At 37.0% G+C, this 131718-nt stretch overlaps 25 protein-coding genes, 1 non-coding gene and 1 pseudogene across 37 annotated transcripts; 14 read left to right on the forward strand and 13 right to left on the reverse strand.

Annotated features, from left to right (window-relative positions):
- The first annotated feature begins 569 nt into the window (after positions 1–569).
- LOC147296790 (trafficking protein particle complex subunit-like protein) lies at positions 570–8259 on the forward strand. Of its 2 annotated transcripts, none has more exons than XM_086250706.1 (12): positions 570–956; positions 1038–1122; positions 1218–1348; positions 1439–1541; positions 1634–1648; positions 2042–2187; positions 2313–2502; positions 6653–6727; positions 6849–6965; positions 7352–7396; positions 7503–7622; positions 7807–8259. In XM_086250706.1, the coding sequence occupies exons 1-12, from the start codon at positions 673–675 to the stop codon at positions 7825–7827; spliced, it is 1332 nt and encodes a 443-aa protein (XP_086106832.1). In that variant the 5' UTR covers positions 570–672; the 3' UTR covers positions 7828–8259. The 2 variants fall into 2 exon arrangements, with proteins under 2 accessions (XP_086106832.1, XP_086106839.1); XM_086250713.1 differs by having other exon boundaries at positions 7524–7622.
- Positions 8260–8901: 642 nt separating this feature from the next.
- Positions 8902–10412, reverse strand: LOC147296791 (stem-specific protein TSJT1-like). Its single transcript, XM_086236041.1, has 3 exons — positions 10079–10412; positions 9728–9968; positions 8902–9433 (listed from the first exon to the last, which is right to left on the reverse strand). The coding sequence occupies exons 1-3, from the start codon at positions 10288–10290 to the stop codon at positions 9119–9121; spliced, it is 768 nt and encodes a 255-aa protein (XP_086092167.1). The 5' UTR covers positions 10291–10412; the 3' UTR covers positions 8902–9118.
- Positions 10413–12238: 1826 nt separating this feature from the next.
- LOC147296792 (splicing factor U2af large subunit B-like) lies at positions 12239–18228 on the reverse strand. Of its 2 annotated transcripts, none has more exons than XM_086244668.1 (18): positions 18103–18228; positions 17541–17734; positions 17244–17357; positions 16965–17032; positions 16300–16358; positions 16159–16200; positions 15990–16049; positions 15256–15316; positions 15025–15152; positions 14424–14539; positions 14196–14294; positions 14013–14088; positions 13742–13830; positions 13562–13628; positions 13378–13476; positions 13116–13197; positions 12921–12988; positions 12239–12674 (listed from the first exon to the last, which is right to left on the reverse strand). In XM_086244668.1, the coding sequence occupies exons 1-18, from the start codon at positions 18124–18126 to the stop codon at positions 12537–12539; spliced, it is 1584 nt and encodes a 527-aa protein (XP_086100794.1). In that variant the 5' UTR covers positions 18127–18228; the 3' UTR covers positions 12239–12536. The 2 variants fall into 2 exon arrangements, with proteins under 2 accessions (XP_086100794.1, XP_086100787.1); XM_086244661.1 differs by having other exon boundaries at positions 16300–16370.
- Positions 18229–21828: 3600 nt separating this feature from the next.
- LOC147296793 (CBS domain-containing protein CBSX5-like) lies at positions 21829–23689 on the forward strand. The gene is made up of 2 exons (XM_086236039.1): positions 21829–22302; positions 22765–23689. The coding sequence occupies exons 1-2, from the start codon at positions 21968–21970 to the stop codon at positions 23576–23578; spliced, it is 1149 nt and encodes a 382-aa protein (XP_086092165.1). The 5' UTR covers positions 21829–21967; the 3' UTR covers positions 23579–23689.
- An 88-nt stretch (positions 23690–23777) lies between these two features.
- On the reverse strand, positions 23778–26790 carry LOC147296794 (uncharacterized). The gene is made up of 3 exons (XM_086236031.1): positions 24758–26790; positions 24501–24591; positions 23778–24399 (listed from the first exon to the last, which is right to left on the reverse strand). Exons 1-3 carry the CDS (start codon positions 26705–26707, stop codon positions 24203–24205), a joined length of 2238 nt encoding a protein of 745 aa, XP_086092157.1. The 5' UTR covers positions 26708–26790; the 3' UTR covers positions 23778–24202.
- A 3214-nt stretch (positions 26791–30004) lies between these two features.
- Positions 30005–33418, forward strand: LOC147296795 (E3 ubiquitin-protein ligase AIRP2-like). The gene is made up of 5 exons (XM_086238024.1): positions 30005–30213; positions 31279–31429; positions 31523–31589; positions 31680–31914; positions 32881–33418. Exons 1-5 carry the CDS (start codon positions 30134–30136, stop codon positions 33089–33091), a joined length of 744 nt encoding a protein of 247 aa, XP_086094150.1. The 5' UTR covers positions 30005–30133; the 3' UTR covers positions 33092–33418.
- A 467-nt stretch (positions 33419–33885) lies between these two features.
- Positions 33886–37820, forward strand: DES-1-LIKE (fatty acid desaturase family protein). Its single transcript, XM_086254494.1, has 2 exons — positions 33886–34397; positions 36615–37820. Exons 1-2 carry the CDS (start codon positions 34233–34235, stop codon positions 37431–37433), a joined length of 984 nt encoding a protein of 327 aa, XP_086110620.1. The 5' UTR covers positions 33886–34232; the 3' UTR covers positions 37434–37820.
- Positions 37821–38238: 418 nt separating this feature from the next.
- LOC147296797 (tetraspanin-19-like) lies at positions 38239–40154 on the reverse strand. Of its 2 annotated transcripts, none has more exons than XM_086229163.1 (5): positions 39777–40154; positions 39321–39420; positions 38996–39076; positions 38803–38907; positions 38239–38593 (listed from the first exon to the last, which is right to left on the reverse strand). In XM_086229163.1, exons 1-5 carry the CDS (start codon positions 39941–39943, stop codon positions 38561–38563), a joined length of 486 nt encoding a protein of 161 aa, XP_086085289.1. In that variant the 5' UTR covers positions 39944–40154; the 3' UTR covers positions 38239–38560. The 2 variants fall into 2 exon arrangements, with proteins under 2 accessions (XP_086085289.1, XP_086085288.1); XM_086229162.1 differs by having other exon boundaries at positions 38239–38625; positions 39777–40146.
- A 181-nt stretch (positions 40155–40335) lies between these two features.
- On the forward strand, positions 40336–40408 carry TRNAV-UAC (transfer RNA valine (anticodon UAC)). The gene has a single exon. It is a non-coding gene; the product is annotated as a tRNA-Val (tRNA).
- Positions 40409–40959: 551 nt separating this feature from the next.
- LOC147296799 (transcription factor-like protein) lies at positions 40960–46157 on the reverse strand. The gene is made up of 15 exons (XM_086255683.1): positions 45462–46157; positions 45140–45307; positions 44966–45034; positions 44636–44729; positions 44358–44458; positions 44201–44246; positions 44056–44115; positions 43485–43553; positions 43196–43279; positions 42996–43079; positions 42617–42702; positions 42384–42474; positions 41645–41725; positions 41401–41475; positions 40960–41314 (listed from the first exon to the last, which is right to left on the reverse strand). The coding sequence occupies exons 1-15, from the start codon at positions 45572–45574 to the stop codon at positions 41168–41170; spliced, it is 1368 nt and encodes a 455-aa protein (XP_086111809.1). The 5' UTR covers positions 45575–46157; the 3' UTR covers positions 40960–41167.
- A 103-nt stretch (positions 46158–46260) lies between these two features.
- LOC147296800 (defensin-like protein) lies at positions 46261–48979 on the reverse strand. 2 transcript variants are annotated; one of them, XM_086255688.1, is made up of 5 exons: positions 48827–48979; positions 48062–48139; positions 47610–47713; positions 46795–46833; positions 46261–46682 (listed from the first exon to the last, which is right to left on the reverse strand). In XM_086255688.1, exons 1-5 carry the CDS (start codon positions 48900–48902, stop codon positions 46542–46544), a joined length of 438 nt encoding a protein of 145 aa, XP_086111814.1. In that variant the 5' UTR covers positions 48903–48979; the 3' UTR covers positions 46261–46541. The 2 variants fall into 2 exon arrangements, with proteins under 2 accessions (XP_086111814.1, XP_086111815.1); XM_086255689.1 differs by having other exon boundaries at positions 48086–48139; positions 48827–48978.
- Positions 48980–52662: 3683 nt separating this feature from the next.
- On the forward strand, positions 52663–58683 carry ALN (allantoinase). Of its 3 annotated transcripts, XM_086235287.1 has the most exons (15): positions 52663–52931; positions 54665–54758; positions 54955–55075; positions 55177–55250; positions 55404–55517; positions 55600–55685; positions 55857–55916; positions 56183–56331; positions 56505–56631; positions 56781–56936; positions 57025–57135; positions 57291–57401; positions 57790–57888; positions 58172–58319; positions 58408–58683. In XM_086235287.1, exons 1-14 carry the CDS (start codon positions 52845–52847, stop codon positions 58298–58300), a joined length of 1518 nt encoding a protein of 505 aa, XP_086091413.1. In that variant the 5' UTR covers positions 52663–52844; the 3' UTR covers positions 58301–58319; positions 58408–58683. The 3 variants fall into 3 exon arrangements, with proteins under 3 accessions (XP_086091413.1, XP_086091404.1, XP_086091420.1); XM_086235278.1 differs by having other exon boundaries at positions 58172–58683; XM_086235294.1 differs by having other exon boundaries at positions 52664–52931; positions 54674–54758; positions 58172–58683.
- Positions 58684–58815: 132 nt separating this feature from the next.
- On the forward strand, positions 58816–63217 carry LOC147296802 (DNA mismatch repair protein MutS, type 2). Its single transcript, XM_086235266.1, has 5 exons — positions 58816–59642; positions 59867–60809; positions 60894–61418; positions 62005–62466; positions 62771–63217. The coding sequence occupies exons 1-5, from the start codon at positions 59086–59088 to the stop codon at positions 63065–63067; spliced, it is 2784 nt and encodes a 927-aa protein (XP_086091392.1). The 5' UTR covers positions 58816–59085; the 3' UTR covers positions 63068–63217.
- Positions 63218–63795: 578 nt separating this feature from the next.
- Positions 63796–65655, forward strand: LOC147296803 (stem-specific protein TSJT1-like). The gene is made up of 4 exons (XM_086235307.1): positions 63796–64023; positions 64311–64551; positions 64921–65041; positions 65200–65655. The coding sequence occupies exons 1-4, from the start codon at positions 63818–63820 to the stop codon at positions 65400–65402; spliced, it is 771 nt and encodes a 256-aa protein (XP_086091433.1). The 5' UTR covers positions 63796–63817; the 3' UTR covers positions 65403–65655.
- A 2001-nt stretch (positions 65656–67656) lies between these two features.
- Positions 67657–73595, forward strand: LOC147296804 (putative nuclear RNA export factor SDE5). Of its 2 annotated transcripts, none has more exons than XM_086235861.1 (12): positions 67657–67692; positions 67971–68773; positions 69841–69866; positions 70311–70385; positions 70816–70880; positions 71081–71331; positions 71595–71677; positions 71810–71866; positions 72724–72791; positions 72874–72980; positions 73066–73139; positions 73221–73595. In XM_086235861.1, exons 2-12 carry the CDS (start codon positions 68215–68217, stop codon positions 73335–73337), a joined length of 1482 nt encoding a protein of 493 aa, XP_086091987.1. In that variant the 5' UTR covers positions 67657–67692; positions 67971–68214; the 3' UTR covers positions 73338–73595. The 2 variants fall into 2 exon arrangements, with proteins under 2 accessions (XP_086091987.1, XP_086091990.1); XM_086235864.1 differs by having other exon boundaries at positions 68213–68773.
- Positions 73596–74238: 643 nt separating this feature from the next.
- Positions 74239–76700, forward strand: GRXS17 (thioredoxin family protein). The gene is made up of 3 exons (XM_086235870.1): positions 74239–74544; positions 74687–74761; positions 75258–76700. Exons 1-3 carry the CDS (start codon positions 74374–74376, stop codon positions 76488–76490), a joined length of 1479 nt encoding a protein of 492 aa, XP_086091996.1. The 5' UTR covers positions 74239–74373; the 3' UTR covers positions 76491–76700.
- Positions 76701–76977: 277 nt separating this feature from the next.
- Positions 76978–79124, reverse strand: LOC147296806 (Tetratricopeptide repeat (TPR)-like superfamily protein). 2 transcript variants are annotated; one of them, XM_086235876.1, is made up of 2 exons: positions 78793–79124; positions 76978–78464 (listed from the first exon to the last, which is right to left on the reverse strand). In XM_086235876.1, exons 1-2 carry the CDS (start codon positions 79030–79032, stop codon positions 77229–77231), a joined length of 1476 nt encoding a protein of 491 aa, XP_086092002.1. In that variant the 5' UTR covers positions 79033–79124; the 3' UTR covers positions 76978–77228. The 2 variants fall into 2 exon arrangements, with proteins under 2 accessions (XP_086092002.1, XP_086092006.1); XM_086235880.1 differs by having other exon boundaries at positions 78819–78958.
- Positions 79125–79674: 550 nt separating this feature from the next.
- On the reverse strand, positions 79675–81204 carry LOC147296807 (heat shock factor protein HSF24-like). The gene is made up of 2 exons (XM_086229709.1): positions 80856–81204; positions 79675–80188 (listed from the first exon to the last, which is right to left on the reverse strand). The coding sequence occupies exons 1-2, from the start codon at positions 81159–81161 to the stop codon at positions 79835–79837; spliced, it is 660 nt and encodes a 219-aa protein (XP_086085835.1). The 5' UTR covers positions 81162–81204; the 3' UTR covers positions 79675–79834.
- Positions 81205–86616: 5412 nt separating this feature from the next.
- LOC147296808 (E3 ubiquitin-protein ligase RMA1H1-like) lies at positions 86617–89278 on the reverse strand. Of its 3 annotated transcripts, none has more exons than XM_086245729.1 (2): positions 89118–89278; positions 86617–87552 (listed from the first exon to the last, which is right to left on the reverse strand). In XM_086245729.1, the coding sequence occupies exon 2, from the start codon at positions 87515–87517 to the stop codon at positions 86792–86794; it is 726 nt and encodes a 241-aa protein (XP_086101855.1). In that variant the 5' UTR covers positions 87518–87552; positions 89118–89278; the 3' UTR covers positions 86617–86791. The 3 variants fall into 3 exon arrangements, with proteins under 3 accessions (XP_086101855.1, XP_086101866.1, XP_086101859.1); XM_086245740.1 differs by lacking the exon at positions 89118–89278 and adding an exon at positions 88492–89100; XM_086245733.1 differs by lacking the exon at positions 89118–89278 and adding an exon at positions 87905–88464.
- An 11287-nt stretch (positions 89279–100565) lies between these two features.
- Positions 100566–103067, forward strand: LOC147296809 (DNA ligase-like protein). The gene is made up of 8 exons (XM_086229675.1): positions 100566–100693; positions 100788–100877; positions 101409–101468; positions 101620–101659; positions 101795–101888; positions 102457–102516; positions 102590–102681; positions 102785–103067. Exons 1-8 carry the CDS (start codon positions 100599–100601, stop codon positions 102869–102871), a joined length of 618 nt encoding a protein of 205 aa, XP_086085801.1. The 5' UTR covers positions 100566–100598; the 3' UTR covers positions 102872–103067.
- Positions 103068–103250: 183 nt separating this feature from the next.
- Positions 103251–105786, reverse strand: LOC147296810 (protein LOL2-like). Its single transcript, XM_086229051.1, has 4 exons — positions 105629–105786; positions 104961–105068; positions 104097–104206; positions 103251–103519 (listed from the first exon to the last, which is right to left on the reverse strand). Exons 1-4 carry the CDS (start codon positions 105708–105710, stop codon positions 103448–103450), a joined length of 372 nt encoding a protein of 123 aa, XP_086085177.1. The 5' UTR covers positions 105711–105786; the 3' UTR covers positions 103251–103447.
- Positions 105787–106638: 852 nt separating this feature from the next.
- Positions 106639–114087, reverse strand: NRPB2 (DNA-directed RNA polymerase family protein). The gene is made up of 25 exons (XM_086241218.1): positions 113575–114087; positions 113047–113268; positions 112674–112964; positions 112381–112578; positions 112224–112288; positions 112042–112128; positions 111837–111957; positions 111706–111750; positions 111480–111617; positions 111227–111299; positions 110944–111020; positions 110736–110843; positions 110518–110634; positions 110066–110221; positions 109883–109987; positions 109650–109775; positions 109487–109564; positions 109294–109389; positions 109067–109182; positions 108916–108985; positions 108765–108818; positions 108525–108671; positions 108074–108373; positions 107457–107879; positions 106639–107259 (listed from the first exon to the last, which is right to left on the reverse strand). The coding sequence occupies exons 1-25, from the start codon at positions 113827–113829 to the stop codon at positions 107140–107142; spliced, it is 3588 nt and encodes a 1195-aa protein (XP_086097344.1). The 5' UTR covers positions 113830–114087; the 3' UTR covers positions 106639–107139.
- A 1222-nt stretch (positions 114088–115309) lies between these two features.
- LOC147296812 (zinc finger BED domain-containing protein RICESLEEPER 2-like) lies at positions 115310–117809 on the reverse strand. Its single transcript, XM_086229693.1, has 4 exons — positions 116629–117809; positions 116210–116519; positions 116000–116124; positions 115310–115375 (listed from the first exon to the last, which is right to left on the reverse strand). The coding sequence occupies exons 1-3, from the start codon at positions 117742–117744 to the stop codon at positions 116006–116008; spliced, it is 1545 nt and encodes a 514-aa protein (XP_086085819.1). The 5' UTR covers positions 117745–117809; the 3' UTR covers positions 115310–115375; positions 116000–116005.
- Positions 117810–120482: 2673 nt separating this feature from the next.
- On the forward strand, positions 120483–121180 carry LOC147296813 (CASP-like protein 1C2). The gene is made up of 3 exons (XM_086230065.1): positions 120483–120640; positions 120734–120836; positions 120947–121180. The coding sequence occupies exons 1-3, from the start codon at positions 120483–120485 to the stop codon at positions 121178–121180; spliced, it is 495 nt and encodes a 164-aa protein (XP_086086191.1).
- Positions 121181–122033: 853 nt separating this feature from the next.
- LOC147296814 (putative 2-carboxy-D-arabinitol-1-phosphatase) lies at positions 122034–124301 on the forward strand (annotated as a pseudogene). Its single transcript, XR_015123775.1, has 7 exons — positions 122034–122373; positions 122670–122821; positions 122964–123083; positions 123158–123257; positions 123473–123614; positions 123705–123784; positions 123852–124301. The product of XR_015123775.1 is annotated as a putative 2-carboxy-D-arabinitol-1-phosphatase (transcript).
- A 24-nt stretch (positions 124302–124325) lies between these two features.
- On the reverse strand, positions 124326–127355 carry LOC147296815 (3-deoxy-manno-octulosonate cytidylyltransferase, mitochondrial-like). Its single transcript, XM_086253301.1, has 8 exons — positions 127078–127355; positions 126114–126159; positions 125530–125616; positions 125314–125438; positions 124942–125081; positions 124795–124846; positions 124583–124693; positions 124326–124444 (listed from the first exon to the last, which is right to left on the reverse strand). The coding sequence occupies exons 1-8, from the start codon at positions 127312–127314 to the stop codon at positions 124352–124354; spliced, it is 891 nt and encodes a 296-aa protein (XP_086109427.1). The 5' UTR covers positions 127315–127355; the 3' UTR covers positions 124326–124351.
- Positions 127356–127553: 198 nt separating this feature from the next.
- Positions 127554–129516, forward strand: LOC147296816 (Pentatricopeptide repeat (PPR) superfamily protein). Its single transcript, XM_086253289.1, has one exon. The coding sequence runs from the start codon at positions 127560–127562 to the stop codon at positions 129315–129317; it is 1758 nt and encodes a 585-aa protein (XP_086109415.1). The 5' UTR covers positions 127554–127559; the 3' UTR covers positions 129318–129516.
- The last annotated feature ends 2202 nt before the right edge of the window (positions 129517–131718 follow it).

Raw genomic sequence — 131718 nt, forward strand, 5'->3', positions numbered from 1 at the left:
TTTTTTGATTAATCAACTATCGTTTATGATAATTGGACTCATAATATTTTCTGATAAAGAGAGACCGCATATTATTTACTAGACCAAATAATAATTGGTAATCGATTATATTTGATTTAGCTATTAACATTCAAGTCCATAATTTTTATTTATTTTTAGAATAAACATAATATTTCTATTAGATATTTAGATGGAATAATTTGATATATTAGGTTGTGAGATAGTGAATTTAAACAATAACAAGGTGTAATAATAATGTTGATTATAATAAGGCGTAATAATAATAGTGAATTTGATATATTATGTTGTGGAATAATAATGTTGATTGACCATATAATAACATAAATACATTAGATTGGTGGTAAGAAAATATTATTATGTTTTATGAGTGTTAAAAGTCATGACTGTAAATTAACAACACGTGTTTTTTTTATTTGTGTATTAAGTATTAACCAGTGTTTAGGTGTATAATATTAGATATTTGATAAATAATCGTCCTTCTAGTTTCTTTTTTAGTATCTAGGTAAAAGTCAAGATTTAACAGAAGCAGTTAAATTGAGGTTGTTTGAACGATATATGATAGAAGAATTAGTTTGGCGGAAGTGTGACAGTGGGTCTGAAACAAAGTGTGAAATTGGGCAATCTTGAGGCAACTGAATCGAAGACGAAACGATGAGCAGCGGTCAAGGAGGACCCCACTCGCTGGCCTTCAGGGTGATGAGGCTGTGCAAGCCGTCGTTCCAGGTGGACCCCATTCCCCTCCTTCTGGACCCGGCCGATCTCCTCGTCGGCGAGGACATCTTCGACGACCCAATCGCCGCCGCTCAACTGCCTCGCCTCCTCTCCAACCCCCCCGCCGCCGACTCCGATCTCAACTTCCGCACCCGATTCCTCCTCCACCACCCCTCCGACTCCATCGGCCTCTCCGGCCTCCTCGTACTCCCCCAAGCCTTCGGGTCCCACCTCTCTCTCTCTCCATCTCTCATCATTTTCTCCTTGTTGCATTTATTAATGAATTTGTGATTCAACTTTGGCAGAGCAATTTACTTAGGGGAGACATTTTGTAGCTACATTAGTATCAACAACAGCTCCACTTTCGAAGTCAGGGACATTATAATCAAGGTTTCAATTTCAAAACCTTCCACTGAATTATCCTTAATTAGTTAATTTAATTTAATTTGATTTGATTTTAATCTTTTGTTGATTGCGAATTGCAGGCGGAGATGCAAACAGAAAGGCAGAGACTTTTGCTGTTGGACACAACAAAATCGCCCGTTGAATCCATACGTGCTGGCGGTCGTTACGACTTCATCGTTGAACATGATGTTAAGGAACTCGGAGCTCACACGTAAGTTTCCTCCCTCCTCACTTCTCACTACTCTCACCATTGTTGTTTCACAACTTGACTGTGTTTGTGTTGTTTTGGCCACTTTTTCAGCTTGGTCTGCACTGCATTGTACAATGACGGTGATGGTGAGCGTAAATATTTACCACAGTTCTTCAAATTCATTGTTGCCAATCCGCTTTCAGTACGAACTAAGGTATTATCCGCAAGCAACCTTGTAACATTTTCATGAAATAACCACGTTTAATTTATACTACCGGAGTTAATATAGGTTTCATGTTGTTGCAGGTCCGTGTTGTTAAGGTACGTTGAGGTTCACTGAATAAGCTGATTGTAAGTTTTTAAATTCAAGTTACATATTGTTTTTGCATATACAGTATACACGGTGTTTGGATACAAATTTTTATGATTTTCATAGGAGACTTGAGCACGTATATTACATTGGATCTGAGTTTGCACATTTTGTTGTGCGAGTTGTATGGATGTCAAAGCAGGTGCTTCACCAAAAAGCATTCATCATCTCTTACTTATTTATGTTGATATGGAAATTTTGCTTTCTTCTAAGCCTAAGTAACAAATCAGGTCTTGGTAATAACTGTTTGAAAGCCTTCCTATTTGTGTAAGATATATGAATTTTGATATAAGCATTTACCTGTAACAATTTATCTTCCCTATGATAACTGTATTCTATCACAGGAAACTACATTTTTAGAAGCTTGCATCGAAAATCATACAAAATCAAATCTTTTAATGGACCAAGTTGAGTTTGAGCCCGCTCACAATTGGAGTGCAAAAATTTTAAAAGCTGATGAACACCATTCCGAAAAGAATTCTCAAACAAGGTCACAATATTACGTTTTTTGTTCCGTGGAATTTTTATTCTTACCTATTCTTATTCTTTTCCTTTTTGGTTTTTAAAAAGTCTAAAAGTGATGTTATCACTCTTTTTCTGAATTATTGATGACAGGGAGACGTTTAAGCCACCAATTCTCATCAAATCTGGCGGAGGAATTCATAACTATCTTTATCAGTTAATATCACAAGGTTCTCCCCAAACTAAAGTTGAGGGAACTAATATTCTTGGTAAACTTCAGATAACATGGCGAACAAATCTGGGTGAACCTGGTCGTCTACAAACACAGCAAATTATGGGCACTGTGAGTGTATAACTAGGAAGAATATTGGCCTGCTATTTTTCATTTCATTATAGATCTGCATGGTGTTTCATTTTCTTCTGCTGTTTCTTCTGAAAATTATGTTTGATTAAAAGTCCATATTGTAATTGAAAATATAAGTACTGTTGTGGTTTTGTCTCGTCGGAAATTTCTGGAGGAAGCTACAGTTCTGGCCAAGAGCAGTAGGGAGACTGGGCAGTGGGGTAGTTTGTTGTTTTCCTAGTGGGGTACGATTTTGGAAGACAAATAGGACTTGCACAAGACTTTCCTAGTGTAGGAAGGAGTTCTAAAGGGTTTTTCTTGTGTACAAGGGAATAGAATTAGCTAATAGGTAGATTACCTAATTCTATTAGGATTAGGAATCCATATTGTAAGAGGTAAGTCTATGCTCTATAAATAGGCTGCTGCAAGTCTCATAAATAAAAAATATATAGCTAGAGACTTCTAGGGAAGAAACTCAAAGGGAGACTCGGGTTAGAGACTCAAGGGTGAGTGACTTCAAGGGAAGGGTTTTTCAAGAGGAAAAAACACAAGAGAGCTATTTGTGCAAGAGAGAAGAGAGCGGCTGCAGAGTTGGGTAGTCTAGGGTTTCAATAAGTTCTTGTACTCTTATTCTATATATAGTGCAGCTGTGATTCTCTAAGGATCACACAGGGACGTAGGCAAAGTTCGCCGAACCTCGATAACAAATCTTGGTGTTCTTTGTGTTTACTTTTGCTGCCATATTGTGTGTTGTTTGCTATATCTGTTTTAACTCTAGAATACATCAAGGACAAGATCACAGGGGGTGTTAATTCACTACAATTGGTATCAAAGCCAGGTTGGTAATAGGTGTCCGCGATGTCTAGAGGAGGTCGAAGCATGGACTTAGGGGATTTAAGGCCTGCTTTGAAGCCATATGATGGCAAGGATGATTTTACAGATTGGCAACGGATGATGAAGAACGTGCTGGTGCAGCAGGATCTGGATGATGCACTTCTTGGTGAGAAGCCGACAACCACGTCAAAAGGAACATGGAACAAGGTTCTCAAGAAGGCCAAGAGTTCAATAGAGATCCACCTCACAAGATCCGTGAGGTCTCACATCACAGAGGCGATGACAGCAAAAGAAGCATGGGACAAGTTAGAGAGTGTTTATATGGGCAAGACGGTGTCCAATAAACTCTTCTTGAAGGATGAACTCTTCGGGCTTCGACTAGAAGAAGGTGGAGATGTAGCGGATCATGTATGCAAATTTCAGCATTGCATAGCTAATCTCGACAAGGTCGAAGAAGTTTACAAGGATGATGATAAGGCTATCATCTTGCTGAGATCCCTGCCATCTTCTTTCAAGCACTTCCGAACAACTTTGATGTTTGGAAAGGAGACTCCAAAGCTTGATGACGTGGTGCAAGCGCTCCAGTCATATGCAAAGTTAGATGATTTAACTGAAGGCACTCAGTCATCACAAGGCCTTTACGCTAAGGGCAAGGAGAAGAGTCGAGGGAAGGAAAGGAGGGGCAGATCTAGCAAAAAGGGGAAGTCCAATGATTCCGATGAAGAAGGTGGTTGCTTCGAGTGTGGTTCACTAGACCACTGGAAAAGGGATTGCCAGATATGGCTGGAGAAGAAGAAGAAAAGGGATGAAAACTCAAGTAACGTCGTGGTCGACGATGGGGAGCTTTTGGTGGTATCTTCAGGTAATTCTACTCCACATGCTTGGTATTTGGACTCCGGATGTAGTTTTCATATGTGTGCAAACAAGGAGTGGTTTCATACATATGAGGAATCTAGTAAGGGCAAAGTTTTGTTGGGGGATAACTCTGTGTGCAAGATTCATGGCGTCGGCATAGTCAAGGTGAAGATGCAAGATGGAATTGTTAGGTTGCTTGGGAATGTGCGATATATTCCTACATTGAAAAGAAATCTTATCTCTCTTGGAACTCTAGAGAAGAATGGGTATGCATTCAAGTCTAGAGCAGGGAAGCTCCAAGTCTCAAAAGGATTAAGTGTGATCCTGAAGGGAGTTGTGCAATCTAATAATCTCTACCAGCTTTCCGGGGTTACAGTGATAGGTGGAGCAGCTGCGTCTACCAAAGAGAGCTTGGATGTTGAGCTCATGGAGCATTGTAACAAGGGAGAGCAAGGGCATCATCTCACAAAGGAAGAGTCTCATCAAATAAGTGCTACGGCTAAGGAAGAAGAAGCAACAAATCATGATTGTTGCTTGGTTAGTTATTCATCAAAGATTGACTTCAAGGATGCAGCAAGGGAAGTCAATAAAGATGAGGAAGGTTTGATTGTTGTTAAGGAAGATGCAACCATAAAGGCAATCAAGGTGGTTATGAAGGTAAATCCAGTTCAAGAGAAGGCCAACTCTGAGCTGGTGGAGCATAACACAAGGGTTGAAGAGTTTGGGCAGCAACAACAATCAACAAAGGTTCAAGAACAGGTGGAGAAAAAGAGCACAAGGCAGTCCAAGCCCAAAAGTACCATCAAGCTAACTCATAAGTTTTGGTGGGAAAAGGACAGAGGTTACTATGGTGTTAGTAAGGGAAATCCGGCTACATTCAAGGGGGCTTGTGAGAGTAAGGAATGGGAACGTCGGAGGTGTGCTAGGTTGTCTCTACAAAGGAACTTCAGTTGGAAGTTAGTTCCTAAATCCAAGGAGAACGTTGGCTATGAATGGGTTTATGGAACAAAAGGCGAAGAGAATCTTGAGGCTGCAATTAAGATTCGAAGGTACAAGCTCGGGTTGAGCTTGCTCAATCTTCAAAGTTAGTTGATTGAGGTGGAGCACCTTCTCACTTAAGGTGCATTGAGGCAATAGGTTTTTTGCCAATGTGAATGGGTTTTGGAGGTTTGTTCGAGGTTACTTCAAGACTAGAGAATATCTCGAAGGTACAACATTCATGGCTTTGGTTCCGACTCGCCAAGGTGGAGATTGTTGTGGTTTTGTCTCGTCGGAAATTTCTGGAGGAAGCTACAGTTCTGGCCAAGAGCAGTAGGGAGACTGGGAAGTGGGGTAGTTTGTTGTTTTCCTAGTGGGGTACGATTTTGGAAGACAAATAGGACTTGCACAAGACTTTCCTAGTGTGGGAAGGAGTTCTAAAGGGTTTTCCTTGTGTACAAGGGAATAGAATTAGCTAATAGGTAGATTACCTAATTCTATTAGGATTAGGAATCCATATTGTAAGAGGTAAGTCTATGCTCTATAAATAGGCTGCTGCAAGTCTCATAAATAAAAAATATATAGCTAGAGACTTCTAGGGAAGAAACTCAAAGGGAGACTCGGGTTAGAGACTCAAGGGTGAGTGACTTCAAGGGAAGGGTTTTTCAAGAGGAAAAAACACAAGAGAGCTATTTGTGCAAGAGAGAAGAGAGCGGCTGCGAGTTGGGTAGTCTAGGGTTTCAATAAGTTCTTGTACTCTTATTTTATACATAGTGCAGTTGTGATTCTCTAAGGATCACACGGGGACGTAGGCAAAGTTCGCCGAACCTCGATAACAAATCTTGGTGTTCTTTGTGTTTACTTTTGCTTCCATATTGTGTGTTGTTTGCTATATCTGTTTTAACTCTAGAATACATCAAGGACAAGATCACAGGGGGTGTTAATTCACTACAAGTACTTGGTTCCTTGTCTGTCGCAATGTATATATATGACAGGCACATGGTCATGGTAGACAAGCTGGGGAATGGGATGGGTATACAATTTTTAAGTTTTGTTTTGTATTCACTAGGACTATCCTTGGGCAAGCTTAGTGCACGTCACATACACAAATTGCATGCCCAATTTTATGTTTATGTAGTTATCGACTCATCTGATAACTTCCATAGGAAGTAAGAAGTTAATTTTTAAATTCAAATTCATCTGATGACTTCTATAGAAAGTGGGAAGTTAAAAGTTGTTTTTTATTTTACTATTTAACCTTTAAAATATTATTAGTTTTGTTTTTACTACATTGCAAGAAAGGGCATTTATGGAATTAGACTGCTTCACTAGTTGTTAAGTTTTGGCTTATATATATATATATATATTAGTATAGATGTAAGTACGGCATGCCTTTTTTCTCTTTTTTTGTACACGCAAGTATGGCATTTCTAGAGGCTTATAATGGGTATCACACTTGTCTTCATGATATACTCTTTTGCAGCCCATAACACGAAAGGATATTGAGTTGCATGTTGTGGAGGTACCATCTACCATCAAATTGGAAAGACCATTCTCGGTAAATTTAGTTCTTCACCCTATATTTTACCTCTATTCCTTGTCATTCTTCAGTTCATAGAATTAGTCAGACTAATTTAAATATAGTGATTTAGAACTGAGCAAGTACAAACTTCATGCAGTTACACTTGAATCTAGCAAACGAGACAGATAAGGAACTTGGCCCCTTCGAAGTTTGGTTATCACAAGATGATTCAAATGAAGAGAAGGTTATCGTGATTAATGGTCTTCAAAGAGTGGTAATACGTCAAACCAGATTTCAAATATATGAGTCTTATTTTAGGTAGTTTCACTAGTCATAGTTGGGCTTCCTGGGATGCTCTTCTCTCTTTTTTCTATTGCTTGAAGTTGTGGCCTCAATGTAATAGACCTCATAAACTTGAACTTTGAGACCAACTCAGATGGATTACATAATATTACATCTTATAAGATAAATTAGGATTACATAATTCAAGTGGCATGGGTGGGATGGGGTGAAGGGTAGGTCCGAGGTTCAATTCCCTTGTAACCTAAAGGATACATTAGGAACCATGAATCACATATCTAAAATCGTATTTTTAAATTCGTAATTTTTAAGCATCTCAGTTGTTTATATTACTGGTTATGAATTTGAAACTATGTACAGGTATTGCCGAGGGTTGAGGCATTTGGTTCCACTGATTTCCATCTGGTAAGAAGAATAATTTGACCAACACCTAATGGAGACATAACATTGTGTTAACTATATTTAAAACAATTTGCCCTCATTATTTTTATCTGTTTGAGCAATTCCCTAGAGCCGCTCTTTTCTAATGCAGAACCTCATTGCTACTAAACTTGGAGTTCAGAGGATCACAGGCATTACTGTGCTTAACATAAGAGAGAAGAAATCATACGACCCTTTGCCGGATTTAGAGGTTACCTTTTTTGTTTGTATTTTTTGTAGTAGTTAGGTTTCCATAGGTTAGTATATATTTAGTTGGCACCGTTTCATCGAAACAGCTGCACTGCCGTATTTGTGAATTCTTCCAAGCTTGTCTTTGCCATACAAATGTTTTTGGTTATTAATCTGTTCTGACCAGCCTTCTGAACTTGTTGCAGATTTTTGTGGATCTAGACTAATTATTGGCTAGTTTTGATCGGCTTTGCTTCCTGCCTTTAATGGGGAATATTTGTCAATCTATTGAGCAGATGTCATGATTCGTCTCATCAATGGGTGTAAGTAGATCTGAAAAGGTAAGCCGCTAGATCATTGGGTTTGATGGCTGGTGATGTTTAGTTGTTTACCCTCCTATGGCCTGTGATGTCTTTGCTTCACTGATCTCTCCATTCCCCAAATTGGTTAGCCCTGTATTTGACAGTTTTATTACTTTTAAGAGCAATTGTAAAGTTGTATGATTTGAATGACAGAAAACTTCTAGTTGTGACTTGTGAGGAAGGAAAGTAATCTATAAAAGAATTAGCTGATGAGATACAGATTTCTGATACATACAACTTAGAAACTATTGTTGCATCAGAAGCCTCTTTTCAGTACAATTTGAATGAGCTTCCCCACTTCTTTTCTTATTTCATTTTCTCTTTCTTTTCAACATTAGTTTTAAAGTTTTGTTATAAGATTTGGATTAAATTAAATTCTCGTTGCACTTATGAAACTAAAGGCGTGCTTTCAAGGATAAGCATTTTCAACCAAAAGGAGTAAATGGGATTATGATAACCTGGTGCACACCGACACTGCCTTTGCACACCAAGCTTTGCAAGACTCGTCTCTAAATCACCCCTTATCCAATAATATATTCCAACAAAATGCAGCTCCAATGAACCTGTATGGCTATATCGAGCTGTTACAATCGAGGCGTTCTTTGTTATACCATCACATGCAAATATCCAATAGAAAATCAATACGGTGAAAAATGAACTCGTCAACATTCAAAGAAAAAAATAGTTAAAATTTTCTATAATACGCTTGTCGTTTCCTCACTATAGAGCCAGTAAATTTCTCCAAGAAGAAAGGATAAGAAAAATATTATTCGATTTAAATTATTTCTCCAACACTCATATTAATTGGATCACTCACATGGATGCCACAAAATTATAAGTTTCACCTCATGGAAGAGTTAAGACTAGTATTAGCTGCTATAAGCCTAAAACACCTCTTGTAACTTTGTAAGTAATATTCTTGGTCAAAGACAAAATATCTTGAAAGCTAACCCAAGGCAACTTTTGAGAGACTCAAAAATTATTTCATTCATGTAACAGCGTTACAGTGATAATAGTTATAAAGAAAAGAAAACAAAGGCATATATACAGTATACAGGAATCGAAATTAAACCATTAATAAAATAAACATAAGCTCCAACTGATGGATTTCGTAGACGAGTCTTGAGTCATTAAAATAGTATTAGTGGGTCTTGGTTTAGGCTTGTGAGCCCCATACTGCCCAGTTGGCTTCACTACCGACACGTGGCATGTTGTGGATCCTTGATTGGGAATCTACCTTGAAGTCGGCCCCACACATGACCCCCTCGCTATCAATCCTAGGCATTGCCTTCATCTTCTTGGTTGGGTGCTCAAAACTCATCAACCCGCGCTCAGTGTGGAACATACACCCTCTTGGAAATGGAGCAAACGATTTCCCACAGCTTGCTTTTATGACCCCCAAATTGTCCGAAATTACCACCGCACCATCTGCTGCAATGCCCCAAAATAGGCTAACCCCTTCATTAGCACCCTGCACACACACGGACAAAAATGTTAAGAATATATTGAAGATGAATCGACAAAAATACCCTCTACTATGTTTGTTACCAAAAAATTATGATCTAGTACTGAAATTCAAATCTTCTTAAAAAAAAAAAAAAAAAAGTTAATTATCTTTACACCTCTTAAAGTTTATTATTATTTTTACATATATTTTTTAAAATTTTAATAATTATATATACACTCTTTTAAATTTTAAAACTATTACATAAAACTCCAAAAAAAAAAAAATAAACAAAAAAAAAAATATTTGTTAAAGACTTACCAATGCAGCAAATACAGTTCCAGCTTTGCAATCATGGAGGACAAACCCAAAGGTGCCATCAAGATCCTTGAGGACCTGATCGGCCGGGTACGGACCCCGGTCACGGAGGGTTCGATAGGCCTGCACCACAAACATGGCCTCATTGGTGCCCTTTGATAGCCCATACTGCCTGATCAGGCTGCACAGGTTGTTGAGGCTCCCCAAGAATATGCAGTATATATCATCCAAACAACACAACAACCTGCAATATTTGTACATGAAATTCATTGATTAATAACTAAATCATCCTAATTAACTAAGATTGCCAAATGGTTGTAATTAATACTAATTAAACAAAAATTAATAGGGTACCTCTGATTGTGATGAATGGAGACGGGGTTGGGTGGAGGGACATAAGCGAGCAACGCTGTGTTTCCAAAGCAGACTGAGAGAGCGTTATTTGGGTCATGACAGGACATGAAATCTTTGACAATGTCTTGAGGAAGCTTAGGCTTCTTCTCCGCACAAGGGCTGTTCAGCTCCTGTGGTGGCTGCACCACTTCCTTGTTGAATATCGCAAGCATCTTTCACAACAAATTTTAACAAACTAACGTGATATTTGATCAAAAGATCGATCTCAATAATTCTCAAACCAAAATTTCATAAACCAGAGAAATTACAAAGGCACTCAACACAGAGATTCAGATACTGATGGAGAATAATGAGTCATTCTTGGGTTATATATAGTCAGTCGTGTACTAAATATTTTGAGAGAGAGAGAGTCGGTGCGTGCGTGGCAATGTTATCCAAAACTCTCCAAGACCAAGGAGTATGACACACAAAACGAAATTGTAGTTGGGGAGATTCGATTCGATCCAATTTTATTTAGGAACCAATTAGTTTGTAAATAAGATAGTGATATTTTGCCAAATCTAAATTAACGCCGTGGTTTATGGATAGCAGGATAGGAATCATAGGATAGTATTATTATTATTATTACAGATAATTACGGTGCAATGAAACTAAAGCAACTTAGAATCAATCATGACCGTTGGATAAAAAGAAAAAACAATCATGTCCGTAAATGGGGTGGTAACAACGAACAAATTAACAAGTAAGAAAACATGGTTGGCTGCCGTTTGTTTTGGTTTGGTTTTGCGAATTGCGACAGAGAATTAAGAAATTTGGAAATAGTCAAAACACGTTCTACTTGAAACTCCTCTTCTTATCTGCGAGTAAAAGTCACAGTGGATCTGAGTCATCACATCCATTTTGTTTCATTACTTTTTTGAGTGTTCCCTTGCTTCTGACACACCCACGCGGAGGGAGTGAACCACGGCCCATATAAAAATAAAGTTTTTTTTTTTTTTTTTTTTTTTCAGAAATACCATCCAGAGTATTCCGGCATGTGTGCACTGTACAAACACTATCAAGTCTAAATTTTTTTATAAATTGTCATCTAATCTTACTTTTAACGTGACAATGTATTTACTGTCACATTCCATCTATTCACTCATTAAAATTAAGAATATTTTTATCAATTCATATCATAAAATATTTAATAAATATATAAATGTAAATTATGTAATGTTTAATAAAATAAGAAAATAAATTGTTTTTGGCAAAAAAAATTAAAATTTAAGAAAATATCAGATCCCCCCACTCACCCAGTCGCCGGCCCCACCACTGGTGGCACCTCTTTTCGGCCAACCATCTCACCCTAACAACCCAGCTGATGACCCAGAAGAGTTGGTGGTTGGCCGAGAAGATGAGCTGCCATGATGAGAGAGAGAGAGAGAGAGAGAGAGAGAGAGAGAGAGGAGGAGAGGAGGGCTGGTGGCTGAGTACTTGTTTTTATTTTTTATTTTTGATATTTTTAAGTTTTCTTTTAATTAGATTTACATAAAAAAAATTAAAAAATTTTACTTATAGATATTGGATTTTGAGAAAAAAAAAAATTATGATTTAACAGACAATTAAACGGTAATGCCACATTTGCTCCATTTTAATAGATTGGATGACAAATGGAAATTTTTTTTAGTCTCGATAGTGTTTGTGCACAAACTTCTGGATGGTATTACTGCAATAAAGCCTAAAAATAATAAAAGTTGAAGTTCTGCTCATGGACCTCCCCCGAATAAGGTTTTTGGGCCCATTAGAACTTGCACATACCCATCTCATTATACAGGCAATTAACGATAGGGACAATATAAGTGCTTGAATATGCATTAAACCCTAAAGGAAAAGGGGCAAGTGATAAGATCGTATCGATAAAGATTTTTATAAACCAGATTTTGATCGATGTGTTGGTACCTATAATTTTTCAATGGCAAATGAACTACCTGATTTTAGAATACAATGATTTGGATGTGCATATTGAATTTGATAGTACAATACTAAAATGGAGAAGAGTTCACTGAAGCTCACGAAAAAGGGAGATTAGAAGTGGCATTGGCTTTTAGAAGTTGTAATTTAGGAGTTGGCTTGAATTCATTAGGGTAAGAATGATGGTGAACACCAAAATAGTGAGAATGAACCAAAAACAGATAGTGGGTAGCAAATGAAAAGACCACTTTCACTTTTCTGAAAAGTATATTATATGGTCTGTACACTGAAACAGATGAGTTTCATATGAATACAAGCAAGGTTAATGTCCCCAACAATCACCAAGCCAACAAATCTTAAGTCTCAACAACTAAGTGGGAAAAAAAGGCGCTCGATTAACTTGACATGCCATCTGTTCCCAGTGCAACCATTACATGCACCTGAAAGTTCTCTATGATACATAGAGCTATTCTACATTGCAACTCAGGATTGGGGCATAGTACTGCTATGCACTATAGTCCCTGCTATAGTATTTGTCTTCTGGATAATAATAGGCAGTCACTATGTTGCCTCCGAATTTTCTCCCACTGAGTACATTCTTTGCATTGGCACAACTCCCAGTATCAGCATATTCCAAGAACACCTGCAATTGAAACTTTTAAGATGAGAGAGAGAGAGAGAGAGAGAGAGAGAGAGAGACAGAGACAGAGAGAGAGACAGAGACAGAGAGAGAGAGAGAGAGAGAGAGAGAGAGAGAGAGAGAGAGAGAGAGAGAGAGAGAGAGAGAGAGAGAGAGAGAGAGAGAGAGACAGAGACAGAGACAGAGACAGAGACAGAGACAGAGAGAGACAGAGACAGAGACAGAGGATGCAGCCAGTAGTTCAAATACCTTTCCAACACCTGGGATCTGCTCTTCATTTTGATTTTGACGAGGAATAACAACATTAACCAGAGCTCCTAACCATTCCAAACAAGAGTTATTCTATTATTTCTAATTATAATAATAGCGAAGAATATCAAGTTTTAAATACAAACATCAACAGGTAAAAAGGTTAGGAAGAGACAAATAATAAAACATGAATACCAAATTTGCTGCATTCATCCCTCATGTCTTCTAATATCTCTACATACTCTTCATCATGACTTAGTTCATCAGCAGTAATCGCCTTCATAAGAGAGCACAAGAATCAGCCAGTTGAAACCATCACATATTAACCCAGAAAACTGATGAAAGTACAATATATAGACTAAACTATGGATGTCCAAACCAAACTATACAAACAAAATGCATGTCCGGTAAAGAACTTAATTTAATACTGGCAAGTTATGACAACAGATAATACTACCTCAGTCAAGCATAGGACTTTAGTAGCCGGTTCTACATTTGTTACCGGTGCCATCCCTACTCCTAGAAGATTCAAGTCAACAACCTGCAAGGCCATTTTCTAAACCCAAGAAATAAATAAGTCAACAATGTAGGTGAAGCATAGTAAAAAAGATAAACAGGAAGCAACGATAAGTGATCCTTACCTGCATGGCAATGTGCTGTTGGGCCTGTACCAAGATATTTTCTTGCTCTGATTTAGACTGCCCGCTGCTGCAAAACCAAAGACAAGAGGTTTCAAGCTATCAAAATGGGCTTGAAATAATAAAAATATCAAGCTTTCCTGTACAGATTGGCATTGCCATTTGATTTGAAAGAACACCAACCTAGCAGTAGCACGCCGGACTGTTAAAGTTTTGTCACCCATCTTCAAGCCATTAAGAGCACCACAGGCAATGTCTGTCACAGCTGGATCCTGAAGTACTTGAACATTAGTTGACCAGATTCTAGTAAGGAGTGACCTCCAGATACATAAAGAAGTATATACATACTAAAGAGAAGTGAGATGAACAAATAATCAATGATATCAGTAACTGAGTAGAAAATAAACAACAATATAAGATGACAAGCTACAGACTCTAATCCTCAAGTATTTACCTGATAAACACAGAACCCGTATCCTTTAGAGTTTCCTGTGTCTTTATCCTTCACGAGGTCAAACCCACGGAGAGGTCTGCAGTGATGAACTGTACTGTTAGATAAAAGAGGGGGGAGGGGGGGGGGAGAAATTCAGTGAAGAAGAAGAAGAATGGAAAGATTACTGGAAATTTAAACACATACCCAAATGACTGTAGCAATTCTCTTATCTGTGCTTCAGTGAAGTAGTATGGTAGTCCACCCACAAAGATACGGTCAGGTCCCTCTGCTCCACCAACGGCACTGCCAAACAAATCCAAATTAGTACACCAGAAGATTTTTCCAACTTATCTCTACAAATTCACTTGCAAAGTAACCATAGAGTACTTCATCAAATTAGTCTGCAAGTTGAATAACTAAAAGTCAGCTTACCCTTGTGTGAGCCCAACAGCAGCTAAGTTAAGGTGAGGACTTGGTTGGCTAGGACCAAGTGCTGCAGCTAAAGTAGGATTGTAGTCTGTTGGCCTTCGTACTCTCACAGCAACCCCCTGATCCATCAAAAGGGGCATGTCAAATGAAGAAAGAGTTCCAGAAATGTATTTATGTCCATATGCAACCAACACTTTCTTCACAGGACAACCAAACCAGCATTATACCAAAGAAACCACACATTTTAGAGAACGAAAACAACATTATTGGAAGAATGTGAAACCTGAGCCCCATCATGGACCAGTAACTTGACACTCCTGTATAAGCTAACTGACAAACCCAACTACAAATCTCATATTTTATGGCTCCATAACCAAGAGAATTGACCAATTTAATGAATTTGATACTGGGCAGAATAGAGATCGCTTATATCAGATAAACATGATAACATTTGAGTTTTATATTAGATATGCTTCTTATCTCATCTTAATATTCGTCTTTTACAGTACTTTACCATTGACACCTTCCCTTATGAAAATAATATATAGATTTAAAACAAAAACAAAAATCTTAGCAAATTAGCAATAGTCTGAGATTGACATACCTCAAATATAATCCCATCTAATGCCATCGCATTACTCGCTTCTTCAACTGTTCTCATCTCCACAAATGCAAACTTCTTCTCATGATTAATGTAAACATTTACTACAGCATCACCTGCAAGTTCAGATACTGGAAAACACACTGCTCTCAAATAAAACCCATGAAAAGTCTAAACACATACAAAAACCAGCATGTTGAACGTATTTAGAGTTTCCTCCAGGATTAGATTTACCTGGACCAACAGAATTTCCTCCAATGGCAGCCATGACTTGGCTGAAGAATGTGGCAATTGTCTGTAACAAAAAGAGGACACTCTTTCAAAGTCTTTCATAGAATACATGAAAATTTCTTTGAACAAGTAAGAGGCATAGATTAACTTTTTAAATAATCTAAAACAAGAACAAAAAATTTCTGGCCTATTTGTAACCAATAGGTCATGCAACAACCTAAAACAAGCTGCCTTACATAAATAGTAAATCCATAGATTCTGGAGTGATGGGACAAGTGGCATCAAAATTTTAGCTATAACATGCAGCTAAAAGTAAAAATTAGAAATTAATGAAGAAAAAAAAAAGATTATGGTGAAAATGCAAATTTCAAGATACAAAAGAAATTGAGAAACCATATGCTGACCCTATTCTATTTGAGCTAGTCACATTAAGACAATAGAACACACACTTAACTCTCACTAGCTTCTGGAAAAATATATACATCTTATGCTGATATCAATTTTTTTCATAATTAGATCTTATGACTGAATTGTTGCTCTGCCTGTATGAAGAATGTATAACTAGAGTACATCTCAAATTATCACATAAAAAACTACCGGTAAAATCATGAAGCAATATTTAAAGTTGTCAAACTGCACTAAGAACTGTGCACCAATGAATCTTAAAGAAAGAGAAAGGGAAAGAGGGGGGGGGGGGGGGGGGGGGGGGAATCCATAAGGCAAACCCAGAAAGAAACCTGTTCATTGGCCAAGGGGGGAAGCCCGCCAACATATACCCGTCGTGCATGCCTTGTAGCCTATAAGAGAAAAAGAAACAGAAAAAAAAAACCTTCATTTGTGAATTTACAAAAGCATATGGACATAGACATGTGTGCATGTGTCTGTTTACAGATTCTGTAAATATACCTGTTGAGTCATGGCTTGTGCTGGCATCAAGGAAAGAGACATCTGTAACATACAAAAGCATATGAAGTTATTCACAAAATAGCACAAATGAAAAAGTGAACTCAAGAATTCAGAAAACTTATACTGGTGAAAGATACACACATGTGTTGTCCCAAAAGGTAATACATTTTGTACCACTCCCGGCATTGATTGAGGAATACCTGACAATTGTCCTGCATTATTATTATTAACAGAAGGGGAACAGGCAATTACAGAAGGATAAGTAATACAACTTCGAGGCCAACATGTCACAACTACACTGGTTATATAATATAATACATCTATAATCCCAGAAGCATCTATTTCATTATAAATAAAGCTAATATTTCATACCTAAAATATACCATGAAATAATAAAGTAAGAAACAAAATCCATCATCGCAGATGGCAGGGAAATATCTGTAAGTCTACCAAATGGCAACTGTATCAGTCGAAGGAGAAGAAGATCCACCTAATTGTTGCATTGGTTCTCCCTTGAACATCAATCTACGTAGTCACGCCAACTCAACATCGCCTTCTTACCCAAACCATAAAGGCAAACATAGACAAACAACAACACAACAACAACCAAACAACACAACAAGGGCTCTCAGTTTCCATAGTAAACCATTAGAAAAATAGGTTTTTTAGATGCTTAAATAAAATAACAGGAGATCAGGCAACTATATCAAATATAAATATAAAGCGCTACAAAAAAAATTTTTAAAGAGAAAGTGTGACAAATTCTTTGATGAAATAATCTTCTGATAGAGTAGTTAGATCCACACCTGAAACAGCAGCACTAGGCAGCATGGCCCCAGCAGGTGGTGCCATGTCAAAACCACTTGTCCGCTTGCTGTAGACAAAGATATAATTGCAGCAACATTAGAGCAATGCAGCTTTCAAGACAAGATATTAACAGCAGCAATATTATGTTTTAGTCAGCTAAAGCTTTTGAAAGAGGACATGTTTTGAACAACATTACTCAACAGAATTCACATAACCAAAAGTGTGATCATGTTGACATAGCAAAGTGTTTTACATAGAAGTTGAAGCTTTTTCATTACCTCTTTGAACGAGAACGGGAAGGAGATCTTTCCCTTGAAGGAGAAGGAGAACGAGAACGAGAACGAGATCTATGTCTATGCCTCCTTTCTCTATCTTGATCATAATCACGATGCCTACAAGAGAAACATATAATGAACTCAAATGAAAAGTTAAAAAACAATTTTTATACACTCATCAACCCCAGAACGCAACTGGGGTTGCAAAAAGACAACTGACAACAACTTGAATAACTTTATTTCGCCAAAGCAATATCAAACATGAAAAAATACAGAACATAATTGTAACATAGGATTAACCTGTCATAATCTTGAGTTCGATGACGGCGATAACCATTAAACCTGCTCCTCCCTCTGTCACCTCTGTCACCTCTTACACTTCTATCCTTGTAGTCCCTTGAATACCGGTCTTCATCTTTTTCCCTATCTTGACCTCGGTCTCTCTCTCGCTCTCTAGTCCATGACCTTTCATGTTCTGATCCATGAGAATTGTGCTGAGACAATTAAACATGACTCAGTCATTTCACAATTGACACAAAAACATATAACAACAACCCTCTATTTAAAAATACTTATGGTCCGTTTTCTCAAGCTGTTGATCGTTTCAAAAACTAAGTAATTCATTTGAAATTCATTGCATACAACACTTATGATTATTAATACGGGCAAATTCTATCTAAGTTCACTCCCTAAATGATTTATAAGCAGAAACAGAAACATACTTTGAAAATTAAAATATAAAACTATACCAAAAAATTAATCTGATTCGAGACCGTAACCTCGAAAATAAGCAAATTAGTTAAATTGAACGAGCGAGCATAGAAAGACTAACAAATTAACTTGATGAAATTTAGAAAAGGACCTTGTTGCCATCGTAGTCTGACATTGTAAGTCGAATTTCAAATCCGAACCCTAATTTGGGAAATTCGCTGAAACCAGAAGTAGCTCACGCCTCACGAATTGCAAGCTATGGATGATTGGATCTGGGGTATGTGAGGACTACTACGTCTTATGCTCTTAGCTCCAGCACAGTAATGGACCTGAGTATTATTGGGGTCGTTTGTTGTATGGGCCTGATCCAATCCACAAGAGCAAACGAACCTGATAAAGCCCACAAGAGAAAACGGGCCTACCAAGATGAGGATATGCAAAACCCCAGCTGCATAGCCCGTTATAGCCCAACTTTATTGTTAATGTAACAAGGTATGATCAAGGCACAAAACGAATTGCCTAAATGTAGAAATATGATATAAGAAGGGTATTGATGTTTTAACTTTTTCAATTAATTATAAAACTTGTACACATTACTGTAACTTTAATTTGACGGACACAAAGGTATAAATGACATCAAAAGGTACAAAATAAAATGCCTAAACTTATAAATAAGTCGAGAAGAAAAAGTATGGATGTTCAATGCTTTTTTTTTTTTTTTTTGGTCTAAGGATGTTCAATGCTTCTAAAACATGAAAAATGCGCAAAGATAATGGTGAATGCAAATGTTATTAATTAAAGTCTCAATTTTTGTTCCTATTATTATTTAGATTGAGCTAAAATGCAAACACTCGCATTGCGTAGATGTGTTTTTAACTTCTAAAACTTATGGGTCACTTTTTTCCCCTTTTGGTCCGCTGGAAAACACTATGTTTCTAAAACACTCGCATTGTTTTTAATTTTGCTGGCTTTATCAATTATCATTATTTTTTTTTAGCTGAAAGTACTTTTATTTATATAATACTATACTATAAAGTAGGACATTTTTTTTTTTAACCGAGGGTGTCCTGGACTAGCTTTCGCACATCAAATTAATTCCTTGAATCGGTTAAAGACAGACAATGCACGTCAGACCTAGAGAATTTAAAATAGAACATTTTTTAACGTAATTCACACTTGAAAATCAGAAAACATAAGCGTATTAGCTAATTATTTTACATGTTGATAAGAAACATTACAAAAAATACGATAAGGGTTCTTCATTTTCATCAACTAAGCACCCCTCCGCAATGATGTGAGAAACAGCCACCTATGCATCCATGTCCAAAACAAAGGAGGAGTAGCCCATCTCCCTTGTTATATGCAAACCAAAAGCAGCAGTGTAAAGTTCAGTACGTAGGCAAGGGGGTGGGAATAGATTGTAGTGAATTATCTTTAATTGCTTTTGCTGAAAACAAGTGGCTACATAGCCTCTATATTGGGCAGTGTACCCTTACTCCTTAGGTAAAGAAGATAATCTGAAATAGTGAAATGGATTGCAACCATTTGTTTTAGGTTTTTTTTCAAAAACTATTTGATCCAAGGCATATTCGGCATATATGTCACTGTTCATAGATATGATTCATTATCATTTTATATCATATGATTGTAACCATTGATAACGACTCATTTGCAGGCACGAATCCAAGGGGTGGCTAGGACAGGCTATAGCCCATCCAAATTTTTTTTTTTTTTTTTTATAGAGGACTATGTTAAGCCCCTCCAATAATAACCCATACAGCTCTTACCTTTAGTCTAATACCTCAAATTTATTATCTATATTTGTGTAATTGTGTAGCGTTAACAAGTTCTCTAAAAATTTGAAAAATGTCATTAAAATAAAAAAAATTCTATTTAAATTTTTAGAGATTATTATCACCTACAAAAATTAGCTTCAAATTTAACCCTACCAAAACTAAAATCTTGAATACGTACCTGCTCATTTGTCCTGACCACCAAAATATTTGGCCGCGAAGGGCCGTTTTGGCGTTTTGGACCGGCCCGACCGGGAGATACACTCGGTAAAGACGCGCATAAATCTTCAGCTTGGGATCCCACGCATAGTCTTCATCCAAACGTGTCCTTTTGCTGTAAAAGGTAGCATGATATCTTCGTACACCACCCCATTCCCATCATTTTCTGACATTTCTGAAAATTATTTGTCACGTGGAGAATGTCGTACCACACTGTAACGTATGCGCTGACGCACCACAGGATGATCGCAGCCCTTGGGTGTTGTTTCAGCCACATATATTGTGGAGGATGGCCCACGGACCGGCCCCACTGTCCATCGGGGTCCACAACACCATGCTCCGGTTTGGACCTTTCTGTGACAGGTCAAGGACAGTGGACCCACTACTACATAGTTTTTTAAGGAGCCCATTCATTCATCATTCGGTGTACAACAAATTTCATGTGGGTTTATTAAATTTCGTAGTTGTTGAATTTGATCGGCTTAATCATAAACAATACTTCTAGAAGATTAAAGATTAAAGTACAAGGAACAAGTGGATGTAGTAGTAGTTAAAAAAATCAAAACCAATAATTTTGTTTGTCCTTTTACTCTTAAGATTGGTGATAGAGTTGGCTTCCATCGTTAAATTTTATTAGCTATATAAACCTTGAAATTATTTACATGTTTAGTCTTAAGGCCGCCTTCAATCACAAATATTAAAATTTTATTTTTCATAAGATATTGTATTAAAACTTTATAAACTAAACCCTTACAAAATAATTAGAGCCAATTTAACATTTTACTAGACAAAATTACTTTTACATTTTGCATTTACAAAGCAATTAGCAATAATTAAAAAGGACGAATGTGGGTTTCTAGTCACGGTTGGCATGCTCTTTTTTATCTCTCTTTGAGGAATTTTTTTCAATTTTAATCTCCATGAAAAAAGAAAGTTTTTAAAATAATGATTAAAAAAAAAACTATATTTTGTACCTGTTTTGTCCATCGCAAATTACATCTTTTGGTGCTATAATCAATGAATGAATGGTGCCTTCCTTGTCTTTAATGAAAACCAGATAGATTGATTGAAATGAATGTTTGATCGCGACATCTAGTATTCTAGTGCATGAATGGCCGTTGAAAACTTTCAAAATATCAAGGATTGTGTGATTCCGTTTGGCGCATACTGGTATTGACTAAACTTAGGCTTAAAGTGAAATTAAAGAACCGTGTAATGCTTGTCTCTTTTTCATTATATATGTTGAAGTCATTGAGATACTTTATGTGTGACAGAGCCAAACATTGCCTACCATGACTGATATGTATGCCTGTTTCTAGAACTCTCTAAATAGATGGGTGCTCAACGTCTTCTAACAGCGCAAAAGATTCTCTATTTCGTGGCTCAAGTGTGCTGAAGCATTTGTAGCCATAAAGAAATACAATAACTTTATAAATGCTAAATTTATATTCTAAATTTGAATCTCTGTGTAACCTTTTTTGTGCTCAATAATATAGTATATATATATTTTTTCCGGTGGTCAAGAATATTCCATGTGTGACTATTTTTGGGTCAAGAACACGTGATGTGTGACTGTATAAAAGAGCGTGAGAGACTATTTTTACATGACATATATAACATATATGATATATCATAGTTTACCAAAACAAAAAAGAGAGAAACAATTTTTTTTGGCCTGGTAAAAAAAAAAGAAAAGATAAACATTAACACCTCAACACCGCTGGATGATTGGATCTGGGGCCGACAGTACAGCATATCCTTTTCCGTTAACAAAATATCAGTACGAAAATACGTGTATTGTATTCTCCGTAATAAGTCCGTAACAGGCGGCTTTAAATACTCTCACCCCCGCCATTTTAGCCTCACAGTCAATCTGTCTCCTCTCTGTCTCTCTCTAGAATCATCCTGAAATACTGAAACACAATACTCTCTGTTTTGTTGTTGTTTTCATTAAAACTTGAAGCTCTCATTGTTGTCACTCACCTCATCAATTTTCGGTAGTGCATGGCAGTCAGTCTCTTCTCCCACGAGGTGTCCGATCTATGCCTTGGAAAGCCTCCGCTTAGGGCACTCCCTATCTCCGCCACAATCGGCGAAGCCTTGTCGGCGCTCAAGAAGATCGGCGAGAGCTGCCTCAGCGTCTGGACCTGCGACCACTTCCACGACAACTCCTCCGAGGATTGCCGATGCATAGGGAAGGTTTGCATGGTCGACGTCATATGCTATTTGTGTAATGAAGACAACCTTTCGTGTCCTGCAAAAGCGCTTGACTCTCCGCTCTCGGTTTTGATCAATCCAAAGGGGACTCACCTTGTTCGGCATTTGGAACCAAACGCCAGGTTTCTTTTATTTCTTAATTCTTTATTTCATCTTTCAGTGGATGATCCATAAGTCTCATTTGATTTTAAGTTTTTGGACGAATTTAATTAGTAACGTCCCATAATTATTTTGAAATAAGAATGTTATTGATTGACAATTACAAAATACAGTTTTCTTAAGTATAAGACTCGATCGATTAATTTTGTAACGAGTGTTTGAAACTTTGAATGATGTGTAGTTAATTATTTACATCAAATAATAATGTTCTTGACTCACAATTACACTAGTAATCAGATTTTTGTTTTTTTTAATTATAATTTTGAAGTTTAGAAGAGATTGTTTAATATTGACTTTTGATTTATTTTTTTTTCAAAGGTTTTGATGATTTGCTGTTTGATATGAATACGATGATTTTTGGATTTCGTTTTTAATTTATTTTGAAGGCTTACTAATAAATTTTGGTTTGTGTTATTTGTACACAGTTTACTGGAGGCCATAGATTTGATACTTGAAGGTGCACAGAACCTTGTGATACAACTTGAAAGCCGGAGGACCACAAACTCGAGAAAGAAGCTCCTCCACAATCGCTCCTTCAACTCCACCCTCCACAACAACCGTGAATACTGCTGGCTCACCCAAGAAGATATTATTCGCTACCTCCTCAACCACATAGGGATCTTCAGCCCCAGCTGCAGCAGCCCAATCAACTCCCTCCACGTCATTGACAGCGAAAACATCCTGGCTGTCCATTACGACGACCCTGCCTCAGCCGCATTGCCCCTCATTTCTCAGTCCCTCGTGAATCAAACCTCCGTTGCCATTCTTGATGTAGACGGTGGGGTTATTGGGGAGATTTCCCCTTATACCCTCAACACTTGCAATGAAACGGTGGCTGGCGCAATTGCCACACTCTCTGCCGGGGACTTGATGGCTTACATTGACTGTGGTGGGCCCCCGGATGAGCTAGTGCAGTTGGCCAAGGGCAGATTGGAGGAGAGAAAGTATGGAGCATTCTTGGAGCTGATGGAAGAAGACTCAACAATTTCGTCAGACGACGAGTTTGGGTTGGGAAGGAATGGCGGGAGGCCAGGGTCAGGAGGAGGGTATTCGGCAAGGTTGGTGAGGAGGTCTGAGGCGATCGTGTGCTATCCATGGAGCTCCTTTCTGGCAGTGATGATTCAGGCGCTTTCGCACCGTGTGAGTTATGTGTGGGTTGTTGAAGAGGATTCAACTTTGTCTGGGATTGTTACCTTTGCAAGCATGTTCAGGGTTTTCCGGGATCGTTTGAGGTCTTAGGGTTAAGTTTGTTTCCCGGGAATAAACTTGTACACAGTACACATTTGTTTCCTAGGGAAATCAAACCTATGTTACACCGATCCTTATGACAACAGGCCTTTGAATTTATAATTCAATACTTTCAAGTAATGCCAGGATAAACGGAAATTCTCATATCATATAAATACATCATAATGAACAATACAGTTAAATTATTGGACTTGGGATACAAATCAGCTGGCTGAAAACCCGACAAAATTACTGCAAAAGCATTCAAATAGTTTTACAAATAAGATTTTCATACAACTATTGGGACCTGTATATTGCAATAAATAAAGGGCGCTATCATGTATATTGCCTACTGAAAGCAGCAAAAGCTTTCATTTGGGAAGAGAGGAGAGGGGGCCAAGGAAACCAATTCCTCCAATGAGTTGATGCTGAGCCAGAAGATGAATTCTCTTCTATATTCTTCTCTTGTCATCACTTTTATTTTTATTTTTACAAATAAATCAAAGAAGCAACTTCTACAACATTTCACACACTGGGAGCCTGAATAGGGACAAAATTTGAAAAAACAAAGAAAACAAAGGCTGAGGATAACTACGAGGGAGGAGTGATGCAACAACGGGTCAACTTAGGCTTTTGTTAATAGTAAAGGTGCCTACTGCTAAGCTCTGACATGCATGAAGATAAGGCTTCCCTTACTTGGACATTGCTGGAATTCATATGGAGTGCATCTTCATACAGTCTCTTTGCCTGTTGAAGCAACTTCACCTTCTCTTTACTATTGCTAGGCCGTAGGCGGGCTCTTTGCTGTAGTGCCATGCCCCATCTAAATAGAGCTGCCATTTACACGATCTTAAAATTTAAAATAGAACTTAATATCTTATACACTATCTTCTCAAAAATGAGAATGAAAGAGGGAAGAGAACCTGAAACATACCATCCGGTGCATGAACATTTCCCTTAGACATCATGGCATCAAACTTATCAATTGCAGCCAAGAACACTTCATCAGCATCAAAAGCTGCTTCCTGAAATCCACAAAGGATATGGTTTAAAGCCTAATTCAACTGACCATAATGCAGCTGACACAACTGAGTACTAAAACTACAAACAAAGTTGACCAGCATGAGTTATCCTCATTGATAAGCAGAATTTATAAAAATCACAAAAAGTTTAGTCAAGAAGAATTCTTACTGGTCCAATATCTGCAATCAACTGTGCACGGAAGGTGAGAGCAAGACCCCAATTGTATAGGGCTCTCACATCATTCCCGTCAATTGATAATGCCAGTCTATACTTTCTGCCTGCTTCCACAAGAAGTTCTTCACATTCTTCACACACATTAATGAGGACAGATGCAATTTCATCTTTCCTGGTGATTTTATCTTGCATTCTAATCCATTTCTCAGCAGATAAGGGGTCACTTCTAGAAAGGTGTATTCTCAACTCACGACTAATCCTTAATTTTAATTCTCCATGAACAAGGTAAGTGTTGCCTAACTGGCCCACAGCCAGCAAACTCATGGGCTTCATATCTATGGCTTTGGACAGTAATTTGGCTGACCTATACAATATGATCTCTGCATGATCTTCATTGTGTCTAGCCCTTAAAAATTCCTTGGCTTGTTTTAGAAGATCATTAGCTTCTGTAACATACCTATCGAACACTACATCATCTGAAACCAATGAAGATGAAAGGGAAGCGAGTTCACTATCATGTCCAGACATGTGATCGGCCAAATGGGAATTGTCTTTGAGAGTTTCTCTATCTTCTCTAGTATGAGACCCATAAGCCTCATTCTCACTGCTATCCTGGATAAGAGAAGACCTGTATGCCCCACCAGATTTCTTAAGCATTTGTTCTTGTACAAAGGAAGCTTTACTTTCCATATGTTTCATTCTGACACTAAAATCTACAGAATCAAGCAGACTGTCATGGGATTCCCATGTTTCAGTATGATTATTATGACCCATCTTCAAAGAGATGTGACCATTGCTCATGAACTGCAATTGGTTTTTCTGATAATCAAACTCTTTGCTATCTGCATATCTGTTAGGACCCCCACCCACCTCCTCTGAATTCATCTTTTCATTTTTTGAATCAATTTTGATTCTTCCATTTCCAGTCTCATCTAAACCAGACTTATTTATCGAATCTTGAGAATGATCCAAATTTGTGATTCCCTTATTGTCATTAACAGAGTCAAAAACCATTTCCTTAACAGAGGGCATTGAACTTTTCCCTCGAGATTGATCGTCGATCACTTTCTCCACAGTCTCTCTCTTAACATTATTTTTCCCTCTATTAGGCTTGGCATCAGCCGCCTTTTCTTTAAACAAACCCCCAATGTATTGGAACAACTCATATCCAATTTCAACAGGCTCTTTATTTCTTTTACTTGGCTTTTGGTTCTCAGCTAACACAATATTGGACCTACCCATATTTTCAATAGACTCATCAACAACATTCCTAGCTTTGGAGGCCAATAAACTAATAGTTTCCATGACCTTAACATAATTTTCCAAATCAGTAACTGTAATTGCTCTGGAATCAATAGCTTTTTGTATATCATACCATAAATTATTAACTTTAACATTAAACCCATCAAAAATTTCCACCAAATTCCTCAATTTCTCATGATAAACAACTAAATTTTCTTCCTTTGCCCTTCTCTTATTCCCACTTAGGCTCACTTCACTAAAACCTCCACTACGAACAAACCCAAATGAAAACCCAAGAGCAAAAATTAAAATTGAAGCTGGAAACACGATAATCGAAGAGACCTTAACCCTAGAAATGGCAAAAGCACATACAAGACCTAAGAGAAAGACGAAGACATGTTTTCTATCATCGATTCCTATAGAAACCAGAAAATCACGAAACTGATCCGACTCACCAGAGCGGTCCGAGTCACCGTCGAGTCTCGAATCGTCCCACCCGCCGTAACTCGCTGATTCAGAGGCACAATGAGCTCTGACAGAGGAGAATCCATGTGTGTTGGGATTGTAAGACAATTTTCTGCGGGAGTTGTGAAGAAAGGTCAGATTTTTGGGAGAAAGTGACGGAAAACGGAAGAGAAAAGCTGACGGTGAGAATTGAGGCTTCGAATAATTGATGAAGTATTGGGAAATTAGGGTTTTCATTGGGAATTGCTTGGAGGTCACATGGCAAGTTGGCAACTACTGAGCATAGTTTTCTCAGAGTCCCAGTCTTCAGCTGGAGCTGAGTTGAGTGTACAGTGAGTCGATGACTTTGATAGTTTGATGTGCATGGGTATTTTGGTGAATATACAAAAAATAGTGGGCATTTTCGTCATTGAAAGCCTTAGTTTCGACTCTTCCTTCCCAGGGCCTTAGGGTGTTTATGGGGAAAATCTTTTTTTAACATGATTAAGTTATTAACCTCTAATTATGAGTGCCTTGGCCAAAAAAAAAAACCCTCTAATTATGAGAATCCTAACAATATAGCAGTTGTGTTTGTGTGTTGGTTGTTGTGGGTGTTTACAATGATAGTTTTTTTTTTTGGCCCAATACAATGCTAGTTTAAGCAAGTATAAAATGATTATAATAATGCAAATGATAAATGTTTGGTTCAACCGTTCAATATATATAAGAAATCATCCTCGTTACAAGTAAACCATGATTCTTGTTGTGAGTGTAATATTTATTATTTCTATCTTTTTTATCATGATAAGTAGGGTGTATACACTAATAAGTAATAACTAATAAATTTTTTTCTCTCATTACAAGTTAATTACAATTTGATACACATTCATTGTATGTCGTTATATTTTTTTAATGGTTAATTATTTTTTATAAATATGTGTCAAATTATTATTAATTTGTAAGGAGAAATGGCCGTTTATAGTTAAGGAACCAAACATTGTTGATAAGAAATTTGACCTTGAGCTGCAAAACAAGCACTGAAATTAATGGTGTGTGTGGTCCTTGCTTGTTCATTTGTGGCTTAGGGAGAGAAGCTTAGATATAAGAATCATGTGAATGACTGATTAATATGGATCTGTCCGTTTAACAATGGTTTCCATCAGTTTGGGCTATTGACTTTTGTACCACAAAATTCATTCATTATATCTGCAACTTCAGACTTCAGTGGAGATAAGCTGTTTGTTTTTGTTTGTTAAAATGTTTTTTTTTTTTGGCCAAGATTGTTTGTTAAAATGTTAATGATGATAGCTTGGTTCTTATTTTACAAGCACAAGTTAATGCGGATGGTTTAAGTTTGTTATTATTAGACTGCAATGATATCCCAACAACCAAAAACCAGAATGTCCATTGAAATTTGAAACTTCAATTGGCAGCAATGACAAAAATGGTAATTATGCTATTTGATGATTTTGATCCATGATCACTTCGCACTACTCCTTAAGAAAAAGGTGTAAGAATTAAATAGACTAATGTCTTGTTTTACTTAGAGTCAATATTACACTAATATTTAAGATACAAGTAATATGTTTATTAATAAAACATAAATCAGTAAGTTCATCTTAAATAATTACTTATCTAAGTTAGACTAGGAAGACTTAGTTACCTAAAAGGCCTTATGCTATAAATAAGGCAATGATTAAGCAAAGTCTTTATAGAGTTCTATTAGGATTGAATTATGGAGTCTTTGATGCGAGGAACTAGGAATCTATGACTACTCTATATAAGCACAGGTCCCTAGCCACACATCTAACACTTAGAACCAATAAACTCTACCCCATTGTGTGAGAGGTTCATTTATTGATGTAATGGCTAGAAGACTTGAGCATCTTGACTGGAGGTATTCAATTGCTAGTAGTATGTCTTCATCAGGTTAGTAGTTAATTATATATTTCGATTATATACTTAATAATAGAAACATATTGATGTCGAATTATACTTGTATCTGTTGATTTGTGTATGCTACATAATTTATGTTTCAGTTCTTACGAAAGGTAGTCATTTAAAACAAGTACATAACTTAATCTCAATCTTTTCAAACTACATATTTTTGAACTTGATGTATACGCTTACATATACATATATGGTAACTCTTTTAATCATCAATTAATACATCAAAACTAAAAATGAAGGAATTAATATAGAATATAAATACCCAATCAGGTCAAATGGAATAATTCAAATGAAGATTTAGTTTTTATATGGGTTAGGAATTTGAATTTTGGGATTTCTACAATATTGGAGAAGATTAATAACGAGTTTGGTAATGTACATAGTTGATTTTGTCAAAAAAAAAAATCTACATAGTGGTTTAGTAATAAAGGATAAATGTGAATAAACTATAACTCGTACACCTTGAGTCCAAAACTTTATGAGACCGGAACCAAATATTTGTGGTTTAATAATATTTATCTCCATAATTTTAGAGATGTCTCAATTTTGAATCATCATTTTACAAAAGAATTTCAATTTAGTTCCTACTTTATTAGTATGAAAAGTAAAATCTAAAATGTTTGATTTTAGCCGATTTAAAAAATAAAAAGATTTTTTTTAAAGTCTACTTGAAACATAAGACTGATAACCCAGCTCACAAATTACAGTAAATCTCAGTCCGGTCTACTTTAATGAAATTGGCACGACATAGAACCCACCGAGTGCTCGGTAATTGCCACTGTCAGACAATTACAATTATTGTTACTATGCAACAATAGTTATTTGAACTGCATAAGAATAATACTTATAGATATTCTCTTATGTTTTTTATTACATAAACATGTCAAAAACTAATAAAATTAACATAAAACATATAATTCAAGTTATGAAATAATATTCATCCGTGTTATAACTAAAAAATGATTATTGCTAATTGTCATTGTTCGAAAATGACAATTTATCCAGTTAAAAAAAAATACATACCGAGCACTCTACACAAAAAGCATGAAAAAATTATAACGTTAGCTTTTTTTGTCACAAATTAAATTTATTTGTCATTGTAACGGTGTAACCTTTTAGAGAGATTTAGTTATTATCAAAGGCACTAAAATAAAAATGAGCTTTAAGGGTCCAACCCAACGGTTGCTTGTTTCTAATCTGACTAGCCCAAAAAAGTTAAAGGGTACGTTTAGAAATAAATGAATGTTGGAGGGGCAAAAGTTGGGTGAGGGCGGGTGTAACGATCATTCGGTGCGTGGAGGAAAGCTAACGAATAAGAAAGCAAAAGGTGGCAGACAAAAGCCAAAGAGAGTGGATAGGGCCGTCATGGGCACACACATTCGTGCGCGGTGCGCGCCTCTATTTCGAGGCTCTACTTGAATAAAAAAAAGAAAGAAAATAAATCATAATAATTATACTAATTATTATTTAAAGTTTATTCTATATATTTCTTGTGTTGGGTGGCCACGTGGCGAGTCGCCGTCTCGTCTTCACTTTCAAGAAGCGCATAGAAGCAACACGAAGGCTGAGGGGACTGAGAAAGGAAAGAGAAAGAGAGAAAGAGTAGAGAGAAAGTGAGGGTTTTGGGAGGGAGGGGTAAGAAAATTAGGGTTCTTTGAGACGGATTGAATATCTCTATCTTTGTGCGTTTGTAATTATTTTGACTTTTTATTTTTTTTAATTTTTTGTTCGGAGATGTACATAGCTTCAATGCGAAAGTCATTCAAGGACTCCCTGAAAGTGCTTGAAGCTGATATTCAGCATGCAAATACTCTGTAAGTGATCAGCTGCACTATTTGTTGGTGGGTTTCTTTTGGTTTGAATTATATGGGATTATATGCTTGGCGTTGTTTGTGAAAATTGTGAATTTTTTTTTAAATTAATATTTTTGTTTCATTTTGTGCTTGAATGCGAGTGTTAAAGGTTCCAACTTCACTTTCATTTGTGGTTCATGTTCGAAATGTAAGATTTTCTCCCATCAGTTTGGTTGTTTGGGTTAGCAATTTAGTTTTGTTACCTTTTTAAATTTCAATGAAGAAGTTTAGCCCTCCCTTTTACCAAAAAAAAAAAAAAAAAAAAATTCAATGAAGAAGTTAAATCAATTCGCTTAGCTCTGTTTTATTTATTTTTAATTTCCTTCGAGTAATGGCAGAATCAAAGTATTATTTGTTCCTTCTTGTTGAAAAAACCCCCTCACATCCTTTATTTTGCCCATCTCTTTGTTACTTGTTTCTGGGTCCGATTTATCCACAAAAAAAGGTCTTGTGGATTGTACTGAGTATGTTCTAATTTTTCAATAGTGGTCTCTTTTCTTTGAATGGGGTTTAATTATTTTTCACTGACAATAATTGATTCTGGGTATGGGAAAACATTAAAGCATTATTTAAGTGGATATTTATTTGTGCATTATCCTTATCTTGATGAATTGTCAGTGGGTATTTAAGTTCACGTGGCCAATGGGTCCACCTGCTTGTACTGTTAGTCTCTTTCTTTTCGATGCATATATTACATTATCATTTATCACCATTTGGTTCATACACCTGCATTTTCATGTTTTATATTATTTTGACAACTCGGGTGGTTACATTGGCTTGTAGATGATTTGTGAAAAACAAAATGCTTAATGATAATTTTTAATGGAATGTTTCAGACATAAGCTCCAAAGACGTTTTATTGTGTGAGTGTGTGTGTGTGTGTGTGCGTGTGTGTGTGAGAGAGAGAGAGAGAGAGAGAGAGAGAGAGAGTTGTTGGGATGGTATAGATTTTTAATCTTGATGGCTTATTTTGGTCATTAGTTTTCTGTTTCTATTTAAATCCTTATCTTGAAATGTGAGGTGCAGGGCCTCAGATTTTCCAAGGGAGTATGATGGTGCTTGTCTTCAAATGAGAATGTCATACAGTCCAGCTGCTCACCTTTTCCTTTTTCTGGTGCAATGGACTGACTGCAACCTCGCAGGAGCCCTTGGGCTGTTAAGAATTCTAATTTACAAGGTTGGAGCTTGTAGCTTCCAATCGCTTCTATTTCTTTGAGTTAGATTCCAATCATGGATGTGGGTGACCATCGCATTTTGCCTTATGCTACAGGTTTATGTGGATGGCACAACCACCATGTCTACCCATGAAAGGAAAGCAAGCATCAGAGAGTTCTATGGTAAATTTTGTATTTCAGCAGTTTGGCTATATGGTTTTTGTTGAGCCATTATGTGTTTATTTTCTTACTGATGCCTGATTTTGTGGCCAGCTGTTATTTATCCCTCTTTATTGCAACTTCAGAGAGGTGTCACTGATAGTGAAGATAAAAAGCAGAAGGCAGTATGCATGGAAAGGTATCGAAGAAGAGTTGATGAGGAAACTCGACAGTGTTTCGATATAGACATTGAAAGAGAAGAGGAATGTGGTATATGCATGGAGACAAATAGTAAAATTGTATTGCCCAATTGCAACCATGCTATGTGTCTGAAATGTTACCGTGAATGGTACTTTCCCTCTCTCTCTCTCTCTCTCTCTCTCCAACCATTTTCAGATTTCTTGAAACTTGAAAGTTAGCCTGTCACTTTATGATATTGGTGGTACTTATCTTGGAAGATTGGTATCAGTATTGCTCAGAAATTATGTTGTCGATATCAAATAGTCAACAAGACTTCAAGCCCTACAATTGTATTAAAAACACGGGTAAATTAGGGGGCTGATGAAATACTTTCTTTGTTCTGTTGCATGTATGATCATTGGTGCAATTCTTAATCACAAATTTTTTGTTATCATCATTAATCTTGGAAATGAACTATTCTTATTCTATCAATATGATTTCTTCACCAGATTGTTTTCACTGGAAATGTGGCATTCTTTTGCTTAACCTTGCATCTATTATTATACATTCCATTGCTATCTTTGTTTGGGCAATTCTTTAAGTCTTTTGTTGCCTCAATGGTACTTTCTTGGGGACTATTTTGACTGTATAAATTTCGTATCCTTTCTGTTTTGGTTGGCCTGTTTTGTTTACCTTGTTAATCCAATTCTTTGCATTTACTATGTAATAGTTGAATCAAAGTTGTACTTTTGTTTGTTAGATTTTGTTGGTTTCATTCAAGTGGCAGAGGCAATTAGATTGGTTATTGTTGCTGAGAATGCAATAGGATTAATGAATAAGTGTTCCTTATTTTACAAAGAATACATGGGCAATGTCACCCGGGTTTGAAATGCACTTTGGGCAACGCCATCATGAGCACGGTGGTATTAATTTATGGTAATTAGAGATTGCATGTGAGAGGAATTATGCTGCATTTTATTTAGACATGCTGCCCTATGCACATATTCGGTGTGCGGATGGGAGAATTTCTCAGAAAATTTGTATCATTTAAATAAGTTTATATAATTCGAAATGTTTACTTGTCCTGTGTGTACTTGAATATGAATGAAATTAATGTTCTGTTGACATAATGCAGGCGAACAAGATCTCAGTCGTGCCCTTTCTGTCGTGACAATCTTAAGAGAGTGAACTCGGGTGATCTCTGGGTATACACTGACAGCAGGGACATAGTTGACATGGCAACAGTGATGAGGGAGAACCTTAGAAGGCTTTTCATGTATATAGATAAGTTGCCTTTAGTTATTCCGGATAACCTTTTTGACACGTATGATTCCCACCTGAGATAGGTGATTGATGCAGTCCAAAGCCACATTCTCCTGTGGCAATTTTAATGAATTAGTTACTCTTCTTTTGATTACACGAGGACCGAAATTCCTTCGGCAAGTTTAAATCAGTATCTTCCCACTTCGGTTCAGAAGAACCCAGCCAGAGTTATTGTTGGTCGGCGGGTGAAGTTGAGGAGTTTATAAATTGTATGTCGTACATGTGTACATGGTTGTACAGCTTTGAAGTTCGCTTATAAAATGTTTTGCAGATTCTCTTTTCTTTTTCGTTTTGAGATAACTGTAAGTATAATCTTAGTCTTTATAAATTCCTCTCCAGTTGCTTGTTCCTGAGAATTTTCAAATTGAATGGTTGGATAGTAAAACTGTTTTTAAAGCAATCTGACACAGAAAAAGTAATGGTGATGAGTATGGTTATGGTGTGGTGCGTTTCCAACGAAGATGGGTGAACATAATGTGATGAGAATGCTTTTCTTATCGTTGAAGAAGATAAGTTTATGTTTTAGTAGTACCTTAAAATGGAATATTAGGGTTGCCTGGAACTAAAGCACTAGGGGTTAATTTTAATTCAAGTGGCTAAACGGTGAGAGAGGGTGGTGTTGGGCCGGGTTCTAATTGGCAATTAATAACTGAAGCGATTAGAAAGCTAAATCTGGAAGAGTGGGCTACAATGCATAGGGCTCTTCTTGAAGGGCTTCCACTGTGTTTGTTGTTCCAGAAATAATTCATAAACTAATAGTGTAGAGCAAACACTTTTTTGGGAATTATTTTTGTCATAGTTTTTGTGAGAGACGTTGTTTTGACTTTTTGTATACAATAATTATAATTCTTTGTCATTCTTCATCAATATCAGAAACACATAACCGTCATAACTAAAAGACTCAAAGTAGGGGCGCGGAAGGACACAATTGCTTTTGATTGGCAAAGAGAGTCCAACAAGTTCCAGCTGTAACAGTCCACACCCCACAAAATTGCTCCTCTCTCTCTCTCTCAAATTTTAGTCACCAAAGTGTTTATATACTATTCTTTTACGTTTTTACCCCATTAATTTAAAACAAACAGCTCAGATTCAAAAGAACCAGGGAAAGAAAACCAAAGAAAAATCAGGGAGGGAGGAACAGAAGACAAAGAAAAAGAAAACGAGATGGGAAGAGGGGAAGAGAGAGAAAGAGAAGATGAGGGAGTGATGGCTACAGACTTCTTTTGGTCTTTTACAGATGAGCCTCACGCCTCTAGGCGCCGTCAAATCCTCTCTCAGTACCCTCAGATAAAGGAGCTCTTTGGCCCTGACCCCTGGGCTTTCTTCAAGGTTCTTCCACAAACACTTTGCTATCTTTTTTTTTTTCTTATGTATATTTGGATTTGCTTTTGTTGTATGTAATTGGCATTTTGTTAGGTTTTTTGTGTATTGCCTTGTCCGATAGGCTATGTGGTTATTTTTCATTGGGTTGAGATCTGAGACAATGTGGGCGAGTCCTTGAATATGATTTCGATGATTTTTGCTTCTTTTCTGGGTTTGGGTATTTCTTCATTGCTCTTGCATTGTCGTTTTGGTTGTTTTTATCTAATTGGGGTTGTGCGTTTTGTTTTTCTGTTATGTTCTTGCCATGTTGCCAACTTGCTTTATGCAATGTATTTTCGATTTTGTTTCATGGGTTTTTTCAAGAATCATTACCTGTTGTTGATGCAAATTTCCGTAAGAGAGATGCAACAACTTAGAGGTGGTGACTTGGCTGATTCGAAGCCCTGCTGAATGATGACGTGAGATCTTCCTCTAGACAAACACAAGATCAAAGGAGATGGACCGGTGTGGTACCAGCCAAACACGCTCCGATGATGAAGTCAGTGATGATGTTTGATGGTAGGTGAGGAAGAACAAAGGATGAACTTGGGAGAATAGGAAGAACAAGGCAAATGTTCTGGGTTATTCTCAGCAAGTTGGGTATGCTCTTGGGTGAGTGGGAATTTTTGTGTAAGTGTTTTATAGATAGGTTGATAGATCTCGATTTTGCACATATGAGTTGGTATATATAGGCAAATGAGATTGTGATGAGTAAGTTACCTGCATGTGAATGAATGGTTGCCAGAGACCCACACGTTTGGTCAGAACTAGCTGCATGCACAGATATTCACCTCCTCAGCATTCAATGCTGCATTGAATGCTCCATTAAATGCAAGGTTGGAAGGTTCAGGCAAACTCCCCCAATAATCATGGATGCAGACTGGGATATTCCATCTGTCAGAGGATTTGTGTCAGGTGCATTTAAGTGTGGCGGTTTCGTCTCAATCTGATCCTCCTCGGGGTGGCGGCGGTATGCCGAGCCGAACCGAACACATGTGCCTATGAGTATTCATGAAGTCCATGTGTGATCGGATCGGACACAGGATTCCGGACCGAACCGACCCAGAAGAAGGGGATCCCTCAGAGTTATGACTAGCTGGCGCTAGAATCTGAAAACAGGGTTTCTTCCGTGCCGAGCCGAGCCGAACTGGGATGACCGCGGGAAAGATGAACATTCGATCCCCTGGAAGATCATTGGTTCGGCTCAGATCGGGCATGGAGGACCTGGCGCGGGGACCCGATCTGAGCTGGCAGAGGGAGTGCCGAGCTATGATGATGTGGAGGTCAAAGTTTTGACCACCGAGAAGTCAAACGCTGAAGTTGAATCTAACCAGCCACGTGTCTAGCCATGATTGGCTGTTGGATCGGTGTGGGTTTATCCACAAACACCTGTGAATTGTAGGTGCAGCTTTTGCCTTTACTGGTTCGGTCTTTTCGAATTTGAAGAAAAACTTCTATTTCTTGGCATTGACTGTTCGGTCTTCTCTTGCTTTATTGTGGACATCTCTTGAAAGTTTTCTACTTTTTCGGAATTCTCTTACGCAATTCCTATGCGACCTATCTCTTTCTCGTGAAAAGTTATTTGATAGACCTTTCTAGTGAAAATTGACTTCGAGTCCCAGATCCATTTTCCTACACTTAGTGATGTTTTACAAATTCTACATCGGTTGTACAGATGCTCTCTAGGTTGGTTGAGGGGAAATTGAGCAAACCATTGGTGTGTGGAATGGCATATTGAAATGCATTACTTGAAGTTAATTTGGTAGCCAAAGAATTGAGCTTTCTGCATGACTATTCTGTTTTTACAGTGACTTTGGTGTTTAAGATGTTATGCATAATTGGCTTGTTGTTGGGATATCCCCACTTCATCTATGATCGGTATCTTTTGGTTGAAGAAAAGAGGAATCTTAAAATGTATGAACAACCATAATCAGAGACATTATGACTTAAGTATTAATCAGTTGTAATTTGTGTAGTTATTGTTCTAGTTTCAGTCTGGTTTTTCTGATTTGGTTTCCAGAACTCAATTCAACCTGTTAATTTGCACACTTTTGTCGGTGTGAAAATTTGATTATTAGTTAGTGGTGATTTATTCTGGTTTGAGGTAAACTGAAACTTACATGTCTCCCTCAGCTATTCTTTATTTTTGTTTTGTGACCTTGAAATGAAATCTCGGTGCTGCAGATTACTGTGGTTGTCTTGCTTCAGCTTTGGACTGCTACAGCCCTCCACAATGCAGGCTGGCTGAAGATACTGGCAATAGCCTACTTCTTTGGCTCTTTTCTCAACCACAACCTCTTCTTGGCCATCCATGAGCTCAGCCACAATCTCGCCTTCTCAACTCCAGTCTACAACCGTTGGCTCGGTATTTTTGCTAACCTCCCAATTGGTGTTCCCATGTCTGTCACCTTCCAAAAATATCACCTTGAGCACCATCGCTTCCAAGGAGTAGATGGATTTGATATGGACATTCCGAGCAAAGTTGAGGCCCATTTAGTGACAAATGTGGTAGCGAAAGCCATATGGGTTCTCCTCCAACTCTTCTTTTATGCTCTTCGGCCTGTGTTTCTCAAACCAAAACCCCCTGGTTATTGGGAGTTCATCAACCTTTTTATTCAGATAGCCCTTGATGTTGCCATGGTGTATTTTTGTGGCTGGAAATCTTTTGCGTATTTGATCCTCTCTACATTTGTTGGGGGTGGGATGCATCCAATGGCTGGTCACTTCATTTCAGAGCATTATGTCTTCAATCCTGATCAAGAGACATATTCTTACTATGGCCCTCTTAATCTCATGGCTTGGAGCGTGGGGTACCACAATGAGCACCATGACTTTCCCAGAATTCCTGGAAGCAAGCTCCATAAGGTGAAGGACATTGCACCAGAATACTACGAAGGTTTGGAGTCATATAAATCTTGGAGCCAGGTCATCTACATGTATATAATGGACCGAACAGTTGGGCCATTTACTCGAATGAAGAGAAAGCCAACGAAATCTGAGTAGATGCTCTCTTGTGTAATTCTTCTTCCATTTCTTTATCCTCTCCTGGTTCTTTATGGGTTACTGATTTTAAATTTTTTAATTTATATTGTTTGTAACACACCAACACTTGAGGAGTGAAACTTTTGTTGTAATTTACACTGACCAGAAGTAAGTTATTTATTCACTAGTTAACAATTGGAAAAGATCATTTGTTTTAGCTAGGAACTAAAATTATAAATAGGTAGAATTAGTATCTATGTGGTATTATATTGTCCTTCTTCATATCAAAAGAGATATTATCGAACCAAAATAAGTAAACTGAGGTAGGAAAAAAACATCGCTGACAGCAAATTAAAACAACTGCGGACTGTATATACACAATTCTAAGAACCAAAATGTGGAGCAAAAGAGGGAGGCTATGCAAACCACCCTTTTGTGCTGAGTTGACCACCCTAATAAATTTTTTTTAACTTCTTTCCTATTTTATCCTTTATTGCAAAAACATGATAAAATCACCCAGATCCATTCGGTGGTCATCTATCGAAATATCCACCAATGTTCGGCAGATAAGTGTCGAATAAATACAAATATTTCGGCAGATAACTGTCGAATGCCTTTTTCATTTCCATTCGGTAGTTATCCACCGAATAATCCACCAATGTTCAGCAGATAACTGTCGAATAATCATAAATATTTCGGTAGATAACTGTCGAATGACCTAACGAACAAAATTGAAATTTTTTTGTTTTAAGGGTAAAGTTGAAATTTTAAAATAGGGTGGTCAACTTAGCAATTTAGGGTGGTCTGAATAGCATTGACCGAAGCAAAAAACAAAGGACTAGCAACATATATAACATATCCAGACTTTAAGTTCTATCTCTCACAGGCATATGTTGACAGTGAGCGATGTCACAAGTACTATGTCAACCAGCAACTCCATATTTCAGAAACTTTTTCATAAAGCTCAAGTATCTTTGCTCTCTTCACATTGATGAATGATGCATCAAGTGTCTCATAAAATAAAACTCAAGCAGTGAGCTAGCTACTTATGGTTTATGAGTGGAGTCTTGGCAGCAACAATGTATTCTGGCAGTTGACCATTATGGTTTATGAGCGGGAGTCTTGCTGGGGGACACTCTTCATCGCTATCATATTTGGATCCTTGGTTTGGCCCTATAGACCTAAGAGCCGTGGCCAATAAGATTGAAAATCCCTGCAGGTGATGGACTTTGTCACAGAAATCTAAACAATCTTTGAGAGTTTTGAGGAAGATTAAGTAATAAATTTTAGCTACATGGGTATGTTATACAACTGTCTAGTTATATAAAATGGTTTGGAAATTGAAGAGCAAGTGCCTTTTAACAAAAACATCAAACACAAAAAAAAGCACCTGTGCTAAGACGATCAACAAGCCTATCCACTTAAACATGTCGAAGTTTGACTTCACAAAATCTTTGAAATCATTGAACTTTCCCGTAGGGTCATATGGTAAATCCTAAAAAATGAAGAACAAAGTCATATGCAAAACAAGGAACACAGTAATTTCAAAGAACATTGTAGGCAGGCTTGCCAAGATGATTTACCTTCTCCCAGTCAGAATTTAGGAGTATATCTGCAGCCATTGCAGTCTCCAATAGAAGAAGCAAAAGGATAATCAACATATACTAGTTGGTTTAAGGTTAACGGATGTTCAAGACATGTGTTTGACGTAAGAAATTTTGGGCACATATGTTCTTGCAGTAATTTCTGTGTTTCATGTTCATTTTTATGCAAAAACAGAGGGAAACAAGATTGATAAGGGTTCAAAAGTACTCAATTGAAGATGTGTAACAAGCTCAATTAAAGTTGGGATATTTTTGCTATTCATTGAAACAGAAAAAGAGAGAAAGGCACAATGAGAAAGGATACACAAGAGAGGCAACAACCATTTGAACAATTTGCAGCAAGATGACCTATGCATGTTATGGCACACAAGGTAACTCCAGCACCAATGAAAGTGCATATAAACCTGTAAATTCAAGAGGAATGAAAATTATTGCTGATATTAAAAATACAAAAACAGAGATGATCTTAGTAACTGCTACACACAGAACCTATTTCAGCAGCCAAAATATATCCAGCAATTTGTTAAAAACTGATGGAACCTGCTTTTACCCAAGTAGTATAATTTTGTTGTCTATTAGCATGCTAGTAATCCAAGAATTAATTTTATGTCAGTCAGATAAAATGTTATATTACTATATCCAAAGAATAAACTGTATAAACCTTAGTGGATCAGCTTCATCTAGAATATCAATGGAATAAATGGTTCCCAATCTAACTAGTGCAAGTGCAAGCAGTAGTTTCTGAGAATAAGGTGCTTACCATGGAGCAGCAGCATTATTATGATCAAAGGGTGAGTTATCCATGTCTCTCTGCCAAACTCTAACCAACCAAAGACCATACACAATCATTGCAATTCCAACCACTCCCATAATTGAATTCACCACTTTAAGGAGTGACTGCAGGCAAATTGTTGCAATTCTCATCATTGTATTGAAGTGGGTACCAAGCTTCTTTTCTCAGGGCTGTTGGACAGTATGAGAAACCCACCGAATTAAGAATGCAATGAAACCTCAAATCCTTGGTATGAAATCAACCAAAGCCCCTATGCAAATGACTGGTGCAACTTTTGGTCACATTCAAGTTTGAGTTTTTAGTTTCTAAAATTTTCTTGATCATTAAGAGAATACGGATACAATAGATAGCTGGTCAAGAAATGTGCCAAGTAGGAAATTTCGTAGAAGCTTACCAATGTGTCCTTTAATAGGTTTTTTCTTTGGATTTTGTGCCTTTTTAATAGGTGTGCCGCTTCCTGCCATATGTTATTATGTTAGAACTCAATACAGAATAATAAGTGAATTGACGAATTACCGAACAAGAAGTTGCTGTGGTGTAGTGGTTATCACGTTAGTCTTACACACTAAAGGTCCCCAGTTCGATCCTGGGCAGCAACACTACATATGTTTTTTGCCCTCTGTTTTTTTTGGTCTTTGGATTTATTTTGTGTAGCTACCAGCTAGTACTCTAGTAGGCTATAGGTGTCCTGCCGAAAATATCTCTCTTTTTTTTTTTTTTTTTTTTTAAGAATAATCCAATAGAAACAGAAAATATCAACCCTAAGAAAAATTCACATTGATACCCCTCTCAAAGTTGAGATATTAGATATTACACATTTGTTATAATTTATTTTTTGGCCGGAATTTGTTATGTTAGAGTTTATTTAATTGTGCATAAACTGATTGTATTACATTAGTAGGTAAAAAGTGTTTTTAATTAAGAAAGTGTCTGATTTTTACAGCAAAAGAAGGTACAAGAATAAACCACCAATGATTGCATTTTTTGCTAGTGTAAATATAGGAAAAAAACATTTATATGAAAAAGCTGGGTCAAGAATAAGATATAGAATAATTGGATTCAAATAAACCCACTCTTAACCAAAAAAATATTAATCAATTATATAAAATAAAAAACTTGTATTATCGATAGCTATAAAGATCAAGTATCTAAATAATGCTGTGGGGTTTGAGTTAGGTGGCATTTGATTTAACTCTAATTTTCATGAGAAAAATAGAATAGAAGGGAAGAAAAAATGTATTTACAAATTACAAGTGACACCAACACATTGATATTCTACAACTTGTATTGTTTTTTTTTTTTTTTCAAAAGTTTAGTCCCTTCTATGTTGTTCCCGGCGAGCAAAATTGATATCGGGCCTACTGCTTTTGATGGGAAAGATATTCTCGCATGTGCACGTGGTTTTCTGCCTTGACCACCAAACGCATCTTTTTTGAATCATCTGGATCCTCCCATAGCAAAGCATTATAGCTTCGCGCAAAGTCAGTTGCAGCCTCAAAGAGATCCTGGCAGATATAAAGAAAAATCTCAGATAAATCCCAAGAATACAAAAATAAGTGCACACATCATTGGAATAAAGCTGGATTGTCACCCTGGTCGGAAATCCATCATAATGGTACGCCGGAATCATCTCAACCCTATTCAGATCTGTTTCCCACAGCCTAATCTGTCAGATAAGAGTGTATTCCAAAACGTTAGAATACACAGATAAATGGCAATCCCTTACAACATAATCATATAACTATGCAATGCAAAGAGCTTCGCTATATCGATAGAAGAGCATAGCCAAGCTTGTGGACAATTCCCAATCTCACAATATCTGGCTGAATACATACCTGATCTGTGACATTCTCTGGTACAGATGGTACTCTCTCTGCAACACGTGGATGTGCATTCTGCTGAAGAAAAGAAATTATCTGCCAAAAAAATTAAAATAATAAGACTTCCAAGTTCCAACATGCCGAAAAGAGGATCAGCAACCTTTTTTCCATGTGAAAGTACACCATGTAATTGCATGTGAGGACTTGGGAAGGTGTGTGTGTGTGTGTGTGTGTGTGTGTGTGTAGAGAGAGAAAGGTGCTTAGCAATTTAGAGCACTAGACATAAATTGGACACACAAGAGACTTATTATTCTTCTGGTATAAGTTTCGATTTTTCCTTTTTAGCTTCAAATTAACACACATGTCATTATGTTCATTAAACCAAGTACATGGGAAGCTGAAAAAAAACCCTAGAGTGTAAAGAGAAAACTTAAAATGAAGGTCAATCTTCCAGACAAGGAAGAATAAAGCTAGAATGAAGAAAATGCCAATATAAGAACATCTATAAACTTCAGACCAACAAAAAAAAAAAGAACATCTATAAACTAAGGTTCTGTCTTTATACTCATTTGAAATACAACATTATCAAGTATTAAGGCAGTTATCTATAAACTAACTACACTGCCCATTTTCCATGACCCCATGACAACTTCAGGCAAATACAAGATAATTTAAGAAAAGGACAAGGCACATACAAAGGTACTTTAATGTATACTGAGAAATAAAAGTAGAATAACTATAGGACAATACTAGCCTGCTCCCCAGTGATGCCATTTTCAAAAGCACTATACAAACTTTCTTTTGTTATTGCTGCAACAATAAGGTTTGGAAGTTGATATTCTACCCTGCACATAGTAGAAAAAGAAAATTATGCATCTCTTTCTACTTTCAGCAATGCCTAGGCCATGATTAAACATATAATAAAATATTACTCAAAAGAAACTGCAAAATGTGCCACACAATTTATCGAGCGATTGGTCAACATACCTTGAGAAAAGTCGCAAAATTTCACAATGTAATTTAGACGATGAGTAGGCATACATCCTAAAATTTGTTTCCACAACCACAAATCCCTAAACAAAAAAGTGAGGGAAAAAAATTTGTAATTACCAAAAATAGCCATGAAAATGCACATAGCTGTTCTTTTGAGGATAAAAATATCTAAATGTGTAAGCTGAACAAATTAAAAAACAAGATATTCCTCGTCATGACTGAGAATTAAGGCTTAGTTACACAAAAAATGGGAGAGATTATAAGAAAAAGCACATTCAGGAAAATCATTGATGATAAGGAAACAGTTGCAGAACATGAACAGTGAAGAAAAACCAACTAGAGACAAAACTAAAATGAGGTACAAATAACATACCTGTTTCCTTGATGATGAGTCTGTCATGCTCACAGAAAGATTAGTAGCTAATTTAGTAGGTATAAACCAACTCTCTTTCCTACCCTGAATAAATAACCAAAAAGAAACACGATTTAAAACTTTGTTAAGGAAATGGTTAAACTATCACCTGGGAGATTATTAGCACACTCTATACCAAGACTAAAGCACAGAAGTATTACCTGCTGAAGTTTCACCAATCCCAAATCTGCAAGGTCCTTGATCGTATTCTTCTGAACCTCAGTCAATGTATTTGTGTTATATGCCTAACACAATAAAGTAAGAATAGGATGCAAAGGTGAGAGAAAATTCCAGACCAAAACTTCCTATATAGAAAGAAACAGTTTTCTACAAAATAAAAAATGGAAAATAGTCAACAAGAAATTCTTATAGCAACATTTAGTTCAAAGTCATTAATATTTTCATTAGGAAAAAAACTATTAGCCAAACTGGGGTAATTATATAAAATACCTCGCCTGTAACATGAAAACTAAGCTCTAGAAGGAATGAAATCAAATCTGCAGAATCTAAATCACGCTCCTGCACCAAAAAATTGAGAGTCAAGATATAAGATGAAATTGATGAACAGCATCTATTGTGAAAAAAACATTTAAGTTGAACATCCTAATGAGTTTCATCTCAATACAGTGAAGCAGGCTAGCTCTCAATATCACAAACATAAATTTTCAACTTCTAACTCAAGTCCTCAATGAAACGCATTATGTAAAGTTTTCCACTTTTTTTCTGAAGAAATGGTTATAAGTTAGATTCAAATGATAATCCAAAGAAACATACACAGATGAATATAAACATACTAAAATTATATGGTTTACTATATGAATGATTAAGATAAAAAAAGCATTAAAATTCCATCAGATATCAACTCTGAATCTTGCCTTTTTTAGTGCTTGATAAAATATTTGGAGTCTTTATTTCAAAAATGTAAGAGAGTTATAACAAGAAAAAAGACATCAGGTTCACCAGCAATAAGGGTGAAAATCTAGAGAAGGAACCAGCAATTAATAATCTCATGAGTACAAACCTCTGAGTTAGAGATGTATTCTCTGATGATGTACCAAAGTTGTGCGTTTGTATCCATCAGCTGTGGTTTGCACAGATCAGAAATTATAATCTAGTAAGAATTAAGAAATATACACGGGCAAGTAGTTGAAGTATGTGCTGCATACCAAGAACTGGAAACCACTATCGGTTAATCTAGGAGCTTCTTTATCCCTGTACAAACGGAAATGAAAATCAATGGCATCAGATATGAGATACAACGTTCTTGTTTCATATATGCAAAAGAAACAGAGGCTTGTGTAGAAGGATACAAAAAACAAGGACCTTTGACTCAAAAGACCCCGCTGGAAAATTTTCATCATAGACGAACTGATGTTTGACGGCCTTTCAATTTGAGATGAGTTGATAAGTTGCAGCAAGAAGCACTGGTTTAACATGACAGCAAGTCATAAAGAAGGGTAACCTAAATTATAAAACTGCACAATAAGAAGTTGTAAAGGTCTAATATACAATTACAGGTCACAAAGGTCACCATGGTGGTACACAAGAGGCATAAGATGCATAAATGAAAAAGGTAATAGATGCATAGATGAACTCTGTACCTCCCATTGTTCTAGGGCAAAAGCCTCAAGATCCACCAAGCTAGGTAGCCTCACTGTAACATTCGAAGGCATTGGTTCTCTAGGCAAAACTACACTGCAGCATCCAAAAATGTATGGTTATAATCAGAGGACTAAATTTCTCACATTATTTGCAGACAGTTTTAAACTAAAAAATGTGGCTCAAGTGGAAATAACGAATAGAAACCCTGCAACTTCTGTATGATTGAACCCTATACATAATGCTTAACAGATCAGCAGGGCAGATTTATCCATTTTGAAATTACCTTGAACCCTATAACCCACAGCTCATATGCAAAAAAATAGACTTACCCATATACCAGAAGCTTCTTGAGATTAGTCTGAAATATGGGATTTAATGTGTAAGTTGTTTCCCTCTTCCTGCCATAAAGTCAAGGGAATGAAGACAATTAATAAGGTGCTCAAAGAAAAGATAACAAGTTATATTAATACAAGACGCTTGTTCCAAAAGAAAGCTTGAATCACCTGTCAACAGTTTCATTGAATATTCTTAATTGAATTAACCGATCAATCGCAACTCTATGCTTCGAGGCCCCGTCCGGCAGCACCCACTCCTCCATTGACTTGGCAGGTACTGGAACTTCGATGCATAGCATTTGTAACACATATTTCTTGGCCAGCGGTGGCAGAGACCTGATTACAATTTTTTTGATGATCATGTCTCTAATTAATTTAAAATTAGAAGCGCATTCATATGCACTGTAATCCCAAAAAGAAAAGCTATAAGCGACATTGCGAAAGCATAGCGAGTTTGAATAAAAAAAGCAGTAAATTGAAAGAAGGGGACCTGAGAATGGCTTCGCAGATGAATGCGTTCTGATAGAGCTGGTCGAGCTTCATGGCGGGCAAGGCAGACACCATGTCCATGAAATTCTTCGCTATGATCCTCACCTGAGGCATTTTGATCAAATCGCGCGCTCTGTTCCGCTCGGATTCTAGGGTTTTTCTGAGCTTCAAGACCCTCCAACAAAATATTTAAAAGGTGTCTGGAATTCAATTTCGGGTGCAAATTTTCAGATTGTGTTTCTTGCACTCTTTCGGAGTTTAGAGTGAGCGTGTAGCTGATCGCAAAAGTGACGTCGTATTTCGATTTTCTCTGATGAGTGTAAGAGAGTCGGAGACTGTCTTCACTGCGTTTATTCAGTCGTTGGATAATAAAGGCGAGGAACAAGTTCGCCTCACTGTTCAACTACAAGGGCTTCAAAGACAGGGACGCCGACGTGTGCTTTTTTTTTTTTCCCGTACGACGTCGTTATGTTAAATAGACGATCAACATTATTACCATTTTTTTCTTGGATTGGATATGGATCTGGGCTGCATTGTTTTGGACTCCCCCACAGCATCTTTGGGCCCTGTTCTGATGGCTGGTCAGTGTAGAATTTCCAGGCCTAGGGACTTTAACCCAGATAAAATATGAAAAAAAATATATATTTGAGGGACTTTAATTTCAATTATTTTTGTTTGGATGGATAAAAAGAAAAAGCCAAATAACATAAAGAGAGAAGAAATTTTGAAATATTTTTCCGAATATTGAACTTGCAAAAATATCAATATCAATTTAATTTAAACACTAAAAAAAAATGAAATCAAATAAATTGTCTTCAATTAAATAGAAGGGGATCCAATTTACAGTTCACATTTCCAAGGTGTTTTTTTTCAGTCAAAAAATCTAACCCAGATGTTAGTTGATGTAGCTAAAAGAACCCATTGGTGGAAATACAAGCTTGTTCCAAAAGAAAGCAGCCTAAAACTAAACAAATGCGAAGCAGCATATAAATGGCAAAAAAAAAAAATACATCCCTCAAACTATTTAGCTAATTACATTGTTGGTATGCATTTTATGGTATAATTAGGCTCGTCACTGACACTATGCAGAAGTGCTAGGTATGTCTTCTGTTGTCGTCGCTCCGGATTCAACAGGTGGTGAGGGTGGCTTTTGAACAGGGGGAGGAGGCTTAGGAGGCCTGTTTGGGCGAACTTTATCAACAATTTCTGGATGAATCTCAAACTGCAACATTGAAAGGAAATTGAGTCTGTACTTTATAACTTTTCAAATTCTAATCCTAGATAGGAATGTATCAAATGTAACCAGAACTTTAATTGATTGAGGACAGACTAACCCTGTAACCACAGCCAGATACACAAGCATGAAAACACTCCTGCATATAGAATTGGATCAGCAATTACTCCATCTGAAAAATGCACATTGAACCATAACCGTGCTTTGGGATGAGGATGATACACAAGCATACAAACCTTGTCAGCGAATCAACATATACATTGACTGTTCAATGGAGGATGGAAATGGGGACATACATACTGATTTCAGTCAAGATATTAAATCATGAGACATTCAGCCATCAGATATAGTACCAGCTCTTATGGTTGTCATTGGATGAAAGTGATGGCTTAAGCTTTCCTACTTTTCACCTTAAATATAACTATGATACTGCCATGTGTAGTCAAGGTTATCAAAAATGTCACTTATAAAACATTGAGTTTAAAAGTTAAAAGTTCAATGTTACAGCCATCACAACCATAGCAACCATGCCAGCATGAAATACCAAAATGACAATAGAGATTAACTCAATATAGGTGATCACTATATTAACTCTGACACTTTGCACCCACAACTTTTGAACTTGAGACTCAAGTGGCCAATAGAGATTTAATGCACATGACAATATGTTCATATTTTCACCTAAAATGTTTTCCCTTAGCATGCTATGGTTCTTTCATTATTCATCCCTATTTTTAATCCAGAAAAATGCTTGTCCATATCAGGCAGTGTGGTTCAGCTATGCTAGCAATAAAAATATTCAATTCAATCATCAAATTCAGCATGATTCCCCAAAAAGTCTAGAGAGAGAGAGAGAGAGAGAGAGAGAGAGAGAGAGAGAGAGAGAGAGAGAGAGAGAGAGAGAGGACAAAATACCTCTGAGTAACTGTCAACTCCAGGAGAGCGGTCAATGTAAGCACTCCATTGGCGGTCCTTTAAGACAGGATCCTTATAGCATATCTCATTACACTCCTCCAAGCCTGTACATCAACTCAACTATATCACTTAAAGCTTATAATCAACTACATAATAAATTATTTATTTAGCAGTCCCCACTCCTATGTACTAACATACTAACTCTTTAAAATAATTGTCCATTTCCATATCAATATCCAATGCAAGACTATTCATTTAGTTATGATCAGAGCCAGGCTAATAGATGAGCCAAAAGTGAATATTGATGGGTAATTTCACAAAACATATACAAAGCTAGTACTCTATGGGACTTTGTTGTACTTGTAGCCAAAGGGTTCTTATATCATTTCAAATGAGATGTCTGTAGAGGTTCTAAAAGTGAAAACTCAACTGTAAAAAGCACAAAACCGTACCATACAACGGAGTAGAATACTCACATTCTTCCCAAGTCTCTCCATCAGTGTCACACCCCTTTTTGCAAAATACTCGCCCTACAAGAAAGCACACAAAGTTACAAACCATAGTGATCAGTGATCACCAAGTAAAATACTCTCCATCAGGGTTGAGAAAAAAAAAAACACCAAAATAGATAGATGGTCTTCTTCTTGACTCATTAAGTTGAGTATTCTTAACATTCACTTTCTACTTCTTACAACTACTAATACAATACATACATTCATGAATCAAGTACAAAACCAAAACGGGTCGGCACGCATTCAGATTCTTGTGCTTGGATTGACACCTAAAGCAGTATTCCAATTCAACAGTACAGGACACAATACAGTCATAATATTGAAAGAAGCTACATTGGGACTCAAAATTCATCATACAAAATGCATGATTCAAAACTAGGCCATTACATGTCGATTAAGTCAAATGGGGGTTCCCCAATTTTGCAACTTATGTCCTATGACAGTCAGCCAACTCCAGATGAACATAAATAGTGACACAATTCAGATATCAGTATCATTTGCAGCACCAGAATACAAAAGCAAAATGTCCAAAGGGGAAGATAATCGACAAAGAAAAAAAAAAAGTAAACGAAAACAGAAATCTAATAAATTCAGGAAACAACAGCGATAAAGGGGAAGATAATCGACAAAGAAAAAAAAAACATGAAGGAAATCACAGATCGGGAAAAGGGAAAATGACATAGAGTGAGGAAGAAAATGGGTTACATGGAATCTGCATAAGCGCTGCGTACTTGTGCGTGCATTGGTTACCGCACGGAGAGGTCCATTGGTGCGGTATCATCTTCTCTCACTCTCAGGCTCTCGCTCTCTCTGAATGAATGGAGGAGCAGTAGGGAAGGGGATGGGTCGGTCTAAATAATCGAGGGTACTTTGGTGATTTGGTTTCTAGACCGGCTGGAGTGTGGATCGGCACATTAGAACAACGTGCCTAACTGGCTCCGTCCTACGAGGTTCGCAGCATGACTGCATGAGTGGTGCGTTTAATTAGGATTTAAGACGGTCCTATCACCTATGTGAAAATTACATAAAAAGAAGGCATAAATTCAATTTAGACACATAATTATATATGCTATTTCAACGGGGTTCATAAACTTTTAAATATTTCAAATATACACCTGATTTATTATGTAAATTGAAAAATAAAATTTCGTTCATCAATTTATTGAGAGATCAGTTAAATGTCAGCTTGGCTTTTGCTAACGGGGATTAATTGGTGACGTGGTACCAACTCAACATACATTTTCCGCCAAATGAGCAACACATGTCCACTTGACACGGGCCCACACACCCATCATCTCTTTCCCGTTCGTCGAACGCTCTCCTGACCATTTAGTCTCTAAAAAATATCACGTTTCTCCCAAATTCGAATATAAATCTCTCACTTGTGTTCAACAAGCGAGAAAGAGATGATGACTTTGTGGACCCGTGTCAGGGGTTAGGTGGACCTGTGTCACTCATTTGGCGGGAAATGAGCGACACGGGTCCACCTAACCACTAGCACGGGCCTACAAACTCTCACTCTTTCTATTATTATTAAATTGTGGGCCCGTGTCGCTCATTTGGCGAGAAACATTTGCTGATATAGCGCCACGTTGTCAAGTAATCCCGGTCAGTAAAAGCCAATCTGTTATTTAACTGATCTCTCAACGAATCAATAAACAGAAATTTATTTTTCAATTTATATAATAGATCGGGTGTATAAGAGTATAATAAGACCGACTCTTGAAAAATCTTCTCCGTTAATTCGAAGACAGTCCTCTACTTGGTTTTTTTTGGATGTTGCATTGCGGTTGGTTACTAAATTTTGTGGAATGGAATGCAGTACGTTTTCAACAGCATATTGATATGATTTTTGTTTTTGTTTTGTACATTGATATGATGTTTTTAATAAGGGAATAATGCATCAATATGAGTGGTGGAACCACTTTATTAGTGGCTACTTTATTAACTAGGTGATATCAATGTGGTGTAAAAAATATAGTACAAATCTATTATATTTAACAGGATGAATCCAAGATTTCAAAATGGGGTAGGTTAAACTTAGCTTACAAGTAAAATTCGACCGTATGAATGAATTTTATTAGCAAAAAAAAAAAAAAAAGATTTATACTTAATTAGGGGGAACATAATAAGCATTACCCTAAAAATACATATCTAAATAAAGAAAAAAAATCGCACAAAAAAAAGGATAGCAATACAACAATTAAACATGCAATGCAAATAAAATATAACACTATCTAAGTTGGGCCCTACTATGGAGGGTGTATTCAATTAGGATTTTAAATGACTTTGGTGGAATTAAAAAGTCTGGTGGTATTTAATCAAAACTTTTAAAGAGTTTATAAAAATCTGGTGGTATTCAATCAATACTTTTAAAATATTTATGGTATTCAATTAAGACTTTTAGAGAGTCTATAAAAGTGACATAGTATTCAAAAAGTCATTGACTTTATTAAATGATAGACTTTAAAAGACTTTCATGAATTTTGTAGTGTAAATTATGTTATTTGTGTGGGGTTGGGGAGATGAGTTTTGAAGCTGCGGAGGAAAGAAGTTGGAGCAAGTGGGGATCTATGGGCTGTTTTCGGGGGAGTGGAAGTAAAAGTAATTTTTTTTCATTAAACAAAAAGGCAATAGCTGCAGCATATGAGAAGTTGCTCCTCAGCAGAAAAAAAAAAAAATACTTAAATTATGGGTAGTGGGCTACTGGGCTACTGGGCTACTGGGCTTGGGATGGAAATTGGGTGGGCTAAGCTACCTAGGTAAGCTAAAAAAACATAAAAAGGGCATGGGCTGCCCAGAACATGCATTCGTCCCTGATATTTAACTCTTTATTTTCTTATATTTTTATACCAACTTCTTGACATGAATTCATGGTTGTGTTCATAAGACTTTTCTATTATGACTTTATGAGTAAGGAGATAAAATTTTCACTAAGACCTTCATACTATTTGGTAGATCCTACCATTCATGATAAGTATGTATTTCACCACAACATGCTTAATTAACATATACAATTAAATTTGATATTTTAAACATTTTATTTTTTACTTGAATGTATTACCATTTATACCGTATTATACCAACAATTGTACTATCCAAAATAAAAGTTCTAGTAATATGTATATTTAGGCAAATCATTTTGTACCTTAATGTATATTGTTCGTTCCTTGATACACAATTGTACCATTCGATGCAAAGTTTTATTAATGTGAAATGCTCATAGTAAATTGAAAAAGTTAAAACACTAGTACCTTTCCTGTATCATATTTGCATCTATAGGTATTTGATTCTTTATTTAGTATGTTTGTACCCTTAAAATTAATCTATTATCTAAAAAAAAAAAATCACAATAGACATTCATGTTGTACCATTATTATGTATATTATATATGTATCACTAAGTATTTAATTTTGTGCTATTTTCATGCTAGTACATTGATGCATTACATTGGTATTTGTTACACTAATAATTTTATCTTAAATCTCACTTTTTTATTATTGATGAGATAATCTCAGATAATGTCACCCTAAATTTTATATAGAAAATTAAGATTAAACATTAAATCTTAATAATTTTTTGGTATACCCTAAATACCATATAATATTTTAATTGAACTACCAAATTTAAATGTAGTTTTTTAGATTAGGTCACAAATATGTTGTTGGCCCATTTGATTTGAGTTTTTTTCATTTAACATTTTTGTCCTTTGGCTCACATATGATAAGTGTTAGTTCAAATTTATAAAGTTTTGACAAAATTGCCCTTGAAGCTTTTATATTATATTGAAAATTTGTTATTGTTGTCTTAACTTCACATTTAGTTGTGACTGTACGACACTCACAACTTCAAATTTAGTTGTGATTGAACGACAGTCACATCTAAGTTGTGAGACAGTCACAGTTAGTTGTGACTTAATTAAATTTTTTTTAGAGAAATTATATCACAATATAGTATAAATAGAGGTCAAAACAATACTTTTACTCAAATGGTGTGAGTTGTCTCTTTCAATTTACCAAGAAAGTCACACTTAAGTTGTAATGAATTGATTTTTTTTAATACAATATAGTATAAATTAATGTAATATTTTTTATTTTTTTATTGTAGTGACATGTGATGTAATATTTATAAATTCTAATACATTTTACTTTATTATTTTGTTTAACTTTTCAACAAGTACTTAATCTAAAATGCTATTTAATTTTGATATATAAACTAAAAATTATTGCATTTTGATAATTAAAATTAATAGACCTAATTTTATATTCAACTATATCAAATGAATTAATATGTTTTCCTAGTAGATAATTTGTCACCAGATGATTGGAAGCTATCTCCCTATCCACAAAACTCAAGTGGGATTCTTTTTTTGCTAACATACGACAAAGTCCTACTGGCCACTAGCGAAAAGGAATAAAGGAATCCTCGCATCAACCCCCCCAAAAAAAAAAAAGGAATCTTCCCAGGGTTCATAAACTTGTGGGGAGCGATAACCTCACCATACATGGACACTTTGGGTATCTCCCAACTGCGCATCTGTACCAACCTTATTGGCCGATACATGGACACTGTTCCCGATAAGTTGCCACGTGAAATTTATCAAACTTCGACCAAAAAAAAAAGAGAGCCTCCTATAATCCCATTAGTCCTCAAATTACGGAGTGTGTGCGTGTGTGTTAGCACTTACTTAATTAGCAATTAGCAACGGAAGAGTCAGAGAGAAATGGAAGCGCTGCAATGGAGGCTTTTACCGCTGCTAACACTACTCGCTTCGTTTCTACTCGTCTTCTACGTCCAAAATCCCTCTAAGGTCTGATTCTTTTTTTCTTTTCCATTAATTTTAAATGTTTATTTTGTTGGGTTGCTTTTTATATGCTTTGCTATTGATGCATAGTTGACTTATTATTCAAGCATTTTTTATGTGAAGAAAATGGAGTGCAAAGAAAGGAAAATGATATTTGTGCTTTATATGGTTCCTGTTTATTGATTGATTCTGATGATATGGAAATGTTTAAGTCATTTGGGTTTTTGAATTCTGAAAATTTAATTTGAGACTCGATTTTGATCTTCTTTTGCTCGTTTCCCTGTATTTTATCGTCAACCAAACGGTGCGGAAGAGTATTTTGTGTAGAAAATCACTGTAATATACTGTTTTGAATCTTATTTCGTTATTGTTTACTTTTCACACTCCTTCAGTGGACAAGTGGCCGGCTTTGAAATATTAACCAATTGAATGAATGGTGGATGAAAGCTTTTGGGGAAGTTATGCGGTCCCACCATATGTAGCCAGTAGCCACTTACATTTTCCATTAAGAAAATTGAATGGGATTACTTCCTTGCCTATGAAATGAGTATATTCAGATATTTTTAAGTTGAAGCAGTCAGGCAATGCATATGGTGTGATTTTCATTGATATATTACAAGTAAAAGTTCCAAATTTTTTAAAGCAAATAAAACACATAGCACCGTAAGACTAAGTAGTCATATTATACATTTTTTTTTTAAAGTATATATGAATGGGGTGATTTTTAATTATAGAATTTTATGGATAGAGAGAAACTTCTCTGCAACAGGAATATGGTTAATTTGGTATCCCAACTCAATAATATGATGACATCTATGCTTTTATACTTTATCATATAAAAATTCCTCCAATTTCAAGACAGAAGCTATCTCTTGGGTTGCCAAGTCAGCATATCCTTGTTATAGGTAAGTTTTTTTTCTTATGGACATTATGGATGATCATATCCGTTTATTAGTTTGATTATGTAGCAAAGTCATCGTGATAAATGATATTGAAAGTCGTACAGAAAAGAACAAAACCCACAGTGCATGAATGTGTGTGTACTTATATATTGTATGCATGTCACTATGTCACACATGTGCATAAATGTACTTGCATTTTGCATGTGGAACCCACCAAATGGATGGTGGTGAAGAATCCACCAACATGCATGATCAACATTCTTTTGAGCACTATATTTTAGTGTCTAATTAATAGAGCTATGTATTGTATCGACTCTTTCTATAGCTTAAATTTGTACGACTCTTTCTATTTAATGGCTTAAATTTTTATAATAGGTTTAATATGATATCGAAATTTTTTATCTATTATAGGTGTATACACTACACTCTATGTGTCTATCTTTATTATCATGATGTTATGTGATGTGAGGAATAGAGATAACAGATGTATACACCCATTACATAAATTTTTTTCTCATATGTACATTACTCTTATTGAAGTTATCCTTACCAAGGATCACACTTGGAAAATCCAGATCATTTCTTCACATGCATAACCACCCAAAAGAGAAATTTAATGTAAGAAAGAGCGGTGAGCACTAGCCTCACATTGGTTGGATTAAGTGCCTAGTATCTACCTAATAGTTTTAAGCTTTTAAGATTTTATTGAACACTATGTCACTTCCTCTGTTTTGGTTCTCGATGGTTTTTGAATGAGAAATCTTCTACATTGCAATTTGAGTGCCATAATTGATTGCGAAATGTCGTGTTGATGGAGTTTAACCTTTTATTTTACAGCTATATCAGAAAAAATGCAGCCTGCTTCCTTACCAACATTATTGGATAACCAGCAAGCGCATTGTGACACCTCAAGGAGTCATTTCTGGAGCAGGTATGTTGAAATAGACATTTGAAAAAGTACCTAAAATTGTCACTTTCTTTATAGGCATCTCAGGGTCTCTGTGTTTCAGTATTTTGCTGTATATTATTGTATTGGTTAACATAGTAAGAACCTTTTGCCTAACCAAGTTTATTTCCAGCCATAAAAAAACTAATTTGGTTTCTTTATGAAATGTGTAAATGAGCAGTGGAGGTAAAGGACGGGAAAATTGCCTCCATTGTTAAAGAAGAAGATAAGCATGGAAAAACCAAGTTGGGAAATGTAATTGATTATGGAGAGGCCGTCGTAATGCCTGGCTTGATTGATGTGTAAGATATGATGATTTTCTCATTGTGGGCTTTTTTTACAGTCACAAAGCTTAATGGGGGTTTTCATTGGAATTTAAATCCTTTGATTGCATTAATTGCAGGCATGCACATCTTGACGATCCTGGAAGAACTGAGTGGGAAGGATTTCCATCAGGGACTAAAGCTGCTGCTGCTGGTATGCCTATATTTTTGCTCCACAGTCTTTTTTGGATTTTAACTTGCTAATAGATTTATGATATATATATATATATTTGATACTACTTCCAAAGTTCCAATTATAAATTTACTTCTGCACGCTAAGTTTTTTGGCATATTTTTTTCCCTACAGGTGGTATAACAACATTGGTTGACATGCCTCTAAATAGTTTTCCATCAACTGTCTCTAGGGAGACTTTGGAACTCAAGATTAAGGCCGCCCAAAGCAGAATTTACGTTGATGTTGGTATGCTCTTGAAACTATATGTTGGGATACCATTATACAAAAAACTTTGAGAAACACTGGTTTTTACCTACACCGCGAACAGGTTTCTGGGGAGGCCTTGTTCCTGAAAACGCATTCAACTCATCTGCTCTTGAGGATCTCTTAAATGCCGGTGTTCTTGGTTTGAAGGTAACTATTCAAGAACTAGAAGTGATATCTTAGATTCCCCAAATTGTGAAAGCATTCCCCAATTGGTGCAGGATGTGTATGAACAAAAGACATCATAGAAATTGTTGGTAGAGATGAATAGGCTATTATATCCTCGTCTGATGAATTTTTTCCATGTATGTTTTTTTGTAGTCTTTCATGTGTCCATCAGGGATCACTGACTTTCCTATGACAAACACCAGTCACATTAAGGTTTGTTTCACCAGATTCAGTCCTCTTACTGTCATATAAAATATGTGGTTTACCTTGCAAAAGAATTTAAAAGCATAGAATCAATGACTCATTTGTTGATTGTACTGCTGCATATCCAACTCTATTATACTAATGCAATCAGCATATTCATTTGTGATGGTTGAAGACTTGCATTGGTTGGCTTCTTGAGATGTAATGTTGTTTGCATGATGCTGATGTTTTTTTTTCAAATATCTGCATATTGTTTTCAATTATTTGTTCCTTAGGAGGGACTGTCTGTACTGGCAAAATATAGAAGGCCTTTACTTGTACACGCAGAGAAACAACTAGATCCTGAAAGCGATTTGGGAGTTGAAGATGGTAGTAATGATGCTCGTTCTTATTCTACATATCTCAAAACTAGGCCACCTTCATGGTAAGATATTGTTCATGACCCATCTTACCATGGTAAGATTTTGAATGTTTTTGACTTTCTGAATGCTGAGTCCTCTTGTATATGATATTTTAGTCCTAAACGTTGCTGTAAGGAACTATCTATGAATGCTATTTATTTCACATGATAATTGTTTTCTTCTATTTTCCAACCAGGGAGGAGGCAGCTATTAAGGACCTCTTGACCTTGACAAAGGACACAAGGATTGGTGCCCCTGCAGAAGGAGCTCATCTTCACATTGTTCACTTGTCTGACTCAAGCTCCTCGTTAGATCTTATTAAGGTAGTCGTTTATCTTTTACAAGTATGTGATTTTTGTACATACCCACACCACTCCAACACATCCAACAACAGAACCCATATCTACAGCTGAAAGCAAATAATTAATGTTCATGAATAACAATGCTACTGCGATTTCTATATTATTTGCAGGAAGCAAAAAGTGGTGGTGACAGTGTAACTGTTGAGACATGCCCTCACTACTTAGCTTTCTCAGCAGAAGAGATTCGGGATGGAGATACTCGTTTTAAGTGTTCTCCACCCATTCGTGATGCAGTCAATAAGGAAAAACTGTGGGAGGCTCTTTTGGTATGCAATTATTCTATGTTTGCCTGTATATACGATAGGATTGCTATCTACCATCAATTGATTCTCCTTGGATTCAATGTTGTTTCAGGAAGGGCATGTTGACATGCTAAGTTCTGATCATTCACCAACTCTGCCAGAACTTAAGCTTCTCGATGATGGTGACTTTTTGAGGGCTTGGGGTGGCATATCATCTTTGCAGGTTGGTTGTTTCTCTATATACGTGTATAGGAATGCACAAATTTAATTATGCCTGAACAAGAATAGTAGCTCACATACACAATCATTTGCCTTTAAGTCAAGGTTGTTTGTGGTTTTGAAAACTCATCACTGGCATTCTTCGGGGGCCATTTGCAGTTTGTTCTTCCTGTGACATGGTCATATGGCCAGAAATATGGAGTGACTTTAGAACAGTTAGCTTTATGGTGGAGTGAAAGGCCGGCCAAGCTCGCCGGACAAAACTTAAAGGTGATATTATCATCAGTTTTTTTCTGTTCAAATTTGTAGTTTTGATCTTATTGATAGGAAGTTAGAATAAAAATCCTTAAATTCTTCCTTTTCTCTGTCAAACAGAAAAATTGCTTTGTTCTTAGCCGGTTTCATGCGGACATGAATCTTATTTTTCAGTCCAAGAAAAGAATCATATTTTGCTGGTGTTTTTATATATTGAATTGCATCTACTAAAACTTGTAATTCCAAGATGACAGATAATAGTTACAATCTCTTAATGTGGCATGAATAAACAAGGTTGTGAAAAATTGGCATGTCAGTATCACTAGGGTTACATGAGATTAACTATCCAATTCAAGCAATCAATTGCTGATTCATGTCTCATGAGTTTAATTCTATCTTGCAGGGGGCAATTGCAATTGGAAACCATGCAGATATCGTAGTATGGGATCCAGATGTGGAGTTTAACCTTGATGATGACTATCCTGTCTACCTTAAGCATTCTGTATGTCTTCCTTGTACTTTTTATTTTCTTATACATCTAACATCCCCAGTTCACTTGTTTTGAGTATGACTATCTTTTCCTTGGTAAAATCTAAAGAACCTCCATGCATTAATTCAATTTTTCTTTCTGTTTTTTTGTTTGTTTCTGATCAACAATCATATCATACTTTTTTTGTTCAAATTTCCTTCTGATATTTTAATCAGTTATTGCTTTGAAAACTGTTCTGTGTTATTGGAGCCAATAAGAAGTATTTTCTTCCCTTCCTATACCTTTCTATCTATAGGGTATTTCAGCCTACATGGGAACAAAGTTATCTGGTAGAGTTTCAGCTACTTTTGTTAGAGGAAACCTTATCTTCAAAGAGGGGAAGCATGCTCCTGCAGCCTGTGGTGTTCCAATTCTGGCACAATAAAAAATTGGATTGACAACAAGTAAAACCCCTAATTACTCTCCTAAAACGTTTCATGAATACTGTTTGTGCTTCAAGGTGGCTCACAGTCAGCAATTTTTTGGCACTAGAGGTTTCATGCTCTATCCATACTGGTGACTTTTGAGAGCTTGGGGTGGACAATGGGAAGTAATCACTCAATGTCTCTTGGTTGTTACATGGAGAACTTTCTTTCCCCTTTCTTTAATAATGTTCATAATTGAATATTGATGTAATTTCTAGGCTTGTATCATTGTATGTACATAGTTTGGTGCTTCAAAACATGTAATATAACAATTTGTAAGGGGATGTAACTGTAACTACTGCCAAAATATTGTCACGGTTATTAATTTATCGTTGTTTTTTTATTGAGTCAAATAAGAAAAATTAATTATTATATATGTTAGTTATATATACGTAAATTTCACGCGCATGATGTGAAAGAAAGATATTATATATAACTGCTCAACAATAAATATTTATTTTGAAAATCAATTTTGGTTATGATCAAAATTTGGTTGAAAAAAAGAATGTGTACTATTTGCATTTGATTTTCCAAAAGGAGCAAGGAGTGGCAAACTACACGTCCTACGTTCACTGTTCAGCAAATTCTAAAAGAAACGACATGTCGTTCGGACCATTGGCGCCACGCCGCTACCAGAAGGTCCAGAATTATGCAATGCCAGAATCATATATACCGTTTCTTCTCTCACTCCACAGTTTCAAACGGATAAGATGCTAAAACCCATTGCATCAAAACCAACCAAGCCATGTTCAACTCACTGAGCCCACTCGTCCCCTCTCTTACCCCGTCATTGCAACTCAGTAGCAACCTCTTCTTCGTCTCCATCCCGAAATCTTCGAACCTCTTCGCCAGAGCCCTTAAACCCACCGCCACCACTACCTTCTCGCTCTCCGACTCGTCCGAGTTACATTCCAACCAACTCAACCTCGCACATTCCCTCCAATCCGAAACCCTAGAAACCCTAGAATGGGCCTCGGTCTGCAAGCAACTGTCGGCGTTGGCGTCCACCTCCATGGGCTTCTCAACTGCGCAGAAGGCCCACATTCCCTTCGGCCGGTCCGAGGAGGAGAGCCAGAAGCTTCTCGATCAGACTGCCGCGGCCGTGGATGCCATCTCGGTGATCGGTTCTCCACCGTCGGAATTCTCGGCGGTCGAGGACGTATCGGGGATCGTGAACTCTGCCGTTTTAGGCAAATTGCTATCTATTAACGAGCTCTGCGCTGTGCGTAGGACGCTGATTGCCGCGAAGGGATTGTTCGAGAAGTTGAAGGGCTTGGCTTCGAGTGCAGATTGTACGGACAGGTATGGTTGTTTTTGAGCTTGCTTTATCAATTTCTTTATTCCTTTAAGTTTCTTCTGTGTTTTTGTTTTGGTTTTATGAGAAATATGTTGGTTTGAAGTTTGAACACTGATTAGGGTTTGGTAAAGCACTTCAAGTGGAAGTAGAAGCTTCTAATTCACATAATAATCATACAAATCAGATTTTTATGATTTATTTTATTTTTTGTTAAGTTGTACTTGAACAGGTACTTGCAGCCCCTGCTTGAAATACTTCAGAATTGTGATTTCATAGTGAAGCTGGAGCAAACGATAGGATTGTGCATAGATTGCAATCTTTCAGTAATCCGCGACACGGCTAGTGAAGACTTGGAGATCATTAGGTCAGAAAGGAAAAGGAACATGGAAAATCTGGATTCTTTGTTGAAGGAAGTGTCAACCCTGATTTTTAAAGCTGGTGGCATTGACAGTCCTTTGGTGACTAAGCGCAGAGCTAGGATGTGCGTGGGCGTCAGGGCTTCGTACAAATATTTGCTTCCGGATGGTTTAGTTCTGGATACTAGTAGTTCTGGTGCAACATACTTCATGGAACCCCAGGAGGCGGTGGAGTTGAACAACATGGAAGTGAGGCTTTCAAATGCTGAGAATGCCGAGGAAATAGGCATTTTGAGCTTCCTTACATCGGAAACAGCAAAATCAGAAATACAGATAATGTATTTGTTAGATAAAATTCTGGAAGTTGATCTTGCTTTTGCTAGAGCTGCTTATGCTCGGTGGATGAATGGGGTATGTCCAATTTTCAGTTCCAAGGATTTTAAGGACTTAGATTCAGCTGGAGCCGATTTTGATGTATCTGTAGATATTGAAGGACTACAACATCCATTGCTCCTTGAGTCATCTCTTAAAAGTTTGTCTGATGCTCTTGCACCCAGTTCAAGAAATGCATCTTCCTCCAACAACGGAAATGGTGTAAAAATGATTTCTGATATTCCAGTTCCAATAGATATCAAAGTTGGATGTGGAACCAGAGTGGTTGTAATATCAGGACCTAATACTGGTGGGAAAACAGCTTCCATGAAAACTTTGGGCCTGGCTTCTCTCATGTCGAAGGCTGGCATGTATCTTCCTGCAAAAAACCACCCAAAGCTTCCATGGTTTGATCTTGTTCTAGCCGATATTGGAGATCACCAGGTAGTAGTTTACCTTATTTATGGCAGACAATCCTTGGTTCTTTAAGTTTTTAATTTTTGTCTGACTGTGGTTTTTCAATTGAAGTCTCTTGAGCAAAGTCTCTCAACTTTTAGTGGACACATATCACGGATCTGTAATATTTTGGAAGTGACCTCAAAAGAATCACTTGTCCTCATTGATGAGATTGGTAGTGGAACCGATCCTTCTGAAGGTGTGGCTCTTTCTGCCAGCATCTTGCTATATCTCAAAGGCCGTGTTAACTTAGCTGTTGTGACTACTCATTATGCGGATTTAAGTCTCCTGAAAGAAAAGGATAATCGGTTTGAAAATGCAGCCATGGAATTTTCTCCAGAAACCTTACGACCTACTTATCGGATCCTATGGGGAAGTACTGGTGATTCAAATGCATTGAGTATTGCTAAATCAATTGGTTTTAATCAACATATAATCGAGCGTGCACACAAATGGGTGGAGAGATTAATGCCAGAAAATCAGCAGGAGCGGAAAGGTTTGGTATATCGGTCATTGATTGAGGAAAGAAACAGACTGGAGGCTCAGGCAAAGATGGCTGCATCTCTTCATTCTGAAGTTATGGTTCTTTATCGTGAGGTATTGATTGTTAAAGTAGCTCTAGTCTGGAACAGTCTTGCATGTTTGCTGTTTGTTTACTCAGTGTGTATTTGAGCATGTCCCCTCGATTCCTCTTTTATAAAATCTTTACCTATTGAAGAAAACAAATTGATTACACCTATAACCTTTTAGTTTTGGCATAGGCCCAAAGGTCGCCATTGACCTTTGGTCCTAGTGGTTCTCTTCCCTTCTTAAGAATGAGGGGGAGGCGGAGTTCCAGGGTTCCAACCTTAGAGTGTTTAGGTCTACAAAAGGGGCCTGATCTCGAGAAATTTGGCACTTTTCTAGTTATTTGTGTTGCTAGGTATTCTATTTTTCTGTTCATTACTTGATATTTGGAAAATAACTTTGATTGGAAGTTAAAAAGGCATATGGAAGCGTTTTCCTAAATGTTAAATAATAATAAAATTGTTTCTGTTATTTAGCTATTAGTCTATTACTATAGAAACTTGGTTTCCATGAACAAGGAATAAAGATTATGGTAGAAAAAGGAATAAACATTCATAGCTTAAAGATTATGGTAGATGTTTATATGCCTTAATTATTCGTTCGTATTGCATTGAAGATCCAAGATGAGGCAGAAGATCTTGATACACGCAAGAGAGCTCTTATGGCAAAGGAAACCCTACAGGTTCAGAAAGAAGTGAAGACTGCAAAATCTCAAATGGAAACTGTGCTGCAGGAGTTTGATAACCGACTCAAAACTGCTGGTGCTGATCAGTTGAATTTGATAATGAGGAAAACAGAAGCTGCAATTGCATCTATTATTGAGGCTCACTGCCCTGATGATGGTTTCTTGGTTAGGGAGACATCTACCACTTCATACACACCCCAATTTGGGGAGCAAGTCTATTTGAAGGGACTGGGAAATAAGTTAGCTACTGTAGTTGAAGCACCTGGAGATGATGGGACAGTCCTTGTGCAATATGGTAAAATGAAAGTTCGGTTGAAGAAGAGCGACATCAGAGCTATTCCTAGTACGGATAAGAATGCCACGACTAATTCTGGCCCACAACTGAAGCAGCAGGTATGTGAAAGTAACGCTTTATTTCTATTTTCTCCTAATTGTTCCATATGCATGAATTGCCTCTATTTCTTTTTTACTCCATGCACAGATTCTAAACAGCGTTATTTGTTATGACTTATGAACCAATATTACTTGGTTAATACCTAAAACAGCATTATTGGAAATGCATGTCTGTAATCATGATATTGAGGGATACCTTCTTAACTGTTTCACTAGTCCCTTCAAACATAGGGGTTTTGACCATTTTCTCATGACCTGTATCAAATTCAATGGTGGAGTCTTATCATTTTGATTGATATTGTAGGCTTGGAGGAGTCGTACTGGGGAAAGCAAAGATGGGGAGGTTCCTTATGGTCCAGTGGTACAAACGTCAAAGAACACAGTGGATCTGCGTGGCATGAGGGTGGAGGAAGCTTCTTACCACCTGGACATGGCCATCTCTGCTAGAGAGTCTCATTCAGTTTTTTTTGTTGTACATGGGATGGGCACCGGGGTTGTTAAAGAGAGAGCCCTTGAGATTTTGAAAAAACATCCACGAGTAGCCAAGTATGAACCCGAAAGTCCAATGAATTATGGTTGTACAGTTGCTTACATCAAGTAAATGACAGTATACTGGTGGAGAACCTTGTCATACTACATGGGTCTTACAATTTTGTAAAATTGTAATCAGCTATCTTGGCATGGTTGAGTTTTGTACATTAAGCTACCTTTTTTTCTCTTTAATTCCATGATTACAGAAGCATCAATTTTTTTTTTTTGGTCAAGACAGAAGCATCAATTTGAATTTGGAAGTCGGCATATATTTCTGGTCAATTTTTGGGGGGTTCCTTCTGGTTGATGATTCCTTTCCACAATTTGGATTTGGACAATTTGGTAAGCATGCAGGTATGTGCAAGTAGTGCAACTGTGCAAGTTTGCCACACGGATCATAAATCAGAGTTCGTTCTCCCCATAAAACACACGCGCACACACACACACACACACACACCATAATTTGATGCAAATCTCAAACTCCATCCAAAAGATGCTAACCCCATTTACTGGAATTAGAAATTGACAGCTGGCCGGCTGAATAACGTTAATATTTATTGTGAAAGACACCTCAAGTAGAAACCGAAAGCTTTTGGCCCTTATCTATGCCTGTGCGGCTTCTGCTTGCCTTTGCAGCATACTCCACGTCTCGTCCCATGTAAACCCTGGAGCTGCCACATGCACTATTCCAACGCAACACTCTTGTAAGCTAGCAGACTTATTGTCTTCAGTCGCAACAATTTAATAAGCATGTATGTGGAAAGAAAGCCAGGAAAGTATATGAAGGAGCTCCATTGTTGGAGGTTTAATTTGCAGGAAAATGTTGACCTTTTTTGAGAAAGAAATTGGAAGACCACCTCCAGAGCTGAGGCTTCCTTCAAATTATGTGTTGGAGAAGGCAAAGACCAGAGAGCAGATTTTAAAGATTTTCCAAACATCATGTCCCGAGTGCACTGTGTATTATCTTTCAAATGGGAGTTTCATGGCCTTGTCACATGACAATGAAACTGCTCTGTCACACCCAAGGTATTTATAGTAATTTTATCTTCTTCTTTGTTCCATATATTTCTCATTGTTTTCTTGCTCATGTGCTAATACTCTTTTCACAATAAATTTCAACATTTTTCATATCATGTGACCCAATCTGCTATAGCTTTTCTTACACGAAAGCCTGTATGCAAAAATGAAGCTTGAAAATTTTCCACAGCAAAACAAATGCTCCAGAGCTTTATATTAAAATCCAAAAAACAAAAATTAAAGACCTAATATATTGAATTCATTGCTCTCAATTGTCTTATTTTTGTATTTTTCAGGTCCATTGTTGTCATAGACGATGTCTTCTGCATTTTTATAGGGACTTTGGAGAACACTTCTGACCTTAGAAGGCACTATGGCCTTCCAAGACAAGCAACAGAAGCCATGGTTGTGGTTGAAGCCTATAAAGTCCTAAGAGATCGAGCACCCTACCCACCTGACCAAGTCATTAAGGATCTGCATGGAAAATTTGCATTTATTCTCTTTGATGCTAGATCTGGTACCCTTTTCGCAGCCAGGGTGTGTTACTCATTTCTGAAATATTGACCTTAACAATGAAATATATGTCATAGAATGATTCCTCTTGGGATGTTAATATATAAATTATGTGAGCTTCTGAATGTTATGTGTGTCTAATTCAACAATGGGAGCACTTTACTCTCATTTTATGATGTTTAAGGCACATTGGAATTGAGACCTTTACTCATGTGGCCTTGACCAAAACTTTGCTCCTCCCACAATGCAGTGTTACTGTCAAAACTCCTTAGGATGAATAAGTCAATAATTCATATTAGTCTCCTAATTAAGTGTTATTGATTTGTATGACCTGTATTAGCCTTAATTAAGTGTGATGGATTCTTAATTAACCTTGATTGGTTTTAATGTTAGGACCGAGATGGAAGTGTTGAGCTTCACTGTGGAATGGCAAGTGATCGGTCCCTAGTCTGCTCCCACAGCCTCAACATCATTAGAGAGGCCTGTGGAAGATCTTGTGCACCTTTTCCTCCAGGTTAGTTCAAATCGGCACTCTTCTTCCTTTATCCTTTATCCTTTATTCTGTTGGTTGTCAATGCCTTATGAAGATGGAAATTCTGACCCAATTTGCAGTAAATAGACCCAACTTTTTGTATTCAAGAGTGTTTACTATTTTCAAATGGTCTGAAACAGGCTGCATATTCACAAATGGAAGTGGGCTGATGAGCTTTGTTCATCCATTACACAAGGTAAGGGCAATTGCAATTGAAGATGACAATGGACATGTTTGTGGAGTTATTTTTCAGGTGGATCTGTACACAAGACTCCCCAGCATTCCACGCACTGGTAGTGCAGCAAATTGGGCAGATGCAACTCTTGTCAAGGAAGGAGAATGACAACCCTGAAATTATCTCTGCAGCCTGCTAATGAGAAAAAGAAGTATATTTCTAACTGGGTGAGTTGCTAAATTGGGTTATGGGAGTTGTTAACTAGATTGTGTAATATAGAACAAGTTAACTGGCTATGTGATGCATATGGCTCATCAGAGACCTTAAATAATTATGATGATAAGTAAGCACTTAACTATTTTGAGAGTTTTATTATTGAGCTGTAAACAGGGTGCACAATAATGCTTACACCAGATATATATATATATATATATATATATATTTAGCTTATACAGTAGATCATGGTCTGCCTATCCTGATTCTGGGGCCATGGCATCCATAATGTGCTCTTCATCATTGCTGTTGCTTTCATCTTTGGGCTTCTTCCACAGTTCTTGTTCATCCTGCTTCTCATGGTTGACACTTTGTTCATGCTTCTTGATTCCTTCCATAGGCTCACTGGCCATATTGGAGTGGTTATCAAGGACATCAGAATGATCAAAGTACAAACGAACTCCTGGACAGGTATTAGTAGGGCAATGAATTGGTGTGCAATATAGACCAGAACCAATTCCACCTCCACTAATACTTCCAATTCCACCGCTAATAGTACCACCAATAGTGCCACCAATAGTGCCACCAATGTTACCACCAATTCCAAACCCAGGAATGCCAAAACCTGGGATTACAAAGCCTGGAGCACCACCTCCGCCGCCGCTGTTACCACCTTGGCCGCCGCAATTACCACCACCTCTGCCTCCGCCACTGCCACCACCTTGGCTTCCACAGTTACCTCCGCCTCCGCCAATACCACCACCTCCGCCACCACAATTACCACTGCCACCACCAATACCACCACCTCCACCGCCGCAATTAACACCAACTTCCCCGATGCCTTCACCATAGCCTATTCCACTACCTTGGCCACTACCACTACCAGAACCATAGCCAGTTCCTATACCTTCCCCGGAACCCTGAACAGTAGCAGAACTATCGATCTCACCTCCAATAAGACCTCCAATAAGCCCTCCAAGTCCTCCTCCAATTCCAATTTGCTCACTAAAGCCAAGGCCATCTGGTTTAACAACTGCTTTTTCCTTGTTAATAATGACTCTATGAGCAGAGCTAGCTCCCCAGCTAAGTAAAAACAAGTAGGCTATACAAGCCCATTTTGGTGTTGCCATCTTTAGCTATATATTTTATATTGCCTTAGCTTCCTTTGCATGCACGTTAAAAGGGTATTTATAGTAAGCTCTACATAGTTTGTTGGAGTGAAAATGCCATAAAACTGGGGTTGATCAGGACAGGAAGCAAGTAAATGACTCAATTTCAAGCATATGGTTATGGGAACCAGGTATCATGGAGTTTATGTGAGCAGAGAATTGCGTGTTGTAAACTCGTAAATTGGTGCATAGTCGATCTCTGTTAATTTATATGTAATGAGTCTAATGACCCTAAAGCCCACCCTTCAATATCTGATGAATGGAGTGATGGAACCTTAACACCACCACCAAGGTCCACCATTCATTACGTTTTCTCTTGGACTGTATGGCCCAAAAAAAGACTGTGAGGCCCAACACAAATAGTGGGCTTTAACATGTGAGTATTCGGCCCATTGTGCACACCCACTTTATTCTAAAAATGGATACATATACATATCTAGTTTTAAGTCCCATAAAAAAAATTCAAAGTTGTCAAACCTAAAGAATAAGTTACTTAAGAGCTGAAGTAACCCCAATGGCCAAAAAAAAAAAAAAAAAGAGCTGAAGTAACCCCTATCACATAAAAATAACGATACGAACCTTATATAAATTAATGAGTTGTGACCGATTAATGCTTGACATTAACTTAAATAACAGAATTTGTTGACATGAATAATAAAGATGCCGGTTGGTGAAAAATCGAATCACTTATTTTAACACTACAAACCAAATTAGTATCAAGTCACTTAACATAATTTAGCAACCAGGTCAAATAATTTTTTTGGTTAGTAATTAACGAGGTAAAAACTCTTATACTGTAAAACCAAGGTTAATTTTAGTCCTGTAACTCTCAGTCTCAGCCTTGGCCACCTTTATAAATTTCAATTTTACCGAGTCACTGAGTCACAAAGTTCACGCTGTTGGGGAATTAGCAAGGAACGTCCTCCGCAAGGAACGTGCTTTGGAAGGAACGTCCTTTGGAAGGAACGTGCTTTGGAAGGAGAGGAAGAAATAAAAGGCCAAGTGGCCGAGTGGAGTGAGTGTGCCACTCAAAAGAACCACAGAGCCTCTGACTGTGCCAACTGCCAATAAGCAAAGTAGGAGAAAGGCGCCAAAAGCATGTTATTTGCTTTTGTTTCTTTCTTCTTGGTTTTTTTTTTTTTTTCTTTACTTTATTTTGTGTATTTTTATTTATTTTATTTGTATTATTACCACTATTTTTTTCATTCACACAGTCACTCATAAAGTCATAAGTCATTTCATGTATTTAATTCTGTACCAGTGTCATAAAATCTTCACCATTTTTGTCTTGAAAAGCTCGTACTTTGATTTTCGGACTAAAAAGTTGAGATTCAATTCATTGTTCTCGTTTCAGTTTGACAAAACAGTGTCAGTCAGGAGCAGAAGCTCCAATCTTGAATCTCCTTTTGCGACTCCGATTTCAAACTGTTCCGAAACGCGGTTTCGAAGTCAGATTCTGTGAATTTGTAGTTGGTGTTTGTATGGGTTTGGCTGCATTCCAAATCGAAACCTAGAATTTGTTCAGGAAATCTGCTATTCTAATCAGTGCCAGTGTCAGTCTCCTTCCCTGAATTCATTTTGTTATTGAAATTTTAGGAATGGAGGCGTGTAGTTCGAATGGTGCCTCAAAATTTGACGATGAGAAAGCGTTGAAGGGTTTGCTCGATGCGTTTGGGGATGCGTTTTCACTCAAAGAAATAGCTTCTGCTTATTGCAAGGCTGGCAAGGACGCAGATTTGGCTGCTGAAACTCTGTCTCTATCGACCCTTAATGGCGAGGCAAAGGCAGGAGGTGAAGAATCTTCATCTTCACGATTATCTATCGGTAATATGGCTAAGAACCCATCTCAAGCAAATGGGAGCTCTAGAGCTTCGAAGCCGAAATATCGCCCAGTTTCAAGCGGCAGTGTTTCAAGCATCATAGGGAAACAGTATGTGAGGAAAACGCCATCGGAAAATGGATCTTGTAATGGAACCAAACCCTTGAAACTGGACTCCAAGGTGTTGCCAATGCCCGAAAGTTGGGCGGAAAAGGCGGAAAATGCGGAGTCCAGTTCTTCAAGGAATGATCGTCTCCACCAGGATATGGAAGATTTTCTGTTCAGTATGCTTGGAGATGGATTCAAGCTAGAGAGGGATGTGATTCGACAAGTTCTGGGTAAAGTTTTCTTAGTGTTCCCATTTCGACCATTTGCTATTTGTCTTGTTGTTTGGTTTATAAGTTAGCATGAACTATCAGTATCCGTAACATAAAATTTTTTTACTTGATTGTGGAAACTGTTAAGGCCGATTCAAATCTTCTCTAGCATAACATGGATTTATTAATTTTGATCTATTCATTCATGTTGATTTTCTCAATTAGAGATGATATACCATGCTTATGGAACGCACCTTTGAACACCTCGTTGGCCGTTTGAACGGAGAGCTAAATTTTGTATATGGATTGATGACTTCTTCAGGGTTTAGGCTTTAGGTTTTAACTCAGTTTTTTCTCATCCGGATGCAAGGTCTGGACGTCTTGTAGAGAGACGGGCACTATATATGTGTGTGTGTGTGTGTATTCCATATAGGCATGGTAAATGCACACACACACACACACACACACACACACTAGAAGTATTGTGCACATGCATGGTTTATGGGAGTTAAGACTGGGATGAAAGAATTTGAAGGGTAGAGGAGCACAGTTGGTTGAGAGAGCACAGATGAGAGTAAAAGTAGGAAACTGATTGAATTGTCGTAATTCTTAAATCTATTAATAGTTGCTTAAAACTAGTTGGATATGCTGTATTTATGCGTCTAACAACAAAAAGAGTTAATAATATCAGTATGTAATGCAAAAAGGAATAAAATTGCCTCACAAACAAGTTTCCTGCCAATTGCTTCATTCTAAAGAAAAACACACAATTTAATTGGAAACTATCATAACTAGGGGAAAGAAGACCTGATTGGATATGCTTGAATTGGAATTTTTAGTTTTGAGTTTAGAGGCACAACAAATTGGGCTTTGAAAATTTTGATTGTAAGCAGCATGTCATTTGTTTCACAAATTTTATATGATGCATGCTCTCAAGAATCAAGATATGACTTGTTTGATGGTTGTAGATTTAAGATGACTACTATAATTTTCATTTGTAATTTGATTGGTGTTGCTGTGGTGTTTAAGAATTTTTTCCAGTGACCATAATGTATGAACACTGATCTGGGTTTATTTTGAAAATGCAGATAGTTGTGGATATGATATGGAAAAGGTAGACAAGATCAAGGCCTCTCTCTCTCTGTCCTTTGTATATTATTCAATTTTCAAGTGACGGTCATATTTTAAAAACCAAGGATAGTATGGTTACTACCCCACTTCTGTTAGTTTTCTTCCTTTACTCTCATCTTCTTTCTCTCAACCAACCAACCCACCCACCCTCCTCACTCCAATTCAATTCTCTCTTTCCACCCCTGGCTCTCAAAGGCAATTTCTTGACAATTTTTGTGGCTTTTTTTTCATAGATTGTTTTCTTTCTTTCTTTCTTTTATAATACAATGTATTCACTAAAATAATTTCCTCAACGAAATTCATGTTATTTATCTCCTCCCTAATGTTATACTTTTTATTTTATCATCTGCTAAACATTAGCAAGATGCATTCACACATAAAGTACTTTGAAGCAATAACTCTTTTTTTTTTTTTTAATACCACTCAGAGCATGGACAAACTAATTAAATTGTCAGCATCGTCGGATGAAAGGAACGAATTCGTCAGTAAATCCAGTGATAAGGTTAGTAACATTTCCAGGCATTTAAGAGCGTAGTCCCAAGCAGGATTTTTGTGTTTTCTGATTTTCAATAATAACAAGTTAAAATGCTTCAATGATGTACACTCCAACTATATTTCTAATGGGTGTACTGGAATGTTTTGTAGTCCTACTCTGTTAAAGAATTGTTCTGATTATTTAGTACACAGCATAGGTTTTCTTGTTTTTTTTTTTTTTTTGTTTGTATGCAATCATCTACTTGCCTTACATGATTATAACTCTTCTTGTTGATGTAAGAGAGAAAATTAGCTCCTTGTCTCTTGGGTCCATGGTGAAAGAGTGGGATGAATTTGCTTGGTTTGGGTTTGATTTTTATCCAACGTGTGGAGCAACTTAGCAATTGCTACTTTGGTATCTATCTTTCCTTTTTATCTTATTTGAGATTGTTATCCAGTCTGCAGGTTTGTGTCTGAAATCTGAAGTATCTTCTCAGAGAAAGTACATCAACTCTATTGAAGGGTATTTTTCTTCCTCACTTTTGTTACAGTTCTAAGTATATTATATTTATGTTACTTTTTTGAAGACGGGAAGGGGGAAGAGGAGGATGTTTAGGAAATATTAGGGTTTAGTGAACATTCTGCTGTCAGGACTTTCTCTGTTGGGGAATGTTAGCTTATCCCATCAACCAGTCTGATTTGTCTATACTCATCTTCATGCAGTAACGGAGACAGGGCTTCAAATACAAATGGAGTAGAACTTAATGGACAACAAAAGGTGAGAAACAATCTCCAGAAGGAAGTTCTGACTGCTTTGTTTAATGCTCCTGAGAGACCAGAGGGGCTACCAAGAAGATCTGTAAAGGCAGTGAAGATATATGGAGCATATGGACATCTAGTGGTTGAACCTCCAAAAGATTCCATTTCAGAGTGCAAGACAACGGTGGTGTGTCAACAGCATCAAAGCGAGGATGGTATGCACCCTTTTTTATATATGGGGGAAACTTCATCTCCCTAGTATCCTTTATGGAGGGGAATGTGGGATCAGTTTGTATGGTAAATGCTAAACTGCTCTTAGTAATTGATTCACTTCCCACAAAATCTAGATTAATCCTAAATTTTGACTTATTGAGGCACTAGTTAATTTCAATGTGTGGTTTGCTCGTGTCAATTTCTCTGTCAATTTTATGTGTATGTTTGGATTTTCCTTCATACATGAAGTGTGCTAGAATTGCAGATGCAGATGATGAAGATAGCTACCAGGTTCTCCGTAAAGCTGTGAAGGAGTATCGAAGTACGATGAAGGAATATTACCAGGCTGTATGTGTCTTTTTCAATTTTATGGCTTATGTTATGTGTAATTATATGAAAATATAAAACAGGCAGAGTAGTTTCTCTTGGCAGCTTAAAATTTCACACTATGGCTTAAGTATACCAATTTTCTTTTGTTAGGCTGTAGACGCATTTTCTAAGGGCGATCGTGTTCGAGCAGGCATACTTCTAGAACGGGTAAAGTTTTCATCTTACTGTTATGAAGTGATTGGATATGAATAATCTTCCTATCAGGAAAAAAAGAGCATCTCGCAACTATATTGCAAAAATAGATTTAAGAACGCTCTTCATTTTAGGGTTTAGCTTTGTCATTTCACCTGCTAAACAAACGAAAGCTGATTTCCTCTTGTAATTTGAGTGCCCCTTTATACGTCATTATGTGTCTCACAAAATGATGATTTATTGTCAGTAGCATGTTTAGATTTTTAACTTTTAACATAGAATTAAGGTACTGGAACAGACATCAAATGTCAAACGCATAGACACAAATTTGATACAGCTACTTGTAGTCACAAGTTCTTCGGTAGATACTAGAAAATTTATATATATGAGTTGGCAGGAACAAAGTAGATGACTATAAATTTCAAAATTTGAGTTGTTGCTTTAACTTCTGGTGAATTTAAATGTTGGCTCGATGGGCTTTGTGAGGCTGTGATTAGTATTATCTGAGTTTACCTGATAATCAGATATTTAGCACTGTGTGATTTGTTTCTTTTCAAATGTTAGTTTCTTGTATGGCTCATATTGGTTCCATTCTTAGTATTGTTGGAATCAAACTACACAAGTTTGTCCAGAAATCCCCTGGCCCCATAACCCAAGCGGTCTTGCATGTGAACTGAACTAGTTTGACCTGGGTTATCTTTTTGGATCTATTCTCACATTAGAAATTTTAAAGTGAAATAGATGAACAAAAATCGACAAATCTGTAGTTTGAATTCTTGAGGATGACAAACCTAACTTACCCTAATTTTTTTCCCCTTGTGGAATCCCTTGCTTGATAAATTTATGACTTCTATTGTACTATGGCATGGCAGGGACAATTTTTCCACAATAAGGCATGCGAAGCAGATGAGGAGTTGAATAACATGATTGTTAAAACTAGGTTAGCATCATTTTTGTTGAAATTTTGTGGTGTATAGGGTCCCACATTGTTAATGTTTTTCTTTTATGTTGTTCCTTGTCAGAGATGTTGAGGCACAAGATGAAATAGTGATTGACTTGCATGAACGTGGTACCAAGGAGGCAATACGTCTTTTGAAGTGTCATCTATCTTCATTTGCTGGTATCTCATGTAAGTGATTGTTCTTATGTTCCTATCATTCTTGTTACTTGTTTCCATGTCAATTGAAAGGGTCTGTTTTTATCCTTCTCGTCAGCAATCAAGCATCTTAAGGCCATCATTGATAAAAATGAGGAAGACATCTCAAAAGGATCGCGTAGACGATTATCGGTAAGAGTGATTCATCATTACTTGCTGCATAAGTTTTAAGAATGCTTTGTAACTTAATGTTTGTATTTTCCATTTACACAGGTTTTGAAGCTACTAGAAGAAGAATCGATCAAGTGGGTTGAAGGAGAAAATGCTGGAACAATACTAATCCAGTTGGACAGTATTAACCGAAAACGCTTAACTTTTAACAAAAAGTAACATGCAGTTCTTGAAGAATTATAAAGTTTGTTTCTGAAAAGGGTGCTCATTTTTTGAGAGAAATTAATAGATTAATTATCAACTATCAAATAGTTGATTAAGATAAACAATTGAAAGGTTGCACAAGAGAAAAGTAGTAAATTCTTGAAAGAAAAACAAAGAGTGAAGCTTGGTAGAAATGTGTGGCTCTTACAATGTAATGACTGGTGTTATAAAATTTGCATATTTTCTTTGAGTGGAGGATAATTTTTCTTTTCTTATTTTGTTTTGATTGTTTCATAATATCTTCATAATGGCTACTGTTCGCCTCTCAAACTCTCAATTCCAAAATATTTGTTATTGGAAAAGATCACTCTCTGATGATGCCAATAACCGGTGCAATTCATATAATCTAACAAAAAGACCTATAGACCAAATAGCCTTAATGGCCTGATTGACTCGCAAGAAATCAAAGGTTTATGATTTTTTTTTTTTTTTTTGGACTAGAAAATCAAAGGTTTATGATAATTGGTCCTTATAAATACTTCTAATCTTTGTTTTTACTCCTGAACTTTGTTAAAATAGAAATGTTGGCTTTAGATAATTTTAAGGATGGTGTTCCTCAAAAGAAAAGAGAGAGAGAACTATTTACCAAAAAAATGAAGAGGAGAGAACTCAGAGGGCTCAGGCCCACTTTAAAACCCTTTTGTGCCCCTAATCCCAATCTACACAACTATCGCCTATTGGGCCCAAAAGACTGGACCGATGCCCAGCCTTCAGAATATGAATATCATGCGGTGGGACCTACGATAGAGGAATCAATCTTAGAGAGAAATCAACGGTGAGAGATGGTATGGAAGTCCTCCATGATTCCTCAGCCAGAAGCAAGCAATGAAGCATACATACGCCCACAAGCCCACTCCGTCTTCTAGGTCTTTCTGTGGCCATTCTCTAATATAAGCTACTTCAAAAGCGTCTCTCTCTCTCTCTCTCTCTCTCTCTCTCTCTCTCTCTCTGTTGCTCTGTGTGGGTTTTAGAATTGAGGAGTCTGTCATCAATGGGTGGGTCGGTGAAGGATGTGCAATCCAAGACGGAGCTTGATAACCTGGTTCGCAGTGGTGCACCTGTTATTCTGCACTTCTGGGCCTCGTGGTGTGAGGCTTCCAAGCACATGGACGAGGTCTTTGCCCACCTCTCTACTGATTTTCCTCATGCCCATTTCTTAAGGGTACGTTTCCTTCTCCTCTCTAACCCCATCTTTTTTATTACATTCGTGTATGCGTGTGTGTGTGTGTGTGTTTGTTTGTTTTTTTTTTTTTTTTTGTATAATTTAATCTCATTTTTTGTATAATTTAATCTCATTCGTGTAGGTTGAGGCTGAAGAACAGCCTGAGATATCTGAGGCGTATTCGGTTTCTGCTGTACCCTACTTTGTCTTTGCCAAGGTATGTTTATTGGGTATAGACTCGTTTTCTTGGTGATTTGGTGTTGCCACTTTTATTAGGTTGTTTGATGTGAGAATATGTTATATTTACCATTAAAATTCAATAACAAAGTTTTGTATTTACTCTAATATGTTGTGTATAATTTCGGGTATTTAGTTTGCAATCCACTTTGATTATGATGATAAAACTTGGACTATAGTGTGAACAGTAGATATTGAAAGAAAACTTATGGTATACCTTTATCAATTCGAATGACTATCCAACCCAATAGTGATTTACTTGATCTGAGAGAATTTGGGAAAATGATTTTGTTACTGTGAACATGGGGAAATTATTTTATAGTGCAACTTTAGGAGTTTATGTAACATGTGCTCTGTGTACATGGGAAAATAATCACTCCTGTTACTGTGAGATATTTGTCACAGAATGATTGTGTACATGTCATATTGTTCTTACTAAAAATTCTCCTTATGTATTGATATCCTTTCTTTGTCAGGATGGTAAGATCGCTGATACATTGGAAGGTGCGGATCCGTCTAGTTTGGCCAATAAAGTTTCTAGGGTTGCTGGGTCAGTTAACCCTGGAGAGCCTGCCGCTCCTGCCAGCCTTGGGATGGCCGCTGGAGCCTCTATCCTTGAAACAGTTAAAGAGTTAGCAAAAGAAAATGGGTCTTCCAAGGTGCAAATTCAAGTGCAAACTGGCTCTGGTGATGCCTTGAAAAGGCGGCTGCAGCAGCTGACTGAATCTTATCCAATCATGCTTTTCATGAAGGGAAGCCCTGAAGAGCCCAAATGTGGATTTAGCCAAAAAGTTGTAAACATCTTGAAGGAAGAGAAGGTCAAATTTGGAAGTTTTGATATTCTATCAGACAATGAAGTTAGAGAGGGGTTAAAGAAGTATTCTAACTGGCCAACATTTCCTCAGCTTTACTGCAAAGGGGAGCTTCTTGGTGGGTGTGACATAGCAATTTCAATGCATGAGAGTGGTGAATTAAAGGAAGTTTTTAGAGACCATGGAATTGATACTATTGATTCTGATGGGGCCAAAGTGACTGAAGCTGGAAGCGGAAAGGGTGGAATATCAGCATCTACTGGCTTGAGTGAAACTCTAACCTCTCGACTTGAAAGCCTGATTAGTTCAAGCTCAGTTATGCTGTTTATGAAGGGAAAACCAGATGAACCCAAGTGTGGTTTCAGCCGGAAGGTAGTTGATATCCTTGCGCAAGAAAAAGTGGACTTTGAGAGTTTTGATATTCTTTCTGATGAGGAAGTCCGTCAAGGGCTCAAAGTTTATTCAAACTGGTCCAGCTATCCTCAACTGTATATCAAGGGTGAACTTATTGGTGGGTCAGACATTGTGTTGGAGATGCAGAAAAGTGGGGAACTTAAAAAGGTTTTAGGAGAGAAAGGGATTGTTCAGAGAGATACTCTTGAAGATCGATTAAGGAAATTGATTACTTCTTCACCAGTGATGCTCTTCATGAAGGGTACATCTGATGCACCCAAATGTGGTTTTAGTTCCAAAGTCGTTAACGCCCTTAGAGAAGAGGGTGTGGGTTTCGGGTCCTTTGATATTTTAACTGATGAGGATGTGAGGCAGGGGCTTAAAGTCTTCTCAAACTGGCCAACCTTTCCTCAGCTTTATTACAAAGGCGAGTTGATAGGAGGTTGCGATATTATAATAGAGCTGAAAAACAATGGAGAGCTTAAATCTACCCTGACAGAGTGAATAAATGGTCTGGTTTTATCAAATAATCTCGGGAAAACTTGAACTCAATTTTTATTCTGATGTGTTGAAGTATCTGCTGACATTATACTCGTTCCAAAGTTTGCTTTAGATACTACTTATTATACACCTTCATATGTATGCTTGAAAACTTGGGATTATTTCTGATGAGTCTAAGCAATATTATGAAGTTTATCTGCTGATACTTGGTTATTTCTCTAAATGGAAATCTGAAGCGGAGCGTGTTGCCATAGATTAACCCTAGATAAATATAAGTTGCATCTGTGCATTGTCTGTTGGAGATTTGTTGAATGATGTGATGTCTAACGAAATTACATATAAACTGTAATGACCTGGTTCTTCACACGTTTAATAGATTGGTATTTCCTGCAATGTGTACCGTCTATTACATATAAACTGTCATGGGGATTGAATATATTACTTTCTTAATCTGATGGGGATCACATTTAGACATTATGGGGGCACAACAGAAATCAAATCCTTAAATTTTCGTCCACAAAAGCAATCTTAAAAACTTACAAATTTGCAAAGGGAAATTGATTCATTGAATCACAGTACAATCTCATAGTTCTAAGCATATCTTTGCCCGAATGAGCGATTCATTTTCAAGTTTATTATGACTGAGATTGTTCTAAGCATGTCCTTGTCCATATGAGCGATTGTGCGTTCACAAGTTCATTATGACTGAAACAGAAAAAACAAGACATTGGGGTATCAAAACTAGCTTTGCCTCATGGCAAGGATGTTCTTTGTTTCATTGTCATCGTCTATTTTATCAGCTTTCATTCGGTCCACAAGACTATCTACTTCTTTACCGCTTCTTATATATGCCTTTAACAAGGCATGATACGTCTGCCTGTTTACTGGGATGACATTCCTCAATGACCCAACAAAAGCTTCCACATCTTCAACACTGCCTTCATCACCAAGCCAACTCAATATGCTTGTGGTGACTCTTAGGTTAGGCTTCCATCTCTTCTCTGCACACAGACAGAGAGCAGCCTTCATGCACTCAAAAGCTTTCACCATCTCACCCTTACCGACATATCCGGCAGCCACTATTTCCCAACTTTTAGGGGCGGTTACTTTTCCTTTCTCCATCAAGTCTTCAAGCAGTGCTTCTGCTCTCTCATACAATCCCTTCACTGAATACCCTATAATGACTGTTTGTGGCACTCGGAAATCATAACAGTTTCCAGATGATTCCCACTCCTTCACTACCTTCTCAGCTTCTTCGAGCTCGCCAAGCCTCACCAGAGATGCCAACATGCTGATATAATCCCTGTTTATGCATCTCTTACAATCACTCTTCTCCAGACCCCATAACCTCAAAACTTCATCCGTCTTCCCCAGATTCACATAGAGTGAGATCAAAAAATTGTAGCCAAGCCCATCTTTCTTATCCAACCTCTCCTCCGACTTCTTCAAGGCATTAACTGCCTTGTTGGTTTGGCCTGCTTTTATATAAAAATTGGCAACGACAGCATAAGTGTTCCAGTCCAAGACAATGTGAGACTGGCCCTCCATCTCTCTCAAAACCTTTTCCATCCCTTCAAGATCAGACCTCACACCATAAGAATTGATGCAGATTCTGTAGCTGAAGTTGTCAGGAGGGACATTGTTCTCCTTCATCTCAGCCAGCACACCAGGGACATTCTCATGCTGGCCAACATTTGTATACAAACACATGATGTCATTGTAAGTAAGAGGCGAAGAAGCAAAGCCCATCTCCTTCATTTTGCACAAATGAGTGAGAGACTTATCCGTTTGGCGCTGCCGGACATAGCAATTTAAAAGAGCACCATATGTCTTCAAATTCTTATCTTGCTCCTTCAAATTGTTGAAATATTCTTCTGCGGAAACAAGCCCGCGAACCCTGCCAATCAAGTCAAGCTGCACTGCATGCTCACTCGACGAAAATATGCATACACCCTTTTGCTTCATCCACTCAGAAATCTGCAACCCATAAAACAACATTAAAAAAACAGAAGATTTCCAATTACTTGTAATGTAAACAAACACATTAACTATAAAACCCTCGTATCATTTCAAATTCATTCCAAAACCAGTAAGCTCAACCAATACTAAAGTGGACTCCACAAGACCAAACCAAGCAGACCTGTGATGCAATTATTGCCCAAAATTATCCCTACCCAGCCAATAAAATTACCACCCAATACTTGCCCACAGTCACGGTCTCACGCCATTAATTTGTTGCTTCTTTTTATTTTCTGAGCAACCAAACTTGGGGGCTAATGCAAATAAAGAGAAAAAGATTCAAAACCTGGAGGGCTTGGGAGAAGCGCTTACGCTTGCGAAGGTCGTGAATGATGCGCTGAAGCTCGGCGACTCGTACCTTGTTCCCCTTGTAAACCCAGTTGTCGAGCTCTGACACCACGCTTAAGCTATTCCCGAGCGGACTGATTTTGGAGTAGAGAGTCGGCTTCTTGCTCCTGCTCGTGTAGTAGGACCTGCTCGCGATCGCATTTCGGATTAAGGTTTTGGCCAAGAGTTTCGGATCCATGATTATGGAGTTGCGAGAGAATCAGAGGAACCAAATGAAGGGTTTACAGACTTACAGTTTCAGAAATTGGGCTGTTAAGCATGGGCTTGGAGATGAGTTTGAGACTTGACCGTAGATGGGCTTTGGTTACTTCCTACTGCGAGTGGGAAGCGACTTTTTTTTTTTTTTGGTCTAGAAAATAAGACCCATTTTTAGTATTATGTCCAAGAGAGAAACTCCTAAATGTATCAAAACTCCTTTCTCTTATCACTGGAGACATGTAAGTTTTTCTCTATATCTGATATGTATTACTGTATTAGATAATGATTGGTTGGTATGCACATGCAACCTTTGTTGAAAACTTGTATAAATTGTCCCAAGGGTAAAAGTGTAAAACACGAGTGATAATAAACTTAGTCGCTAAAGATCAAACTTTTGTGGGCGAAAACATTCAATTGTGTACTTTATATGTGTAGTATACAGGTTGAGACAAATAACCTGTTTTTTTTCTTCTATTAATTTGGATGAATATTCAATTTGACTTCAATTTTTTTGAATTTTTTTTCTATGAAAATGCGCATAATGTTTAGTGAAATGACTCAAAAAGATATTTCATAAGTTAAGAGAAGGCTAAGACCTCAGTCCCTATGTTCAATTTCATAAGCTTTTTTATCATATCAGAAATGTGTATGCTTAAACCTTTTTGTTGAAGTGAGTTGTTTGTGGATTCATATTTTGGTGATGCCAAAAATAACAAATCTAGGGGGAAAACACAAAGCATATGCAAGATTGAAAAGACAGACCCAACTCTCTCACAATCTAATTAATTTGTGTAAGATGAGCATCCAACTTTGTTGTGATGATGGTCTTCCATGTACTGAGATAGGCAATCCAACAACTTCATTTCTAGTGCTTTGAATTGGGATATTTGCATCTGCAGGTCCAGTTTGTGTTTCCTTAGGCTCTTGTTCTCCTCCATTAGCAGCAAACAATTGTTCTCCTCTGCTGCAGCGACTGCAGTGCTTGTACCACTCTCTTGATCCGAAGCCTTTAGAAACACTGGAAACGCACTTGGCTCGCATTTCTTGCGGCTGATCTCCACCAGCATATGCCTACACCCCTTTTGGAACTTCTCGTGCTTGAATTCCCATTGCTTTGGTGATGTTTTCTTGAATCCCTGCTTTCCTTGGAGGGTTAGAATTATAAACAAGCCCAACCGTTTTTAACTGATTCAATTTTTGTGATTGAATTCCTTAAAAATTCTTAAAATATAGACGATTTCGATTATTAAATAGAACAATAAAGTACAATATAGATTAGCTGAAACAATTGGGTGGTCCATGAATATTTACTCCTAAAACAGGATCTAGCAAAGTGCACGTTTTTCTGTTCACAAATTAATGAGCTATAGAGCTTTATGACGCTAAAATCAAAATTAGCTGTGCAGTTTGCAGAGCGTGATTATTTTGACCAATTAAAACTGTCACATTTTATTGACTTCCATAATATCATATTTAATATCTTTTAGTTTGACTATTGTGTATAGCATTAGCAATACCCAACAAAGAAAAACATCGTCTTCATTACTCCTACAAATCTATGAATGACTGTATACGATCAAAGGATATATGGGATATTAATCATGTGTCCCACATCACCAAACACTTGATTATATGTAGTTTAATGACTACTGCTTCATGAAGTTTATATTGGTTCCTTGAGAAACTGATCAAAAATAGCCAAAAACATAGTTATACATGCCATTGATCTATATGATATTCCACACATTATGTGTATAAAGATGGAGCTAGAAATTAAGACTAAAAGAAACTATATATACTCACATAGGTATTCAGCTGGCGAATAAAGCTGGAGAAATTATTGTGCTTGAAATATTTAGGCAACAAAAGCTCTGAGAACTCAGCAGGAAACCAAACTATGAAGCCACTGCCCTCTGCATTCCATGACACAATTGATGATGATCTCTTATTCCCACCCTCTCCTTCTTCTGTTGCACCCTCCTCCACCAGATCATAAGTCTTGGACAAAAAAGGGGCAGGGCTTCTTGTCCTTGAAGGCTGGCCTGAATTAGTACCACTCTGGCTTTTAGTCCTGGCATGGCTCACCAGCTCCAATACATTTTCAGCCATTAATGAGTAGCTGGTTTCTTTATTTATGGTTGAATTTCCAAAGGGTTCCTTATTAGTCTACAGCCTCCTTTTTATACCACCCAAGCCTCCGGCTTTTGGAAACTACTAGTGCCGGGGAAGGTGGAATGTTTCCTTTTGCCTTTCTTTGCTTTGCCCTTTTATTAAGTTTCTTACAGGGTGCAAGGAGCTTTCTCAAAAGCCCAATTAACAAATACAACATAGACCCTTATTTTATTTGGGTTGTCGTAATTTTAATTTTTTTTAATTAAGCCTTTGTAGTACACATTGTCTTACAATCAAGCTTAAAATTTAAATTGCATCCAAAATTACGATAAACCTTTACTTTTGTAGATGCAAGAATATAATTATTTGAATTTTATAAACGTTTTTCTTTGAACTTATAAAAGTTAAAATTGCAAGTGATTTCTTTGTGATAATTTTGTTTAAAATTTGAATTTTATATTTAATTGTAACATAATATAAACTACGATAACTTAATTGAAAAATTAAAACAACCGTATCCAATTAAAATAAGGATCAAATTAGACATTTGCTATATATAGTGGATAGAAAAATGCATGGTGATGTGACAGGAGCAGATGGAAGCATAGAAATTTCATTGTGTTCCAATTGGACAATGACACGTGTAATTGTGCAACAAAATTTCTACTATTTGACTTGACCAACAAAGAATATTCATATCAAATTAGTACACTATACTTGAAAGTCCCATCAGAGAGATATGCAATTGCCAATTGGGAATTAGAAAATCCTTTGGGCAAATTGATAGTGAAATATAGGGTTTGGGTGCATTGAATGATTGTTTACTCACCGGTCATTGCAGAGGCACCCAACAAATTCAACAAATGAAAAAAATAATCAAAAGGGCTGCGAACTCTGACCCAATTTTGGAAGGGTATGGCAAAGACTGCAAATCTGCAATGCCACCATGAATTATATTTTTCTGCTGTGTCAGGTTATATTATTTGGGCACACAACCTTTTAGGCACTGAAATGGTATATGATCTCAGACCAAAAAATAGTATATGGTCCCTCACATGCATTAGATGACAAAATTAACAATCTAAATGTGAGAGAGTGTAATGGGAGGTTTTGATAAATCAAAAGGTTACTTGCTCTTGTTTGGCAAAGGAGAAAGCATTCATTACTAATTGACTACCAATTAAACCAGCATAACTTTTATAGGGGGACTTGAATCTGGGTTCTACTTCTTGAGTTCTTTCTCATCTCATCCTAATATAACTTCAGTCCTGAGTTAGAGTTCATCAGCTACTGAGTACTGACAACCTTGTTTGATAACTTATTAATATATTCTTTAAAAATTATAATTATTTTAATTAGTCAGAACTCTTAATATTAGACTGTGTAATTATGTGTGGAATCTTGATCATGTCTCCCAAATTAAATATGTTTTGTATAAACCCACCACCAAAATAGTCTTTTTATTCACTGAAGATTCCAGGAACGGAGTCATACAATTTTTAATTTTATTTCTAGTTTTAGGCTCATAGCCCAAAGGCCCCAAGCCAATGTTTCATGTCCATACACAGCTCAATTCAAATGTCAAAGAACTGAACTACCTTTGGGCTTTTGTTAGTTTACTCCACTCCAACCTCTGAGATCATACATTTGTCTTTGTATTGTATGATTGGTCTTAAGTGGATTTTGCTTGTGTTGGGTTGGGCCTCTCTCTGGTGCTTTGATCAGCCTAAAACCCAACAAGCCCAAAATCTCATGGCCCATCTCTCACTCTCTTTGTGGGTCATTAGGCCCACTCATTTACTATCCTTAACATGTTTCCCCTCTTTCAAAACCAACCTTCTCTTAAAAACCTTTTCTGTATGCATCATTGGGTTGTCTGGCATAACTCTTTGGCTACAAGTTCTTATCACAACTTCTATTTTGCGAAATTGGGAGGTCACGCATGTACGAGGATAAAAGATGATATTGATTGTCAACCGTTGATGTATTTCTCACGCACACGTGTATGTAGACATTATCGAAACCAACCCTTTATTAGCTTAAAGGGTCAACCTCCACTATTATTCATTGATGCAGTCCATAATGTTAAAGGACACAAAAAAATGGACCCAAAGCACATGTCTCAGTACAAATAAGAAAGAAATTAAGAAAGTGGATCTGAACACATGGCAGCAGCAATTCAGCAAATTACTAGTTGGTCCAAACCATAACATGTACAAAGACAACCTAGCTAATTGATGCATCACACACACACTAGCCAACATTAGAATCGTGCTAGTAAAGAAGACAAGCCAAGTCAAAAAGCAAGTTGTCTAGTAGTGTTAATTGGCATGGTACAATTTTATGTAGTGGGGGATTTAGATTCAGAATTCAGAGAGAGTAGTGACAGCTGGGGTTGGGTGGCCAAATTGATGACAGACACCAACGTTATCGTTATCACCAAAGCATTTAAGGGATGCAAATTGACCCACCGTCCCACCACAATCGCCAAATCATGCTGAGAATTTTGCTGGTAGCGACTAGCTAGTGAGTATATCAAAAGCACTAATACATTTTTTAATTTTTAGATTTTGATAGATTTCTTTTTTTTATTACTAGGGTATAAATTTTTCTATCGGTACATGTCATACAATGTCATATTGTAAAAGAACTCTCATTTCATTTGTATTAATGGGTATTTTCTATAGATTCTCCAATCCTATATAAAGGAATGAACAATTATTTAGTGCTGCAAATTTGTAGCCTTGTCAATATTTCTGCAACATCTGACTCAGTTTGATTTGGGCATTGTGGTTAAAAATGCAGAAAAATTTCATGGTTTGGCCAACAGCTTTTTGATTAGAAATTAGTAATAAGATGGGATCAGGATCCTCTGCCAATTTTTCCCCTGCCAGACTATACCAGGCTTTTGATCTCAGCCCTTCAATAGTCTTTTATGGCTGAGATCTTGCCACATCCATAAACTTTTTTTTTTTCCTCAAAAAAATGTTAACAACTTACTAAAATAGAAAAACAAAAAAACCAAAAGCCCAGCCTACCAGCCCAACGACGCCCCTCCCTCCGACAACCCTTGTTGCCTCCTTCTCCTCCCATTTCTTTCTCTCTTCCCTTCTCTCTCTATACTCTCCCTTTCTTTACTGCAGATCGAAGTGCCTCCACAATATTGATTTGTTTCTCCAATTCCAGAGAGCCCTTGCATCTTCTTGGAAGCAATAAAGTTGGAAATCCAGGTACCAAACATGGATAAGATTAATGAGGATCCCAATGGCAGACCAAACAAGAATAGCCCAACAAATTTCAATCAAAACAGTTACTGTAGCATAAAAATAGAAGCACCGTCAGTCAATTTTCTTTTAAATCTTGACGGAAACATCCCTGCAATGGCTGCCGCTGCACCGTCGCCGGGCCATCATAATCATGGGACTCCAATCTGGAGGGAAGAGAGAGAGAGAGAGAGAGAGAACGAAAGGAGGCTGAAGAGGGTGGTCGGAGGGAGGGGAGGGAGGTGGCGTGGGTGGAGTTCGGTGGGCTGAGTTTATAGTTTTTTTGTTTTTCTATTTTAGCAAGTCTTTAACATTATTTGTGAAAAAAAAAATGAAAAAAATTGTACATATGGCAAGATCTCAGCCATAAAAGACTATTGAAGGGCTGAGATCAAAAGCTTGGTATAGTCTGGCAGGGGAAAAATTGGCAGAGGATCCTCATCCAATAAGATGATGTTGAAGATGATGCTGGCTAAAAATGGATTGGTGAACCATTTAAGACCTTTATGACCTTCTGTTACCACCCATTTACTACCTATATATATAATTATAGTTAGCTTAATCCTATCAAGTAGGTACTGTGGTTGATGGAAGATATACCCATCATCATGCATATATGCATGTTTCCCCTATGTCTGTATCTTACTGTTAAATTCACCTTTCTGGCTCCACCACCACCCACCCCATGTATTATGCTTATGCTCTTTAATATTACCCTTTAAGAAGAAACAAAAACATTAAAATCATTGATTTCTATACGCCTTAAGAAAAGGGTAAAGCTCTCTTTTAAGGCTTCAAGTGTATCAGAAGTTCACCAAACGCAATATACAAAGCTTGTCTCTGACTCTCTGGTTGTTTTGGTTGGCTATCTATAAGCATTAGAAAAAGGGTAAGACTGTAAGAGGAATAAGAGGTGAGATAGATGTGAGGCTACATGTGGCCACAGTTGGCTTAAAAGTTGAAACCATGTACCTTCTTTCATCTTATTTCGTTTACTCAATCGGAGCATGGAATCTTCGTTAAGAAACCATATACAAAAACCCCCCGGTCGGTTGCTTATGGAATATGGACTGAGTATGGACCCCTCCCTAGTTGCTCCCTAATTTCTAAAGCAGTTCCCTTGGGTGGTAGGACCACTTGTACTTTTGCTTTTATAGTAAATGGGATAGGACATAGGACATTAGGCATTTAGGGCCCAACCAAAATATTATCTTAACTTACATGCAACGGGATTAGTGGGTTTAATCCACCCTTATAAGTTTGCCTTCAATTATTTTGTTAAAGATACTAAACCCACATACCCACGCAAGTGACTTTTCTACTCAATTTCACAATATAAACGATATAGACATCTCCATTTTACAGTCTTTATCTTCCAATCACCTCAACTAAACTTTACTCTAAAGTTAATCTTGGCATATTTTAGTTATCCAAAAGTTAGGGGTATGTGTTGTTTCTTGGCACTCTCTTTCTTTGTTATGCCAACCTAAAAAGAGATAGAGATACGGGGCTTGACGGAATCGTTAGGGAGCCCCTATAGACGTAAAGACTTGACTTCACTGAACCAGCACTACTATTTGTTGGCTCAAGATAAAATTTAGGGTCATTTCTTGGTGAACAGGATCTCAGCCCCTATGACGTAAAGACTTGAGTTCACTGAACCGGCACTACTATTTGTCTCTCTTTTTTTTTGGTAGTAGGCACTACTCTTTGTCGGCTCAAGATAAAATTTAGGAAAATTTAGAAACATTTCTTATTGAACATGATCTGCCATAAAAGTGTCTTGGCTCTCCCATATTAGGTCCTACTAGGCATATAATCATATATGCTCTCTTCTTTTCTTTAAATATCTGTTTTCAATTTATTATTTTTATTCTTACACTTACCGTTACGTTCAAGTCATTTATGTGGGTTAATTAAATCAGATGATTAAAGAATAGTTATCATAATTTATATTTTTGTAAACCTATAACCCATCAGAAGTTCAGAACACCTCAAAGAAAGCAGTCTTGGATTCCCCCTTTTTTTTTTTTTTTTAACAAATCGACCTCGGATTCTTGGGTGGACCAGTAACATTGAGAAGACAACAAAGCTGAATAGGCAGCAGGAGGGCTTGAGGAGGTTAGAATTGGTAAAAAAAATTGTTTGTTCAAGTATCTTAATATTGCCCAAATGGAAATGCAGGTGAAGAAATAACTTAAAATCTCTAATATTATATCATATATTGCACATCTTTATTTTTCTGGTCTGAATATATTGCACATCTCATATATCTCATCTATTTATGTTCATGAATCATGAACGATCATAGCTTTTATACAGTATACAAAATGGCTCAAGGAGAATGACCTAAACTATATATCTTCAGAAGACAATAAGGCACAAAAGCAAGCAACAGAAGAGGAAAATAGAAATCCTGTTTAGTGACTTGTCTGCCTGCATCTCCTGCCTTCTCAGCCTGGGACTACTACTCCCCGTTAGGTGATACGAATTTGGGTATGCATATAAGCTCTCTGAGTTTCCAAACACCCTTGCATAAACCATCTCCCCAAACATCCCAACCATCGGATGGTTGAAACCTGTCATTGCTGTGCCTCCAAGGTTAAGCAATGGTGAGGAAGAATGTTCCTCGTAACTGCCGTATGAATGAGGATTATAGTGTTGGTTCTGATAAGGGTTACGATATGGAAGTTGCTGACCATTATGAGATGAGGTAGATATAAGAGCTTGTGCATTGCATGCTGATGGTCTAGGAGGTATTACCATTCCCCGGTACGGTGCCTTGCCTTCAAGCTCAGTTTCGGAAGTGTTTTGGCCCCGGGCATAGAGGGGGACCATGGTGGTGTGTGATATTTCAGCCTTGCAAACAGGGCACTGAGGGCACTCGTCATAGGCAAGGGAGGCACTTTGGACGTGAAGCCATTTGTAGATGCAAGGCCAGCAATATAGATGGCCACAGAGGGTGACCACTGGCTCGTGTGCAAAGTCTAAGCAGATGTTGCAGTCAAAGCAACCTTTGGAATTTTCTGAATCTGTTGCTGCACCTTGGATGGATTTCCATTCATGTGTAAAGTATTGTTGCAAGGCCATCTATCTGTTCTTCCAATTTGTTTCTTCCACCAGTACTGAAAAGATAAGATAAATGAAACCAGTTCAGTTCCAGGAGGTCCCTGAAGTTCCCTAATCTGATTAAGCTTCTACCTTGTAAACAAAGAGAATACAAATCTAAATAAATGGAGGAAAATTCAGATTTTTGCTTCTTATTAGTCAAATTCAACCCATTCATAAAGCCAGAAATAACAGACACCATTGAAGATTAAAGGAAATATGGAACATAAGCAATCACAAGTACTCGAAAAACATATCAAACTGCGAACATTTCACTTTTCTCTTTCAAATGAACACCACTAATAAATTTTTTCTTCAAACATTTTTATAAAACTGATCAAACATATGCAAAAGAACAAAAAGCTTCACGTTCTAAATCCATGCAATCCCAAGATTCTCTCCTGGATCAAGAATGCTAGAACACTGATCCACATTATATTTGTATTTTTAAGATATATCTACATTTTAGTTCACTAAATCCCTCTACAGGGCCTCTGGTGATTGGGCGCTGCGCTGACAATAGAGTCAAACCACAAAAGCTTTTAACAACATAGCAGGGAGCAAATAAAATACAGGTTTATCCACCGGTTTTATATGCAGCTCTCTCAACCATGTCCGCGCTCACCATTCTTCTACCTCCAAACACAAACAGCCGAGTTTCTCCAAGTTGACATCCAACTCAACCATTGGAACCAACAACTCCTACGCTTCAAACTAGCACAACCAAGGACAAAGACCAATCTAAAACAGTCAAAAGAAAAACCAATACCTAATATGGATGCAACAAATAGGCCAACGCAAATCAGTTCTTAGTCACTCACCGCCACCGCCAACCCCTTCTCTTCCCCCCAAATTGAAGCAAACTCTCCATCAAGCACAAAATAAACAACTTTTTGGGTTTTTGTTTTCAACGCAACTCTATAGGAGAGCCAGATCTGAAATGAGGGATTCACTACCTCTTTTCAAGGCATATAATGCTTAGTTGAGCGGCATCATGTGAGCCTATACATCTCACTACCATCCTCAAGTTGGGAGAGGGGGAACCTCAGCATGAGGCCAAGTACAACAATCAAATGGAAACGTTAATAGTGAAAAGAGAAAAAAGAAAAACAAACATACAAAGCAAAGATACACACACCGACATGTCCCTGAATAACTGATAATTAAGTTTCATCAAGCCCAACATGCACTTCAAAAACATTTTTCACAGAAATGCCCCATACCCTCACATATTTTGCTAAAGCATTCAATCCAATGCCACATTTCCACATCCCCCCTCCCTCTCCCAAAAAAAAAAAAAAAAAACAGAATACCCCTTTGTTTGGTTCACGAGAAAATCATCTGGGATAAAGGCAAATGCTTGAATTGTTACCCAAAGAAACAAACTTCCCAAACATTTCTCTTTATCTTCCCCCAAAACACTTTCCAAGCAACCAAGCAAACCCGAAATACACACAGTAATAAATCGAAAACTCGCAACAGAAAAAAAGTTAGATCCGTGGCTCACAGATCATAGCACACAAACACCTTCCACAAAATCATAAACCATAACTAATAAGGTATTAAAAGTTGATAGACATACGGACAAGAGATACGTAGAAAGATCGGCACTGCAATTGATTTGAATCTTCGAGAACTTCAACCGAGCTTTAATGGCGATTTTTGACACAGACAGAGAGACAGATAGAGAAGAGGAGAGCGAGCGTTGGACAGTAGGGGAGGGCAAGCGTGTAGTTCGTCGTGCTTTTATAGACGAATCCATCCCCTCCGCTCAAGTGGTAGTGCAACTTTCCACTGCGCGATACGCGCGTGAGCTAAGTTTCGCATTTCCTTGTTCTTTTTTTTTTCCCTTCTTTCTTTAAAGTACATTCTTTTGATCCTTGGCCAAAAAAAAAAAAAGTACATTCTTTTGATAAATATAGATTTTTATGGAAAATAATTTGGTAAATATAAATTAAAAATATAGTTGGGACTTGGGAGGTTAAGAATTTGATAAACATTGTTTTAGGTCTAATCGAACCATATGCTAGTGGCACCCATCCAGACAAAATATGTTACGGGCAAATATTAGTTGGATACGCCATTGAAATTATCACAATGAAAATGAATATCTACATTTTTTATTTTTGTTCAAATTCAATAGTGATGTTTACCGTTTACCTCATCGATCAACTTTTTATGGATTTCAAATACAAGTCTTAACTTCAATTTGAGATTCAATTAACCTACATTACTTGAATCCAACCCACAATACCTTTTATTTTGAAAATCTTCATAATGCATTTTAATCATCACTTTACTCGTATGACCAATTTAATTTCTTTTGAAAATTTAAAATACTTTCTTCAACTAATGTAAAGACTCAAATGTTCTAGTAATAGAGCATAGAGTCGATATTGCAGCCAATAACTCCACAGACATATCAACCGCATGCTTGACATATGGTACACATGCGTAGCGCAAGTTTATTATGTGTTATGCATACTTTCATACTTGACATATGTTACGCATGCGTAGCACAATTTTATTACGCAGCATTTAAGTAAATTGCTTATTTATGCTCAACCTTTATTTTCATATCAACCATAAGGATATTCTGTTTATTTCATATATTAAAATAATAAGTTTTATAAGCATTCAAATATAGGGCCCGTTTAGCACTGTTTTTAGAATTGTCAAAAATATTTTCAAATTAGTAAATACGCTTTTGGTAGTGTTTGGTAAAAATAAGTAGAAGTGCTTCTAAGTTATAAAAGCGTTTTTAAGAGGTTTTTTGAGAATGTGTTTTCTCAAGAAACACTTTCAAGTGCTTTTACATGAACAACTTAAAAGTTTTATAAAAATTTATATGTGCTTCTTAACATAAGCTATTTTAATAAAAGCGCTACTAAATAAAAGTCCTTCTAAGAAGCAGTGCAAAACGGGCTCATAATAAAAATAAAAATTCATAATTAAAATGGATTATGTGATGAATTTTCCTTTATTGTAACCTCAAAAATTTTAGTAAATGTTCAAAAAATCCTCTTAGGGCTTTTTTTTTTGTTGAGAAAATATGACTTTACATTGATAAAAAAAATTATTCGAGGTTTTAATATTTTTAGTAAACTATTCAAAACCCCCAAATCAGAGCTTAATTATTTCAAAACCTCCACCTTTTCTAAAACTAATTCAAAACCCCTTATTAGTCACTTAAACTCTCCCAAAACCCCCTGGTCAACTAACACCCAGCTAAGTTTGACCCCCTTTTATTTTGATTTTCCGATTATAACCCTGGTCACTTAATCTGTTTCATATTTCTCAGGCTCACTCACTCGATCTCTCTCTCTCTCTCTCTCTCTCTCTCTCACATTCTCTGCGTGTTCTCTCTCTCTCTCTCTCTCCGAGCGGCTGTCACCGGTGCGTTCTCTGTCGTCCGGTGACGGTTGCCGGCGAGATCGTTCCAACCTTCAAGCCTCGCCTCTCTCTTCCTTCCGCTGCACTCTACTCGCCGTGAAATCCAACGAAGATGGTGGATCGGGCTCAGGCAGAACGAGCTCCCTCACCGGCGATCTGCTGATTCCGGCAGCATTGAGGTGTCGGACCGCCCACACCTCATTCACCTCGTCGCCCTGAGTATGATGGTTCTCTTAGAATCTCGAATGGAGCACCCACGACGGAGAAACAACGACAAAAGTCGTCTCCCTCCCTGCCGGCGATCTCGAAATTCCGACAGCACCACCACCTTTGGAAGCCCGCGGCTTCTCTGTTGTTTTCCAAAATACATATATATGATGAATCAAAATTATTTCAAGCTGCAGTTTTGAAGGTAAACATGCATCAGCAGTGAAACTGTATTTGCAGAAACAAGTCTGGGTTCATAAGTCAAGTTCTGGTTCGTTTGAATTTTTTTGTTTCCTTTGAATTGGTAAGCTATTTGCATATGGTTTGGTTCAAAAGCCCTAATTTGAAAACCCTAATTTGAAATTGATTTGTGAATCTGTTTGTGAAATGTATAATTTGCGAATCTGTTTTAATTGAATTTGTTGTTAATCGGATAGAAATGTGGGTTTTTTAACTAATTTATAAGTATATACAAATTTACTTCATTTATTGATGAAACAGTTTCAGTTCGTGAAACATGAGTTTTAAATGAATTTTGAATGAAATTATGGTTTTGAAATATGATGAATCAAATTTGCAGGTAGAAACAGATCGAGGCAGTGGTGACTGTCGTGTACTTGTCGAGCGTGAGGTGATCAGACGATGTTGTCTAGGGTTTCAGTTTCACTAAATTCAATTTCACTGAATTCAGTTTCAGTGCATTCAGTGAACTGAATTTGAATTTAATGAATGCAATGAAACTGAATACACTGAAATTGAATTCAAACTGAAACTGAATTTAGTCTATAGTTGTTTGATAGGCTCATATCGATGGCTTGCTGTGTTGGCTACTCCTCTCATCTCGATGGCTTGTTGTATTGTTGTTTTTTTTTTTTTTTATAAGGTTGCTGTGTTCTTTTTAGTGAAACATAATTCAGTAAAGGTGTAACTGTTTTAGTGAAGTGTAATTGTTTTTTAATTAAGGTGTAATTGCATTTTAGTCAAGGTGTAATTGTTTCATCACTTAATTTAGTTTCAGTAAGTGAATTCATAACTGAATTCTTCAATTTAGTGTAACTGAATTTCTGAAATTCAGTTTCAGTGTAATTGAATTCTTGAAATTCAGTTTCAGTGTAATTGAATTCTTGAAATTCAGTTTTAGTGTAATGAAATTCAATTTTAGTTTTAGCGAAATATTGAGTTTTAGCAAAAACTTCAATTCAAAAAAAAAAAAAAAAAAAACAGTTTCACCAAAATTCAGTTACAGTGATGTCAGTGTGCGTCAGCACGTGTCAGCATGTGTCAGCGCACGTCAAAAGGTAGGGGTTGGGCTTCCAGCTGTCATGTGGACTTGCTGGATGCGGTAATGGTTGGGTTCTAATGGCATACATGTAAATTAATATAATTAATAAGCCTAAATTATTAGTAGGCTTATTATTGGGTGCTGCTGGTGTGTTTGATTAAGGGTGGGTGCGGCAATAAAGTTTTCTCTATAAATGGGGTGCTACAAATTACGGACTATAATATTTTTAATCTATATGGATGGTTTGTTTGTTTTTTTATTTTTAAAGCCATTATGTATAATTGTCATATTAACATAAAAAAAATATTGGCAAAAAAAAAAGGCATAAATTCAATTTAGATACATAACTATATATGTCATTTCAATAGGGTCCACGAACTTTAAAATATTTCAAATATACACTCGATTTATTATCTAAATTGAAAAATGGACTTCCGTCCATCGATTTGTTGAAAGATTAGTTAAATGACAGTTTAGCTTTTGCTGACGGGGATTAATTGGCAACGTGGCACCAACTCAGCATACATTTCCTACCAAATAAGCGACACATGTCCACCTGACATAGGCTCACACACCCATCACCTCTTTCTCGTTCGTCGAATGCTCTTCTAACCATTTAGTCTCTCAAAAACATCACGTTTCCCCCCAAATTCGAATATAAATATCTCACATGTGTTTGACAAGCGAGAAATAAATGATGAGTTTGTGGGCCTGTGTTAGGGGTTAGGTGGACAGGTGTCACCGTGCTGCTCATTTGGTGGGAAAGGTTTGCTGAGATGGTGCCACGTCGCCAAGTAATTCCGGTCAGCAAAAACCAAGCTGGCATTTAATTAATCCCTCAACGAATCAATGGACAGAAGTCCATTTTTCAATTTAGACAATAGATCGAGTGTATGTTTGAAATATTTTAAAGTTTGTGGATCTCGTTAAAATGACATATATAGTTATGTGTCTAAATTCAATTTATGCAAAAAAAAAAAAAAACATAAAACTTTTTCGGTCTGTCATATGACTCATATTACATAATTGACTTATCATTAATTTGTATATCACTGATCATCATTGTATATTTGTATGTTAATGGCATTACCAAAATTATAAATGGACCTAGTTATCCATGGTTTAGGGAGCTTTTTTTTTTTTTTTTTTTTCTTTTGAGAATCTTAAGGAGCTTTCTTTTCTTTTGAGAAAAGAATATTAAGGAGCTTAATTATTATTTACATTTTGTTTTACATGTTCTCTTTCATTTGAACTTACCATTCAATAAAAAAAATCATAATAATCATAATAGACAAAAAAAAAAAAGGGGGCACTAAATATAATATAATATAAGGGGCCTGTCCCCCTTGTTTTCTTCTAGTTTATTACATACAAGGGTAAAGGGCCGGCCGCTTTGACATAACCGTTCATGAGGACCCACCAATTTATTCATCGCATAATTGAAACCAAGCCACTCAAAAAATGACACATAAGCAACATAGTCGTCATTGATGATTATTTATAACGAAATTAACTATTCTCCTTCAGACGGCATTAGACACGGCTAAATTATTGTCGTTAAACGCTGGATTCTTGTCTGCTTAGCAAAGCGATAAATATTTCAAAATAATAGTTATTTGTTAATTAATTCGAATAATTTCGGCTCTCAATATTACCCTGCTCTGTCGAGGAACTACTCTTCTAGAAGGAGGTCACAAGCATAGCCGATCGTACCGTTTAAAATTCAAAGACAGAAAATAAAATAATAATTTTAAAAAGGAAAAGTGAAAAGTACTAAAAAGACGATAAAAGTGAAAAGTATATTGTCACCCCTTCATATATTACTTCATTGAAGGACATTAGGATTTAGGACCCATTTGTATAATTTTGTTACTTTTATGAAGAGTATAGGATCCTTTATTAGTTTCTATGTCATTACTTTTACTTAAACTATTAATTTTTAATTATGACAACATATTATAAATTAAAAAATGTGTGAGTCAAATGATGGTCATAATTTCACAATATTTTTGAATGTGCTTTTGTAAAATCAAATGTGAACTCTAATATTTGTAATGATATGATTGAAGTAAGTAAAAACAGATATATGAAGAATATATTTTGTGATAAAAATAGTGGGAATATAATTCATCTACAATCACGTTCTGGTAAAGAAAAAAGATCCTAAGTGAGAAAACATGCATATGTAAGTATTTTTCACCATTGACCTAAATCCAAAGTATATGAATTTTGGTGATTATTAGAAATAGACTTATCTTAATCTTCACATGGTAAATAATAGACGTTGAATCGTGGATGAAAAGATTACATACATAGAAAGTTTACCGGGGATACATATATATATATATATATAGAAAATTTGAGCATTGAATACAAATAAAATTGATAATAGATGAAAAGATACAGAATTTAACATTGTCGACCTAAGATGGAGTAGATGCAGCCTGCATGGGATGAACATATGAAAGCTTATTTGTTCTAGAAGGCCCTGAATTGGACAGGTAGGCAGGTAGAAGGTCCTTGACGTGGTGAGCACCGGTGCGTGGTACGTACAGCTGATCGATCGGCAAGGCACAACTCAACGCATTCATCAAATCAACCCCACTCATGCCACTCCCAAGTCCCATCCAACCCCACTGGTGCATGCCCCAACTCAACGCATTCATCAAATCAACCCCACTCATGCCACTCCCAAGGCCCATCCAACCCAGTCGTTCACATTCATACCTCTCTAACACCGAGTCCGACCCAGTGACTCAGTGGGACGACTGAATAACGCACTAACGTGCATCATACATCTTGTCAATTGTTTCACACATATATAATATATTAAAACATGATACAGTATATCTGTCTGCATGTCATGTCGACCAATCCAACGGTCTAAAAAATTATATCTATGGATTGAAATAGGTAAGCCTGTCAACCCAACGATGAAAACAGTGTAAGCACTATACAATTCCCATGCCCATTACCACATGCCTCACCTGGTGAGATCGATTTGTCCTTTCCTATGAATCATATGATTCATATCATATCTTTGTTTCCTTTATTTAATTAGTTATTTATTAATTATAATAATTTTATTATTATTTATTTATTATTGTAGTACTGGTCTTGGTCTTCACTCTTCGTCATTCCCTTTCTTTTCTCGTGGGTGGACGTGAAATCACGAGAAAGATGAAGCATTTGTTGAGACTCTTGAATTTTATAGCATAAGTTTCACCCACTAGAAAGTAGAATTTAAAATCTCCTCTGTCTTGTCTTGTACAAATCTGTGAACCACATGTTTGTCGTGATTCTTGAACCTTTGATCTCCAATTATGTACGCAACATATATATATATATATATTAACATTTACATACATACACACAAATGTGAACGTTACAATGAATGTGACTGGCCAAATGCATTCTTTTATTTGCCTACATTAACTTTTTTGATTTGATGAACCAACCTCCTGTTAAATATGAACTGGGGTAGAAGATGATGCATTCATTACCCCTTTTATGGAAAAAATAGTACTAGAGTTAAAATATAAAATAAGTTAATAGAATCTTCTGTTTCAAAAGGTAAAAATGAGCAGAAAATGGGTAATTAAGTGTAATTTCGCAGGTTAAGGATTCAACCCCAACAAATTAAGGTGATGGCTAAGAAGTGAGAACCAGCATACATCAAATTAAAATCAAGTTAAACAACAACTTGATTGTTACAATGAGTCATGAATGACTATTATAAAATATAATGTATTAACCTTCAAATAAAATAAAGAATATAATAATTAATATGACACAGAATTGAGACAATAATTGATTTGTGAAGTCACCACATACTGACATTCGCTAAGAAAATTAACATGGCCCAGGACAAGGGCCAGTGAGTCAGTGAATAGGGAGCTTCAACTTTCAATTCATAGATGCCCCACAATTTGACCCTTCGATGAATGGGAGTCATGTGACGGTATGGTAACATGCTATCAGGCCACAACGGTCCACAGCTGTCATTTAATGAAATTATTGCGATAATATGGCTATCATTTTGAGCCCATTACATAACGTAATTTTATAATTTAAACCGTTTATTATTTAAGCTCTCATTTAAAAATTATTCTTAGAAAAAAGTAACAAAATCAAAAATCATTTAGCCAACTTTTAATAAGTTAATTGTGCTCATGTAAATAGACGAACACAAATTTTTCAATAAAATATAAAATAATTGTAATGATAATCGAATAACTAAATAATTTCTGATTTGGTTGATTTATTGCAAAGTTAATATTTGAATAAAAACCTAAAATATGAACGATTTAAATTATGAGATTACATTGTATAGTGGACTCAAAATAATAATTAGTATTATATTATCATACTAACTAATTAATTTTAAAGTATTTATATATATACTACTCTGTTGTTGGGGTAAATGAAAAATGAGAGTTATAGTTGTGGAAAAAAGAATTGATTCATTTCATATAATTTAGAAAAGTTTATTCTTAATAATTATTAAAAGAAAAAGGCAAAGTTGAGCTACATGGAATATGAGAATCGTGAAAGATGTATGGGGATCCTTGACCGTTGATTTTTCAAAGACGATTTTGCGATCAACCTCAAAGTTTACATATACTTTCTTGAGAAAGTATGGTGTATATACATGCGTGCAAAAAACGACGTAGAAAGTCTCATGTCAACTCGTGACAAGTCAAGTGTAGCTACACAAAACTAAGAAACACGCAAGATTTTATATTAAAAATGGCTAATTATAAAGAACTGTGATGGATAATTTTTTATAAGAGCTATTAAATTAATTAAATAATGCATATTTTTATAGACTTAAAATATCACTCATTCTCATTTTATTATCCAACGGTACTAACTTTTTTGAAAGAAAAAAATCTGATTGAAACTCATTTTGTTCATCATTCTGTTTTTTATCCCATTTATTGACGAATTTATCTTATATCCTTTTAAGGTATAAAATAGAATTGTTGAAAACTATATATTAGATTTTAATTTAAAATCTAAAATAAAGCAAACAAACAATTTATCATTTTATTAATATAAAGGCTTTTATAAAACAGTCCCTCTATTAGTCGAATTCAAATTTTGATATATAGCTAATTAGTTTTGATTGGAGAAGGGGAAGAAATTCTTATTCTAGAGCGGTAGAGCCTAAGACTTGGAGCAATGGACAAGTCTCTCACACTGTTGTTGTCCTACTTCCCCTTATTTTCAAATTTTTCTTCTTCTATTTCCAAGGACCTTCGTCATCAACTAGCCATCGGTTGACAATTTGAAAAGGAATTCATTTTTCATTTTTATATAAATTGACTGTCGTTTATACTGTCAGCTACAACAATCGCATCATGGAAGATAGCTGAAAGCCTGAAAGTAGATCACTACAAACTTTGAGCATTGCCCATCAAGTTTTAGCTGGACCACATATATAATTCGATCTAACGGCCCGCTTATAGACCCAAAAATCAATGGGCTGTGGGCTGGGCATGGACTAAATAAAATTGAGTAAAGCCTGACTTAGCCTTTGGCCCAAATAGCTCAGAACTAAGGATCTGGGCCTTGGAAGATTTAGGATGGGGTCTAAACCTATTTTACAGGCGAACCGTATGGCGGCTCGAAAGAAAGACGACCTCACCTTCTCGTACATGGTGTCAGTGAGAGATGTTTTTTTATGAGTGCTGCTATTTGCACACCCTAAATTTCTCTTTGCACACCCTTTCTTAAAAAAAAAAAAAAAAACTCAAAGGAAAAGACTATTTGGCCCTTCCCTCACCCACACACCCCATCCCCATCTCCCCCCCGTACACACCCCACCCCTCACCTGCAAATTTCCCTCACCTGCAAATTTTTTTTTTCTTCTTCACCGTCGCACCCTCCACCCTTTATTTTCTTCTTCTCCCCCCCACCCCAACCACCTCCCCCCGAGCCCTCCCCTCCTCTCCTCTCCTCTCCGACTCCTCCCCCTTGCTCTGTTTTTTTCCCCTCCGCCGATCACCACCTTCCTCGCACCAGCAGCACCACATTCCTCGCAGAACCACCACTGCGCGCCACCACCTTCCTCGCAGCTAGCTCACCGTCGCGCGCCAGAGAGAAGATAACTTTAAAAAAAAAATTTGGAGTGGGTTCGGCGGACCAGTGCCGAACCCGATGGTTTCATTCGGTAAGTACCCACCGAACAATCCTATTCTATTCGGCGGGTACCTGTCGAACGAAACCACCGGGTTCGGCACTGGTCTGCTGAACCCGCTGCATTTTTTTTTTTTTAAATTTGTTTGGCTGTTTGCTGGGTGAGAGGAGAGAGGGAAGGAGAGAGAGAGAGAGAGAGAGAGAGAGAGAGAGAGAGAGAGAGAGAGCACTGCGCGCGGCGGCTGGAGGGCTGGGGTGGTCGGGGCTGGGTTGGGCGCGGGGAGGGTGGTGCAGCAGGGAGGAGAGAGAGGGGTGGTGCATGGTGGTGGGCACGGGGAGAGTGGTGCAGCAGGGTGGTGGTGCTGCGCGCGGGGAGGGTGGTGCAGCAGGGTGGTGGGCGCAAGGTGGTGGTGCTGCGCGTGGGGAGGGTAGTGCAGCATGGTGGTGGGCGCGGGGAGGGTGGTGCAGCAGGGTGGTGGGCGCACGGTGGTGGTGCTGCGCGCGGGGAGGGTGGTGCAGCATGGTGGAGAGGTGGGGAGGGGGTGTGTACGGGGGTGGGGGGGAGATGGGGATGGGGTGTGTGAGTTTTGGGTGTGTGTGTGTGTTTTTTTTTTTTCTGTTTAGGGAGGGTGTGCAAAAAGAAAAATGGATGGGGGTGTGTGGGTGAGGGAAGGGCCAAATGGTCTTTTCCCTTGAGTTTTTTTTTTTTTTTTCAAGAAAGGGTGTGCAAAGAGAAATTTAGGGTGTGCAAATAGCAGCACTCTTTTTTATTTACATTCATATTATGTGGAAAAGACCCCGATTGTATCAAAGATTAGAGATGTTCGGTTCATATAGCACTTTTCTCGTTGAGAATTCTTCATTCCCTTTCGTGTGCCTCGCGGGAGAGAGAGATTTGACACATAACCGGTGCACAAGATCGGCATATTAAAATGAGAACTAAAGTGTTTGTGACACTTAAGGCTCTAGTGGTTCAAGTTTTTGAATGCTGAGAATGAGAAAAAAAAATTTATTCTCATGTTTTGTGAGTGTAGTTATGAACTTATGAGACATGGTCGTCTATGGGAATCTAATACACTCATATGAGGAAAATAAATCCCTCCTCTCAGCTTGGGTTTTATTTTTCCTCCTCTTGAAAAAATATTTATTACTTTTTCTAGACAATTTTACCTATTTTAATATTTGATAATATCAATTTTATTCAAAACAAAATCTTCACATTATATATATATAATAGATAATAGATGATGGTATAATTAAAAAACTGAACAATTTTTATTTCATATTCTTGCACAAACCAAACATGAGAATATAAATAAAAATGTAATTCATGGTTTACTTCCTCAACATTATCAAACACATGAACGTCTTACATTCCCTTTTCCCTAGAAAATGTATAAGATTTTTGGGAACCAAACAAGCCCTTAATAGGGAGGGTACGTGGGTGGAGCAATAGATTCGGATTAGGTCTAGGATTCACTTTCCTTCAAAAATATATATATATATATATAAAAAGAGTTTGTGATACTTTAAAACAATATAAATAAGAGTGGCCAAATAAAAAAAATATATAAATAAGAGTATTGTTAGAGATTCTAAATTTGTGTACTAGATCTAAATGATGCACATTTTGTTGATTCATATTTAAGTTCATTATTTACAACTAGTTTAATGCCGACATGTATAGAATCTAAATTTGAAATTCCTAAGATTAACAATGTGTCCTATAATTTTTCTCAGAAAAATGAAAAAGCTCTTAATGTAATTTAAGAAGCTTATAAGTTATAAATAAGAGGAAATAAGAAAAAAAGAAAGAAAAGAAAATCAATATAATCAAAGTAAATAAATGCACAACTAACTGAGTTTTACACTTTTACCAAATAAAGTCGGTTGGTTACGAGTTGAACCGGGTAGCTTTCCGTTAGAGGTTTAAATTTTCACAAAGAAATCCAATTTGAGCGCGCGGCATTCTCATTCAGCGACTCAAAGAGCTTCATCAACCTCCAAACCAATACTTCAAAGCTCCAAAGCCTCACAACAATGTCCACCACCAAAGCGAGTACGAAGAAGAAGCGCGGGACCGAGCCCGATCTCGCCAAATCGGACGACCTCGATCTCGGCGTCGACCTCTCTAAGTTCGTTTTTCTACAATCTCTTCTTCTTCTTCTTCTTCGTTTTTCTACAATCTCCAAGTTCGTTTGAGATTGAGAATATGGTGGAATTTGACAGTGATATCAAAGGCCTTATGTCGGCGCTGCAGCAGATCAGAGAGAAGGCTCACAAGGACGGCCTGAAGAAGAACGAAGAGACTATTTCCAGGTAATTTCAATCGTTTTTGCTCTGATCCGACTCAATTAACACTGAAATTTGAAATTTGAAGCTCCTTCAGTGATTTTTTTACAAATTTGTCTGTTTATTTTTCTTAATTCTTCCAGTTCGTTTTCAGACTGCTATAAATAATCTGAAAATTGAAGGTACAATTGCTCGCTTATTCTTCTCGAACGTGCTAATTCTTATAGGATTTACAATATGAGTTCGTAATGCTAATTCAAAGAATTCAGCTCAATGGTGTTTTGGTTTTATATCAAATATTCAAATAGCTAATTATTTTTTGCCAAACAAGCTAATAATTAATTAATTACTCATCAAGATCAAAAAACCGGCTACTAATTAATTATTTATCAATCATTTTTGTTGACTACTTCGTAGTTGGATCTATCAATTAGGTAAATGTAAGATTTGAGCCAAAATTTAGGCATAGCTATTGTTAGTTTTTCTGTTGTCATTTTCTTTTGCTTTGTATTCATTTGATATATTCCTTAAATTACTGTTTGTGTGTTTTTGTGACAGTGTGGCTGCTGAGGTCAGGTCTGCGATTGATGAATTGAAGTCTAAAGTTGAAAAGGATAGGTAAACTGAAAATCTATGAATTCACTTTCTTGAACCAGTTTAAGTGATTAAATCTAGCTTCTTGTTTCTTGGCATCCATAGTTTGCTGTTTGTTTTACTTGTTGAAGTCTCTACTAATTAGGTGCTTTTTGTATTCTTCTTCCACTGTCAGACAAAGTTTCGCTAAATCACTTTCAAAGAGCTCAAAAGAGGTATGTGGAGAAGAAAGGAGCTAGAACCATAGATGACCAGACGATGAATTTTGACTCTCCACTTGTTTGGTTTGAAGGAATTGTGTGATGTCCAAAGTTTTTGTTACGATTGATTATTTGATTGTATATATTCAGTGTGAGAATTGCTTGAAGACTGAGGCTGCCAAGTTCCAAGCACTTTATGAGAAATTTTGCAAGGACCAAGCCAACCATGTACAGGCCTTGAAGGGTACTATTTTATAGTTTCCAAGTCATGTCATGGAATGCATCACTCAACAAGCATTACACATTGCATCTGATTTACTTTCTTACTATTTTGTTTCTGTGAAATGTTGAGTTGGAGATTTCTGTATAAGTACAGTAGATTCTAATTGCAAAAAATGACATAAGTTCAATTAGATAGGTAATCTGGCCTCCAGTAATTGTGATTTGTTAGAAAGATAGATGTTCAAGTATGTTAACTTTTTAGCTAATCATTATCATCAACTAGCTTATTTGTCTGCATACTTTTGGGTCATGGGTAGGAGGTTTGCTTTGTTATACTGTACATAGAACATCACACTGTCAACTATCATGTTATGCATATAGCTACTTTAGTTGCCTCCATTTTCCAGTCACAAGTGACAAATTAAGAACATAATATTAAAACTGCAGTACAGGTCTTGCAATGATCCTGGTTCTGTCTTGTTAGTCTCTTTTCAAGGAGGATTATGTTTGTTGAGTCATATTCTAAAAAAGGTAGATGCAATGACTACTGTTGATCTTGTTTATTGCTAATTGTTCATGTTATTTGACAGGTATTATTTCCAACTTTGAAGAAGAGAAGGAAAGGCTATTCAGTCGATATGAACAATTGAGTAAGCAACAGAACTCTCTTCCTCCATATAGTGAAATAGACTTACACTAATTTTTGTAATGGGTTGATACCAGGAAAGAGAGAAAGGAGTATGATATCTGAGCATGAGAAAGCTTGTACTGGTAAAATTGCTCAATTGGAAGAGTCCTTGAAAAAGAAGAAGCAGGTTCTCTCTCTCTCTCTCTCTCTCTCTCTCTCTCGTATGTGTGTGTGTGTGTGTGTTTTGTGCAAACATGTCTTAAAACCACATCTTCTGTTTTGGTACCCAGGATGACAGAACTTTCAGTGTTTTGAGAAAAACTATTGGTTCATTTCTGGACCCTGCTTCAGACGAGGAATTCCCAGCTGATGATTGAGGATTGCTTCAAAGTTCAAATAGACAATACTGCAAACATTCAACTATTAAAGCTCCATTGTAACTCGGACAACGGTGGAGAATAGTGTTACCTTTTACCCCAAAAAGATTGTGTTACTTTTACTGATACTTACAATATAACGTAGTGTGAAATTCTCTCTCAATTTCACTATGGTAGGGAACCAAGATTATTGCTTGCTGACCTTTCTTCTTGGTTATAATGTAATTACTTTGACTTTCAAGAATGCATAGCTCTTCGTAATGGCAATTGCTTGCACCCTAAGTTCACTGTTGCATACATGGCAAGTCACCCTCTGTGAGTATGCGTGTGTGTGGTCTTTGAGCATAATAATATTTTAGAAATCAGCGATCTTCTTTGGTTAGCACATAGCATTTCTCTCAAATAATTTGGTTAACAAATTAAATCTGTCACCTTATCTATTCATCCAAACAGTTTGGAATGGTACAAAAATTTAATTTCATATAAACTGATTAAATTAATTTGGAATTGTTTATTGTTGGACCAAGGATCTTTTCCTCTGTGCAATTTGTAGACATGTTGCCTCACATGAGCAGTTTAATGAACATGACTGGGAGGAGGAGGTGGCTGTCCCTGTTGAACAGACCATGGAGGGCGCTGGTTGTGTGCCTACAAAGAAACATTTCACATTCAGTCATAAATATGAAACACAAACAATTCTGATATATATATCAGTAACTATTCAAATTACATAAAATTTATTTCAAAAGTGCTTTTGTTATTCCTCCTTACAATAATAACTATCAGGTATGATCAACGAAAGAACACCATGAAGCAAAAACTAGAACTTTCATTATTGTACCTATGTGATGTCTACAAATCCAAAAGACTTATCTTTAGTTTTTGGGGAAAAAAAGGGGGGGGGGGGGGGGTGGTAAGGAAGGAATATTATCTTATCATCAGGCAGTTGAAAGTGACAAGAGATCACCATCCCACATAATTTCTTGATCTTCATGAAACCAAGGGTTCTAAACTTTACATTTTAGCTTCACTGCAGAATTTTCAATTTACATATGAACATACAAAAAGTGTATCCACATAATTTAGTGATTATCCCCAATTTTTCATGAATGCCATGGACGTGATACTCAGAAATACATTCCAATCGTAACATTCAAAATTAATGGCTTCAATGTGTCTAAGGCACATACGTATATATCTTTTCACAAGTAAATTTTTCACTTACTCCAATTTCTGTCACAAAGCTGCAAGCGGAACACCTAACTGATGAAGCTCCATACGGGTACATCAGCAACACTGCACAACTACCGCATTTAACTTGCCCAACCTGATGAGCTGAAAAAGGAACATTCAGTTAAAAACTAGAGCATGTTTCCACAATGACACTATGACAGTAGTCACCATACAGCAATCTATGCAGAGCAGAACATCAATCTTCACTAGACAGACGATAGGCAATGAAACTCCGATAACTGAAACTTATAGGATATACCAGACAAGCAGTAGAATTCAAAACCCATGCATGAGGAGCGTACGCTATGGAGAACATTCATTCCTCATAACCACATTACAGTGGAAGCCAGCTTCAACAACTGAACTACATAACTGAATTTTAAGTCTATCGCCATTTGTGGCTTGGCACTGTAGTATTGTGTACCCCACATATGAACCATGGAAATTACATAACACATTTAACAGAAAAAGAAATGCTTTTGTGCCACTACTACTCAAAAAATATTACAGAAGCACTGCAAGGATTGAGCAACCCAAAAGATAAGGTCAACTTTGTTAGGGTATTATTGTACATATCTTACATTTTAGAGTAGTTTAGATATTCCACAATTTTTTTAGGGTCATGTACTGCATATTGTATGAAAGCTGATTGCAGTCTCTCCTTCTCTTTTCACATTGTTATCAAACTTTTGGCAATACACATGGGCTAGGCATGCAAAATAATCTTAAAGTTACATAAAGTAAGAAAACCTAGAACATTTTTGGCAAAAAAGAAAAAAAAATGAGAGAATGAGACTGAGAACATTACTTACAAGGTATACTAAGTATCTAAGTAAAAAGAGGAAGAGACAGGAACCTTCTAGCACATGGTTGGCTGTCTGACAGCATGAACATTGAACATGTCTGGCTCCTCGCGGATATTTAAGCAGGCTACGGCAACAACCACAAAGCATTTGAGCTATTTCTACATCACAAAATCACATAGCTCACCAGGTGAGAGAAAACCTTTCACAGTTTATTACCTGGGATGAAAGGCTATACAGAACATTCTTCTGAGGAGTACAGCAACATTTAGTCATTTAGTAGTTTCAATGAGGTGGCCATGACATCTGATAGTTTCAATCCAATTCTTTATGCTGGTAGCAATGGATCATCATAACCCAAATTATATATTATCATAGAAAGTTGGAGACCTTTGAGACAACTAACAAACCAGATAAGTGAATTACCAAGTAGGTAACCTTAAAAAGCGAACCCATTGCAGCTGTTAAATGCTCATCATAATTATATATTAAAAAAACAAATTAAAAGGAAGAATACAAAACCTTTCAAGTATATAAGAGAAACCCAAATAGGCAAATAAAACGAAACCACAAAAAAGGCCCAGAACTTTAAGATGGTAATAATAAAGATTGGAAAATCGGAGTCTCTAACGGATATTCGATAATAAGTTTGCTAATTGACAGCATCGTTGTCTTGTCTGTTATTATTGTGTCATATAAATTATAATGGAAAGAGACTAACCGGAAGGTAGTGATGGTTGAGCAACGATCGATTGGTACCCCGGTGGTGCTGGTCCTTCGTCTACTTCCACTATGCTCTCCATCTTCTCTCTCTCTCTCTAAACGACGTCGTCTCTTGAAGCCTACACCAAAACGAGTCCACGGGGCGGCAGCAGCTCACAAAAAACAATCGTAGATTTGAAATTGACGAGTTCTAATGGGTCCAATGTGAGCCCAGAAAAAGGATAATGAGGAAACGAAATTGGATCAGGTGGTGGCCCATTAGTAAGCTGTAGATTGTACAAATAACCTGCTGTCTAATTTGTTTCTTTTTTCCGTTTTTGGGGGGTGTTTTTAAGAAAAATAAAAAGGGTGTAGTGTATATGGATTTATAAAGATTTTTGAAGACTTTTTTTAAGTGACAGATTTTTACAGAATTTACAAATTTTCACAGAGTTTTAGATTCTATAGAATTTCTTAGAAATCCGCATAAGAGAGATCAGATTTATAATGACTTTAAAATACACATCAAAATTTTTCAAAGTTTTTAAAAATCCATCATTAAATGAATTTCATAAAAATCATTAATTTTTTAAATATATATAGACTTGTAAAGACTTTTTAAAAATCTTAATTGAATACCACATAATTTGTAAAAATTTTTTAAAATTTTTACTTAAATATAGATAGACTTTTACAAACTTTTTAAAAATCTTAATTGAATACCACGTGACTTTTAAACTTTATGAAAGCCTTTAAAATCCATATACAATATACCCTACTAAATCAACTACACAAACTGCAGAGATTTCCTCTCTTACAGGGGTCACATGAAAGTTTTGGTCGAGAGAGCACAAAATTGCCAAAAACTATGTTTATCAAAACATCTGAAAATTTTCAATGTATCACACCTCCAAAGACCATCTAGTGTTTTGTAGTAGGGGTTTGCTCCAGTAGTAAGTAGAGACCATCTACCACCACACCTCCCAAGACCAAAGGTTAAACCTCCCCTCTCCTCCACCTTCAGTCTCCTTTGTACCAAAAAGTTTATTCAATGTATCAACGATTCAATGATAATAATACACCGCTATCTTAAAAATGATGCGTATATACTTGATATAATAGTATCTATTCTCAACACAATCAATTACAATTGGAATTTCACTCCAAACACCTCTTCCTATTCCCAAGTTAAAATGAGAAGAAAACAAAACTTCAATGATGCAGTGGAACCGATGCAAGACAGTGGGCCATTGACTCCAAACAAATTTTAAGATTCAAATCTGATAAACGAATGTTGTCCAGGATGTCTCTACAAGACTGACAACAGCTCCTCCCGCCAACCCCCACTTCAAGGCAGGAATTGACGAACTTTCTGATTAGTCTCCACCGCTGCATTTTTTCATTATAACGATATATAGCCTCCGATAATTAACCTCATGCTTTTTATAACCAGAAATGTCCCCAACTTAGACTCCGCAACCCACCAAAAGTTCAGGAAATGTATGAAATGTCTTTTACCGGTCAATTATATCAGGCTCCTTTCTTCTTTTGGTCTTTGGATGCTTTGACTTCCTTTGTGAGCATTCTTGGTGCTATGGCCATGGACATAAGCTCTTGGAATAGCAATTTACAGGCATAAGGAATGTGAACCTGTATGAATAATAATACAAGGAGATAACATTAATCTCACACTAGTATAAAAAAAAAATATATATATATATATATAACCTCACACCACAATATCAGAGCAACCTTAAGTGTAGAACATGCATGTATGTATGAGAGAGTGAGAGAGAGAGAGAGAGAGAGAGAGGTCTTGAATACACCAGACAAATAGAAATATTCACCTGAACAATGTCTGTTTTGTTCTTGCAACCTCTACACTCAAAGGAATTCTTCTTGAGATTTGCAATAGCTATTAACCCACAACGCTCACAGACATGAACCCTATATGCATCACTCTGGTCAAACAATCTCTCTTTCAGAAAGTGAGCAGCACCATGGGCAATCATGCAATCTCGTTCCATTTCTCCAAATCGTAGACCACCATCACGAGATCGTCCCTCAGCAGGCTGCCTTGTGAGGATCTGTACAGGACCCCGCCCACGTGAATGGATCTTGTCATCAACCATGTGTTTCAATCTCTGGTAATATGTGGGGCCAAGGAATATCATAGCGCTAAGCCGCCGGCCTGTGTGACCATTATACATGGTCTCAAAACCACGCATTTGATACCCACAACTGTGAAGAGCTTTGCTAATATTGTCCACCTAACAAAGAAAATAATAACAGATGAGAATTTCCAGACTCAAACTAAAGAATAGTTTCAATTCAATGTAACAAAAAACTGAAGTACTTCATATCCAACAACTAGAAATTTGGCTGCAACTGCTATGATAGTTACTGATAACAAGATTTTATAAGAAATTTACAGAGGCATGCTTAAAGAGAAAGTGCAACTCACAGTCACATCTGTAAAAGGAGTAGCATCTCCTTCCTTTCCCATGTGAGCCGCAACCTTCCCCATGATACACTCAATAAGCTGACCAATGGTCATTCGAGAAGGAATAGCATGTGGGTTCACGATAATATCAGGGGTGACTCCTTCCACAGTCCATGGCATGTCTTCTTGTGTATAAGTCATGCCCACTGTCCCCTTCTGTCCATGCCTACTGCTAAACTTATCACCAATCTGTGGTATCCTAACAGATCTCACCCTTACTTTTACAAACCTCAGTCCATCGGCGTTGGTTGTCAGTAGAACCTACAAGATATACAACACAAAGCAGGTTCAGAATTGTAAGAAGCACTAAAGGGAAGGGCCGGGGGGGGGGGGGGGAACATTGCAAGAAGCATGGAGTTTAGGTATATACAATAAGTTCATATTATCAGTTGCCATTTTAAATAAAGCTTACCTGATCCACAATCCCTGTTTCACTGTGGCGTAAGCTTATGCTGTGGTCACGACGTGTGTAGCGTGAAGCAGCTTGCCCTTGAGCCTCATCCTGAGCCATGGGAGTGGTCTTTCCTATGATAACATCCTCACCTGAAACCCTAGTTCCCTAAGGTGAAATTAATGAAAACTTTGTTAGATAATATTTGTTTAAGGGATAACAGGATGGAAATCGTAGTAAAACAAAGTTTCATATACATACTGGAGGTGCGAGACCATCATCATCCAATTTATCATAAGAACCATGCCGCATACCCTGTAAAATCAAATCTTAGTATAGTGTAGTAAAGCTTCCAATACTTACAAGAGCAGCAGCAGCAGAGACATAAACTACTCAAAGTTCAAATTCTCACCATGGTATTTGCTCTGTCTGGACGCCCAAAATCCTCTTTGACAAGGGTCCCCATCTTTTTCTCCTCATCCCTGTAATAGAAAGTTAAAGATGCAACATTGTGCAAAAAGATAATTATATATACTCGGAATAGGTGTTAGAGATAAGCTGACCTATAAGAGCGGAAGAATAGTGACCGGAAGAATCCACGGTCTACAGAAGATTGATTCATGATGACAGAATCTTCCTGGTTGTAACCAGAATAGCAGGAAATGGCAACAATGGCATTCTGATGCAGAATGGTAGACAGAGAAAACATAATAGGAATCATCAGCCGAGTGAAATTAGAAAACAAAAAAAGAAAAAGAGAGCAACAAGTCAAAGAAAGTAGAAAATTTACAATGCCAGCTGGAAGCTGCCTGAAGTGAAGATGTTCCATAGCTCGTGTAGTGACAAGTGGCTTCTGAGGGTAGTACAGAACGTATGCCAGTGTATCCTGAGTGAAGCAACAAGTCAACATTTTTTCTAATCAACTGTAACATGCAACAAAAAATATAGAATACATAATGACAACGTTGGGAACCAAATGATACCATTCGGAACTGATAATTGGTGACATAAATTCCCATAGCTTGCTTGCCCATAGCAGATTGGTATGTATTACGTGGAGACTGATCACAACAAAAGAAAATAAATAGATGGAATAATTAATGAATATAATATCAATATAAAAATTCACTTGTATGACAAAATTACCTGATTGTGATCAGGAAATGGTATAATTGAGGCACAGACACCCAAAATAAGTGAAGGGTGAATTTCACAATGTGTGTATGTGTCAGAATATGCCTCTTCGGGATTGAGCCTAGCTTGTACAAGATCCTGAGACAAGATTTTTTGAAATAGAAATTGTAAATGCCCACAGCTTCTACAAGCCTGTTTTTAAATCAAAAATCACATCAGGATGCATTTTTCCATCGAGTACTCACATTAATTGTCATGGAAATCATTGTAGTCTCCTCTTCTTCAGTGTCAATATATTCTATAAATCCCTTTGCTACAAGATCATGCCAACCACATTCATCGGGGGTTTCCTGAAAAAATATAAGGGTAGATTGGTGTAATCACAGGAAGTCCAGAGAAAAAGTAGGTTCAAATTTCAGCTAGCTCACCCTCTGCTGCAATGCAAGGATATCTTTCTTCTTTATGAGAAGCCTTTGTTTGTCCACGATGAATAATGGACGACTGCAACGACCATAGTCAGTATATATGCGCAATTCTTTCAGACGGATATCTCTGACAACCCCAACTTCAGTATTGACATCAACCTGCACAAGTACAGAGCAATCAGCATCTATAACGTTTAATGTGACATTTACACCTGAGAATTCACAAGTCAGAATGGCTATAAACCCAGCTTCCATGCAATTAGAAAGATTGGGTAGGTAAGAACAAAGCACAAGAATATGAAGAAAAAAGACAAGGAAATGGTGCAATCTAACCAGATTCAGACCTACTTATAGGAGCTAATATTTTGACTACTGCAGTTTGAGTAGTATTATTTTGGCACAAATATCTACCTTAAACAATATTTTTTTAAGATAAAAATAAAAGGGCTACTGACCCGTCGCCTTAGCTTTCTTAATGTTTTCACCAACATTTCAGGATCACGATGTATACCAACCCAACAGCCATTAACAAAAATTTTTGTGGCTTGGGGAATAACCGCAGGGGAAATTTCCTGCAATCAAGATAAAGATAAAATTGTCAAACTAAAGAAAGAAAGAACATAGAAAGTCGAGATCCATTAGAAAGTTAGAAGTTAGAACTAATAGTACTCACCTCAAAATTCTCTGTACCCCATTCTTCCAAAAACTCCAAAATTGGATATGCAGCTGATCCCACTGTTATGTATACCATCAATGCAAGATTCTTTACAAGTCCACATGCCTGGTGTAATAACAGGACTAACAATTAAGTGCCACATACAGAAAGAAAGGGTTCTTCATGGCAACTTACACATTCAGACATTTTAACACACAATACTCACTTGTCCTTCAGGTGTTTCAGCTGGGCACATCATTCCCCACTGCGAATTATGCAACTGGCGTGGTTTGGCCAATTTCCCTGATAAAAGAAACCTTAAGTCATGGGAAGGAGAAAAAAAATCAAAATAACAAGCCACAGATAGCAACATGATGATTCTAGAAGAAAAATAGATGTGCATAAAGGTTATCACCCTATAGCACAGATGACACTAATTTTACAATCCAGAGGCCTTACACGTGAAAAATAACTAAACCATACACAACAGAAGCCAGAAAGTAGTTTACCTTCACGCCCGATGGGAGAATTTAGCCTTCGCAAGTGTGACAAGGTGGATGCATATGTCAAACGATTTAACACCTGTAAGAAAAATTGAATGCCAAGTGCATAAATTAACAACAGGAATTTTTTTTTTCATTGGTAAGCTTAAAAATAAGACCATCACAACCCACCCCCACACCTAAACAACCTGAGCAAAGCATGAGGGAACTAGAACTACCAAAATCAACAGCATAAATTAAGGGAGAAATGATAAAGTACCTGTGACACTCCAGCCCTTGTACCAGCTGCATTTGCTTGCCCCCAGTTCCCAGTAGCAAGTGAATATTTGAGGCCACTCGTGATAGTCTTTGCTTTGATGGCAAATTGCAGGTTAACATCCTTACCATTATCCACGCACTGCACCATGCATGAAATGTGTAGGTATAAACCCAAATAAAATAATCATAGCAACTTAACTAAGTCGGGGAGTGTTCATGTAAGAAACCTTCTGCACATAACCTCTCACATCCCTAGTCAACTTCCTGAATAGCTGCACACGTATTAACAATTTTAGGATCAATAAAATAATTAAATAAAAAATTTCATATATCCTCCAACTTCCAACAAAAAACAAACCATTCTAAACAAGCCTCCAAGTAAGGGACCAGCAAGATCCAGCCTCTTGTTTCCATAATGATCTCTATCATCTTCTGCCCTCCGACCAAGTGCACACAGTAGAAGCCTGTGAATGATATATCTGGTACAAGCACCAGCGTGTATTTAGTACACAATTCAGAAACCACCCCAATGCTAATGCATTATCCTACAAGAAAAAACCTACCCAAAATAGTAAGCTTTCTTTGTCTCACAAAATTCTCCAACACCAACATGTGGAAGCATTTCCTTCTGGAGAATCTCTTTCGCATACCTATGCAGAGGATGTACAGATAATCTCCATGAGCACTACGGAAGATTATGCATAACATCTTGAGGCCCAAATAAATTTACTAAGATAATACATACTTGATCCTCTTTTCTCTAGTTACACCAACAGTTGCACCTCTCTTTCCAATATAGTCGAGTGCAACCTGCAGTAGAAGAGAGAATAATAAACCATCTGACCGAAAAGGAATAGAGACATGCGTAAGCATTAAACCACAAAATAAACTGAGAGAGAGACCTGTTGATTTTGAATCACAAAGGCTTCTTCCAGGGAAGGCCGAAGCAACTCCATCATCTGAGTATCAGAGAAGTCATAACATATATGCTCTAGTATGTCTTTGTCAGCAACAAACCCCAGAGCCCGGAACACAATAATAATAGGAATTTCACCCCGAATGTATGGAAGAGTAGCACGGATGTACTGTCCCGAAGAACCCTGCAATAATATAAAGGCATACAAAGTAAATATTGATACAAGTAACAAAAACTACATAAACAAAAGAACGAAATTGCCACAATTGATTTCATTACCCCTTTAGAACTAGCCCGAGAAAGCATCCGCACAAACATGGTACTGGGTGGTCTGTTTTGGGACTCCGCCATAGACCGAACTTCTGCCACATAGGCGTACTTGTTAGGCTGCCTCTTCTTGAACACATAGACATGATTTGTGCTCATCTTCTCTTGAGCAATTAGAACCTTTTCACTCCCATTAATAATAAAATATCCACCTTGATCATACGGACATTCTCCCAGCTCTGTTAAATCTTTCTCAGAGTTCTGGAACAATGTGCAATAACTAGACCGAAGCATTATAGGAACCTGATAATATACAAAAAATCAGTGAAGTTGTCAACTCTCAGCGTTGAAATCCATACACTATTGAAATGTGAACATTACACACCTTTCCGATAAACACTTTGGTGAAATCCTGAGTCTCTGTGACTTCCTCACCATCATGTCCTTTCTTTATAACCCTCTTTGAGACATCCACATACAAGGGTGCTGAGTACGTTAGATTTCTCAACCTTGCAGCCTTGGGAAATAAGGTTGCAGTTTCTCCGTCGGACTCGGTCATCATGGGCTTACTCAAATAAATCTGACCGAAGCTGATCTTGTATATGGTCTGCAATCCAACCCAACAGTATTAAAGAGCCAGACAACATAACCACGAAAAATTCTCCGAAATTCTACTTTGACTTCCTAATAATTAAATGTGAGAATGAAAACCTAGCTCGCATATGCTTGTAAAACTTTAGTTAACCATAGAATCCAGGAAACCGCAAAGTTTTGCTAAAAAGCTTATTATTGAAAAAACCAAACAACAACTCTAATGGACCAAACAAAACCAGCCCTAAAACCCGTTTGTTTCCCTGGAAATCACTCCCAATTTTCATGACCCACCTCAATTTCCCAAGAAACAGAACCCTACCTCAGCGAAATCAGGCTGGTGACCCGGGTTATGCTGCGACTCGGGGCGAATCTCGATATCGGCGGACTCGTCGACAATCTCCTGCATTGTATTCTGAATGAACTCGTCGAAGGAGTCGAGCTGCTGGCGCACCAAACCCTTCTCTTCGAAGTAGGCTGAGATTACAGTCCATGCGTCCTCCTGAGTGATCTCGTTTAAGTCATCCTCGTCATCGTTGAATTGCTGATCGTCGTACTCGGGGTCCTCCTCCATCATTGTAGTTCCGGATCAGTGTTCGAAACCCTAGCTGTAGTGTTTGGTTGCTTTGTGTGCTATCCGAATAGACGGTGCGTCTGAGAGTGAATGAATGAAACCCTAGCAGAGCTTTTCACTGCTCAGGTTCGGAGGGGCTTTGAAGTTTGAGGTTGCGGGGTTTCAAAATGGGGGAAAAGAAGGCGGACTGTCATTTATTAGTGTATTCGGTCTGGGTATGGGTCGATTTTGGCGCTGTTCCTTTCTTTGTTAGGACTTTGGATAGAGGCGGTCTCTGACTCTCTGCAGCCGTGTAAATAAGTCGAGTTAAGCCCAACAGCTCCGAACTCAAGTTTGGTTGTTTTAAATTTTTTCGATTTTTATTTTGTTTGGTTTGTTTCTTATATAAGTGGAGCTCAAACAAAAAATAAAATATAAAATGAAGTACAAACTCGAGGTATATCTAACATATTTTATTAGCTATTATTTAAAATAATATTAATTTATATCAAATATTTTTTAAAAAAAAACATTATAATATGTTAATTCAACTTATATATTTTTAATTAAATTAATATATATTTTTAATTAAATTAGATAAACATTAAAGAGTTCTCTAAAATGCAATATAGATGAATATAATTTCCCTAAAATATAACTGTACAAAATAATTTTATCTAAACATTCATAATTTATAACACTAGTATATAAAATATAAGCTACTCACAAGCTTTCCAAGCAGAGCATATCAAAGTTCAAACTTGGCTTGTTTTTCTTACGAGCTGAGTTTAATTGAAACAAGTCTAAACCGAACTCGATACAAACTCGAGCTGTATCGAGCTAATTTACAGCCTTACGCTGCAGTGGAATAGCTAGTGTTTTTATTCACCAAAAAAAAATAGAGGTATTAATTATTGAATGTACATGTATCATATAGAACAACTTGCATGTACTATCTCTATTAATAAATTAAACATGCGTTGAGCCCAACTGGTGAGGGTGGGTGGGGTAAAGGTAGACCTGGCAAACGGGTCGTTTTTTGCGGGTTCGGGTCAAACACGACACGACCCGTTAAGCTTAACGGGTTAACACGACACGACCCATTAAGTAACGGGTGACAAAACCCCCAACACGAACACGACACGAATTAAAACGAATAAACACGACACGACCCGTTCTACCCGTTAAGAAAATTAATATTTTTTAAACAAAATTACTGAATTACAATTAATATATATCTTACAATACTTACAAAAATTACAGCCCAAAATTCCATTTATGCAATATTCCAAAATAAGTAACAGCCAAAAATTACAGCCCAAAACAAAATTCAATACATATATACAATGTTCCAAAATGAATAAACAGCCAAAACCAAAATTTATCACAATGTTCCAAAATAAAACAGCCCAAAATTCTCTAATTCTCCCCAAAATAAACAGCCCAAAATTTATCACAATCTTCCAGCCATAAACAGAACACCACTTCAATTAATGATTAATTCCACATTGCCACACCAAGAACTTCAATTAATGATTAATGCCACATTGCCACACAAAGGGAGTGATACCTGCAAGACATTTGGTTCTTTAGACAAGGAAGAGTAGCATAAAAGAATTACAATACAGTATTTAGTGGCTGCGTAGCAAGACAATGTCTTAATGAGGTGGTGCAAATTATGTTGACACATCACAATGACACCTAATAACAATTTCCAGTTTTAGAAGAAAAGATTGGAATGAGATCAAAGAGATCTTAACTAACTTATTCACAGCAGCAACAAAGCTCACATAGCCTATAAGTAGAAGGGAACAAAACATTCATATAGATCAGGCTGATCAGCTCTCCCGAAAGACCAAACTTTTAATAGTTTTACTTACAATTACAGTGCCCTATAATAAGAACTAAGAATATATGTGATTATTTTATAAAGAAAATGAGAATTATGATCCTCAACACCCATGATGGGGAGCCTGTGTATAACTACTTTCCCTATTATATATATCCACAAGAATTTATAACTAGTAGATTTAAATGATTCAAATAGAGAGCCAGAGTGGCTCTTCTAAAAACTAATGATAATGTATGTTTCTATATTTTTCCATATCAACATTGTCAGTTCCATTAATATTGTGCAATCAAATGCAAACAGAAATACATATAAATTACAGCTCCAACAATAAAAATACAGCACCTTTCATCAATCATCAACAGAAATGGTATTAGAACACTGTTCAGATCTGCTTCCACTATCCTCAATGGTCAAATTGAAAACATCTTCACTAAGTACTTCCAAGTCAGCATGTTCTTTATCAAACACTAAGCACAAAAAAAAAACACTAATTACAAATATAACTTTATGAGAATAAAAGAACATAACAGTATAATGGCATGTAAAATTTACCTCCCTTGCCAAAAATCCAATCTCGAGTACATAACAAAGCTTGAACAGTTTCAGGCAATAATGAACTGCGATATTGATCTAGTACTCTACCACCAATACTAAAGGCTGATTCGGATGCAACAGTGGAAATAGGAATTGTTAGCACATCACGAGCTAAATTAGAAAGAATAGGATAACGAAATTGCTCCATTTGCCACCAAGAAAGAACATCTAACTCTTGCTTTCTGTCTAGCCTTTCTTCATCAAAATACTTATCCAATTCAGTTTTTGTACTTGAAGCTACACCACTGTTATAACTATTATCAAAATCCTACAAAGGATTATAAAAAACATGAAATTATCAAACAAGCACTTATAAAAAAAGATAAACAATTATCAAACAAGCAATTATGAATTATATAAAAAAAACCAGCAATTACCTCAAAGATGGTGTCTCCATCTTCCGTGTGACTAGCTGTCTCATTCCTTGGACGATTTGAATTAACAAGATGTGACAAATTTTCCATGTACAAATCAAAAAGAGAAGACAAGGTGTCACTAACACGTTTGAATTCATAAGAATCTTGACCATAAAGCTTGGTATAAGCCCATTCTACAAACTGCAATTTATAACGAGGATCCAAAATAATTGCAATTGCAAGAATTAAACTGTAATCTGACCAATACTTTTCAAACTTTAAGTTCATAGAAGTTCCCAGCCTTCTCATGAAATCATTCCTATCTTCCATGGCTGTTTTGATACTGTGTTGGATTATGAACACTTTAGGAAAGAACAAATTTGATGTGGGGTACTTTGTTCCAGAAAATAAGCAAGTAACTTCATAAAAATACCCCAAAAATTTTGAAATCTTTCCTATTTTATTCCACTCTTCTGTAGAAGGGCAAAAAATGAAACTTGAATCACTTAATCTTAGATTGATAAAAGCACGCTGATAAAAAAGTGCACTGTCAAGCATGGTATAGGTTGAGTTCCACCTAGTAGGCACATCTTGTCTTAAGCCTCTCCTATTACCTACTATCCCTACTTGTGCAACACATTCAAAGAACTTTTGTTTCCTCCCAGCTGAACCCCTTATGTATTTGATACATTCACGAATTTTTAAAACAGAGGGATCAATTTCTTTAAGTCCCTCTTGAACTATCAAGTTTAAAATGTGAGCACAGCAGCGAACATGAAAGAATTTACCATTCATTAATAGTAGACCTCTAAAGTTCAATTGATTTTTCAAATGATCAACAAAACAATCATTTGCAGAAGCATTATCCAAAGTAATAGAAAATAATTTCTTCTCAATCCCCCAATCAGTCAATAATGCATTAATTTTTTCACACAAAGCAACACCAGTATGTGGAGGGGGCATATGACAAAAGTTTAAAATCCTTTTATGCAATCTCCATTCTTGATCAACAAAATGGGCTGTAAGAGTTAGGTATCCATCAGTGGTCAAAGAGGTCCATAAATCAGATGTTAAGCAAATCCTTCCTGGAACCATACTTAACAAATTACCAAGTTTAAGTTTTTCCCTTTTGAACATCCTTAAAACACATGCCTTAACAGTATTTCTACAAGGCAGCTTGATATCAGGAGATATATATGCAAATAAAGCTCTAATGCCCTCATATTCAACAAAGCTAAAAGGTAAATCATGTTTGATAATTGCTTCTATCAATAAATCTCTAAATTTCTCGTGATCAAATTTTGGGGAACGCAATCCAGACTGTGATAACATTAATTGCTGCAAATCACCATGTGTTTTCTTAGGACAATTTTTCATGTGACTCAACATATTACCCGTCCCACATTGACTATCACATATATATATATCACACCACATTGTCTACATTTAGCACGCTTCTTTTTATCTGGTTCCATAGGCAATGGTTCAAACAAAGTCCAAGCATGAGATCTTAATTTACGCTTACCTACTGCCATGCCTCTTGCCCTTTTCTTTGTAGGGCTTTTATCTGCTGTATCTTCTACATGTTCAGCACTTTGACCCACATTGTTTCTCACTGAAACTTTACCAGACTCCTCAACAATATTACTTGTAGGACTAGGATTCATCTGCATTGAACATTTAATAAGCTAGTTATATATAAAAACAAAGAGCCAGATTAACAAATTCCATCAAATATTGAACTAGTAAAAACCAGGTGGCTAGCTAGAAATACACCAATCAATTCCATTCAAATATTGAAATGCTTATATATAAACTCTGCTCTGCATATAAATATATTCATCATAAGCTAGGTAATATTCCCAATAGTAGATAATGTTCATACTCTCCATACAAATTACACAAAGAAAATAACTCTATTTTCAAAATCGTTAAAAATTAAAACTCCAAAAATGAACTCGAAAAAAGTTTGATTTGAACATTTCTTAGGGTTTCAGAGTACAAATACAAATTAAAAATAATCATCTCATCATTAGAAAATATAAAATATAAAATATCAAACAAAAAAGAGGGTTTCGGAAATCGGAGTACCTTTGAGGCTTTGAGGCTTTGAGTCGAGCTGAGGGTCGATGGAGGCTGAGGGTCGAGACTCGAGAGGGAGAGAGAGAGAGACTCTGTGTGAGATCGCAAAGACTAACTGACTAAGGTTCGATTGCAGACTTGTAGAGTGAGATCGCAGAGGGAGGGACAAGAGAAAGAGAGAGATGGCAGCGCCAGCTGGATCGATGTCGGTGGAGGCAGAGAGGTCGATTGCAGAAGCAGCAGAATGCAGAGTAAGATCGCAGTCTTCGCAGAGGGAGGGAGAAGAGAAAGAGAGAGAGATGTTGATTGTTGGCAGCTGGGTTGATGAGGCTAAGGCTGAGTGAGAGAATCTAAGAGGCAAAGAGGCTGATGGATGGAGGCTAAGGCTGAGGGAGAGATCGGTGATGGATGGAGGCTAAGGCTAAGGGAGAGATCGGTGATGGATGGAGGCTAAGGCTGATGTCGGTGGAGGCAGAGAGGTCGATTGCAGAAGCAGCAGAATGCAGAGTAAGATCGCAGTCTTCGCAGAGGGAGGGAGAAGAGAAAGAGAGAGAGATGTTGATTGTTGGCAGCTGGGTTGATGAGGCTAAGGCTGAGGGAGAGAATCTGAGAGGCAAAGAGGCTGATGGATGGAGGCTAAGGCTGATGGAGGCTAAGGCTGATGGATGGAGGCTAACGCATTTCGCAGAGATAAGGTGAGGGACTGAGGGGTGAGGCGGCTGAGTGAAAAAGTGAAAGTGTGAAAGTGAATTAGATTAGGGTTAGCCATTTAGCCGGTTAGGAACTTCAACTTAGGATATTTTGACTTTTTGTTAAGTGTAGAAAATGACTTAAATGCCCTTATTCTTAACGGGTCTTAATGGGTTTCGCGGGTTGACACGAACACGACCCGTTATCTAAACGGGTTGTTATCGGGTCTACACGATTTGAACACGACCCAATTAGCTCAAACCCAAACCCGCAAATTTGCGGGTCGTTCCGGGTCGTGTTAACGGGTCGTGATAAATTTTGCCAGGTCTAGGTAAAGGTTAAAATTAAGGGTTCATGATTCGATTCCCTCCAATGTAACAAAAAAACATGAAATGACTTATGCCGGTTCAATTTGTTTTGTAGCTCCTTTATTTGAAAAACATGACATGGCATGACATATATGCACTATCCTTAGCAAAAAGCTTTATCATAAGTTCACAATAATATTGTTCATATATAGACTATATAGTCAATTATTACCGATCTCACTCGTATGATCAATATGCATAAATAAGGACGATCATGTGGTGTGCATGCACATTCGATCACATAACAAGGGTGTGGGTCATATGCATGAATATCAAATGGTCCCTCTGTAATTTGTATATCATGACTGCATGACTGTATCTATGTGTGCATACAAGTTTTTCATGACTGTACAATGTCTAGCCATTCTCTCTGGAAATTGACCTTCAACCACTCTCATATAGGTAGTCCTATTGTTTCCAATCTGTCTGTAATGCAATGAAACTACTTAGAGACCATTAACTCCACGTGGTTAAATCTGGAAATAGCCGTACAGGTTCAGAAGGGGGTGGGGCCCCTTTATTTTCCCTGTAAAATGTTTAAGCTCGTTTTGCTGTCAATAGCTAGATGCTCTGCTTAATTATAGGTAACCAAACCATTCTTGCTTTAAAGACATACAAAGAAAACAAGTGCCCCACCCCCTATCTATCTTCCTAACACACCACACCTCTCACTCTATATACACCCTTCTTTTATTAGACCCTTTAATTTCACTCTTCAATATTTGACTCATAATAATGACTAAGACCAGGAGGATCATCTTCACTTTTATGCCTAGGCTAGCAGCCTTGGCTGCAAGTCTGGTTGCTGCCATTGTAATGGTTACAAGCCATGACTCTGCCCATGTCTTGAACTTAACATTCAAGGCCAAATACAGCAATTCACCAGCTTTCAAGTAAGTCTCAGAAATTTGTATATAACCCATTTTCCTCATATAATCATCTTCTTCTTGTTTTAATTAACTAATGATTGCAATTGGTGATTAAAGGTACTTTGTGATTGTGGAAGCAATTGCAAGTGGATACAACCTTGTGCTTCTCTTTCTTGCTTCCAAAGGTTCTCTTTGGCGCTTGGTTATCATATTAGATGTGGTAATTAATTAATGAAATTAAGCTATTATTATTATTTTTTCATATTTTTGAGTAAATTTTTCAATTTTTTTCATATCAAGCTTTGTAATTTGTACTTTGTTTATCTGCAGGTTGTGGCTCTGCTACTTACTTCAAGTGTGTCATCAGCCTTGGCAATAGCTCAGGTGGGCAAGAAAGGGAACACTCATGCTGGTTGGCTGCCCATTTGTGGACAAGTCACCAAGTTTTGCAATCATGTCACTGCTGCTCTTATTGCTGGCCTCATTGCAGCAATATTATATTTTCTGCTTATTGTCTATACTCTTTACACTGTTCTCAATCCTCTGTTTGTGGTAAAACCTTAATTTATTAGACAGGTATAAATATATGTATCAAGCTACCCTGGATTTTGTTGTTTTCTTTTGAACTTTGTCATCATATCTGTTTTCCATTGTGAAAAGTTGAATGTAATATGCTTATGTTCAGTATTAAGTTTCTAGTTATTCCAGTGAAAAGCTCATTAATTTGAAGATTGTGTCGAAGAATGTCTGTTTGGAATGATGGGAATACTCTTTTTCATAGTTATTGTGTGCTATGCAGAATTTGAGGGAAACCAACTGCCACCTCTTTCATCTGTAACTTGCTCAGACTTCTAGTATTGTTAAATGTTAGTGACTTGTCTCATTGAATGGGCTCAGGTGTGATGTATGATATTAACATGGCCCTCAATATTAGGCAATTTCACCCTTCAAGCCACTGAAATAGGATCCTCTACTGAATTTTTTGTTGTTAATCTTGGGTTTAGTATTTATGACTTATATTAAAAGATGATTAAATAAAGTCGAGGACAACATAGTTTTAACTTTTAAGAATATAAGCATAATATCAGCACCGAAAAGATTGACAAAGAATTAATTCTGGCTCCAAACCACTACGTGTGAGTCAGACTAATAACTCTTGCACCTTGAACAACCAGCACTGCTCATCTTCATGCATTAAGCCAATGCTTACCCTTGGAAAAGGCCAGAAGTTCGTCTTTTTGACTCATGTTATAATTATCATTTACTAAACAATACTATAATCCAATTCAAAGCAGATTCTGTAATCGAATCAAGCATCTAAACGAATCTTAAGGCATATCCATACGACAATACAAAGAGTGAGAGAAAGATCACCACCCAAAAGGAGTGCACACCAGTCCAATCAATTCCCACCGTTGAATAAGATTACTCGGAACCCCCAATCCGACGGCCATGATCAACTTGATGATATCTGTGATGCACAATGACCACCAACTAAAGTTTCTAGAGATGGCACTAGAACCATCACCACAGGTCCACAACCACTAGGAAGTAAAGTGGAACTCAGTGACACACAAACAAACATTTGGAACCCTAGCTGTCAAAGAAGATGGCTTGCCGAGTTCTTTGCTTGAGCACTCCTTTATGTCCAACCTCCATATCTTACTCCAGAACAGCTCCCAAGCTCAAGACTTTTTCTTCTGTTTCACTTGGAATTCAATGCTCAAGTTCTAGCTCGGATGTGCCCCTAACCTTTGGTAAATTTACCAATTCTTTCTCTCTTTCTTATTTGTTTTAATTTATTATCCACTCCCCATTCAAAGGTTCCTCTGGATGGATTAAAAATTGGATTTTTTTTTTTTTTGAAAAGAATGATGGGTTTCAGACTTCAGAATGCTATGATGGATTCCTCGTGGTTCATTGTTTAAATTAAAAGTTTGAGATGAACTTTTTTTTTTTTAATGAATGATAATATAACCATCAGATTTTAAGGGTTCATGCCTTTCTCTTTATTCAAAATGTTTACAAATTACTTGCATATATGTGTTTCAAGATTTACTAGAGAATGATGCTCCTATGTCTGGTGGTGCATTTGACTTCAAAAGAGCAACAACATCACTTACTGATGAGTCAATCTCTTCATCAAAGAAAGTAACTCTAGTAAGGCATGGCTTTAGCTCTTGGAATGAAGAAGGTAGAGTTCAGGTTCGTCGCTTTTTTCCTAGTTGATGTCAATCAAATTTCCCTTTTGACAATTCCCAGTTTTCTTTTTGCTGCTTAAGGATCATTGTATAATTACTCAGCTGCTTACCCTCTAAATTTGTTGCTGGATGTGTTTGTTGTACAGGGAAGCTCAAACCTATCTGTCCTGACAGAGACAGGAGTGATGCAAGCAGAGAGGTGCAGGAAAGCCATTGCAAATATGCATTTTGATCAGTGTTACTCGAGCCCGATATCTCGGGCCAAGGTTAAAAGATCAGTCTGAACTATGTTATGGTATTGAATTATGAAACAATTTTTGATTGTGGGTGTTTGATGCAGTCCACTGCTGAAATTATATGGCAAGGGAGGGAAGAGCCACTCGTTTTCCTTGATTCGCTGAAGGAGGCTTATTTGTTTTTTCTTTAAGGCATGAAAAATGGTCTGTCTCCTTGTGTGTTACTTCTCGATTTATATTTTAATTCGCTGTTGATTTACATAATTCCATAGAGTTTTGACTTGAGTTGGCACTTGATGGAGTCCATGCATTTGAGTTGTGAATTCACTTGTCAGTTTTTAGAACACTGCTTCACATACATCATTAATTCTTTCTCCATTTTAGTATCATACTAAATCACATTCAGAATTTGGAGGCAGTGGATGCTAAGCAAAGATTTCCAAAGGAGTACACAACATGGAGAGAGGATCCTGCTAATTTTCAAGTGAATGGAACCTATCCCATACGAAAACTATGGGGAACAGCCAGAGAGAGGCTTGGAAAGAAATCTTGTTAACACCTGTGAGATCTTTTCTTTGATATCATAAAACATATTTGTTGATACAAGTTACTTAAGAAAAGCGTAAAACATACATCTTTCTGACGTATCAGGGTGAGCATGTTTTAGTTGTCACTCACAAATCGATTTTGAGGGCACTGATCTGCACAGCTTTAGGGCTAGGCCCTGAAAGGTTCGTGATGCTGTTTGAATATAAAAAATGCATTGTTGATATCCTGACAATGTTGTTGACAGTTCAGATTTCGTGCCATTGATGTCAATAATGGTAGAATCTGTGTTCAATTTCAACAAGAAAGGAGAAGCGATGATTCGATCCTTGAACATGACTGCCCACATGTACAGTGATCATGTCTATCTTTACTGAAACTTTGGTATGATTGCTGAGTTATGAGAAAGAAGCCAACCTCGACCCTGCAATCCAAGATATAGCATATACAACTCCAACAGAGTTGGACAGAAGCTAAATGAAAAGTTTCCCAGAATATGAAGGTTTCAACTTCTAAGTTGACAAGCCTGTGATTGTGAAGGGTAGATGGGTAAGACAATGCATTAGATACTGCAGAAAAAGCTTCAGGCTTTCTTGTATTAGTGACAAACATGCATTTTCGTGAAATATTATTAAGGATGAAGCAGTTTCCCAAGGAAGTACTTACATCTTCAGAAATATTATGAACCTCAACATTGTTCTCTCTCTCTCTCTCTCTCTCTCTCTCTCTCTCTCTCTCTCTCATTTCATTAACTAAGACAAATTTCTTTCCCGCATTAAAGATTCTATCTTCTCTACATCTTCTGGAGTATCAACACCGTGAGCTTCATGATCAACCTTGATCACCTGAGAGAAAACACACAAAATTACAACATTCCTTGAGCAATGGCTTACAAGTAACAATTATCACTTAACAACTACATGGAAGTGTAGATGACTAAGAAACAAACTATAACCGGCAGCTTAGGGTAATCATGTGAATACCTTCATCTTATATCCATTCTCAAGGACTTTAAGCTGCTCCAAATCTTCTTCTAGTTGTAACGGAGTAGGTGCAAGCTCCTGATATATGCTTAAGAACTTTGCATCATAGCTCTGGCAAGACACAGGAATGACAATATTGGTTGACAATCACGTACAGATATATTGATATATTAAGGCTCACATAGTGCTGTAACATACAGATATCTTAATACCTGGATACCAAGATGAAGCAAGTATGGAAAACGTGGGTTGACCTTGCCTGACCTGTTTTGTGTACGCAAACACCATGCATTATATCAAGTAGCTGAGGGTGTTATGCTGTATTGAAAATTTACTAATATCTCTACAGTAAAACTCACTTGTTGTATGGGATCAAGCCCCTTGAAAAATATATTGCATAACCATGATTGTCCACCACGCATTTCACTCGATTTGGATCGGATGCATCTTCAGGTTTCAAAGAAGTAACTGCAGTGCTGAATACAGCATCAGGAGCAACCTAACAGTAATCAAACAAAAAGGAAAAAGATGATCAAATTCAACAAACATTAAGGGAGAAAAAACAAATGAACTTAAAGTAAGGAATAAAATATCTACCTACATAATAGTTTCGACTAGTTGATTCTCATGAGAGGAGAAAAGAAAGAATATCAATAATGATTTTAAACATTGTGATTTAATTCATCTTGAAGGAGCAAAGAGGGTAACAACATAAGAGGAAAATAACTTACCTGCAGGGCCTTGACAACCCCATCTATTATCTCGGGTTCTATTAGAGGCTCATCCCCCTGAATGTTAACAATGATGTCAAATTTCTTTTGAAATTTTTGGAGCGCCTCATTGCAGCGTTCAGTTCCTTCAGATCAGACATTTACAGAAACTTCAAAGTTAATTCAGGTTTTCTGATAATTAGTAAAATAGAAATAATGTAAAGCCAGGACGCTTACCATTTCTGCAAGTTTCTGATGTCATTATTACATCAGCTCCAAATCCTAAACAGCATTCTGCTATTTTCTTATCATCCGTAGCCACAACTAGTACAAGAGAAAATTTAATAATTTAGGCTAAAGATACATATACTCATAGTGTCTGCATGTGTGTGTGTGTCTCAGAGAGATAGAGAGAGAGAATTTCATAATCATTCTTTGATTTAATCTCTATCTCATTCAGAAGCCCAATGCCACCCATGATTCAAGGCAGAGGCAATACTTAAAATAACAGATGAAAGAAATCAAATATTGGTAGCTTTGGCTGCATGCATGAGACATGCTGAATTTGCAATTAAAACGCAATTAGTGACTGCAACACCATCTTATGGCAAATTATTATCGTTAGCTATCCTAGTTTGACACTGCCTCTCTCTCAAATGAGATAGAGTCAAATATGAAATTAGACAACACTATAATGATGAAAATTTCAAATCTGTGGTAGCAAATATCACCTCCATGAAGGATTTATTTTCTAATAATATAGAGCCAATCATCTTGACAACGAAATATATACATGCGTTGAGCTTGATTGCTGGACGTACCAAGTTGGTCTAGCGTGGTTGCAAGTTTTGCTCTTTCCCATGTCCTCTAGAAAGCACAATAAAATAGTTAAGCAAATGATGGTAGCATCTGCCCCGGTGTAAACCAAATATGATAGCACAGGAAATACAAAATACAAGCAAAAAGCCAAGAGCAAAGAAAAAAATAACTTAATCATGGATCATCATCACAACTACAAATGTAAGCATGTTCCACCTTACCAAATATCGTTTGTTTAAAAGGAGTAAATAGTAAGCTGAATTTCACATTGAGAATAACATGATGTTTTTCCCCCTCTTTGAGATCACTCACATTATAGCCATTTTGCTAAACATCACTCACATTTGTATTGGTTTAGAAAAGCCATTTTGCTGAACAGGACCAGAAGGATTCAACAAGATTCAATGGGGAGTGATAATGCAAGAATGCTTGCTCATATCTAGGGCCAAAAGTCTAACCATTAAAGAATTCGCACCCAAAATGCAGAAGCAACTAAAAATATTTATGCAAAAGGAAAATTCTACCATACAAACACCACGGATGACATATAAACAAACTTTTAATTCTTAGATCTTAACAAGTTCACTTTTCCACTAGACAAACTGCTATGCAAACAGGGTTGTAATTTGCAAACCGTGCTGTCGATCAATTTCTTGTCAAGACTATCAAAGCATGCACCTGAGCAAAAATACAATAATCTAATCTTTGATTACCAACCATTCAATATCAACAGTTTTCCTCCATTCTAACTTCTCATTGTTAAAAGTTCAAACACATAAAAAGCTAAAGATTTGATGCCCCAAATTCCAATTAGTGTCCACCACCCAATCAAACAACCTCTGAAATGATTAATCTAAGAAATATGATTCCACAATTCATATTATGGAAAAACAAATAATCCAAGAGATTCCGAATTAATACAAACAAATATTCAACATAAAAAATATGATTCTAATTTATAACCACCTGAATCATGGGTTTGCCGAGGATTGGAACCAGAGGTTTGCCTGGGAATCTGGAGGAAGCGAAACGAACCGGTATGATCCCCAACACTTGGCTCCGAAACCTTGCCGATCGGCGTCTGGATATCACCGTGTATGCTACGGTCACTGCCGCTACAGCCGCTCCGGCCAGAAGCCCGTGCGAGACCCATGAACTGGTGGTACCGTCGGAGACAGAGGATGAGGAAGACGAGGTCCTCATGGTTCAGCGGCGGTCAAGGTTGGGTTTTCTGCGGGCGGTGGCGCGTGAGGTTGCAGTGAGAGTGTGCGCGTGTTTGGAGAATCTGATCTCTCGGCGCGAACTGTAAATTTGTGATGGCTGTAAAACGGTGCGTTTTAGTCAGTTGAACTCCCGCGACTGGCCACGTGGCGAGAAAAAAAGGCCGCCATTGCTGCTTAGCAGAATCAAAGCTCAGGACTTGAGCCCCAAATTTCTCCTCTATTTTCATGGAAGCCAAACAGCTCCAACACCAGCCCCCGAAGTCTCCAGTCTACCAAGCTCTTCTCCAAGCCGGTCCGCATATCATACCCCTCCAACAGGTCCACGCCCAAATCGTTGTCTCGGGCTCTCACCGCAGCCGAGCCCTCCTCACCAAGCTCATCACCCTGGCTTGCGAAGCCGGCTCAATTTTCTACACTCACAGGCTCTTCCTCTCTGTTCCAAACCCCGACTCCTTCCTTTTCAATTCCATCATCAAAGTCTCTTCCAAGTTCGGCTTCCCTCAACACACTGTTTTCTTCTACCACAGCATGCTTGGTTTTCGTATTCCGCCGTCCAGTTACACCTTTACGTCTGTGATTAAAGCGTGCGCCGATCTTTCGGCTCTGAAACTCGGTAGGGGTGTTCATTCGCATGTATTGGTAGGTGGGTTTGGCTCGGATTCATTTGTTCAGGCGGCTCTTGTCACCTTGTATTCCAAGTCTGGTGATTTGGGTGTTGCTCGGAACGTGTTTGATAAAATGCCGGAGAGGTCGGTTGTAGCTTGGAATTCGATGATTTCAGGCTACGAGCAAAACGGGTTTTCGCGAGAAGCGATTGAGGTGTTCAATCAGATGCGGGAATTGGGTGTTGAACCTGATTCGACAACATTCGTGAGTGTTTTGGCGGCCTGTTCTCAGATGGGAGCTCTTGGTTTAGGTTGTTCGGTGCATCGTGATGTTATTAATAATGGTCTTCAAGTGAATGTAGTTCTAGGCACTTCACTAATGAACATGTATGCTAGATGTGGCAATGTGAGTAAAGCACGAGAAGTTTTTGATTCGATGAAAGAACGGAATGTCATTGCTTGGACGGCTATGATTTCAGGATATGCAATGAATGGCTATGGTAGTCAAGCTATGGAACTCTTTCGCCGAATGAGAGCTCATGGTCCTGGTCCTAACACTGTCACATTCGTGGCAGTCTTGGCAGCGTGTGCTCATGCAGGGCTAGTTCAAGAAGGGCGGCAGGCATATGCAAGCATGAGGCAAGAGTATGGCTTAGTGCCAGAAGTGGAGCACCATAATTGCCTGGTTGATATGCTTGGGCGTGCTGGGCTTCTCAGCGAAGCATATCAGTTTATTAAAGAGCTGAAACCTGGGGAAGCAGCCCCAGCTGTTTGGACTGCTATGCTTGGTGCTTGCAAGATGCATAAGAATTTCGACCTTGGAGTAATTGTTGCTGAGCATCTTTTGGAGGTTGAGCCTGAAAATCCAGGCCATTATGTAATGCTTTCGAATATATATGCATTGGCAGGTCGAATGGATCGAGTGGAAATGGTTAGAAACTTGATGATAGGAAGAAGCTTGAGGAAACAAGTTGGATATAGTACAATAGATGTGAATCAGAAAACCTACTTGTTTAGCATGGGCGACAAGTCCCACCCCGAGACAAATGAAATTTATCAGTATATAGATGAATTGATGTCGCGGTGCAGGGAAGCAGGCTATGCACACGCACCTGAGTCAGTGATGCATGAATTGGAAGAAGAAGAGAGGGAGTATGCCCTTAGATATCATAGCGAGAAGCTTGCAATTGCATTTGGGCTATTGAAAACTAAGGATGGTGTGGGCATTACGATTGTAAAGAACCTTAGAATGTGTGAGGACTGCCATTCAGCAATTAAGTTTATCTCAGTTGTTACCAAAAGAGAAATTATTGTTCGGGATAAGCTTCGTTTCCACCACTTCAGAGATGGCTCTTGTTCATGTCTGGATTACTGGTGATAAATGGCATTGGCTCCAAGCCTCCAACCCGAATTAGGGATATTTGGAACGGTTGATTCTTTCCCAAGCAAAGCGGACTACGTCGAGCTCTAATAAAATTGTGTGGAACCTATTATTGTTTGTTACCAATCATATCGGACACCAACACCCTCTCATCTTGGACCCTTGTTCTTGCTTGGAATAGGGTCTTGTGTAAATCTCTTTTGCACCATTGTTGGATCAAAAATTCTTTTTGGAACCAACTTGCGCATACAAAATTGGTGAATGTTCAAATGAGAACTCAAATTAGCCAAGAATGTGCCTTCAATTCACGGCAAAGCCCAAATTAATAAACTCCATAGCCTAATATCCACAACCCCAAACAATTGAACCATACCAAGCAAAATTCACATTACAAGAAAACAAAAAAGCCCAAACAAAAAGGCTGAAACACATATACCCAAAACACAAAAAACAGCCCAAAATGTGGTTATACACCCAACCTTATCAGCATTCATGTAAAAATGTAAAATAGATGAGATATTTAGGGCCTGTTTGGTATTATATTTAAAAACTATTTTTTGTTTTCAAAAATAAAAAAATAAGTTTTAGTCAAGAAAACATGTTTGGTAGACCATTTTTTAAAAAAATTTAAAAACATGTCTCTTTTTAAAAATGATAAAACATCGTTTTTCTCAAATTTTTTTTTACACTTCCTTTTTTCTTAGATGTTATCATTTTTAAAATTTTAAATTATTTTCAAATTTTAAAAATTGATTTTGAAAACTCACATTAAAAAAAAAATCTTAATTTTTGAAAAAAAAAAATTTGAGTAGGATATCAAACAGCCCCTTAGTTTCCTTCTTAAATTTTATGCGACATAAGTAATGAATTTTAATTTGTGGACATGCACTAGAAAATCTTTGATAGATACGCATGATAATCTTTTAAGAAATCATGCAATTTATTGTGTTATTAAATGCATGGACATGCATAGTGGGTGAGGAGGTACCTTGTAATTATGTTTAAGTTCCTTTCTGGAAAAATAAATTCAATAAAAAATGTCACGTACCCGTTGGAATGTTAATAACTCTTTATGGCTAAATAAGGCCATTAATATCATTGTTTAATTGTTATTCCCAAGATAATAAGGAGCTATTAATAAGACGTTTGACTGTTTGAGGAATGAGGGTTTAATGTGCTGGTCTTCTTTGAATAGTCTTTTGAGATTCATCTTATTGGGCCATAAAGTGCAGTGGGGCTGGCCTGAACTGACCATGTGATAATGAGCACTTATTTTTATTTTTGGAAAATTCAATATTAATAATTTTTTTGTTTTTAGAAGCATTAATAATGTTATTTTGAAGTTTGAACTGGAGCAAGAGATTCTCTGCATTTTTAGACTTTATAAGTATACCCCACGTCCCCACCACGCCAAAACTGCATCCCTTTTTCCGGACTACAAAATTCCAAAAGCCACATACCTAGAAGCCAAAAAACCACGTGAGAAAATGGACAAAAGGAACAAAGAGGCATGGGAAACCCACTTTATGCTTAAAAAAAAAAAAAAAGGTAAAAAATGCCACTTTATCTTTAATATCATAAAGTCAGAGAAGAGTTTGTGTTACAGCTTTACAGCCTTCACAAAAAATTAAATTATTTTTTATTCATGTTTTATAAAAAAAACATAATAAATGAGGATATAATTATTAAAATAAAATTTAATAAATAAAAAAACACTTTACTATCTTAAAACATAAAAAAAATTATAAAACCAAAAAAATAAAAAAAATAAAAAACATAATAAAGTATGTGGTGATTATGGTTACTTTTCTGCTCCACAACCCCAATCATAGTTAACTAATACTAAAATGGTTTTTTCCTTTCACAAAAAAACAAAAATGTTTTTATTATGGACCAAACCAATAAAAAAATGCTACAGTCGTAAGTGATACCACTGGGATATTCTTCTTTTGTTTGGCCATGACACTGGGATATTCTTCAACCTTTAAAAAAAAAAGGGATATTTTTAAAAGAAGGATGCTAGCTACTTTTTTTTCTTTTTTCATTTTATAGTATAGTTAAGGACTGAAACTGTTTACTTTTTAGATTTATCATTTAAAAATTATTTTTACAAAAAAATCAACTAAAATAAAAATATCTGTTTATGTAACAATTAGACTCACCATTTTTTACTCCTTTTTTATATCTTGTTAATTATGCAGAGATATTTTTAAAAGTTAATTTTTAAAAATGATTCCGAACGTGAGAGTACATTGAAGTATTGAACTATAAAATGATCTACTAAAATAAAAAGTCGAAAGGAAGGTAGTTCAGAAAATCTGAATTTCAAAATCTATAACAAACGCTGTCGTTTCAAAGAACATTGAAACACGGAACATGGGCTGGGGCTGCTGCGTCG

This window comes from Dryas octopetala, chromosome 1 (genome assembly GCF_963921425.1).
Source record: "Dryas octopetala chromosome 1, drDryOcto1.1, whole genome shotgun sequence".
Classification (NCBI taxonomy): Eukaryota; Viridiplantae; Streptophyta; class Magnoliopsida; order Rosales; family Rosaceae; genus Dryas; species Dryas octopetala.

What these genes read in the sequence shown, in the direction of transcription:
- LOC147296790 (XM_086250706.1), top strand. Translation starts at nt 673, where the DNA reads ATGAGCAGCGGTCAAGGAGGACCCCACTCGCTGGCCTTCAGGGTGATG. An exon ending in GTACTCCCCCAAGCCTTCGG is followed by an intron (nt 957 to 1,037) that starts GTCCCACCTCTC and finishes CAACTTTGGCAG; the next exon opens with AGCAATTTACTTAGGGGAGA. An exon ending in CACAGCAAATTATGGGCACT is followed by an intron (nt 2,503 to 6,652) that starts GTGAGTGTATAA and finishes ACTCTTTTGCAG; the next exon opens with CCCATAACACGAAAGGATAT.
- LOC147296791 (XM_086236041.1), bottom strand. Translation starts at nt 10,290, where the DNA reads ATGCTTGCGATATTCAACAAGGAAGTGGTGCAGCCACCACAGGAGCTG. An exon ending in TCCATTCATCACAATCAGAG is followed by an intron (nt 9,969 to 10,078) that starts GTACCCTATTAA and finishes CAAATATTGCAG; the next exon opens with GTTGTTGTGTTGTTTGGATG. An exon ending in GAACTGTATTTGCTGCATTG is followed by an intron (nt 9,434 to 9,727) that starts GTAAGTCTTTAA and finishes GTGTGTGTGCAG; the next exon opens with GGTGCTAATGAAGGGGTTAG.
- LOC147296792 (XM_086244661.1), bottom strand. Translation starts at nt 18,126, where the DNA reads ATGTCAGACTACGATGGCAACAAG. An exon ending in GCCTAGTGCTGCTGTTTCAG is followed by an intron (nt 16,371 to 16,964) that starts GTGTGGATCTAA and finishes ATAATAATGCAG; the next exon opens with GACAATTGTCAGGTATTCCT. An exon ending in TACCTTTTGGGACAACACAT is followed by an intron (nt 16,201 to 16,299) that starts GTGTGTATCTTT and finishes TGTATGTTACAG; the next exon opens with ATGTCTCTTTCCTTGATGCC.
- LOC147296793 (XM_086236039.1), top strand. Translation starts at nt 21,968, where the DNA reads ATGGCAGTCAGTCTCTTCTCCCACGAGGTGTCCGATCTATGCCTTGGA. An exon ending in CATTTGGAACCAAACGCCAG is followed by an intron (nt 22,303 to 22,764) that starts GTTTCTTTTATT and finishes ATTTGTACACAG; the next exon opens with TTTACTGGAGGCCATAGATT.
- LOC147296794 (XM_086236031.1), bottom strand. Translation starts at nt 26,707, where the DNA reads ATGAAAACCCTAATTTCCCAATACTTCATCAATTATTCGAAGCCTCAA. An exon ending in TGATTGCAGATATTGGACCA is followed by an intron (nt 24,592 to 24,757) that starts GTAAGAATTCTT and finishes TGTGGATTTCAG; the next exon opens with GAAGCAGCTTTTGATGCTGA. An exon ending in AAATGTTCATGCACCGGATG is followed by an intron (nt 24,400 to 24,500) that starts GTATGTTTCAGG and finishes TGTAAATGGCAG; the next exon opens with CTCTATTTAGATGGGGCATG.
- LOC147296795 (XM_086238024.1), top strand. Translation starts at nt 30,134, where the DNA reads ATGTACATAGCTTCAATGCGAAAGTCATTCAAGGACTCCCTGAAAGTG. An exon ending in ATTCAGCATGCAAATACTCT is followed by an intron (nt 30,214 to 31,278) that starts GTAAGTGATCAG and finishes TGTGAGGTGCAG; the next exon opens with GGCCTCAGATTTTCCAAGGG. An exon ending in AAGCATCAGAGAGTTCTATG is followed by an intron (nt 31,590 to 31,679) that starts GTAAATTTTGTA and finishes TTTTGTGGCCAG; the next exon opens with CTGTTATTTATCCCTCTTTA.
- DES-1-LIKE (XM_086254494.1), top strand. Translation starts at nt 34,233, where the DNA reads ATGGGAAGAGGGGAAGAGAGAGAAAGAGAAGATGAGGGAGTGATGGCT. An exon ending in ACCCCTGGGCTTTCTTCAAG is followed by an intron (nt 34,398 to 36,614) that starts GTTCTTCCACAA and finishes TCGGTGCTGCAG; the next exon opens with ATTACTGTGGTTGTCTTGCT.
- LOC147296797 (XM_086229162.1), bottom strand. Translation starts at nt 39,943, where the DNA reads ATGATGAGAATTGCAACAATTTGCCTGCAGTCACTCCTTAAAGTGGTG. An exon ending in TAAATTCTGACTGGGAGAAG is followed by an intron (nt 38,908 to 38,995) that starts GTAAATCATCTT and finishes TTCATTTTTTAG; the next exon opens with GATTTACCATATGACCCTAC. An exon ending in TGTTGATCGTCTTAGCACAG is followed by an intron (nt 38,626 to 38,802) that starts GTGCTTTTTTTT and finishes CATCACCTGCAG; the next exon opens with GGATTTTCAATCTTATTGGC.
- LOC147296799 (XM_086255683.1), bottom strand. Translation starts at nt 45,574, where the DNA reads ATGCCTCAGGTGAGGATCATAGCGAAGAATTTCATGGACATGGTGTCT. An exon ending in ATCTGCGAAGCCATTCTCAG is followed by an intron (nt 45,308 to 45,461) that starts GTCCCCTTCTTT and finishes AATTGTAATCAG; the next exon opens with GTCTCTGCCACCGCTGGCCA. An exon ending in CAGAGAATGTCACAGATCAG is followed by an intron (nt 41,476 to 41,644) that starts GTATGTATTCAG and finishes CTTATCTGACAG; the next exon opens with ATTAGGCTGTGGGAAACAGA.
- LOC147296800 (XM_086255688.1), bottom strand. Translation starts at nt 48,902, where the DNA reads ATGATACCGCACCAATGGACCTCTCCGTGCGGTAACCAATGCACGCAC. An exon ending in AGCGCTTATGCAGATTCCAT is followed by an intron (nt 48,140 to 48,826) that starts GTAACCCATTTT and finishes GCTTTCTTGTAG; the next exon opens with GGCGAGTATTTTGCAAAAAG. An exon ending in GTATTCTACTCCGTTGTATG is followed by an intron (nt 47,714 to 48,061) that starts GTACGGTTTTGT and finishes GTTGATGTACAG; the next exon opens with GCTTGGAGGAGTGTAATGAG.
- ALN (XM_086235278.1), top strand. Translation starts at nt 52,845, where the DNA reads ATGGAAGCGCTGCAATGGAGGCTTTTACCGCTGCTAACACTACTCGCT. An exon ending in CCGGTGTTCTTGGTTTGAAG is followed by an intron (nt 55,686 to 55,856) that starts GTAACTATTCAA and finishes GTTTTTTTGTAG; the next exon opens with TCTTTCATGTGTCCATCAGG. An exon ending in AACTGTGGGAGGCTCTTTTG is followed by an intron (nt 56,937 to 57,024) that starts GTATGCAATTAT and finishes ATGTTGTTTCAG; the next exon opens with GAAGGGCATGTTGACATGCT.
- LOC147296802 (XM_086235266.1), top strand. Translation starts at nt 59,086, where the DNA reads ATGTTCAACTCACTGAGCCCACTCGTCCCCTCTCTTACCCCGTCATTG. An exon ending in AGTGCAGATTGTACGGACAG is followed by an intron (nt 59,643 to 59,866) that starts GTATGGTTGTTT and finishes GTACTTGAACAG; the next exon opens with GTACTTGCAGCCCCTGCTTG. An exon ending in GCCCACAACTGAAGCAGCAG is followed by an intron (nt 62,467 to 62,770) that starts GTATGTGAAAGT and finishes TTGATATTGTAG; the next exon opens with GCTTGGAGGAGTCGTACTGG.
- LOC147296803 (XM_086235307.1), top strand. Translation starts at nt 63,818, where the DNA reads ATGTTGACCTTTTTTGAGAAAGAAATTGGAAGACCACCTCCAGAGCTG. An exon ending in ACTGCTCTGTCACACCCAAG is followed by an intron (nt 64,024 to 64,310) that starts GTATTTATAGTA and finishes TGTATTTTTCAG; the next exon opens with GTCCATTGTTGTCATAGACG. An exon ending in GTACCCTTTTCGCAGCCAGG is followed by an intron (nt 64,552 to 64,920) that starts GTGTGTTACTCA and finishes TTTTAATGTTAG; the next exon opens with GACCGAGATGGAAGTGTTGA.
- LOC147296804 (XM_086235861.1), top strand. Translation starts at nt 68,215, where the DNA reads ATGGAGGCGTGTAGTTCGAATGGTGCCTCAAAATTTGACGATGAGAAA. An exon ending in ACAGCATCAAAGCGAGGATG is followed by an intron (nt 71,332 to 71,594) that starts GTATGCACCCTT and finishes CTAGAATTGCAG; the next exon opens with ATGCAGATGATGAAGATAGC. An exon ending in AACATGATTGTTAAAACTAG is followed by an intron (nt 72,792 to 72,873) that starts GTTAGCATCATT and finishes GTTCCTTGTCAG; the next exon opens with AGATGTTGAGGCACAAGATG.
- GRXS17 (XM_086235870.1), top strand. Translation starts at nt 74,374, where the DNA reads ATGGGTGGGTCGGTGAAGGATGTGCAATCCAAGACGGAGCTTGATAAC. An exon ending in CTCATGCCCATTTCTTAAGG is followed by an intron (nt 74,545 to 74,686) that starts GTACGTTTCCTT and finishes TCATTCGTGTAG; the next exon opens with GTTGAGGCTGAAGAACAGCC. An exon ending in CCTACTTTGTCTTTGCCAAG is followed by an intron (nt 74,762 to 75,257) that starts GTATGTTTATTG and finishes TTTCTTTGTCAG; the next exon opens with GATGGTAAGATCGCTGATAC.
- LOC147296806 (XM_086235876.1), bottom strand. Translation starts at nt 79,032, where the DNA reads ATGGATCCGAAACTCTTGGCCAAAACCTTAATCCGAAATGCGATCGCG. An exon ending in GCTTCTCCCAAGCCCTCCAG is followed by an intron (nt 78,465 to 78,792) that starts GTTTTGAATCTT and finishes TATGGGTTGCAG; the next exon opens with ATTTCTGAGTGGATGAAGCA.
- LOC147296807 (XM_086229709.1), bottom strand. Translation starts at nt 81,161, where the DNA reads ATGGCTGAAAATGTATTGGAGCTGGTGAGCCATGCCAGGACTAAAAGC. An exon ending in TTCGCCAGCTGAATACCTAT is followed by an intron (nt 80,189 to 80,855) that starts GTGAGTATATAT and finishes CAAGGAAAGCAG; the next exon opens with GGATTCAAGAAAACATCACC.
- LOC147296808 (XM_086245729.1), bottom strand. Translation starts at nt 87,517, where the DNA reads ATGGCCTTGCAACAATACTTTACACATGAATGGAAATCCATCCAAGGT.
- LOC147296809 (XM_086229675.1), top strand. Translation starts at nt 100,599, where the DNA reads ATGTCCACCACCAAAGCGAGTACGAAGAAGAAGCGCGGGACCGAGCCC. An exon ending in AACGAAGAGACTATTTCCAG is followed by an intron (nt 100,878 to 101,408) that starts GTAATTTCAATC and finishes TTTTTGTGACAG; the next exon opens with TGTGGCTGCTGAGGTCAGGT. An exon ending in CCATGTACAGGCCTTGAAGG is followed by an intron (nt 101,889 to 102,456) that starts GTACTATTTTAT and finishes GTTATTTGACAG; the next exon opens with GTATTATTTCCAACTTTGAA.
- LOC147296810 (XM_086229051.1), bottom strand. Translation starts at nt 105,710, where the DNA reads ATGGAGAGCATAGTGGAAGTAGACGAAGGACCAGCACCACCGGGGTAC. An exon ending in AGCCAACCATGTGCTAGAAG is followed by an intron (nt 104,207 to 104,960) that starts GTTCCTGTCTCT and finishes TTCCTTTTTCAG; the next exon opens with CTCATCAGGTTGGGCAAGTT. An exon ending in GCTTTGTGACAGAAATTGGA is followed by an intron (nt 103,520 to 104,096) that starts GTAAGTGAAAAA and finishes GTTTCTTTGTAG; the next exon opens with GCACACAACCAGCGCCCTCC.
- NRPB2 (XM_086241218.1), bottom strand. Translation starts at nt 113,829, where the DNA reads ATGATGGAGGAGGACCCCGAGTACGACGATCAGCAATTCAACGATGAC. An exon ending in CCAATTATCAGTTCCGAATG is followed by an intron (nt 109,390 to 109,486) that starts GTATCATTTGGT and finishes TGCTTCACTCAG; the next exon opens with GATACACTGGCATACGTTCT. An exon ending in CTCCTTTTACAGATGTGACT is followed by an intron (nt 107,880 to 108,073) that starts GTGAGTTGCACT and finishes TTTCTTTGTTAG; the next exon opens with GTGGACAATATTAGCAAAGC.
- LOC147296812 (XM_086229693.1), bottom strand. Translation starts at nt 117,744, where the DNA reads ATGTTCAAAAGGGAAAAACTTAAACTTGGTAATTTGTTAAGTATGGTT. An exon ending in ATGGAGACACCATCTTTGAG is followed by an intron (nt 116,520 to 116,628) that starts GTAATTGCTGGT and finishes AATCCTTTGTAG; the next exon opens with GATTTTGATAATAGTTATAA. An exon ending in TTGGATTTTTGGCAAGGGAG is followed by an intron (nt 116,125 to 116,209) that starts GTAAATTTTACA and finishes TTTTGTGCTTAG; the next exon opens with TGTTTGATAAAGAACATGCT.
- LOC147296813 (XM_086230065.1), top strand. Translation starts at nt 120,483, where the DNA reads ATGACTAAGACCAGGAGGATCATCTTCACTTTTATGCCTAGGCTAGCA. An exon ending in AGCAATTCACCAGCTTTCAA is followed by an intron (nt 120,641 to 120,733) that starts GTAAGTCTCAGA and finishes TGGTGATTAAAG; the next exon opens with GTACTTTGTGATTGTGGAAG. An exon ending in TGGTTATCATATTAGATGTG is followed by an intron (nt 120,837 to 120,946) that starts GTAATTAATTAA and finishes GTTTATCTGCAG; the next exon opens with GTTGTGGCTCTGCTACTTAC.
- LOC147296815 (XM_086253301.1), bottom strand. Translation starts at nt 127,314, where the DNA reads ATGAGGACCTCGTCTTCCTCATCCTCTGTCTCCGACGGTACCACCAGT. An exon ending in AACCACGCTAGACCAACTTG is followed by an intron (nt 125,617 to 126,113) that starts GTACGTCCAGCA and finishes CTCTTGTACTAG; the next exon opens with TTGTGGCTACGGATGATAAG. An exon ending in ATCAGAAACTTGCAGAAATG is followed by an intron (nt 125,439 to 125,529) that starts GTAAGCGTCCTG and finishes TCTGATCTGAAG; the next exon opens with GAACTGAACGCTGCAATGAG.
- LOC147296816 (XM_086253289.1), top strand. Translation starts at nt 127,560, where the DNA reads ATGGAAGCCAAACAGCTCCAACACCAGCCCCCGAAGTCTCCAGTCTAC.